Source organism: Geotrypetes seraphini, chromosome 3 (genome assembly GCF_902459505.1).
Source record: "Geotrypetes seraphini chromosome 3, aGeoSer1.1, whole genome shotgun sequence".
Taxonomy (NCBI): Eukaryota; Metazoa; Chordata; class Amphibia; order Gymnophiona; family Dermophiidae; genus Geotrypetes; species Geotrypetes seraphini.
In genome coordinates, this window is record NC_047086.1 from 198,736,761 (window position 1) to 198,868,719 (window position 131,959).

The following is a 131,959-nucleotide window of genomic DNA, read 5'->3' on the forward strand; positions in this document are numbered from 1 at the left end:
AAAGGTACGGGGAAGGGGTGTGGGGGGGTCGTGGGGGTCGGCCAGGGGGGTCGCGGGTCGGCTGGGGGGGCGGTCGGAGGTTCTTGGGGGGGCGGTCGTTGGAGGGAGGGGGGTTTGCATCGAGGGCAGGAGGGCCTGGGATCCCTCCTGCCCGTAATGTAGTGCGGGGTGGGGGTAGGGGGTCGCCGTGGCCAGGAGGGTTTGGGCTCCCTCCTGGCCCGATATTGTCGGGGAGTCGGCCGGGCAAGAGGGCTTGGGCTCCCTCTTGTTCCGATCGTGGATGCGGGTGCGGGTGGGAGCGCGTGCGAGCGGTCGTTCGGGGTGGGGGTGCGAGCGGTCCTGCCGGGGGGGGGCAGGGCAGGGCAGGGCGGGTAAACGGAGAGTCGGGACAGCGCACGGAGAGTCGGGGAGGGCGAAAGGAGAGTCGGGGTGGCCAGAGGAGAGTCGGGGCGGGCGAAAGGACAGTCGGTCAGCATGCGCGTTATACCCGTGAGCGCGGTATACAAAAGTTTTTATACATAAAATCGTGGTTTCTGCGCGCTATACCCGTGTGCGCGTTATACACGGGTGCGCGTTATCTGCGTGAAAATACGGTATAAGTAACATCCCTTTCTATGATATTTATTTGAAATTTCGTTATGTTTATTTAAACTACTTTAGTCTTACATTGACACGATGGCACTGACCCACTATTACACTGTATATTTTCTGCTTACAATTATTAATAATTTACTGTAAGTTATCTTTGTTACAGATTACCATTGGGTTAACGACAGGAACAATAGGACAGATAACTGCTATTGCTGCAGTACTTAATGCAATACTTTCTAAAATCTTCCACAACCACATGTTCTACTACAAAATCATTTTCTATCATTATCTAACCTATATAAATCAGATACTTGACTGTATTATGTATCACCCTGAGGAATTATGTTTTATATCCCATTAGACAGCATATTTTCATACAATACCTCACCTAAGGCTATTTCTCCTTATAACTAATAGAGGTGGTTATATTTGACACTCAATCTCTGAATATTGACAATGTTGTTGGGTTATTATCAATATAATAGAATGTACACCAGATACGAACCTGTGCAGCGACTATATTTCTTGTCCTAATGGTTATATAATGTTTCTACATTTATTGAATGATTTGTTAATGGTGATTTCTTACTAATTTCATTGTTGATAGCAGCCGTGACGTAGTTGTGCTGCTACCTATATTCTCGTTTCCCTTAGAGATTATATACCATATATCTGTCTATTTTCTTTTCCAAGGCGGAATATGGTATATTGGTTCGGATGTGTTCAATTCTACATTCTTGATTTGTTAGAGCATCTGTATCTATCAGGTTCGCAGGGACTGCAGTTGACTAATTTTCATAATTCTTTATTCACATGTCATTGAAATTGCTTTCCTTGAATGTAAAAGGATTTAATAACCCTATCAAGAGAAAAAAAAATACTTACCTATGTTTCTCGTAAATCCCCTGATATAATATTATTTCAGGAGACCCATCTTTCGGCTACGGAAAATCTCAAGTTAAAGAATGGAGGATTTAGAGAAGTTTATTTCTCTCCAGCTAATGGTAAGAGAAATGGTACTGCCACTCTTGTACGTAATTGTCCTAATATTCAAATTTTAGATCACAAAAATGATACGGAAGGACGCTGGAATATGATAACAATTCAGCTTCTCAAACATACGCTCTCCATTTTTAACATATATGCACCTAATATTGATGATCCCGTATTCTTTGATAACCTTACGGCTATAGTGCTTGCTGAAACTTCTCATGCTTACATAATAGCTGGAGATTTCAATCTAGCCCTAGAACCTTCAATAGATAGGAAATCTGCTGTACCGTATAAAATAACAAGAGCTTGGCACAGCTTGCACAATATGCTTACACAACTAGATCTAATAGATACTTGGCGTTTTTTACATAGAACAGATTCTCAATTCTCCTTTTATTCCCCGCCTCATAACTCATATTCACGTCTTGATTATTTTTTCCTAAGTAAAAAACTTTCGAATACGGTGGTAATTGCATCAATACATGAGATCTCCATATCTGACCATGCCGCGATTGAACTACATTTAGATGCTATCATGATCCAACCTTCACCTCGCAGCTGGCGTTTCAATAATGCATTATTGGATGATCCCCAATTTGTTCTTAAAATAGGTAATGCTTTAAAGGAATATTATGAACTCAACTCACTTGAATATACAAACAGGGTTATATTATGGGATGCCTGTAAAGCCTACATCAGAGGATGTATCATAGCTTATCAAGCTAATAAAAATAAACAAACCAAACAACTTCTATTAGAACATGAGCGACAAATCATACAACTAGAGACCATGCATCAGCAATATCCTGAAAATATGCAGACATTGTCTGCTCTTCGGGAATCTAGACTGGCTTATAATCTGTACTTAAGTACCCAAGCCGGTAATACCCTGTTTATGCAAACTGCGTGCTATCATAGCACAAATAATCGCAGCGGCCATTTGTTAGCCAACTATTTGAAAATTCGCGAAGAAAAATCTCATATATATGCTATATTAGATGAACAGGGTAATAAACACATAGACCCAATAGACATCATTCACAATTTTAAATTATTTTATGAATCTTTATATACTACAGAAGTATCGTTACAAAATATTGATACATTTTTTGCTCCGCTGGGATCCAGACCTCAATTATCTTCAGAAGATAACCTGACCCTACATGCGGACATCACTCCTGAGGATATTATCTCTTCCCTAAAAAAGATGGCCAAAAAGAAATCCCCTGGACCTGATGGTTTTACAGTAGAATTTTATATTACTTTTCAAGATATTTTAGTCCCTCAGCTACTTCAGCTATATGATCATTTTAATTCCACAGGTGCTGTTACAGGTACCTTTACGGAAGCAGCTATAATTGTTTTACCCAAACCAGGTAAGGACCCATTGAAAATTCAAAATTATAGACCTTTATCCCTAATAAATGTAGATGCAAAAATTTACGCAAAAATTTTAGCAGATAGAATCCAAGCTGTGCTACCCAAACTAATTGGAGTAGAACAAAATGGTTTTATGCCAGGACGTCTAGCAAGCGACAATACTAGATTGTTTGCGTCTCTTCTCCAAGTTGCTCAACACTCCACACATCCTTATTTAGCCCTTGCTCTTGATGCTGAAAAAGCATTTGATAGAGTTGAGTGGCAATACATGTTTAGTGCAATGGCTTGGTTTGGTTTTTCGAAAGAATTTATCTCTATGGTTAAGATTTTATATACTAAGCCTACTGCTTCACTCAAGTTAAATGGTGTGACTTCTGACCCTTTTTATCCTACCAGAGGGACGAGGCAAGGTTGTCCACTATCACCTTTGCTCTTTAATTTAGCACTAGAACCATTGCTCATTTCAATACGTCATTCTCCCAATATTACTGGTATTATTAAAGGATCCTTCGAATTTAAATTTTCTGCTTATGCAGACGATGTATTGATCTATACTGACCCACCGTCTTTATCCCATTTACTAACACTTATTGATTCCTATTCACGCTATTCTGGGTATAAGCTCAATGCTACCAAAACTGAGCTGTTGCCGCTTAACAAATATGTATCTCAGCATTCACTATCGGAATATAACTTTCAATGGTCCCAAGGGAAGATTAAGTATTTAGGACTACATTTTGGCCCTACAATTGAGGATACGATTCAATTTGCTGTTGAAGACATACTACAGATGATCTCCTCCCTTACTTCTCGCTGGAACCCATTAAATTTGTCCTGGTGGGGAAGAATTGAATCAATTAAAATGGTGCTAGCTCCAAAAATATTATATCCCCTCAGTATGTTACCCATGTTACTACCCAACACATTTTATAAACGTGTTGACCAACTACTGACCAAATTCTTGTGGAACAATAAAGTGCCCAGAATAGCATTATATAAGCTACAGTTACCCAGGCAGAATGGAGGTCTCAATCTCCCCAATTTTTGGGATTATCACCATGCCTTTATTCTTAGACAATGTTCTCGCTGGATACTAAATGATGGCTTGAAACTCCCTGTTCCCTCTTGGATTAATTTAGATAAAGAACTATATAACTGGTCTTCGCTGGAATTATTACCCTTCATATCTTCTACTGGTTTCTTACATCACAAAGATCACGTATTAGAGGCTGCTGTTACTGTTGTTAAAGATGTAGACAAATTATGTACCAATAAATGGCATGACTCTCTAAACTTTCCTATTTGGAGTAATCCTAAAGTTCAAATACAACACAATTTAGTTAACTGGAAGAATTGGAAATCGAAAGGTATTTGGAAATTGGGACATCTGTATAATGGTAGTAATTGGATACCATATGATAAACTCAGTTCAATATATTGCCTACCACCCTCAGCTTTCTTCCAATGGCTGCAACTCAAACATGCATTTCACGACTTATTACATGACAAAAAAGACACATGGGCTGAACCTGATATTATCAAATACTGTTCGACTTTTACTTGTAAAAGAAAAGAAGCCTCAAATTGGTATAAAGTAATTCAATTTTATAAACAATCTTTCTCCCTTCCCAATGAATCTCGTTGGTCAGCTGAATTAAATATGACTATTGATGAAAATGATTGGATACGCATGTGGAAGTCCTTCTATAGATGTACTAGCTCAGCTGCATTATATCAGTCATTTTATTTTCTGATACATAGGGCCTATTGGACTCCTTACAAATTATCTAAAATAAAGAAAGACAATGGTAGTGATCTCTGCTGGTCTTGTAAATTAACTACGGGCACATTGAAACACATGTTATTCGATTGTCCACTATTGCAAAATTATTGGAGATTAATATGGGACCAAATCTGTTCCTCTTTAGCTATAGACACTCCTCTCTCTTATCCACTCCTACTCGTCAGTCTGACGGCCTCTCATGTGTCCATTCCCCATGATAAAATTCCTCTGCTTCAACTTATGATATTGGTTGCCCTACGTATCATTTTTACAAATTGGAAAGACTTTACCAATTTATCCTCTAATGAGTGGTGGAATACAATTTGTCTTTATGCTAAATATGAAAGAGTGGCAGCTGAGCGACGTGGTTCCTTATGTCGATTTAAACAACTATGGTCTCCTTTACTTACTTATCTTGAGACTATTTAAGGTGACATGTTACTCTGCGGTCCCTGCGAACCTGATCTTAACTTATAATTTCGAACTAACTTTATTGATGCATCTAATTTTGATTTAGATTCGGTTTGATATTAATGCTCAACTAATTGTTAAGATTCTCAACCACATTTTATATCTGGTAAATATTGTATACTACACATCCGTCCAACTTTCATGGTTTTGTTTCTAACAGTTATGGTAGGATGTTTCCTACCTTGGTTTTTATTAATGGCAATGATGTCAGCAATATACACCTCTGTTATTATCTGACTACTGTATTGGTCATTGTTGCCTTCCTTGTTTGTATATGCTAAAAACTTTCAATAAAAATGATTGAACTAAAAAAAAAAAAAAAAAAAAAAAGGCACCATATCCCTAATAGAATCAAAACAAACATTTTAATACTCACTTATCTAAACTATGTTACTATCTTAGACTTAGTTAACTACCATATCCCAACACCGTGGGAACACTTTTTACAGATGGTTCTTTAAAAAATGCACAAAGACATTCAAACCTTTCAGCTTACTTTTCTAAAGCTTAACTCCGCTGTAACTGACCACTGAATAGTTAATTCAAAATGGCCGCAGCTTGTTCCTGTTTCACTTAAATACACTCACCCAGCCTATGTCGTCATCATAGTGGTAACAAAAGACAAAAAAGGAACAAACAAAGGACTTTTAATCCCTTTTAAACCAGGGTGCTCAGAATCCAAGTATGGAATGGAAAAGCTCAAAACGGCTTTCGTTTTCATAGCGTTCAGACTGTTGCTGCCTGTCCACTGACGGATTTAAAATTGAAGGTCGTACACAGCAAAGCGGGTTCTCTGAGGAAGCCATTGGGTGAAACGCGTCAGAACCTTGCCGGATCATCGCTGTATGGACATTTAAGTTAAGTTTTTGATTTCACTATTTTTGGAGTTTTAAGCCATTTGGACATTCAATTCACTTTTTGGAAATTTAAAGTTTATATTGTTATTCAGGAAGTATTTTTAATCACCTTTCTACCACAAAAGTTGGTGCAATGATAGATTCTGTGAAAGACTCTATAGGGGCTTGTCCCCCGTTTTGAGCTTTTCCATTCCATACTTGGATTCTGAGCACCCTGGTTTAAAAGGGATTAAAAGTCCTTTGTTTGTTCCTTTTTTGTCTTTTGTTGATACACATCCTTTAGAACAAATTTTTGAATATTATTTACCCAGTTGTTTGTATTGGTCATCATAGTGGCGGCACCAACATTTAGAATAGGGAAGGGAAAATTAACTGGAAAAACTTAGTTACAAGATGCTATGTTATGCCCTCCATAAAAGCTTACCCCAGGATATTAAAGACCCGAGTTATTGTAACCGGAGGCCCACCCGGCTGAAACCATTCATATCAATGTAGTCCATTTGAGTTCCAAATTTAACCCATAAGATATCACCGTATTAAGCCGGTAGATCCATCTTTGTTCTATAAAGTTAAGTTTTTCTTCCCAGTTACCACCCTCCCTCCCTTCTTGTAAATGCTCTATTATTCTCCATTGTAACTGTTCTATTGTATGTTGGTATTGAACCCAGTGTTGGACTAAAGGAGCTTGAAGAGCCCTTGTATTGATATAAGATTTATGTTCATTTAATCGTATCTGAATAGGTCTTTTAGTACGGCCAACATACACCAATGAACAAAGGCAAATGATCACATATATAACCCTACTTGTTCTACAAATAGTCATATCACGGGCTTTAATGATCCGTTTCGTTTGGGGGTCTTGCCATTGGGGTCCCTCTATAGTCATGTCACACCACTGACAATGCTGGCATTTTAAATGCCCTCCATTTGCATCCCCCTCCCTTCTCCATTGTTCCAGGACCTGTCCTATAGATCTCCCTTTGGTGAAAGCAAAAACAGGGGGCTCACTGAACCTCCTCAATGACTAAAATGTGCCAATGATCTTTAATAAGAGAAATAACCAATTTAGTGGCATCTGAATATGGTAAAACACATATCAGTCTTTCTTCATCCAGCATAGGATGACTGGAGGAAGACCTCTCTTCTAGCAAGAATTCATGTTGTGCATATCTGGCCCATATGTATGCTCTTCGAATAGCTTTATCAGGATATCTCCTTGCTCGAAAGTGTTCCTGCATTTCACCTACCACTGTCTTAAACTCCTTAATTGTAGAACATACTCTTCGAGCCCTCAGAAACTGACTAATAGGCAGACTATATTTTAATTTGTAAGGATGAAAACTGGAAAAATGTAGGAGAGTATTATGGGCAACCAGTTTTCTGTAGAGAGTGGTGTCCATTTGGTTCCCAGAATAACTGATCTGGATATCCAGAAATTCAATTCTATCTTTACTATATGTAGCTGTACACTATAGACTCGGGTTTCTGGTATTAATCCACTGTATGAATCCCTCCAGTTCCTGTACAGTGCCATTCCATAAGAAGAAAACATCATCCAGGAAGCATCTCCAAAGAGAAATGTGAGTTTGAAAATCTAATGAAGATTATATCTCCTGTCCTTCAAATTTCCCCACGTATAGGGTAGCCACTGAGGGAGCTAATGTAGCCCCCATGGCTACCCCTTGGGTCTGCTGGTAAAACACCCCTTCATAAATAAAAGTTTTCACAAATCACCCATTTTGCCATACCAGTGCAGAGCAGCTCTAAGCATGATTCCATTCAATCTATAGAATCTATAGCATCGCACTGAGCACTGCACTAGTCTGTGCCGATTTTCTAGGCACCATATATAGAATCAGGTCCAAGATGTGTTTAATAGCCCTAATGTATGTAACTGTATCATACTAATATCTGAAACCCAGACCAGGTAGGGTAGTCTGATTTGAATTAGAGAATGACACGGTAACAAAATGTCACTGTTCCCGTCCCCGCGGATAACCGTGGGAAACCAACTCCATGTCATTCTTTAAAGAGAGAGGGAAGAATCGGAGTATGAATGGGCACAGCCACTGACCCTCAAAGCTTTGCATTGAAGAATGCTGGTGTAGAAGGACTGAGACTGAGATAGATACTAAAGAATGATAGGCTCTGGTATCCAGAGCAGATATTGTGATGTCATAATGCCTCATTCCACCAATGCCTAAGAGCCAACCTCATCAGTGATGTCACAATGGCTTCATCATTCTATAGTTGACTCACATAAGAATGAGTATGAATGTACATAACCACTGACCCTCAAGCCTTGCATTGAAGAATGCTGGTGTAGAAGGATTGAGGTTGAGACAGACACTAAAGAATGACTAAAGAATTTCCCTTTTATTTATCAGTTCAGGATGTAGGGAGGGGGTATTTTATTATTACATATATTATATAATAATGGAATATATGGTTGGGAGGGATGGGAAAGGGGAAGGGATAAAAATTTATATAATGTGCCAATGATTGTTTATAAGTGATGTATTTATTGTTACTGTGAATGAATATATTTTACTCTTAATGTAATTTTGAAAATGAATAAAGAATTAAAAAAAAAAAAAAAAAAAGAATGACACGGGATGGTTTCCTGCAGTTATCTGTGAGGATGAGAATTATGATGAATTTTGTCACCATGTCCATGCAGAGCATTGTAAACCCATAACTCCATATCCAGTCAAATGTTCAGGAACATGTAAATATATCTTATGCATATTCACTGTGGACAGCAGTCCAAAAGAGTTGTGGGGAAAAAAAGATCAGTGGTCATTGAGGTGATCGTAGAACAATAATGATGAAACAACTTTATGGCGCATAACATTTTACTGAATGAACACGAATCTGATGCGGCCATCTTTGGCAGATGCCTGCATCAGGGTATACTGTAGTTTCAGTTTGCAAAAACACAAAGTTTGTCAAACAGAGATCATCCTTAATCTTCTCTGTGTCTTCCATTGCCATAAAGTTAGTAGTCACATCAACTGTTGGCGCCCAAGAGAAACCTTTTAAGAAACCTAGTCTAGCTGACCGCTTTAATGTTCTCTCGGTGTGATTATCATTTGTATGGTAATAGAGCAAATGCAGTAGATTAAGTATCATCTCTCTTTGACAAACTTTGTGTTTTGGCAGACTGAAACTATGACCCTGATGTAGGCATTTGCTGAAACTTGGCCAGGTCAAGTTTATATTCATCCATACTGGTGTTTCATCATCATCATTCTTCTATCAACTTGCTGACCATCTATTCATTATGGATATTCTAACTTCTGGCTGTGCGATCACCAGTTCTCAACTAAGAAACCATGATTTATGGTTATCAGAGGACTCTATGGGATAATTCTAATGCTCCTGTATCGCTCCATGGTACAACCTCATCTGGAGTATTGCGTTCAATTCTGGTCTCCTTATCTCAAGATATAGTGGTGCTAGAAAAGGTTCAAAGAAGAGCAGCCAAGATGATAAAGGGGATGGAACTCCTCTCGTATGAGGAAAGACTAAACAGGTTAGGGCTCTTCAGCTTGGAAAATCCTGAGTGGAGTAGAACAAGTACAAGTGGATCGAGTTTTCATTTTGTCAAAAATTACAAAGACCAGGGGACACTTGATGAAGTTACAGGGAAATACTTTTAAAATCAATAGGAGGAAATATTTTTTCACACAGAGAACAGTTAAGCTCTGGAACCATTGCTAAAAGTTGTGGTAAAAGTGGATAACGTAGCTGGTTTTAAGAAAGGTTTGGACAATTTCCTGGAGGAAAAGTCCATAGTCTGTTATCGAGAAAGACATGGGGGAAGCCACTGCTTTCTCTGAATCGGTAGCATGGAATGTTGCTACTCTTTGGGTTTTTGCCAGGTACTAGTGACCTGGATTGACCACCGTGAGAACAGGCTACTGAACTTGATGGACCATTGGTCTGATCAAGTAAGGCTATTCTTATATTCTATAACTACTACTACTAATAATCATTTCTACTGTGCTACTAGTCATATGAAGCACTGTACATTATAACATTAAGAGACAGTCCTTGCTCAGTAGATTACAATCCATCCATTTTTGAAACCGCTAGATGTCCATCTTTTTTTTTCTTTTCGAAAATGGTTATTTAGATGTCTTGTCCATCAGGACTTCCAATCGTAGGATGCCGTTTTTGGACATTTTTGAATAGAGAAGCAACCAAAGTTGAAAACGGCCAAACCCAAGCCATTTGGATGTAGGCGGGGCCACCATTTATACTACACTGGCCACACATGCATGTCAGCAGAGCAGTGAGACCCATAATATGCTGATTGTGCTCACTCTTAAATAGTATGAATGGGGCGCCTTCCTTAAACAATTTTATTAATAATAATAATAATAACAGTTTATACCGTCAGGTTGTAACTTTTATGTTAGTGCTGCTCTTCTTTGCATATTTCTTTTTTTTTTTTATTATTGAAATTTTTGGCTCCTTTTACTAAGCTGCGATAGCGGTTTTAGCGCACGCTGAATTGCCGCAAGCGCTAGACCTCAACGCCAGCCTTGAGCTGGCGTTAGTTCTAGCCGCGTAGTTCAGGTTTAGCGCGTGCTAAAATCCTGCATGCGCTAAAAACGCTATCGCAGCTTAGTAAAAGGAGCCCCTTAAGTCATAACAGTGAAATAACATAACATTATACCATAGATATGATATAAATCCAAACATAACAAAAATGTCTTTGCATATTTCTGACTCACTGGGGAGTTTGTTTATCTAATGAATAAAAAAAACTGAAACCCAGCACAGATACTGACTGATATTGCAAACTGGAGAGTTTTAGCTTTATCCACTTGAGCCTCTAGAAATGCAATGTTAAAAAAAAATCATTATTTATACTGCACCATTGATGCCAAACAAGACAGATTACATGCTGCTGTAGATTCTCTGATCTGAAGAGTGTGTGGCCCAAATTGTTATTTATAAAAATGTGATTAACCCTCCTTTAAACTATTAGGCACATCAAGGCACTTTACAAAGTGCATGGAGGTTAAGAGGTTCACCGTGGTAGAGAGGATAAATGGATCTCCAGAGTCACAGATCTATGCTGTGAACTTGCATAACACAAGCAGATTTAGCTACATGCTCATTTAACAGAGGAAAGCCAACAGGGCACCGGTGATCATTCTGCAAATTGGTGTCACATATACTGACACCTATGTATCCACAGACATCTGTCTGTCTTTGAGAAGAACACTGCATTAATCTTTCCTTCCCTGCATTTAACCCTTCTGGTCTTCCCACATCACTGAATGAAGATGAAGTATTACAGACTGCCCGCTGGCCATTCAGAGAAATACAAACATAAGAACAGGTATTTCTGCCACAAGACCTTCATTCTCGCTACAACCTCGGGGCTTTTTAAAAAGTCCCAGTGAAAGTAAAGTGTTATGAAAGTTTCAGTATCAGCTAGAGATAAGTAGTCTGAAGGTGTGAACGGTTTGTGCTATGGCCTTTCACCAGTCGGGGGCCAGAGGAAGCCCGTTTCATGAGCCGTGGGTGGTGCTTGTCTCTGTTTACCCAGGGTTGGATAAAGGTCAGATTCAATGCATACCAATGTGAATAGAAGTGCTTTTATCTTCACGCCGAGCTATACCTGGCCACTGACCAACATCTACAATTCCCGCCAATAAAAGTAGCTGAGTTTCCCCTGACACCACCCTGATATCTTCTCTTGCAGAGCAAGGAAGCAGTTTGGCACAGACATTTGCAAAAATGTTCCAAAGGGAGGTGTTACTAGAGGGGTGCAGAGAGCAAAGGGCATCAGATGGTACTGCTGTGTGCAGTGAAAGAGCACAAATGAGAAATCAGCCCTGTAGGCTGGGCTGCATAATTTATTTATTTATTTCTAAAATTTATAGACCGCCTATAACTAAGCAATTAACAATATGTTTATGTTTATTAAAAACTTTATATACCCAAATCGCCAACCTCCAACTCTGCCTTTCCAACATGAAAACCTGGATGACAAACAACAAACTACAGCTGAACGCCTCCAAGCCCGAACTTCTATGGACCAGGAAAATAACTACCAAATACACAAACCCAACACTATCCTGGGATTCCACCTCACTAACAGCAGCAGATCAGGTACGCAGCCTAGGAGTAAATCTAGACAGCCACCTGTCCCTGCCCACCCCCATATCTCAAGTAGTTTCCACCTCCTTCTACAACGTCCACCAACTGAAATGGATCAAACCCTACCTCTCCAAACCAGACCTAGCCCAACTCCTCTACTCCTATGTTCTCTCCAGGATGGATTACTGCAACTCCCTATTTAACGGAGTAACCACAAAAAAAATCTCAAACGCCTCCAGCGTGTACATAACGCAGCAATCTGCCTCCTACACAGCCTCAACTACTGTGACCTCATCTCCCCAGCCCTCCACGCAGAGCATTGGCTTCTGATCAACCAACGCTGTGCATTCAACGTTGTGCATTCAAGGCCCTGGTAATAGCGCATAAAAGAATTTACGCCACCACCCCAGCCTACATAGGATCCAAGCTAACCCTATACATCCCCACCTGCCTCCTCCACTCTGAAACAGAGAAACGCCTATGTATCCCCCCCAGGAAGGTCTCTCCTATCAGAAACTGCCCGCAAATGTTCCTACAGCCATTTAATCCTCCAATTCTGGAACCAACTCCCCACGCAAATCAGATTACAGAACTCATTGATGACCTTCCGGAAAGCTGTAAAGACCCTCCTCTTCAACTAAAATTCCAACTGCAACCAACCCCCATCGCCCCCTTAAATTCCCCCTTCCTCCTGCACTCACTTCTCCATGCCTAACCTATACTTAAGTTGCTGTATAGTCTGTATTCCACTGTGAATATTTGCTTGTAACCCGTTCTGAGCTACTGGGAGGACGGGATAGAAATCAAATTAAATAAATAAATAAAATAAAAGGATCCAAGCGGTTTGCAATGTATAGTTCACATTCATCAAGAAAAGAACTCCATTTAAAAACAGTAAAGGAAAGCTTAAGAACAAAAGTTAAAAAAAATTTTTTTCAGAAAATATTATAACAAACAATATCTCAATAATAACAATTCTAACGGTAAAACAATCAAATCTCAATGAACTATAATTAATACATATAGCTCCAGAGAGATTTGAAGCAACTTGAGAGATGGGCAGAAAATTGGCAGATGAGTTTTAATGTAGAAAAATGCAAAGTGATGCACCTGGGCAGTAAAAACAAGGAGCATGGGTACAAACTGTTAGGTATAACATTGGGGAAGAGCGATCAAGAAAAAGACCTGGGAGTACTGATAGATAGAACCCTGAAGCCATCGGCTCAATGTGCAGCGGCGGCAAAGAAAGCTAACAGGATGTTAGGCATGATAAAGAAAGGAATCACGAGTAGATCAAGGGAGGTCATAATGCCGCTTTATAGAGCAATGGTCAGACCACACCTGGAATACTGTGTCCAACACTGGTCTCCATACCTGAAGAAGGATATAACACTACTGGAGAGGGTGCAGAGGAGAGCGACGAAGCTAGTAAAAGGTATGGAGAACTTGAGCTACAAAGATCGCCTCAGAAAACTGGGACTATTCACCCTTGAGAAGAGAAGACTGAGAGGGGATCTGATAGAGACTTTTAAATTGCTAAAAGGAATTGACATAATGGAGCAAGCTCACTCACCAACAGGGGGAAAGGATGGTGAGCAAGAAACAGCATTATTCACATTGGCAAATGTAACCCAGTCTCGGACCAGAGGTCATGGCCTGAAGCTGAGAGGGGACACGGCCAAGACAAACGTCAGAAAGTTCTGCTTCACACAGCGAGTGGTGAACGCCTGGAACTCTCTCCCGAAAGAGCTGGTGGAGGAAACCATCGTTCTAGGATTTAAGGGAAAATTGGACGCACATCTTCTTGCAGAAGACATTGAGGGATACGAGTGACATTGTATTCGCCAGGGAGTGCTTGGCTGGGCCTCCGCATGCGCGGAACGCCGGACTAGATGGACCCCGGGTCTGCTCCGGTGCAGGCATTTCTTATGTTCTTATGTTCTAAAAATTTTCTATTACAAAATTAATCATTACATAAACACAGATCACAGTCTCAAGCTCTATTCTAAATTGAGAAAGCCAATTGAAAAAAATGTACTTTTAAATGTCTTTTAAAATTTATATATGATTCTTCTTTTCTCAAGTCTATGGGCAAATTATTCCATAACTGTGGAACTAAATAAAAGAATGCACAATCTCTAGTTCACGACAGCAAAGTTAATATTTTGGTTACAGTACATCACACACTAACATAACACCCTTGGAACAACTTCATGCAATAACTCCTCATGCATTACCCTCTTGCAGGTTACTGAAAAGGTTCAGATCCTAATACTGCCTTACACACATACTCTGTCGTCTCTGGTACCGATGCAAAAAAGTGGGGAGGGCATTTCATTAGGAAGAAAAGAACACACATGCAGACTATTACATGGCAAAAGAGATGTCTCTTTATTCAGACCAACATCACATATTTATAGTCCCCCCCCCTTTGTACATGCCCAGTCACAAGCTAATAATGGGTGTAGCTTATGAGGAAAGATAAGTTTCATTTATCATGGAAACAGGGAGGGGGGTGCGAAATTCTACAGCCAGTAGTCATAATTACAGATAACAAAGAGAATTTCAGCATAGCAAAATAAATTTATAAAGAATATACCCTTACAATCCCCCCTTACGTCATGAAGATGATGTCATAAGCGTACGGCAGCAGCGTGGAGGGAAAAGTACTCCGCTAAGGTGTCTGAGATCACATATATATATAGAGAAAACCTTAGAAAAGAAGTATAAATAATTCCTTCACATGTGCAAATCACCAAGAACAGCAAATATAGACATGGGGGGTCAAAGCTGCCGGGAAGGTCGGGGGTCTGAGGTAGGGACCGGTAGGTACTAGCCAGGGCTATAGTAGAGCGAGGAACAGCAGAGTTGACAAGATCATGGAATCACAGGAACCAGGCAAGGCAGGCAGCCAAGAGTGAAAGAGCCAGACAGCAGGGAGGTCACGCCAGGTTCGGAGAGGAACATGAGCCAGTGTGGTGATGTGGTCCACATCTACCTCGAGCACGGTACTATCATCATCAAGGTCAAGGCAGTAAAGAGGTGGAACTTGCCACAGATGCCACCTTCCGCAGCCAGCAAGTAATCTAGAGAAAGGCGATTCTGGTACATGGCAGTGCAAAAGTTCAAGAACAGCCTGCAAGTGAAGTATGCGGTTGAGCGGGTAGATTGGGGTCCCACAACCCCAGGAGCCATCTTTGGCCCACGTAGCATGTACATAAGCAGCAATGATCCGTTCAGCAGGCTAGTTGTCACCCCATTTTCCAATCTGTATGGGGTGGAGAGTGCTAACTGCTTTTGGCGACCCCTGGTGTCAAATACAGGGGCTCCCAGGCGTTCGCCGTCGGCCAGCAGTAGCAGAAAGGAGCTGGGATGGATCCGAGTACACATGTAACAGTCCGGTGAGCAGTCAGCCAAGGGTAAGCAAACAGGCCACAGAGTCAATATCAACCATCAGGAGCTGGCCATCAGGTGTAGGAAGTTCCATGGAGCAGGTGCTGAAGAGAAGGTCCTGGTAACTTGAAGATGCAATAATGGAAGTCCGCAAGGCTTCCAATAGTGGAAGTCGTGGGGCTGACGTGAAAGAGAGGTTCTGTGAAGGCAGGTCTAGCATATCCAGCTGTGTTCATAGCCACTGTTCTCCCATACCAGTCCCACCACAGACAAAACAATTGCTGACATTAAGAGTCTGGTCTATAGATTCAGCAAACTGTCCTTTTACCTAAGGTTTGAGCAAATGTTTCATTCTTAGCAAAATGTGTTTTTTCTTATCTACAGGAGAAGCAGGATTGTTCAGCTGTGGGGGGTTCAGGACATGAGGAGGAATGACCTTGGCACAAGTAGCTAGCTTCAGAACAGGATGTAAAACTCAGAGCTCAGAACACAAAGAGAAAAATGACCTTGTAGCTGTTCAGCAGAATGAAAACTGTTTTTTAGCAGTTCTTTTCTTTTATATGTTACACAAACAGGAATAGAAAACTTACAATTAATATATGTGCCCCTTCAATCCCCTCTTACATCATGAAAATGACATCATAAGTGCACAGCATCAGGTTGGAGAGAGAGATAGTCCAGATATGTCTCTCGAGGAGGGGCTTAGGAGCAGTAATACGAGCACTATAACACATAAGCAGTCTAAAAATGACATAAGCAACATAGGTACAAATAATAATAAAGATTATAACACTAACTGTTTAACCCATCCTTGCATCCAGCTAAAGTACTGGTCCCAAGGATTAGATAAACCAGAGTTACGTTTGAACTCAGCAGAGAGGTCCTCTAATTTCTGAATGGCCATAATAACCTAACCCGTAGGAACTGTATTGTCAGGAATAAAGGTGCAACAGGAGAAAGTACTGGGGAGAATTTTACAGACATCCCCCTTCTCAGCAAGGATCATATCCAGGGCCATGCGGTTTTGGAATGTCATCTGAGAAGTGGGACCTAACTGATCAGCAATATCTTGCAAGGCGGCCCTAGTGTAGTTCACAAAGCGTTGCTGATTATAATAGACTAGACTTTAAGCCCGTTACATTAACGGGTGCTAGAACATATGTGTGTGTGTCTGTCTTTATTTCTTTCTCTCTCTCTCCTTAGCCACTTTTTTTCTTTCTGTCTTTCTTTTTCCTTGGCTGTCCATCACCACCCCTTGCCTGCTCCCCCTGTCCATTTTCCCTTCTTTTACCTCCCCTGTGTCCACCACCACCCCTTCACTGCTCTCCTTATGCAGCAGCAGCCCTTCTCCCTTTGTTTTACCTCCCCCCTGTCCAGCAGCACCTCTTTCCTTCTCCCCCTGTCCAACATTAGTCCTCCGTTCCTTTTCTTCAACCCCCTGTCCATCAGCATCTCTTTCGTTCTCCCCCTGTGCAACAGGTGCTAGAGTAGACAACTGTTTTTTTTTTTCCTTTCTCTCTCTGTGCTTGGATGCTGTCTGTCTGTCTGTCATTCTTTCTGTCTGTGTCTCTGTCTTGCGCCATGCCTGCCTATCTCTCTGTGGCCCCCTTCTCTTCCCCGGCATGATTGGTGTGTGCCCCCTGAACACCCTTCCCCCCAAAGCAGCCCCGTTTCCCAATGCCCCTGCCCCCTTGCCTGCCTGCTCCGTGGCCCCTTTCTGTTTCCCCCCTATGATTGCTGTCTGGCCCAGGAAACCCCTCACCCCAAAGTAGCCCCCTTTCCCTCTCCCCTTGTTGAGCCATGCCTGCCTGTTCTGTGATCCCCTGCCCATGACTGCTATGTGCCCCCAGCACACCCCTACCCCCAAAGCAGCCCCTTTCCCTCTTCCCCTGCTTGCCTGCCATGCCTGCCTGCTCCCTGTGCATCAGCATTTCCCTCCCCCTCACCTGTTCCTTCGTAGCAGCATGGAGATAAAACGGCTCCCTTAGTTCTTTGATGGATTTTTTTTTAAGTTTAAAGATGCCTACGCGGCTCCTCTCACGATCCGGCCTGCGTCAGAAGCCTTCTCTGACACAGGCCGGGATCGTGAGAGGAGCCACGGCGGCAGTTTTAAACTTAAAAAAAAAAATGCAGCGAACTAAGGGAGCCGTTTTCAAAGCCGCCGCCGCGGCTCCTCTCATGAGCTGCACTTATATTATGTCTGAAGATGAGAGAGGAGCCGCGGCGACGGCGGCAGATTTCAAATTAAAATAATTTATGCGGCCAGCCGGCTCCCTCGAAACCCTCCCCCCCTTTCCCTTCCCGCGGTCCGTCTGGCTGCGTTGTTCTCTCCCTCATTCTGAAACCGTCCGTGCCAGCTGAAGTGGGAGTGGGGGGGACTCAGCACCGGCTGGGCGACTCGAGCCGCCGGTCCCCAGGAGCTCGAGGCCGACGGCGGACATGGCTTGCGTTGCCGAGTTTGGTGACGTACAACCCGCGCATGCGCACTAAAAAAAACGGGACAGCTCAGGGAACACGTTTTTTTTTAGTGCGCATGCGCGGCCTAGCATTTTATTATATTAGATGTAATTAATCCAATCAACATTCTTATTGATAGAAATAAGGGGAATAAGAGACTCAAATCCAGCCTAGTTGTGACAGGAAAAACAAAATCTACTTTCATATGTGCAGAAAAACAGGGGAAACATAACAGAAAATAGCACATGAGACACATTCCCATAAAGGACAGGCTCCTCCATGAGTGAAGGTGTCCTCATAGGGACATTACTGGAAAGGCATTAAGCTAGAGAACACATTGGAGATAATAATGCTGCCAATTGAGGAACAGTATGAGGGGCAGTACCATGACCATAAGCAACATCAAATAACATGCATGCATAATGTGACCATTTATTTTTTTCATCAAAACGGGACATCTATTAATATTCATTCCCCCCCATTCCCGCCCTGGTCTTCCTTCTCAATTTATTTTCTGCCTCTTTCTAAATTCTTTTTTACTATTCAGTCCTCAATTTCCCTCTTTCATTGTGTCTACCTATAGTTTGCCACCTCTTTCCCTCACCCCTTCCAGTAACTAACTCTATCCTCTTCCCTCAATCCTGCATGTACCCTTTTTTCTTTCTCCTCCCCATTTCCTTCCAGTGTCTGATCCCCCTGTCCCTATGAGCATCTGAGCTGTTACCACCGTGGCTAAAAAACGCACTACAGTTTTGTAAAAGGGGGAAGGGTTAGTTTGTGATTACATATTCCATACTAGGCGAAGGTGTTTTATGTGCTCTGTGTGTTCGAAAGACATGGTTTTCTGTTAGGATTGACTGTGCAGGATTGATCTATACTAGTCTAGCTTGTTTAGTTTTACAATGGGTGTATTGATGTTGTACTGCTGACTGAAGTATGTAAGATGCTGCTTTTTCCTAGGTACACTCTTGTGTGACGTGTGGATTGTTACTAAAAATCATGTTTTTCATACAGATGGGGGGGGGGGGGGTCAAAAAATGATGGGTCCCGGGTGTCACATATGCTACGTACGCTACTGCCAAGGACTAATCCCATTGATCCTTAAGGACATGCACCCAGAAATGCCATTCAGAGTCAACGCACCTACACTACCTACTCTCACCAGAGCTGCTTAGTGGATATATTTTTTGTCATGTCTATATTGTAAATTATGTAATCTTTATCCTGTCTCAATTATATTGTGGATGTACTTTGTAACCCGTTCTGGGCTCCTTTGGGAGGACGGGCTAAATAATTGAGCAAATAAATAAATAAAAATAACCTCTTATCCTCAGAATGAATCCCATATACCCCTACAAAGGAATTATTCTAAATTAGGAAATGCACTGAAGCTAGAAAATGAGGCCTTCAGGTTGTAGGCAGGCCCCATCCTGCCTATTATAGGTCTACCGTACTCTTTTTTTTTTCTCACTGTAATTTGATATTATGAACACTCCTGGAACATAATGTATAGTTAAAGGCTAAGAGAGTAGTTTTCAAAAGCCAATAACACAAGTAAATGGCTATTTACTGCAGAAAATGGGCTTGCTGACAACTTCCTCATCTCCCTGTGGGTAAAAGTACACGTGATCTGCAACAGTGCCCACTTTTACCTGCAGTGAATGGAGACATTCTCAGGGAGGGGAGGTTAGTACAAGGACTGCAGCAATATGTACAATTTTGCATCTTCAAAACTATAGATGCTTTATTAAAAAGAAAAAGTACAGGTATTATTTATTCCTTAGCAGTGGCGTAGAGAAGTTGAGAGGTGCCCCGCGGCAGTGACAACCCTTCCCCCGTCTTCGTCTCCGTCCCCCCCGCTCCTTCTCTGTTCCCCCCTTGCTGCACACATGCCCCCTTCCCTTCCCCTATACCTCTAGTTGTTCACCGCCGCAAGCAACAAGAACTTCCACGTGCTCCTCGCAACCCTGTCAGCGCTCCATCTGATGCCACTTCCTATGCGCTGCACCTGGAAGTGACGTCGGCGGGAGAAACAACACGGTCACGAGGAGCACGTTGAAGTTGTTGCTCGCGATGGTGAACAACTAGAGGCATGGGGGAAGGGAAGGGAGCGTGCACATGGTGAAGGGAGGCGTGGGAAGAGGAGGGATGCTGTCCCCCCGCCCCCACTTACTATACCACTGTTCCTTAGGAAGTTTGAGAACTGTGACCAACTCTTCCTTATTTCCCAGAAACTCCCTATTAGAGAGCTAATGAGCTAATTTTTTTGGATCCTCCCAGCTGAGTTATGCAGCATCAGCGGACAAATACATATAGGTTAGGATTCAGAGATACCCGTATGCAAATTTGTAAATTTTTTATTCTATATTGTGACCTGTATAAAAATGCCATGGCTGGAGAACATTTGCTGGGTTGACGCCACACTGCTAAAAATGTGTCCTGACTTAGGCCCTCTTTTACTAAGATGCTCTAACCGATTAGCACACGCTAATCAATTTAGCGCGTGCTAGACACTAACGCATGCATCTTAGTCTATGGACGCGTTAGCGTTTAGCGCGCGCTAATCGTTTAGCGCACCTTAGTAATAAAGGATGTAACAGGATGAAGTTCCTGTCACAAGCCAACAGAGGGAGCCTGAGCATTGGAGTGTGTGGAGCTAATTGGCATAAGAGATGCAAAGGCACCTGGAAGCTGCCCACTCACCCTGAATGGAATAGGGTTTCTGACAAGGACAGCTTGAGGACAGGGAGCTAGGAAAAACAGAAGCTCCTTCAGGAGCCAGGTGATCCTCAAGGTGAGGAATGCTGGCCTCTAGCCTAACCCTCAATAAGCCTGATAGACCGGCCTGCCCAGTAGAACCTGGGATGACCAGGAGGATACACCAGGCTTAATGACCAGCAGGAAGCTGGGTAGAGTTGTGTGTAGTGACCAGGAGTGTGAGCGACTGGGGGAATCCTCACAGAGAGCAGCTGAGGAACTGGAAGGAGTCCTCAGATAGAGACTGGTTGGGAAGGAGACCTTAGTACGTGTGTCTGGGAAAAGATGACTGAGAGAGTCCTCAGTGTGTGCATCCAAGAAAATTGGACCCTCTTGAATCTTATTTGTGTTCCAGTAGACATTCAGCTAGGCTCCAACTGAATACTGACAAGGAACTGCATATGCTTTGGGGGCCTGTAGAGGTCTGATGAGTTACCAGTATTCAGTGCTGGTGTCTGGATTTAGCCCAGCATTGAATATCGGGGCCTAATTTATTTGGTAATGATGAGGTAGAAGGGCTTAATCAGAGTGTATCCTGTGCAAAAAGAAAAAAAGATAATCATAAGTGCATGCATTTTTTTTAAACTGAGTTTATGATTGGAAAGAACACCTAATATTTTATTGTGTGAGTATGATAGTGAGTCATTTATCAATGAAGGGCTGCAGAGAGTCAGCAGAGCAGTGATTTAGAAAGCGTATTGCCTCACATTTAGACACATTAAGGAGTAAAAGATTGTCTTTTAACTGTGAGGAAACCGAACTAAGGTAGACATTGAGAGCATCAATAGTGGCCAAGGATGTTGAGTGCATAAGATTTGGATGTCATTTGCATAGTAGTATGGGCTGCAGCCCAGGTATTGGATAGTAAAAATTTTTTTTGGGGGGAGGGGGCTGGGATCATTTTGAAGATGTGGGCCACCTGGCTGGAGGGAGTAGGCATCCCTCCGGTCAGCCAACTAATTCAAGGTAAGGGGGAGAGGGGTCGGAGGCAGAGAGGAGGGGGGGGATGTTGTGTGGCAGTGGTAGAGAATGGGCATCTCTCCTGCTGCCGGGGTTTTAAACAGTGCTGTCACTGTACCAGCACCCCTGGACTAGTTGCTGATTTTTGCTGCCAAAAACCGACATTTGCATGGCAGTGTTGGAGATTGATAGACAGCTCACTAAAGACAGAGATAAGCCGTTTTGATAATCCACCGCTACAATGCATGTAGGCTAAACCATTGGAAACCAGTTTTGCGATCGCGTTAAAAGTTCTGAGAATCTGGCCCTCAGTAACTCAGCCTCTTTCCGACGCTAAAAACCTTCAGCATTTGTTACCTCATCTGACTCAATCATTACATTCACCTTATTTCCTTGCTTTCCTCCTACTACCGTTTTCCTCCCATTGCCAATTTCTAAATGCAAGAATGCATCCTAGTCTCTTCTATGTGATGTAACCACTATTCCCCATGCTATTAATGGGCCTCTTAACTTGTAAATTGCCTTGAACCTGTACTGGATAAGTGTGATGCAGAAATTCAGATTAGATTATGTTTTATTTTTTTGCTATACCACCTTTTGCAAACAATGGATCAAAGTGGTTTACAATATAAATGAAATTAATATTAAAAGAAGGAAAGGACCGCCATCAGATAAAATACAGAGAAGGAAATAGACTAAAGATAAAATATAAAATGCTGCTATTAATAGGGATGCAGCCACTCACCTCGGAGTCCAAGACATTCACAGCTATTGAAAAGCCTGCTCAAAAAGATAAATTTTAGTGCTGCTTTGAGTTTTAATAATGAATCAGCTTGTATAGGGTTACCATGTGGCTCCAGAAACAGGAGGACGGATTGAGACATCCAGGTTTTACTTCCATTGCGTTCAATAGAAGTAAAACCTGGATGTCTCAATCCGTCCTCCTTTTTCTGGAGCCTTATGGTAACCCACAACTCGAGATCTACTGGCAGGCCAGGTTTTCTGGATATCCGCAATGAATATGCATGAGGAAGATTTGCCTGCACTGCCTTCTTGGTATGCAAATCTCTCTCATGCATGTTCATTGTGGATATCCAGAAAACCTGACCTGCCAGTAGATCTCGAGGACCGGACTTGGGCAGCTCTACCCTAAGACTTGTATGCTGGGGTAATAGAATCAATGTCACCTGCTGCTGTTGAAGAAAAAGAAGGTGATGTGCGGCAGAACCAGCTTCCATTTCTCCTCCTGAAGGAAGAACCAGTGCTTATTTTCTTATTATTTTGCTTTATATATCATCTGCTGTTAGCATGTTTTTCCTTTTCTTTTCTTCATCATTACACCTCATACACATGCACCTTTTTTTTTTTTTTTTTTTAATGTTTTAATTTATAACATTTTATTGAAGGAATCAAATACGTATACAATAATATAATATAATAAAATGTTCAATACAATTATATTCACAATACTAATTTCATACATATTTCTATCATTCCTCCAAAATATATATTTCCATATTACCCACCTCATACCTCTATACATTCCCCCCATTCCCATCCCCCCTTCCCTCCCCCTCCCCCCCTTATTTATGTTCAACACGTGCACCTTTATTGCTCTTCCAGCCTTATGACACCACACACATGCACTTTGTTGCTCCAGCAGTCTTATGATTCAATGTTTTTTCATTTTGTATTCTTCACTATGTGCTAGTCCTATTCACATTTCACTGTCTTTAATCTATCATTATGCTTGTTCACATCACAAGGATTGGCACCATATTATTCATGATTGTCTTATATTTGTTTTTGTCATCACTTTGCATTTGTTTATCAGCACACCAAATGCCATGTGTTTATGTATTCATATATTTGTTATTGTATCTCTTTAGCTATCTTAATTTCCATTTATTAGGAGCCCCCTGAAGAAGGCGTGTTAATCGAAACACGGACCGTGTCAGGTCCCTCGGTTTGTTAAAAGGTGGCAACATTAACCGCATTTAATAATAGATAGAATAAACATAGCCCGCATCGTGTATGTTTTGTCTGCAGTTTTTCCTTGTTTCCCATTGTGTTGTTTTGTTTTCACTGCAGACTGTGTTGGATTTCTCTTTTGTTTCTTCGCTTAGTGGGACAGAAGCAGGAGCAAGTGTGCATTGCTCCTACCTCCTAACTAAAAGGTGTGAGGTAAGGGGGATGGGGAAGTCCAGATGGGGAGACTAGTTGGATCATACAGGTCATTGTGGGTCTGAGAGTGGGAGATCCAAGGGGGCCGACTTGGGCTACCAGGGATGTTTCTGTGGTTGAAGGAGTAGGGGATGGGAGAATCCTCTGCTCCCATAGTGTATCTTTATGTCTGTCTTAAACTGGTATGAAAAAAAAGCTATGCTAGATTACTGCATCAGCCCCACAACACCTGAAGCAAAAAAGATAGGCTATGGCAGGGGTTACTAACCTGGGGTGCAAGACGGAATTTCAGGGGGCAGTGGTGAAGTATGGGTAGGGAGTGCCTGGGGTAGTGGCACCCCCTGCGGCTTCCTCTCCGTACCCCTGCTCCTTCCCGCCTCTCCCTCCCCCACTCCACACTCTCCCTTTCCCCCCCCCATACCTTTAAATCTTCACCAGCATGAGTGGCTTCTCCAGTATGCTCCTCCAGAAAGTGGATTTCCCTCTGATGTCACTTCCTAGCCCCGTGACTTAGAAGTGAATCAGAGGGGAGCCAGGCTGGCGCAAGCAACAGGCGGGAGAAGTTGCTCACACTAGGTACGGGGTGGGGGGAGGGATGGCGCAAGCATGGCGTGGTATGGCGGGGCGGGACAAAAAGGTGACAGTGCCCCCATTGACACAGTGTCCGGGGAGGTCTGCCCCCCATCCCCCCTTACTACAGCACTGTCAGAGGGTGCAACAGAGTGGCTTGTGTCCCTTAGTGACGAGTGATCACTCAGCAGCCAGTGCCTTGAGTAGTGGTACTAGGTGGTTGTGATATTAGTTTTGTAGGAGGTGTGAACATTAATCAAACATTTCCTAGGGGTGCAGGGTATAGAAAAGTTTAGGAACCATTGGAATATCGAAACCAAGAATTCCTTAAAGCTACAAACAGACTCAGCTGCAGTGAACTGAGATTAATGCTGCTCATTGCTTGAACCTGATAAGGAAGGAATGCAGATTTCCTTAGAACTGCCTTAGTAACCCTGGAAAATACCTTGCATCAGATGTCTGTGGGGGAGGGCAGCTGGTAAGACATAACCTTTGTCTGTCCTTGCTCAACATCTGCTGGCAATTGCTATATAAATGACTGGAAACCAAAGCAATAAGGGGCTAACATAGTAGATGACAGCAGATAAAGACCCAAATGGTCCATCCAGTCTGCCCAACCTGATTCAATTTAAATTTTTAAATTTTTTTTCTTAGCTATTTCTGGGCAAGAATCCAAAGCTCTACCCGGTACTGTGCTTGGGTTCCAACTGCCGAAATCTCCGTTAAAACCTACTCCAGCCCATCTACACCCTCCCAGCCACTGAAGCCCTCCCCAGCCCATTCTCCACCAAACGGCCATACACAGACACAGACCATGCAAGTCTGCCCAGTACTGGCCTTAGTTCAATATTTAATATTATTTTCTGATTCTAGATCCTCTGTGTTCATCCCAGGCTTCTTTGAACTCAGTCACAGTTTTACTCTCCACCACCTCTCTCGGGAGCGCATTCCAGGCATCCACCACCCTCTCCGTAAAGTAGAATTTCCTAACATTGCCCCTGAATCTACCACCCCTCAACCTCAAATTATGTCCTCTGGTTTTACCATTTTCCTTTCTCTGGAGAAGATTTTGTTCTACATTAATACCCTTCAAGTATTTGAACTTCTGAATCATATCTCCCCTGTCCCTCCTTTCCTCTAGGGTATACATATTCAGGGCTTCCATTCTCTCCTATCCAGCCTCCTATCATTTTCGTCGCCCTCCTCTGGACCGCCTCAAGTCTTCTTATGTCCTTCGCCAGATACGGTCTCCAAAACTGAACACAATACTCCATGTGGGGCCTCACCAATGACCTGTGCAGGGGCATCAACACCTTCTTCCTTCTACTGGCTACGCCTCTCTTTATACAGCCCAGCATCCTTCTGGCAGCAGCCACTGCCTTGTCACACTGTTTTTTCGCCTTTAGATCTTCGGACACTATCACCCTAAGGTCCCTCTCCCCATCCGTGCATATCAGCTTCTCACCTCCCAGCATATTCGGTTCCTTCCGATTATTAATCCCCAAATGCATTACTCTGCATTTCATTGCTTTGAATTTTAGTTGCGAGGCATTAGACCATTCCTCTAACTTTTGCAGAACCGTTTTCATATTTTCTACTCCCTCTTTGGTGTCTACTCTGTTACAAATCTTGGTATCATCTGCAAAAAGGCACACTTTTCCTTCTAATCCTTCAGCAATGTCACTCACAAATATATTGAACAGGATTGGCCCCAGCACCGAACCCTGAGGGACTCCACTACTCACCTTTCCTTCCTCCGAGCAACTTCCATTAATCACCACCCTCTGGCGTCTGTCCGACAGCCAGTTTCTAACCCAGTTCACCACTTTGAGTCCTATCTTCAGCCCTTCAAGTTTGTTCAACAGTCTCCTATGAGGAACTGTATCAAAGACTTTGCTGAAGTCTAAATAAATTACATCTAGCATATGTCCTTGATCCAGCTGGCTGGCCTGGAACTTCCTCTCCGACGTCAGAATTGACGTCGGGGAGAGGAAGGCTGGTTGACCCAACACTTCTGCATCGGGAAGCAGGGAGAGCTTGGGGTGGCAGTAGCTTGGGAGCCTGTTTCCTGATGGTGGCAGCAGTGGCTTGGAGGAGGGCAGGGAGAAAGAAAGAAAGGGGGCAGGCAGGGAGACAGAAAGAAAGAAGGGAAACAGAAAGAAAGAAAGAGGGCAGGCAGGGAGAGAGAAAGAAAGGGGGACAGGGAGATAGAAAGAAAGGGAGTATGGAGGGAGAAAGAAAGAAAGGGGGCAGGGAGACAGAAAGACAGACAGAAAGAAAGGGGAGGGGGCAGGGAGAAAGGAAGAAAAAGTTGGGGAGGGAATGAGGTCTGGAGGAGAGGAAGCATACAGGAAGCTGAAAGAAGGGAAGAAATATTGGATGCACAGTCAGAAGAAGAAAGTGCAACCAGAGACTCATGAAATCACCAGCCAACAAAGGTAGGAAAAATGATTTTATTTTCAATTTAGTGATCAAAATGTATCCGTTTTGAGAATTTATATCTGCTGTCTATATTTTGCACTATGGCCCCTTTACTAAACTGCAATAGTGGTTTTTAGCACAGGAAGCCTATGAGCGTCGAGAGCAGCATGGGGCATTCAGCGCAGCTCCCTGCGCTAAAACTGCTATCATGGTTTAGTAAAAAGGGAGGGGGGTATATTTGTGTATTTTTGTATAGTTGTTACTGAGGTGACATCGCATAGAGTCATCTGCTTTGACCTCTTTGAAAAATACCTGGAATATAAATGATAATTAACATTTTCTCTGTTTACAGTGTGCTTTGTGTTTTTTTTTTTTATTTTATTGTTGGTAGATCATTTTGACTTGGTCATTTTAAAAGTAGCTCACAAGCCCAAAAAGTGTGGGCACCCCTAATATACAGTATAGAAAAATGCAAGGTAATAAGGTCATTAGGTATTCTGCTGGAATGTACAGATGTAAACAATGGATTTTAAAGCACACATAGAGCTCCTTTTACTAAGCTGCGGTAGCGTTTTTAGCACGCGCTGCAGATTAGTGCACGCTAACCCCCGCGCTACGCGGAAAAACTAATGTCAGCTCAATGGAGGCGTTACCGTCCAGCGCGCACTAAACTCGCTAGCGGAGCTTAGTAAAGGAGCCCATAATGTGAGAAATTTACTGCCAGGTCTGGGGCAGAGTAGAATGTTTAGCTGAGATGATTTAATGCCAATTATTAGAATGTAGTGCCATTTTTTTTCTGCAAACAAAAAGCAGAAACGGTGGAATCCAATGTTCTTGACGTGATATTTATTGAGATAAACTTAAACAAATATATCCACTGTAAAGAACAGCTGACCCAAAGGGGCAGGTAGTGAGTCCAACACATTCCATGTTTCGGCTGACACAAGCCTTCCCCAGGGGTCCAGGTCAGTATAGACTCGATAAATATAAGGAAATGGATATAATTATAGGTACAACCTTGCTAGAAAGAGAACCAGAGTTTGAGAGAGGGACTCAGCAGCAAGAAGGCTCCGGTCGGAGCATCCCTGCATGCAGGAAGTTTCTAACAGGCTGATAGGCCCACCCCATTAGGCACACATGGGCCGACCCAGGAGAGTTGCAGGTTTGTTGTTGGATTGTTTTATTTTTGCTACCTACTATCGGGAGGGAGGGTGGGGGGCTGTTGAACCCGCAATAGGGAGGGAGGGGGGCTGCTGGACTCATGAGGGGGGCTGCTGCTGCACCCACAATCGCGAGAGGGGGGTGCTGAGCGTGCGCTCATGAGGAGGACTGCTGATTGGGAGGGGTGGGAAGGGAGGCAGATACTTTACTGCCTGTACAAGGCCATTCACTGCTCCACAGGGCGGTGAATGGCCTTGTCTCCATACCCGTGGCAACCAGTCTTTTTTTCCCTCATTCCTACGGGTTACCTGCGGCTAGCCGTGGGTAACAGTCACCGTGCCATTCTCTAGCTTCCGCAAATGTTTAGAGGGAGACCATAGTGCTCTGTCATCTGTTCCTCTGACATATCAGTCTTTGATTAGCTTTTAGAAGTATGTATTTACATGACAATGTATGGATAGGTCTTTATGCACATGCAATATGCCAGTGCCCCAAGCATTATTATGCATTTATTTATTTAATTCGTTTTCTATCCTGTTCTCCCCAAAGAGCTCAGAACGGGTAACAGGTTGATATACATAATATGCACTTCTGCCTCCGTATTCGCTGTGATAGAGAATTAACAGACCCGCAAATACAGAAAAAACGCGAATAACTTTTTTCATATGTTATTCGCTGTATTCTATAAAAAAATCAAACAAACATCGTGAATATGGTGAAACCGCGAATAACATGGTGGGAGACCTGGCCTGTTCCTGAAGGAGAGGCAAAACACGGCGATGAAAGTGCTGGGAATCGGCGATTTTCTCTGTAAACGCTTGGAATCGGCGATTTCTCTATGCAAGCTGACGTAATTTCTCTATGCAAGCTAAAAGCCGTGAATAATCGAAACCGCGATTACTGAAATTGCAAATACGGAGGGAGAAGTGTACAGTTAACAGGTTATAATTTGTCATAGTTCCAATGCAAGTTTTTTTGATATAAGTTTTTATCTTAATTTGGCACATACTAGGGATCTACTACTACTATTATTTCTATAGTGCTACCAGATGCACGCAGCGCTGCACAGAGTCACAAAGAAGAAAAAAACAGTCCCTGCTCAAAAGAGCTTAATATCTAAACAGCCAAGACACGCCAACAGGATGTCATGGATACAGTTAAGGGGAACGTTTAATCAGCTGGCTGGGTTGGAGGGCAGAGGAGTAGGGTTAAGGATTGAAAGCTATTTCAAAAAGTTGGGTTTTCAGTCTGCTTTTAAACAAGGGAAGGGAAGGGGCTTGATGGACAAACTCGGGTAATTTATTCCAGGCATAGGGGGCAGCTAGATGAAAGGAACAAAGTCTGGAATTGACAGTGGAGGAGAAGGGTAAAGCTAAGAGCGACTTATCTGAGGAACGGAGTTCTCTGGGAGGTTATAAGGAGAGCGAAGCAAGGAGAGATATTGAGGGGCAGCAGAATGAACACACTTGTAGGTCAGCAATAAGATCTTGAACTGTATGCAATGACAGATAGGGAGTCCGTGAAGTGACTTAAGGAGAGGGGTGACATGAGCATAGCAAGGCTGGTAGAAGATGAGTCATGCAGCAGTTATGCACAGATTGCAAGGGGGAGAGGCGACAATGCAGAATACCAGTTAGAAGTAGATTGCAGTAATCTAAGCGTGAGGTTATGAGGGTATCCCTCTCACTGCCAGGGGGTGGGGGGTGCTTGGCAGTGGCAACACTTTCTGGCATGTCTGAGCTGTCAAGCCTTACTTTCCTGTCAATGCCTGAGCCAATTAGCGCTCAGGCACTGACCAGAAGGCTAGAACAGTTCAGATTTGCCGGAAAATTTTCCTCACAAATGTAGGACAGCGAGGTTAGGGAATCACCTGGCAATAATAGAGAATCACTCGGAGTGCTCATTTAAATATTAATGACCTCACTGTAATACATTTGCATGGCAGAGTAGGAGACTGCTAGGAAGCTCCTAAAAGACCATGGTAAGCCGTTTTGATAACCTGCCGCTAAAATGCATAAATGCTAAACTAGCTGGAACTGGTTTTGGCGACCATGTTAAAGTTTTGAGGATCTTCCCCTTAGTGTTTTGAAAATGCCCCTAATTATCACCTCATTTTTCCTGCTGGCCATTCCTGTCCTTATGCTCTTCAGCATTCTTCTGGCTTTTGTCATTGCCTTATCTTCCTATTTGGCCACCTCTAAGATCATCACATACGATCACCTCCAAGTGTCATTCCTCTTTCATATACAGAAGTACTTCACCCCCTACACTATACTGCTCCCTCTGATTTTTGTAGCCCAAATGCATGACTCTGTATTTTTCCAGCTGCCAAATTCTGGACCATGCTTCAAGGTTCATTAGGTCCCTCCTCACATTGTCCACACCTTCAAGGGTGTCTACCCTATTGCAGATTTTGGTATCATCCACAAAGGCAAACCTTAACAGACAGCCCTCCCCCAATATCACTTACATAAATGTTAAAAAAAAAAATCCCAACAACAAAAAAACAATCTTATAGTACACCACTGGTGAATGGAGTGAGCTCCCTTTACTACTACAAGGCCTGCTGAAAGGGGGGGAGGGCAAAATTCCTCAGGACAATAAGGGAATAGAAAATTCTGCTGGAGGCCCATGGAGTCCCCATGTTTGCTTATACTGTAATCGCCATTCCTTGTGGGTTTGTGATCATCTAGTGGTTTACGCGTGTTGAACTTAAAACCAAAATTTTAGGTAATTTTTCAGACCATATAAATAAAAGCACAGGCAGTTTTTATGAGGAGACAGTAGTAGGAAGTGAGTTTTAAATAATGCAGTTCCAAATTAATTCATGGATTTTTTTTTTTTTTTAAACTATGCACGTGCTTAAAAAGGTGTGCATATACTTCCCTTGTGCAGCCTTCTATTAATTTTCAAAGCAAAATTACATATTTCTATTTTGAAAATTACCTCAGGGAACTTATGCTCGTACACCTGCTCTTTGCCACACACACATTTTCAGGGTTGATGTATGTGCACACATGCAAGTTTTATAATGTATCTAGGTACAACAAATATGTAGGAACCCAACCCTCCTCCCAAATACATTACATTACATTAGTGATTTCTATTCCGCCATTACCTTGCGGTTCAAGGCGGATTACATAAGAATTGTCATGATATTAGAAAATACATTAGGAAAAGTTTGAGCATTTTTGATTTGCTAAGGAGTAGATAGTAATTGTGGGTGAAGCTTGGGACAGATCTGGTTGTGTTATATAGGTTTTATGTATTTTTTGAAGAGTAGAGTTTTTGTTTCTTTTTTGAAGTTTTTGTAGTCTGTGGTCGAAGAAAGCTCTCAGCCTGAATAAACTTATATGTCCCAGAATAATATATACTTCCAATCGTTTAAATTCCACTGATATGAATTCACACTCTCTCATACATGTAAGCATGTAAGCACAATAAATAGTGCAAAGTGCTCAGAAAATGGCTACAATGTAGCTCTTTGTGCAATTTCTTATTCAAAAACAAAACAGCACCATTCTTTATCATCGCATTTGTTTTAAATAATTTTGCAAGAGAAGGGAATAAAGTGCACTTATCTCATCAAATATGAACTCCTTCTTCGAAAGTGTGCGATGCTATGCTTGGTGCTGTCAATACATTTTTTTATTGTCCTTCACATCCGTGTGTATTCTACGGTGCTGCCATACAGTCCATTGTTCTTATTATAAATATTGTTGGGAAACCGGGGAGGTTAGGATCTCGGGTACAGACTGGATCTTTTATTTGAGAGCTAATATGAACTGTATGTCATCACAAGTTATATACTGTGTTAAATATCCTTGCGATAAATTTTATATAAGGCAGCACTAAATGAAATATAAAGATCAGAATTGGAGAACATCTTGGTAATATCCGGTTGCAAAAACAAGAAGCACCCTTGGTGGAACACTGGCTCTCGATGACTTATGTTTGACTATTTTGAAATAGAGAGTTGCGCGGGGACAGAAATCCCACCCATCCCCATCCGTCCCCGCCAGGATCCTCTCCGTCCTCACCCGTCCCCGTCAGGATCCTCTCCGTCCCCAACCATCCCTGCAAGGAATTACCTCCATCCCCGCCTGTCCCCATAAAAAGCAGCAATTACTTCTGACAGGATCATCAATTCCACAGTTTCTTTTGTGTTTGCACTGCTGTTTTCCTTGTGGAATCTCTTTGATGGAACCTTTTTTTTGTTTTCTGTTCAGGTAATTAACTTATAAACCCCCTCTTTTACTAAGGCTGACGTGTCCATTATATTATATGGATGAACCCTGCTTCCAAAGCCTTCCATCCCCATGGGAGTCCTGTTGGCTAGAGGGGGGTCCACGTGGGAGTCCCGTGGGCCAGAGGGGGATCCCCTTGGGAGTTCTGTGGGTTAGGGGGGATTCCTGTGGGACTTCCGCGGGACCCGCGGGATTCCCGCGATCCCTGTTCCCGTGCAGACCTCTATTTTGAAACAGATTCAGACTCACCGAGGTGGCAACATTGGCCTTAAATTGTTACGCTGTGAACAAAGAGTCATGATTGTATAATTTTTATTGTATGTGAACTGCATAGAAATATGTGGTATGGCGGTATACAAAAATAAAATTATTATTATTATATTTCAGTGGAACACCATGATTCCACAAGGCTTAAATAGAGTAGAGTGGACAAGTCTACGACAGGTTTCATTGTAGCCTTGGCAATATCACTGTACTTGTAGATCAATTTCCACATACCTCCCAATGTGGCTGCTAGTATATGGACTTCCCCTAGTTTGATAAGAGGGGACTAATTTAAAGAAAGTTGAACATGATTAAGTGGCCAGAGCCCATGGGGTGGCCACATGGGGGGCTAGGACTACATACCCTTATTACTTTGATAAAATTTTTGAATATACATGTAGAGTACATTAACAGCTTTATACCTGCTTCAGTCAAATTGTAATTGATACCTGGTGAAATTTGGCGGCCTAGCAGTGAAGTCATCTCAATCTGGACTTTAATCTGACTGTTCTGATTTTTATTTTCATTTTTTTTCCAATTTATGTTTTATTGTTAATTTTATTCATTGATTTGCCCCTTGTTTTGTTTTATTTTTAACATTTAAATTTCTCCAAAATTCTATTGCTCAACGGTTCCCCCTTTCTGCAGCTATTCCTATCTCTCTTCTTTCTATCTTTCAAAGTCCTTAGATCAATGTAGTCTTGTTAGAATGTTTATTTTCTTATTTTTTCTTCCATTTCTATTTCTTATTTTTATTACTCAACTAATTGTTATTTTTCCAGGTACTTCAGTTAGATTGTGAGCCTTCGGGATAGTAAGGGAATTTCAAAGTACCTATTCTTTATTTATTTATATTATTTTTATTGTATCCTTTAATGTTTATTTCTCTGTTAACCTATATTACTTATAATTTCAATGCACCCTATTGTCTATTTTCTGTAAACCGCTTAGAATCCTAATCAGAGTTTAGCGGTATATAAGAAATAAATTACATTACATTACATTACATCTTCTATGCTATAAGTGGAAATGATGCGGTGAGAAATGTCATGAAAGTCATAAAATCACAGAGAAGAGGGGAGGTTGTTATGCGTAGAAGTAATGAGCACGTGATCTACGCATGACGTACAGCAAAGCACAAAAAGAGAGTATGTGATGTGCGCAAAAGAACCAATGAGATTTTGGTGTCTGACAGTTGCTGAAAGCAGGGTAGTAACGTCTACACTGTGTGCATCATGAGAATCTGTACGATGAGTACTTTAGTAATGTATGATTATTTTTCGATTTGAGTTGTTAATTCACGCCATTGTTTTTTTAGTTCACCCCTGAGGAAGCCTCTTTTGGTGAAACCGGGATCCTAGGAGGGCTGGTTTGACCTAGAGCTACTACAGGCAAAAAAGGACCTCAGAAAATCGGAGAGACAATGGACCAAATCTGGAACCCAAGAGCACAGAATAGAATGGAGACTCAAACTAAAAAACTACAAAACCCTAACCAAGGATAAACGAAAAAACTTCTATGCCCAAAAAATTGGAAATGTCACAATCAACAGTAGTAACCTCTTCAAACTGGTCAACGATCTTTACAATCTCGAGACAGTTACCGACAACCGGGATGAAGAACCCACACTAACCGCCAACTCCCTAGCCGACTTCTTCAACTCCAAAATACTGAAACTAAGATCTTCGATAACTGCCCCTGCCAATCCCCACGGGGACTTTCCAACCCTCCAAGACAACAACAGTTCCAAACCAGACCTGGGGTCCAGAGCAGACCTAAACTGGGATCAATTCACTACTATCGATTGGCAATCCTTCAACAAATTCTATAACAAATATACCAACTCCTTCTGTAGACTAGACACCTGCCCCCCTAACGTTATGAAAACGGCTCCAATCCACTTCAAAGCAAATATGCTGGCATGGGTTAACCTCCTACTATCTACCGGAAGCTTCCCAGCAGAACAAGGCCACATCTCGATCACCCCAATCATAAAAAACACAAAAGAACCACCCAATATCCCGTCCAACTACAGACCTATCGCAAGCATCCCACTATTCACCAAAATAGCAGAAGGGCTGGTTAATGCCGAACTTACCACATACCTTGATAAATTCAATATCCTAAATGACAATCAATCAGGCTTTCGCTCCAACCACAGCACCAAAATCATTATAGCCTCTCTCCTAGACCACCTTCACACACTCTTCAGCCAAGGCTCCAGCGCCTTGATTGTACAACTCGACCTGAGCAGTGCATTCGACCTTGTCGACCACAACATTCTCCTTGACTGCCTCACCTACATAGGCATCTCGGGCCAGGTCCTTAACTGGTTCCACGGGTTCTTACGGAACAGATCATACAGGGTATTCAAAAACGACGCCTTCTCATATAGCTGGGAGAACTCCTGTGGCGTGCCACAGGGCTCCCCCCTGTCTCCCACCCTGTTCAACGTCTACCTCGCCTCCCTAGGAAACCTTCTGCAAAACCTCAAGCTCAAATTTTTTATCTACCCAGATGACATCACTATAATCATCCCGCTAACCAGTTTCACATCAGAGCTCCTTACCTTCCTTTCAAGCATACTCAATCAGATAGAACACTGGATGTTATCATACAGACTAAAACTAAACCCGGATAAAACAAAATTCTTCCTAGCAACCCCCAAAGATAAAATCAAAGACACCACAATTCAAGTAAAAGGATCCGTTTTCCCCCTTGAACAAAACCTAAAAATACTGGGTGTCACACTAGACAAACATCTATCCCTTGACAAACACACGGACAATACCGTCAGAAAAAGTATCTCGGTGCTTTGGAAACTCCGCACCATAAAAAAATACTTTGACGACACTTCATTCCGCCTGCTAGTACAATCCTCCATCCTTAGCATATTGGACTACTGCAATATCATTTACTTAAGCTCCACAAAAAAAAACCATCAGGAGACTCAAAATGATCCAGAACACTGCTGTCCGCCTCATATTCGGCCTGAAAAAATGGGAACACATCACCCCTTTCTACCACAAACTCCATTGGCTGCCATTAGAATCCAGAGTCCTATTCAAATTCGCCTGCTTCTGCTATAAAACAGTATTTGGTTTATCCCCAAGCTACATCATCCCTCACTTCGCCCTGAATCACAGCATCAAGGACTCCCGCAGAATCCAACTATTCGCCTACCCCTCCCTTAAACTTTGCCACTCTAAAAAATTCCTCGACAAAACCCTCGCCTTCCAAGCCACTAAGCTAAACCCATGGTTATCCCAAATGGCCCTCAAGGCCCCCAACTACCTCGGCTTTAGAAAACTACTCAAAACCCGCCTCTTCCAAGACCAGGATCCCAACGCCCCTTCTATCTAACAACCCCTCTCCCCTCTACATCCTTCCCCCCCTGGCAACTTTGATCAATTTGTTATTGAACCGCTTGTAACCCCGCTCAACTGATGTAAACCACTTGTAACCTTGTTTAATTGATGTGAACCGCCTAGAACTCTTCCGGGTATGGCGGGATACAAAAATAAAGTTATTATTATTATTATTATTATAGTTGGGACTGTATGGCAGCACCGTAGAATACACATGGATGTGAAGGACAATAAAAAAATGTCTTGACAGCACCAAGCATAGCATCGCACACTTTCGAAGAAGGAGTTCATATTTAATGAGATAAGTGCACTTTATTCCCTTCTCTTGCAAAATTATTTAAAACAAATACGATGATAGATAATGGTGCTGTTTTGTTTTTAAATAAGAAATTGCACAAAGAGCTACGTTGTAGCCATTTTCTGAGCACTTTGCACTATTTATTGTGCTTACATGCTTACATGTATGAGAGAGTGTGAATTCATATCAGTGGAATTTAAATAATTGGAAGTATATATTATTCTGGGACTTTTTATTTATATTGAACAAGACACCTGGGATTTAAAAATATACTACTCCCTTATTATTAGTAAAGTTTTATGTGCCACAAAAATGAATGAAATCAGGAAAAGCTACTGAAAATACCACCCTGTTAATCTAATTCAAACAGTAAAAGGACAGAGATAACAATCAAAAATTCAGAGGGCAATCAGCAGATTTTTTTTTTTGCCTGCTTATTTTCGGAGTAGCACCTTTTGCACTGTTTGGATATAAGAGCGGATAATGGAAAAATTTAAGTGTCATACAGTGGTTCAGCAGTGGCAGAGTTCATGGGACATCACTGGATAAGTGTGTATGTTTTCACATGAGACATTAATGATCTCTTCAGACTGGAAAGCACAAACATTTCACCTGTAGAACTGCTATGATGTTAGTAAAGATTGCCTGTCCGAAACTATTGTATATGGTGTTCAGGTTTCACTGACTGCATCACTATCATTATTTTGAATGTCTTTTTTTTTTAATAGATAATATCATAAATAACATTTTGATTTGGATTGTTTTCAATAATTTTTGATAGTAAAGTTTATGTGCATACATGATATCCACATAACTTTAAGCACATATTGGATGCACGGTTTTATAAAAATCATCTGTGCATAAAACCCTGTTTTGCCCACAGTTTCTGGCACAATCTGAGCACAGCAAGGCCCTGGCCAGTGTGCTCATTTTAGTTTTGCTGCCTGCCGTTCCTGATTCCAGTGCCAAGGCATAGAAAGAAGATGTCAAGCAGGTAATACAGGCTAACACATGCCAGTCTCATCCTCCTCCCCAGCCCATGGATTCTAGCCCACACCACTGACAAATGCTCCAGTTTCAAGGCAACAGCAAAACAAACCCACAGCAACTAGGAAACCTCTGCTTCTGTCACTTCCTTTCTTACCTCAAGCAAAAAGAGAGCAACGCATTTCCCAAAGGCTCTGCCCAGGCTTTAGTTCCCTTGTCTCCCTTTTCTGCAAATACAGAGTGCAACAGTACTTAACTCACTTAGAAAACCCGAATGACAGGGAGAGTCCCCATACAGGTGCCTCTTTAGTATCAGCAGGGATTCCAGTCATGTGGTTTCATCGCTAGTAATGTGAACTTCTCCACAGCAGTGCCCTATGGGTGGAATTTCACAGCGAGTAGGGTTTACATCTGCTCCAGATTTGCTCAAAGCATTGATCCAGTAGTAGAGAATGACACGGGGACAAATTTGTCCCCGTCCCCGCAGCAACTCAATTTCCCATTCCATGCCCATGAGTTTTGTACCATTCCTGTAATCTCTGCCTTAACCGCACAAGCCTCAAACATTTATGATTTTAAAGTGTTTAAGTCTTGTGCAGATGAAGAGAGCTTGCAGGGATGAGGCAGGGACAGGAAAAAAACTCACCAGGATGGGACAGTAAAATGAGTTCCTGCTGGGACAGGGAAAAATTTCTCCCTGTGTGATTCTCTATCGAGTAGTTCTAAATTCCCCATTACAGGTCCTAAGAAAAGCAACACTACAGGAGGATTAAACTCTCACAGCAGTTTTCTCAGTCTGATTTTAGCTGTGTGTTTTGCTGGCTGGGGAATGTGAAAGATGACCGAGATGGTCCAGAGTGAGGTTCTTTGTGGAGGGTGACACTTTTTCCGTCCTTACGTCAAATGGGAGCCAAGCAGTAGACCCCTCCATGCTCAGCTAAATTTTCTGAAGGATAGGTAATGGTAGAAAATATTCCTCTAATAGAAGCAGTACCCAGATCAATAGGGAACAATTTTACAGACACAGGGGCACCAGTAACTAACTCAATGCTAGTCCCACCCTGCTTAGCTAATCTCTTTGTGGTGATGCAGAGCCAGCACTTTGCTTGACCAGTCATAGGTGAAAACTCCACTTTCTTGCCAATTGAAACCCTCACCTATCAATTAAATTCTTAAGAAGTCTGTGTTTATGAGCAATTCTATTACAATCTTGGCACTCCTACTACAAGTTTGCAAATATTCCTTGAGGTTTTGCCAGAGTTTTTTTGTACAATGTGTGCTGGTGCTATAGGATTTCAGCTGCTCTCAGCCCAAACACCGGCCTTCTACGACTCACCACACTCGGTGTCACCAGACTGGAATGGACAAGGATGCAGTGCGCGTGTAGGCTGTAAGACTAAAGTCATGTCTGTGCCTGTGCACTTGCACTAAAGCTGATTTTTCCTCCTGAAAAAAAATTACATGAGAAACACGAAGATATATATATACATACATACTTAAAAAAAGACAACTGGTTGATCTGGATTATAACAACAGGCACACCCTCTCTGTGGTTGTAGAGAACACCGGAGAAGTGTTTGGAATTCATTAGCTAAGTTCAACTCCCAGGAGAGAGAAATCGCAGAAGTAGTCTCTTGTAGGGCATCTAGATTTCCTGCAATACCTCAGCCACAGCAAACAGCCCTGTCCTTCATCTGCAAGGCCTTGATCTGTACAAGCCACAATGGCCAGCTACTCGGAGAGTAAGACATCTACTGAGAGGAGAAACTTTTCTGACTTTATCACTTCCACTCCTGAGATATGCAACGGTCACACAGCTGGTGTTAACGGTGAGACTGATAGTTCCACATATAGTCACTCATCATCCATCACCCACGTGATAGAACATGAAACCCAGCTCACGTCCTCTGTGAAGAAGAGGTCCTCAAGAAAGCACGTGACAATACAGGAGAAGGGGACAGAAGAGACTGAGAGCCTAAATGACAAATTCAATTCCTTCATCGAGAAGGTAAGGACAATAGGGAATAAGAAATGACCCAAAAAGGTTGAGCTCAACACCGGGTCTTTAATGCAAGGACTGAGAAGGCTTCTTTTGCGGTCAGCGTTAGTGGGGATTTCCTGCCTGTTTCGTCTCTTTACTATGAACATATAGTATAAGACAAAGGCGGTCCTCGAGAGCCGCAACCCAGTTGGGTTTTCAGGATTTCCCCAATCAATATGCATGAGGTCTACTGAGGCAGTATATGCAAATAGATCTCGTGCATATTCATTGGGGAAACCTGAAAATCTGACTAGGTTGCAGCCCTCAAGGACCAACACTGCCCACACCACTAGTATAAGATTTACAACTTTTTTCTGGCTTCCATAAAGAGCACAAGTAAACAAAAAGACAGAACTGAAGGTGTGTGTGTGTACTGGAACAACGAGCAAAGTGCTCGTTGAATGTTGAAGTGCTGAGAGTTGAATGTTCACACAGGTCTGCACATCAGGACCTAGAGCTGCATACATATACACTTGCACATATTAGAGAAGACTCTCAGTTAACTGGGATTGATAGATACCGGATAAATGTAGCTTCTGGTTGCTTAAGCGTTACTATTATAGGCCTAAGTAATACTAAACCCCAAACTATGCCATACCATAAACTGTTCCAGACAAACTACCGGACATGTGGTAGGCAAAGCATGGGCATACTCAGGTGTGGCGTGCCAAGTTTACACTTAAATGTCTGCTAGAAAATGATTTTTTTTTTCATTTTTATTTAAAGTATTACACTATTTCTTTGATTTTTTTTTCTGGTTGCTTGAGAGTTCTGGTTAATTGAGTTCCAGTTAACAGAGAGTCTATTGTAGCACCGTGTTTCACCAAAAATAAGACAGTGTCTTATATTCATTTGGGGCCCAAAAAAGGCACTAGGTCTTATTTTCAGGGTATGCGCATGATCATCTCTCTCTTCCTCTCCTTCACCCCAATTCTTCCTCTTTCCATTTTCTCCCCCACATGTGCAGCATCTTTCCTCCCATCCCCCTGTGCAGCAGAAGTTTGCCCAGCTTCTGTCCTTCCCTCCCTCCCATCCCTCGTGCAGCCTTGCCCAGCTACTGATGACTTCATCAGTAACGCGGCAGAGTGAAATCCCCGATAGACAAGGCCAAGCAGCCTATTTAAAGTGCTGCTGGCCCGATGCTGCTTCGGTTGAAGGTAGGGCTCACTCGTGGTCGGCGGGGAGGGTCAGTAGGGGTTCGGATGAGCGGGGGGGGGGGGGGGGAAGAACGGGTTGAAGAGTTGCCAGCAAATCCCAGGCATAGGGCTTATTTTTGGGGTAGGGCTTATATTAAGACATACCCCGAAAATGATGCTAGGGCTTATTTTCGGGGAAACACAGTATTAGTAAATATTAGTATTACAAATATTTTATGCACAGATTAGCAGTCTAGTATATGTGCAGAGGTCTATATATGCACCTCTGGGTACTGACCCATTAGCACAGACCCATTTGCACGTGCCTAGTGAGCTCTCCAATGCTAGCACACATTTGTGACTTGCTGAGCGAAAAGATACCAAAAGTGGAGCATGCGACTTATTTATACAAGTCCGAGGGATATCAACTGCATAATCCTGCAATATTTCAGTCTCAGTCTTCAACAAATGATAACACCTTTATCAATAAAATGGAATTAACCCAAAAGTCACATAGACCACTTCAGGTACCTGCAGTTTTTAGGCTGCAGAACATGAAAAACATCAAACTACCTTTGCCCCGCCCACCCCACCCCACCTTTTACAAAACTGCAATAGCGGTTTAGCGCAGTTTGGCGCGCTGAATCTGACACTCATAGGAACTCTATGAGCGTCGGTAGCAGCACAGAACATTCAGTGCGCCAACCTGTACTAAAAATCGCTATCGTGGTTTTGTAAAAGGGGGGCAAAATTGTTAACAAAAATTACATAGTCTCATTCTACTGAACCATATTACACAAAACTTTTAAAACTGAAAGTTGCCTCTACAAACATTTATAGCTTTTATCTCTTTAATTTGTAACTCCGCTTTTGGTATCTGTTTGCTCAGTGGGTCCCATTTTTTGTGCTGGACCTATTTATATACATAAGAACATAAGAATAGTCATCAAGCCCAGTATCCTGTTTCCAACAGTGGTCAACTCAGGTCCCAAGCAGTGTTCCCGCTAAGCTGCGCTGGCCTGCGTTCGCGCACAAAATATTACATCGCAGCGCAAAGTTTCTCTTCACAGCGCACACACGCGTCGGTAAGGTAAGGGGACGCATTGGGGGGATTGCACTTACCCACAATTGCCATGCTTCGGTTCCTCTTCTTCCTTCCTTCCTCCCCCCCCCCCCCCGCGGGACCATCAACTCTTACTCCCTCTAATGTCGGCCCTGCAGCTCCAGACTTCCTCGCACCTTCTCCCCTCCCCCTTTGGATCGCTATTATTTTAAATGTTATAGCCGCGGAGCTGTATCCATCAGTGGAGATGTCTAACCTCGGCCTGCCCCGGAACTCTTACTGCAACAGTGACTTCCTGTTCCTGCCTAGACGGGCGGCTGCTGCAGTAAGAGTTCCGGGGCAGGCCGAGGTTAGACATCTCCACTGATGGATACAGCTCCGCGGCTATAACATTTAAAATAATAGCGATCCAAAGGGGGAGGGGAGAAGGTGCGAGGAAGTCCGGAGCTGCAGGGCCGACATTAGAGGGAGTAAGAGTTGAGGGGGCCGCAGGGTCCCGGGGGGGGGGGGAGGAAGGAAGGAAGAAGAGGAACCGAAGCATGGCAATTGTGGGGAAGTGCAGAGCTGCAGGGAAGAGTGTTGCGGTACCCAGCTGGAGGGAGAAGGAAGATGAGGGAGGGAATTAAAGGAGATGCCAGGGCTTGGAGCGTAGGAGGAAGGTATGCCAGTCTAAGGGAAAAGGAAGGGGGAGATGTGAGAGCATGGAGGGGGAGCGAAAGATGGAAGAAAAGGAAAGGAGAGAGATGCCAGAGAATCAGGGAAGGGGAGATACCAGACTATGAGGAGAGGTGTGGGAGAGGGAAGGCGAGGAGAGAGATGCCAGACCAATGGGGTGAAAGGAGAGATGGAAGGGGGAGGCATACAGTTTCTGGAAGGGGCATAGAAGGAGAGAAGATGCCATATAGGGGAAGAGAGACGGCAGACAGTGGATGGAAGGAAGAGAGTTACAAGAAGATGAGGAAAGGAGAAACCACAGAAGACAAAGGTAGAAAAAAATTTCTATTTATTTATTGCTTTAGGAGACATGTGTCACTGTTTCTGTGAAGCATTGTATGCAGAGTCCAGCTTCTTGCTGGTTCAATTTAACCTTTGTCTATGTATTTTTATTTTATCCCCCCTTTTACAAAACTGTGAAGCGTTTTTAGCACCAGCCTTGGTGGTAGCAGCTCTGATGCTCAGAATTTTATGAGCATCAGAGCTGTTACCTCCGTAGCTAAAATCCACACTACAGTTTTGTAAAAGAGGGAGGGGTTAGTTTGTGATTACATATTCCTTACTAGGCGAAGGTGTTTTCTGTGTTCTGTGTGTTCGAAAGACATGGTTTTCTGTTAGGATTGACGGTGTAGGATTGATCTGTGCTGGTCTGGCTTGTTTAGTTTTACAATGGGTGTATTGATGTACTGCTCACTGCAATATGTAAGATGCTGCCTTTTCCTAGGTACTCATGTGTGACGTGTGGTTTGTTACTAAAAATCATGTTTTTCTTACAGATGGGGGGGGTGCCAAAAAATGATGGGCCCCGGATGTTACATATGCTAGGTACGCCACTGTATGTAAAGATACCAGAAAGCTGGCGTAGCAAAAACTTCTAAGTTTTGAGTATTTAACCCTCCCACAATCTCACGGGCACTCGTTTCAAGTTTATTGAGATTTTGATTTAAACGCAATATCAAATATTTTCAATGCGTATAACAAAAATAAATTTGGGGAAATAAATAAAACCATTTGAACCAGTGTTCCCGCTAAGCTGCGCTGGCGTGCGCTGGCGCACAAAATATTACATCGCAGCGCACACGTTTCTCGTCACAGCGCACGATCGGAAGAGGCGTACGGCAGATGGCAGGGCGGCGAGAGGAGAATCGGGCGAGTTGGCTCATAACTTGCTGGCGCCCGATATTTTTGGCTCACGGTGAAAAAAGTTTGCTCACAACACCCGCCCGCTTAGAGGGAACACTGGTCCCAAGTACCTAACTAGATCCCAAGTAGTAAAACAGATTTTATGCTACTTATCCTAGGAATAAGCAGTGGATTTCCACAAGCCATCTCAATAATTTATTTATTTAAAAAAAATTATATACCGCCTCAGATCTAAGCGGTTTCCAATAATAAACATTCATAAAATAAACCATAGCAACACATAGACATTATCTCATCGTTCTCTACCTAATTGTTCAGGATATATTATTTGAATACCTAATACAGCATAAGATTTTTACCTGGCCTAAGGACTTCCCTTTTAGGAATTTATCCCTTAGAGATGGACTCAAAATTAGGGTTACCAGACGTCCGGGAAAACCCAGATGAGCTCCAGCCACACCTGGAGAGCCTCTGAGCATGTGTGGATGACGTCACACAAATCCGCGCATGCTCAAAGGTCCCTCAGATGTGGCCGGGGCTGGAGGTAGAACTGGGCAGGGCTGGAGCTGAATAGGGCGGGGTTGAAGGCGGAACAGAGCAGGGCCATATGTCTGGGGTTTTGTGGCTCAAAATCTGGGAACCCTACTCAATACGGCAGACTAATATTCCCCTGAGGTGGTGGTCACCCTGCTTGCTCAGCACTAGAGAATGACATGGGGACAAATCTTTCCACGTCCCCATGGGAACTTATTTTCCCATCCCGTACCCGCAAGTTATTTTCCTGTCCCTGCCCCATTCCTGCAAGCTCTTCCCTCATCTGCACAAGCCTCAAATACGTTAAAATCATAAGTGTTCGAGGCTTATGCAGTTAAGGCAGAGTTTAAGGAGTAGAGTAGAGACAGGGACAAAACTTGCAGGAATGGGGAAATTGAGTTGCCGTGGGGACAGGGAAAAATTTGTCCCCGTGTTATTCTCTACTCAGCACTTATAACAGCCCTGCGTTTCTTATAAAACTAGGAATAAAAGCTCTACAATCACAACAGAGATTGGTTCCAGTTGTCCCTGATAACATGCATTATACTGGTAGGCCTAGTCAAGGGCCTTTCACAAACTTCCTTTACATTTCAATCAGCTGCAAGGAAAGGAAATATTTTCTGCATGAAAAGGTTTATACATAACGTGACCATTTATTTTTTTTCATCAAAACGGGACATCTATTAATTGTCAGTCCAGCCCCCAATCCTGGCTTAGCCCCGCCCCCAATCCCACCCTAGCCCCACCCCCAATCCCACCCCTAATTTCTTCCATTCATTTTTCATGTACACATAATATCTTATTAATTCATAATGGTAACCATAAAATTTAAAAAAAACCACAAAGCACTCTATATGCAAAGAAAATGTTAATTATCATTTATATTTGGGGGGGTTTTCAAAGATGTCAAGGCAGATAACTTTAAAATATGCAATCACCTCAGTAACTATAGAAAAATAGACAGATATAGTGCAAAATATAGACAACAGATATAAATTCTCAAAACTGATTCATTTTGATCACTAAATTGAAAATAAAATCAATTTTCCTACCTTTGCTCTTTGGTGATTTCATGAGTCTCAGGTTGCGTTTCCTTTTGACTGTGATTCCTTTCTTTTATTTCTTTTTTTTCTGCTCTCACGCCCAACAATTGTCCCTTTCTATTCCCTCCCTCCTTCCTTCCTATGTCCTTAGTGCCCCCAGTGCCTTCTTCCTATGACCTTATTCCCCTTCCTATATTCTTAGTATCCTCAGTGCCTCCTTCCCATGTCCTTAGTGTCCCTTCCCGTGTCCTTAGTGCTTCCAGTGCCTCCTTTCTATGTCCCCCTCACTGCCTTCCAGTCTTTGTCCCACCCCCTCCACCAAAGCCAGCCCGCCTGCCTGCCTCCCTCTTCTCTACCTGCCGCGCAAAAGCCCTCCCTCCCTCTTCTCTCCCTCCAGTGCCTGATTCAGACCCCCCCCCCGGTCCGCAGCCACTGCTGCTTGCCGTCCAGAAGCCTTCTTTCCAACGTCAATTCTGACGTTGAAGAGGAAGTTCCGGGCCAGCCTATCACTGCCTGGCTGGCCCGGAACTTCCTCTCTGAAGTCAGAATTGACGTCGGGAAGAAGGTTTCTGGGCGGCATGCAGAAGCGGTGGACCGGGGGGGGGGGGGAGGAGAGGGGTTGAATTGGCACTGGAGGGAGGTAAGAAGAGAGGCTGGCAAGCAGTGCCGGCGGACTCAGGGGGGGAGGGGGTAAATCGGGCGCTGGAGGGGAAGCAATCGCCTGTCCCGATGTCCCTGCGCACAGCTTTGGGACACTGTCCCTGAAAATGGGACATTTCGGCGTCCCGAACCTGTGTGCAGGGACAATGGGACAGGGGATCCAAAAACGGGATGGTCACGTTCAAAACGGAATGTAAGGTCACCTTATTTATACACCTAAGGCATGTTTATACAAAACCACCTTTCTTTTCTGCAGAATATATGTTAATTCTTTGAAAGTTTTTTTTTATTCGCCTGAGGATAGAACTTGATCATGAAATATAATATTGTTGCAAACACATGTGCAATTATCACTGTGGGGCATGACTGTGTTTACCTTGACACTGTTGGGTTTTGACATATCAGATTTCAAGCTTCGTATGGAACACAAGGCAAAATGAAAACATTCCCAGTTTTTCATTTCCTACATTGTCTGTAATATTCCACTAAGTGCTTCTATTCAAATTATTCTTGTTGTATTACTGCAAGAATGAGCTTGTAGCATGAAGGCCTAACCATGCTGCACCCAAGAAGTACAACTCCCATTTTCACTTGAAAGTTAAAGAAGATCAATAGAAGCTAGTTCTCCATCCTTTTTCTACATCTAGATATTTGTCAAAAATAGTGGACAGCAGTGGAGCGGTAGTGCCCCCCCCTCTCTGTTTCTCTGCTCCCACTCCCCACCCCACACTCGTGGCTTCCCTTCCCCCCACCTCTTTTAAATCTTTGCCAGTGCGAGCAGCTGCTCGGGCCAGTGTTGGCTTTCCCCCTGAAGTCACTTCCTGGTCCTACTACCCAGAAGTGACTTCAAGAAGAGACAGGCGAAGAGGTGGGAGAGGTGGGAGAGGAGGGAGAGGGCGTGACCATGGTGTGGGGGGATGGAGAGGTGCCAGCACCCCCACCAAGATGGCTCGCAGGGTTGTCCACCTCCCCACTCCTACTATGTCACTGGGGGACAGGTACTAAAGTGATATCTACTGTCATCCACTGCTATATCTAAACATGGGACTTAAATTGGAAAACACAATTTTCAAACAGCCAGCAAACTGACAAGATAACTAGCTAGGTTTATGGTTGAATATTTACCCATTTTTACCAATTGGATTGGTCTAACTTAGAGAGCAGTTACTAACATTGTTAAGTGAATAATAGACGTTTTTGCCAAATAAAACATTAAGGGCTCCTTTTCCGAAGCCGCACTAGGGTTTTTAACGCGCGCTAGCCAAAAAACTACCACCTGCTCATGAGGAGGCAGTAGCGGCTAGCGCGGCCAGAAAATTAGCGCGTGCTATTACGCGCATTAAACCGCTAACGCGGCTTCGTAAAAGGAGCCCTAAATGGCAGGTGTAAATTATTTATCCTTGGCACATTTTTGGTGCATGCCAAGCACCTCATTATTATGTAATTTGAATAAAGCAACTTACATTTTACATAGTAACATAGTAGATTAATCTCATAAACTGCATCGTTCAGTGGTTTTCTCTAATTTTTAAATCGGGGCCATTTTGAGTCCAAAAGAGCTGAAGGAGAACCAACAAATATCTTCCTGCTAAGGCCATGACACCAACTAAAGTTTCTTGACTTCCATCCCCACCAGAACACCCAGCCGCAGTCACAGATGCAGAAAAGAGAAAAAAAAAAAAAAAACCCTCTTCAAATACAGGCTCACAAACTAAAAGTACCAATGTACAGAAACAAAACCCTAAGATGCCAGACTCTGCATGCAGTACAACACAAAAGGGGAAAAAAGCGCATTTCTTTCTGAATAGTCCAAAACATAAAGACAGCTGATGTAAATTCTCAAAACTGACATATTTCAATCACTAAATTGAAAATAAACACACTTTTTTGTACCTTGTTGTCTACTGATTTTATATTTCTGAACATTTAGTTCCCTCTGTCTGTGCTCAACTCTGTTTCCAGAGCCTTCTTATCCATTTGCCTTTTCTTTCCTCTCCTTCACTTTTTACCTGACATCCATCTTTGGTACTGATTTTTTATATTTAGCTTTCTTCCAGTTTTCTGCCTCCATCTCAAATCTATCTACCTTTCCATCTCATCCCTTCCCACCTATTAATGACAGCATCTCCTCCCTCTCTCTTCCATTCCCCTCCATCCATGTGCACATCTCCTTCCTGTCTCTCTTTTGAGATCTTGCCAGGTACTTGGGACTTGTAATTGGCCACTTTGGAAACAGGATACTGGGCTTGATGAGCCTTTGATCTGTCCCAGTATAGCAACTCTTGTTACATTCTTATGCCATGTTCTCCTCCCTCCATTCATGTGCACTCTCTTCCCTTCCCACCACACCCCCTATCCATGTGCACCATCTCCTTTCTCTCTCTCTTCCCTTCCCCTCCCCATCCACGTACACCATCTTCTCTCTCTTCCCTTTCCCATCCATGTGCACCATCTCCTTCCTATCTCTTTGCTTGTCTTGAATCCAGCATTACTCCTCTGCATCCCTGTCTGTTCCCCATGTCCATTAGTGTCCCGCTGTGTTCTTGGTTCCATGCTCTCTTCCAGTGCATCTTTTTGTTGTGTCTCATTCCATATCCAGGTTCCCCTCTCTCTTTCCTTCTTTTCACTCACATCCCATAATAAGTACTCCCCTCCCCAAGTCCAGGTTCTCCTCTTTCTTTCCTTCCTTCTGCAATAAACAGCTCCTCTTGCCCCCCACCTCAGTCTGACTTCAGTCATTCTGGCTTTTCCAGTCCAATGTCTCCCTCGTTTTCCCCACTCTTGCTCAGTCCATGCTGATTTTTCATTTTCTTTCTACACCCCCCCACCCCCCCTCCCCCCTGTTCCCTCCCTACTTCATATGTCTGACATCCCTCCCTGGAACATCTTCCCAGAAGCAATTTATCCAGGCTCCCTCTGACCAACCTGGGGATCTTTCCTCTGTAGCAATCTTCCTACTGCATGGGAAGGACACTCAGAGGAAAGACCCCTGGGGTTGGACACAGCGCACATAACTGAATTATTACTAGAAGAAGATGATAGTTTGTAACACCATTGGGTGGGCAGGAAATAGGCAGGCAGACAGGGATGCCAGATTCCTGAAATCTGAAATTTGGCAGTTTATAAAATTTTGTCCACACTCTATGAACACATAGCTTTATTCAAACTGAAAGGAGACATTACCAGGGATGAGGCTGGAGAAGGAATTGCATTTATGTATATACATTTCAAAATACATACTTATGCATCTAAATTAACCCAGATAATTTGTGCATGCCAAAGAACTGGTTTAAATATAAGTACATAAATTCTATGGGATAATTTTCAGGAAACATAAGTATATGCGTTTCTTTTAAAAAAAATTTTAAACCAAACCCTGTCCATTGGCTTCCTTTGCTTGACCATGATGCAATAGGGCATAAGGGAAAGCATACATTTACTATTTATGTTTGTACTCAGTTATAAAATTACCCACTTGGAGGGCAATTCTATAAAGGGGTTCCTATATGTAGGCATGAAAAGGTGCCTATTGGGATCCTGTTCTATAAAAGGGAAATAATCATGGATTTCACTTACCATCTTTGTGTGGTACAACCAGAGCAGATTACATATATTATATGCAGGTAACAGGTGTCTACTCTATAGAATATTAGTATAACTAGATACATACACAAATATGTATTTAGGTACAGGCAGTCCCCAGTTTAAGAACGCTCGACTTACATTAAACTAATACTTACGAACTGAGGCACTGCCTCTCCCTTCCTGTGCCAACGTGGCCCTTATTCCTCCCTTCCTGTCCCAATGTGACCCAACTCCTCCCTTCCGTGTTCCAATGTGCCCCTCATTGTCCCCCTCGGTTCCGCATCCCATATTTGTGCCTCCCGCATTTACCTCTTCTTGCCGGCTCCCTCCTCCCAGCCGCACATCTGTTGTCAAAGCCGCAAGCAGTGGCTCCAGCACGTGGTCCCCTGGTCTTGAAAAGCAATGCTCAGCAGCTCATGTATGCAGCCCACTGATCTGGAAGCCTTGCCAGAGGGAAAGCTTCCAAGTCAGCAGGCCGCATGCACGAGTTACTGAGCATGGCTTTGCAAGACCATGGGATCACGTGCTGGAAACAACAGAAGTGCGGCTGGGAAGAGGGAGTCAGCAAGAAGAGGTAAACGCGGGAGGCATGAATTTAGGACGCGGAATGGAGGGGGATGACAAGGAGCGTGTTGGAACATGGAAGTGAGGAGGTGAGTAGCATTGGGACAGGAAGGGAGGATGAGAGACTGCGTTAACATAGGAAAGGAGAAGCAGGGTTGTGTTGGGACACAGAAGGATGGGAGGGGGCACAAACTTCGGGCAAAGGATGGAAGAAAGGAGGGAGGGAGCATGAACATGGGACACAGGATAGAAGAATGGAGGAAGTGAGGGAAAGAGATGCTGAAGTGGGGAGGGGAAAGAAAGGGAGACATGGGACATGGGTGTCTCAGTGAGAGGGAAAGAGAGATGGTGCAATGAAGAAAGTAGGTGAATTGTTGGGTATAGAGAGGGAGAAAGAAATATTGGACATGTTTTGTGGGAGAGGCATAAGGTACAGATGCATGGGGAAGCGAGAGATGAGAGGAAGAAATGTTGGATGTGGTTGTGGAGAAGGAACAGTGGGACTGATGAGGAACAAAAATAAGGGTAAACCTATCTTTTCTTTCTATTTAAACTATAGTACTTTATTTTGAGGACTGTTTCTTTAATGTTAAATGTTCTTTAATATTTAATGTTTTTATAGACTGTGTACTGTATAGGATCCAAGTTACATACAAATTCAACTTAAAAACGGTTTTAAAAAACGGAACTCATTCTTAACCTGGGGACTGCCTGTATTAGCATTTACAGTATACCAGCCAAAGAACTGGTATAAATGCTTGCTCATATATTTGGGAGATACCATATATACTCAACTATAAGCTGAGATTTTTGGACCACAAAAAAGCCCCCAAATTGGTGTTTTGGCTTATATTTATTTGACTATGCCCCCTTTGTGCCCTTCCCCCCCCACCTCCGGTGACTGGTAATCTGGTGTCCAGGCAGACAGGCCATCCGGTCTCTCAAACCACCCCCCTCCTGCCACTTTTAGAGCCATTGCAGTCACTACCTGTTAAAGGTTAGATCTTCACTGGCAGCAAGCAGTGTGACTGATATGCTGCTCACCATGGCCCTGCAGCTCTTCCTTCTGATGTAACAGTAAGTTGCATCAGAAGGAAGAGCTGTGGGGTGAGCGTGAGCAGCATATCAGGCAAGTTGCTCGCTGCCAGAAAAAGATCTAACCTTTAACAGGTAGTGGCTGTGGCAGCTGCAGTGGAAAGTAGGTGTGAAAGACCGGGTAGCCTGACCACCTGGACAGAAGAGAGAAACCACATTTACAGTCACTGCGGGGAGGGGGGGGGGGAGAAATGAGAGAAGAAGTGCCTGTCATCACCATGGGGGGGGGGGAGCGAGAGAGAAGTGGTAGTCTCAGTGAGGGGGGTGGAAAGGGATCAAGAGAAAAGTGTCGACCACTACAGGATGGGAGGGAGAGGAGAGTGAAGTGCTGGTTACCATGGGGTGAGGGGGAGATGGAAGTGAAGAAGAGACAAGCTCCAGTCATTGCAGGGGGTGGGGGAAGCGAGAGGGAAAGGGAAAAATGCAGGGGAAGAATTACCAATATACTTGAATATGAACCTCCCAGCTTTTAGTCAAGTTAACAGGTTGCCCCCTTTTCTGAGGCTTATACTCGGTTTGACTTATATTCAAGTATATACGATATGCCCATAATTTATAGCGAATGTTTCTACCTTGTATCAGATTGAATGTTTTTACCTTGTATCTCAATCACTGATTACATATCTCTGTTGTAAACCTCTTTGAACTTCTGGTATAGTGGTATATAAGAAATAAAATTATTATTATTTCATAAGTTATGGGGCTCATAATCGAAAGAGAAAAACGTTCAAAAACTGGCCTAAGTCGGCACTTGGACGAACATTTCTCAAAAACGTCCAAGCACCGATAATCAAACCGGGTTTTGGATGTATTTCTAAACAACCTAGGCCCTCATAGTGCCGCTCAACGTCCAAAGCTAAACGGGGCGTTTCAGGAGGCGTGTCGAGGGCGGGAGTTGGGCGGGATGTAGGCCTGCTTAGACTTAGTCATACAGCATGTATAACCAAAAGTGATACAGCCCACGATCGACGGAACTTGGACGTTGTGACTTAGACCATTTGAAACATGGTCTAAGTCACAAAAAAACACCTAAACTCACCAGATATGCACTGAAAACACATAAAACAGACCCCCCACACACTACCCCAGTGGTCACCAACCCCCCACCCCCATAAAAATTTTAATCACAACTTTAAAATTCAGCCTCCAAACCATCATCACCTGGCCGCCTGGCATAGGAAAGCCTAGTCGTCCAGCACAGAGGCAGCTTAAGTTGTCTTTGGGGTGGATTAGGGTCCCATAGAGAGGATGACCCATGCCCATAAGCCCCTGTAATCACTGCATTGATACTTAAACATGTGCACTGCCCTATACACCCCCAAAACCCTTTTTTACTGGCATATAAGTGGCTCCTACAACCATAAGGGCTATTGGGGTGGTAGATAAATGGGTCTAGGGGATTCTGGAGGTGGTTTGGGGGGCTCACCATAACCTATAAGGGAGCTGTAGTGAGGAAAAGCCATGGTACCCTGTTTGTGCAGTTCACAGCAGTACCCTGTAAGGTACCCCACTATTTAGGTGCCCTATCTGGGTGTTCTGTCCATCACTTTGCAGGCCCCTCCCACGTCCAACAGGGCTTGTTCTAGACGTTTTGGACTTGGACGGACAGTTGGACGAAAATGTGCTTTACAGATCGACGTTTTAGTGGCTTGGATGATCAGATCTTCCAGACGTATAATTGGACGATTTTCGAAAGTCAAAAGACATTGGACGTCTCTTTTGAAAATGGGACTTAGGCTCTTTTTGACTTTGGATGACTTGCGAAATGGACGTAAACGGACTTAGACGTCCCTTTTGATTATGCCCCTCCAAGTGTGTAAGTGTGCCCTGCATATAGTCTACTGAGGCTCCAGCCATGTGAATGCCCACCTGCAAAGATAAACATGCCCCTAAAAAATGGGGCATAGCTATTTAAGTACATATTGACTTGATTTGATATATTGATTTGATATACCGCTTGATACATTATGTTTTAAAAAAAAATATGAATAATATACAGTGTGAACTTCAAAGTCACTCAGCTTTGGAATAACCTCCTTGCCCCGCTGCAGGATCCTAGGCTCATTCCAATTATTCCGAAAGCATCTGAAAACCTGGCTTTTCTCCAAAACGTAAAGCTATCTATTTAAAATGTAAAGCTAGCTATCTATCTTTATAACCTCTAATTTCTTATTATGTCCTTCCCTCATTTATTGAATTTACCTGTAAACCATGCCGAGCTCTATCTTTATGGAGATGATGCAGTATACAAACTTAAGGTTTAGTTTAGTTTAGTATACATGTGAAAATGACTAGAACTTCAGTATTTACATGTGTACTTACTGACCAACTGTAGGCAGCTCCTTATATAATTATCTACTTGGTGTTTGATGGATGCTCTACATTTTACCAGCAGCATTCCTCTCTCTCTGTCTTTTTCTCTCTGTCGGTGGCAGATCCAATATCTGGAGCAGCAGAAGCAAATGCTGGAGGAAAGATGGGCCCATTTGCAGGAACAGAAAATCTCTCAGTCTAACCAGGTAGACATGGAGCCTTTCTATCAAATGTATATCAGCAAACTACTTACAAAGGTGACCACAATCAACAAAGAGACTAATGGCATTCTGTCCAATATGATGGGCACAATGGATTCCGTCCATGACTTCAAAGACAAGTAAGTGCCCATTCTGGATCATTCCAGTCCTGCTAAAAAGGCTCTGATGTGGTCTCATTCTGTTTGCAGAGCAGGAAAGCATATGAATTGCCTTGGCTATGTCATGGAATCAGTGTAAAGAGAGAGAAAACAAATGAAATGTTAATTAATAGAGAGAGAGAGAGAGAAAAAAAAAAATTATATAATCAATTTTGCATAGTTGAAAATTTGCATTTTTTGCACACCCAAATGATATAGTTGCAGTTTGCACTTTTACAAGTTGGTGAAAGATCATTGATTACAATATGGTTGTTTTGGCTGAACAGTTATTTTAGCTGATTTCAATTCATTAGCAACCTGTATGAGATCTTTCCGCCAAAAAGCCTCTTGGGACTGATTTATTAGATAATATTAATATTTTTATATTTTGAAGATCTTTTGGCAATTAATAAGATCCACTCTTGGTTTTGCAATTTTGACTTTTGATTATGGGATTTTAATTATATATTTTTGGGTTGTTTTGTTGTGTTCATCGGTGTAAAGAAAACCATGATATAAACATTAGGGCTCCTGTGATGGGTAACGTCTAGAACACTGTATACTCTATATAATATGACTCATTATAATGTGGTCAAGGGTTGGACCCCAGTTTTTTCCTTTCTTTGTTTTTAAATGTTACACTGTGGGGCTCATAATTGAAACAGAAATACGTCTATAAACCCGCCCAAATAAGCACTTGGATGACCTAAAAGACAGTTTGTCCAAGTGCCAATAATCAAAATGGGTTTTTAGACATATCCAGAGACTTTTTAGGCCTCTGAATTAGAGAATGACACGGTGACAAAATTCATCACCGTTCCCGTCCCTGAAGATAACTGCGGGAAACCATCTTCATGTCATTCTTTAAGGAGAGAGGGAAGAATCAGAGTATGAATGGCCACAACCACTGACCCTCAAGCTTTGCTTTGAAGAATGCTGGTGTAGAAGGACTGAGGTTGAAATAGACATTAGAAAATGACATGGGATTATTTCCCGCGGTTATCCACGGGGACGGGGACGGTGATGAATTTTGTCACCGTGTCATTCTCTACTCTGAATCCCACTGTGCGCCCAGAGCTGAAAGGGGTGTTTTTGAAGGAATGGTTAGGGTGGGATGTGGGCTGAACTAGACTTAGTCGTATTGCAGGAATAATTGAAAGTTTTACGAGGCTGCCTGGATGGAACTTATGCATTATGACTTAGGTGATCCAAAAACAGGTCTAAGTGCCCAGAAGGTATCAAAAGTGAGCAGATAACCACTGCAGACACAAAGTACAGACCCCCACACACTCCCCAGTGATCATTGACCTCCCCCCACTGCCATAAAAATCGGAATTAAAATGTACATACCTGCTTCCAAAACATCAGCATCTGGCATAGGAAGGCCTAGTAGAGCTGCACAGAGGTGGAAAGTGTACCAATACTGGGTTAAACTAATACTGTATTCTATAACGGAATCTAGAAGCCATTATAGAATAGGCTCTCACAGTGTTTCCTCAGGGCACCTACATGGAAGCGTCCAGTTGTAGAATGCCCCATTATGAGTTCAACCAGCCTCTCCCTGCAAGTCAGATTGCTGACTATGCAGTCCTAACTTGATAAGTTACCTGTATAAAGTTATGACTGCTCTTTCTACATTCACACTTCATGAATAAGTTATCCGGATGGCGGCTGACTATCGTGCTACCTGGGCGCCACGGCCACATCCTCAGCATACCTCTTATCCCATCCTACTTTTTCCACACTTTGTTCACACAGCGACATAAAGTATCTATTCTGAGGGCAGGATTTTGAAAGCAATGACTTACCAATGTAACTTTTGGAGTTATAAATGTTAAGTTAGTTTGAATTTAGTCCTGAAAGTGCTTGATTTAAACTGGTTTTCCAATCAACAAATTAAAGCATTACTTGTTAGACAAGAACTGAAAGACATATTAGGGTAAAACCACCTAAACAAAATCACCTTGCGACTGTTTTCCCCCCTACTTTCTCCCTCCCACAAGTCAGGCCTAAACTGTAATCATGGGTTTACAATAAAGAGATATTTATTCTGCAAGGGCGACTCCCTTCATTAACACTGCGGCTCGCCCCTTATCACATCATCCCTAAGATCTGCACCCCTCGCTACCCATCAACACTGCTAGTTACAACTAGTCTGGATAAAGAGGCCAGTCATTGCACACAGAGGCCCAGATGCTCAAAAGTATTCCTTGCAAGTAAGAGTTATTAAAGTCAGGCGGTAGAGGTTGGTGCAGCCAGTTGTAGAGGACAATAGGAAACACTAGCATTTCTGTAACTGGCAGACCAATGCAGAAAGCTACTGAGAGCAAAGTTAATGAGGATTCTGCACTTACATTACTGGCCATCGCACTTATTGGGCAGAGTCCTTGAATTAATTAAATTTGCACTCTTGGATTATTGAACATCTCCACTGTTGTTCTTGTATGCAATAAGGCATTCACCATGATACCTAACTCACGCAGTAGACATGAGGCCATTAGCAAAGAAATAAACTGAGGATTTCTACGCAAGCTCAGTACAAGAAAATTATCAGGTCCGGCAATTTAATGTCAGTTTTGGGGCATAAAATGCCTCATTTTTCTTTTCTCTGCAACATCAATGTGTATGTTTCGGAACAAAAACAAAAATGCCAGTGAACATCTTGCATATGAACCTGAATGTTGTTCTGCACATAAATATCAGCCTCAAATTTTTTTTTATTTGCAAGAATAACACATGGTTATCATAAAAACATTGAAAATGCATTTTAGATTATACACATCTTAATCTGTATTGAATGTTTATGGCAAAGGGGTATACATAAGTATTCCCTATTTCAGAAGGGGAATGCATATTTATGATCACCGTGATCACCATCAGGATTTACAGTAGGGAACTGCAAAGGAATGGGTATTACAGGAATCCTGTGGAACTCATGGGATTCTCAGAGGTATGGAAGATGTTGCCATGGGGATGGAAGATGTTACAGGATTCCCACAGGAATGGAAGACATTGCCATGGGATTCTCATGGGCATGTAGTCATAATCTCTGGTGGCTCCAGTACGAGACTTGGCATGCACTGAGAAGGCAATTGGAGCACCAGAACGAAGCTTATAATTCCCAAAGAGGCAGCTGAAATACCACCTTGAGGCTTGGAACACTCATTGGTTGAATAGTGAATACCTTCCAAAAAAATATGGAAGGCTGTTGGGGTTGGGAGGAAACAAAGACCTGCGATCAAGTAAATAATAGCATTGACTCCTGCAGGAATGGGTTGGAGCACCAGAACGAGGCTTATAATTCCCAAAGAGGCAGCTGAAATACCACCTTGAGGCTTGGAACACTCATTGGTTGAATAGTGAATACCTTCCAAAAAAAATATGGAAGGCTGTTGGGATTGGGAGGAAACAAAGACCTGCGATCAAGTAAATAGCATTGACTCCTGCAGGAATGGGTGGGGATGGAGAAGATTAATTGTGAGGATGGAATGTATCTTTTTTAAAGATTGAATGACTGTAGGCATGTTATTTCTGGAACCTTTCTTTTGATATTGGCGTTCCTTTCCTTTCTGTGGTCTGTTTTTAGTAATTATGTTCACTGCTTAGGTCCTTAATTGGTAAAGGCAGTATATCAAATCAAATAAATAATAATCATAATCTCAGTGGGTACAGATGGGTATGGGTTAGAATAGATTCTAGTTGGGATGGGTGAAATTTCTGTCCCTGTGCAACTCTCTAATTTACAGCTGCTCCCGGGTACATATAAATTTTGAAAAAGTGTTCATTTTGGGCAGTGCTCTATAGAAGGGCTTAAGAGAGATGGATGGATTATGCCACTGAGTTGGCCACACACACAGTGAGGAATCTACCCTGTGATGTTTCATGGCAGAGTATAGAAGTAGCACCACTATGTTGCTGCTTCCCCCCCCCCCCCAACATAGGGCCACTCAGTCTACAGTACCTGGTATTCCCAGGTGATCTCCCATCCAGGCCTGACTCTGCTTAGCTTCCAATAGTAAGAGCAGGCCTACTCAGGGTGGCCATACCGTAGGGATTTAGGGTGACTACCCACTAAATTCCACAATGTTCCCCCCTCCCAGAATCAATTGTGCCAAATGATTGCAGGCTCTGTACTTAATTGGGAGCATATAGACATATAGGCTTCCAAAATGGAAAACACCCACATTTTACACGTCAGGTACTTATACAGCATATATTGCCTAGTTACCTTCATTGATATTTTAGATCAGTGGTTCCCAAACCTGTCCTGGGGGACCCCCCAGCCAGTCAGGTTTTCAAGATATCCCTAATGAATATGCATGAGAGAGATTTGCATACCTGTCACTTCCATTATATGCAAATCTCTCTCATGCATATTCATTAGGGATATCTTGAAAACCTGACTGGCTGGGGGTCCCCCAGGACAGGTTTGGGAATCACTGTTTTAGATGTTCACAGTTGTAAAATGGTTATTTTCACTGCATGTAACTGGTGCATACAGATACATTCCTGTATATATATTAGAAAATGTTCTACATCAGCTTACTCTTTTCTAAATACTACTAGAACTGGACATGCTCCACCTTGGATGTCTCAGTTCTGATTTCAAAACAACCACTCGAAAGAAGGGGGATGTTTTTGTTAAAAAAGGATTATATTATTCTGTAAAGGTGCATTTAAATTGAGGAGGAAAAAGTCCTCAGACACCTCTCAAAAACATAGGCCCAGATTCTTGAACCAACACTGATTTTTTTAGGCACCAGTAGGCTCCCAATCTTAGTTAAAAACGCTGTCCAAACGTTTTTAACTGGGTTTCAAGGCGCCTACTGGCACCTAAAAAAAAAATCAACGAATCCAAAGAAGAAGCAGAATAAGCCAGGTCTTCAAACATACAATGGACAGGGGAAAGGAGGAGGAAGAGGTGATTCCAGTAATGCATCTTAACTACAACCCTTAGGGCTAGATTCACTAAGCAAACCAATCGTGTACCAATCGGTTTGCGACCCGATTTCCCTCCAACTCAATTCACTAACCTGTGTCCCGATCATCCTCCGATCTGTGCATGCAAATGAGGGGGAATGGCATTCAAATGATGGCAGGCAGCGATTCACTAACAAAAAACCTGCAACACCGACTGGGCTGGCCAATCACAAACAAGCAACTGCTGAGGACCAGTCGCTCAGGTCCTTACCGACTGCCCTGCCTTCTGCTGCCCTGCTCTCTGCCCTGTTTTTCTGCTCTCTGCCCCGAAATCCTGCCTGCCCAATCTTCTGCTCTTACCCCGAATCTCTCCTGCTGCCCCGACTCGCCGCCCTGCTCTTGCCTCAGATCTATCCTGCCGCCCCGACTCTCCTGCCCTTCCCCACAGTGCAAGTCCGTGGTTTTAACCCGCAGGCTTAAAACGGGTTAAAACCACGGGCTTGGGAAGAAAAAAAAAAAAGAAATTTCCTGCTCTGCCGGGCACAGAGGGCCAGCGCATGCGCAGACCATATACAGATGGTCTGCGCATGCTCAAGTATCGCTGTTCAACGAACCGATTCAGTCGGTTGGGGGCGTGATTCCAATCGCCCTAATTTGCATGAGAGCGATTTGTGAATCAGCCCCCCAGGACATGGATCAGATCCCTCACTGATCGGATTGGATCCGTGCCCTTAGTGAATGTATCCCTTAGATACTTTGCTTGGTTGAGGATTTTTATGTCGCGAAGGACACAGGTGTGGAAAGCCGTAATTAGAGGGTCTGCTTGGCCAGAAGGACTCCTGATGCAGGCTCATTAGCCGAAACACGGCCTGTGTCGAATCCATTATGTGTTTAAATGACATTTTACATTTGCAATATTAGTTGCTATTAAAGTGTGGTTGGTTTGGTTTGGAGACCTGGCTTACTCTGCTTCTTCTTTTGAACCAATATATCATATACAGAATATCATCTAAGCATGCGTTGGATTCAACATGAGTGGAGTTTTGGCAAGTATGAATGCATCAAGAGTCCACGGTGTTAATAGGAAGGGGTGGGAAGGGTGGGAGATAAGAGCATATCAATTGTACCATTGATGATTTTTAAGTGATATATTTATTGTTCATTTGTTTGGACATATTGTCACACTTATTGTAAGTTTGAAAATGAATAAAGAATTAAAAAATAAAAAATAGAAAAAAAATGCTTCTGAAGTAATCGATGTCCATAGATATAATGCCAAACCATAAAATATACCTAATGAAGCGCTGCAAGTATCACGTTGAAAGTGACAGTACTACATTTTGTGCTCCTAAATTTAGGAGTTCAGTGAAATTTGAGCACAAATTTAGCCACTCAGCCCTGGGTCAGTTAGGAGCATACCTCTAAATCCTTTGGCTATCAGACCCCCTGATCATTAGTGACCAGAAGTCTTTGGTTTACAAAATCCATCCCACAGCATATCAGGCTAAATTATCATTCAGCCTTTGAAGATGCCACCACAGCCTGGAGTTCAGGCTTACACTTTGCTGCCGGTGCTTAAATAAAGGTGTAATTAAGCACCGTCCCATTGTGCTGACAGGAGATTTAGGAATCAAAATTACAGGCTGGAAAAACAGGAATGGCAGACATTTCTCATACACGCTAATCCTTATACTGCAGGATGGTGAAACAGGCAAAAATTCCTTAACAGGGTGGAGAGCAGAGGAAATCTGCTACACTGTAGGTGGTGACCTGTCTCTGTTTACATTTTCATAGAAGCCAGTACATTTATTTATTTAAAACTTTTTATACCATTTACAAAAAATTAAATGGCTTTTATTAGTAAAAACATCCATAAAATCAAAGACTAACCAGGTCATAAAATCTCTTCAAGTGCCAGCTAATAAATTGCAAGAAGAATATTGCAAACATTATTAAATAGATTCTTTTCTTCAAATGCCAGCTAATAGGTACCAGTGAGTTGCTGAGCACCCCAAGTATTAACTAAGCACATTCACTATGTCCAGGAAGGTGAAACTTGTATTGTGTTGGGGGGGGGGGGGATTTACTTGTATACTTTTGGTATTTTCATTACCTTATGCATCTTTTGTTATCATGATAAGAAGGATATTTGGCTACATTTGGGAAAGAAAGCCTCCCGAAGCGTCTGAGGCAGTCCTTTGCCAGCCTTTCTAAGGCCCAGGGTGGATGAGATGTCTCAAATGTTAGGGATTATGATATACAAATCAAACAACTGGCTCAATTAGTTTCAGAACTCCCCTTACTAAATCAAATAGTATATCACAGAATTCATTGGCACCCATAGTCGTCATTGGCCTTTAAGATAAATCTTTTTAAATATTGTAGTATAAATAAGTATAAATACTCATCTTCATCTACGCGGGTGGGGGTAGACACTCCGACATAGATCTACGTTTCGCCCCAAACGGGCTGTATCAAGGAAATCCCCCTTAAATCCAACGGCTCATGCTCCCCGCGTTATAGATTTAATCCAGGAAAATGAAGCTGAAGATGAAGATGAGTATTTATACTTATTTATACTAAAATATTTAAAAAGATTTAAAAAGATTTATCTTAAAGGCCAATGACGACTATGGGTGCCAACTTTCTGTATGGTCTAAAAGTTTAGCGGCATACAGGTGGTACCGCTGAGGTTTGTTTAGCCTAAGAAGTTTTAAGTGGCTAAATCTATGAAGACTCCTTCTGTGATATACTATTTGAGGGGTTATGATATGGCAGCCCAATTTCAGGTACTCCTGAATTGGAGAGAGATTATGAGGGAAAAATAATGAGTTTGGATTGAACAGGCCCATGTGGGGGAGGTGCCACTACTGTGTAATTGTCTGGTTGCCGAAAATGTCTCATCTCTAATTAAGAATTGCCATACTGAGACAGATCAAAGGTCAATCAAGCCCAGTATCCTGTTTCCAACAGTTGCCAACCCAGGTCCCAAGTACAAAGCTAGATCCCAAATAGTAAAACAGATTTTATTTTGCTTATCCTAGGAATAAGCAGTGGATTTCTCCAAGCCATCTCAATAATGGCCTACAGATTTCCCAGTTAGGAAATTATCCAAGCCCTTTTTTTTTCATTTATTTTATTTTTAACAAGTTGAAAATACATGACTTGACAGGAAATTAAATAATCTCATAAGAAAAATAATCAATAATTATACATAACCAATACCATGATTACAGTCCACAAGTCAGAAGAGAGAAATCAATCACTTCCAAGGGAAGTTGGATTTTAAGGAAAAAGAAAAACAATTGAAAGAAATACAGAGGACTGTTGAATAATTCTATTTATACAGCCTGAATGGTGGTTCCCATAGAAGCTTCTGGCTTTCTTATTGCTGCTTTACCTTCCAAAAAGAATTGTAACTGTTCAGGTTCATAGAAGATATATCTATTAGCTTGGTATGTAATGCAGCATTTACTCCCAGGTTACTCCCAGGTTTAATATTGATTGACGATAAGTCAGTAATTTTTTATGCTTGACTTGTGTCCACTTAGAAACATCAGGAAAAATTGTGATTTTGCCTCCATGAAATTCAACATTATCAGTCCTATAGAACAGACGAAGAATAGTTTTTTTATCTTGTAGAAAAACAAAAGTTACTAGTAAAGCCTTTTTTAAATCCTGCTAAGCTAACTGATGTCACCACATTCTCAGACAACGAATTCCAGAGTTTAATTACACGTTGTGTGAAGAAATAATTTCTCCGGTTTGTTTTAAATCTACTACTTAGTAGCTCCATCATATGCCCCCTAGTCCTAGTATTTTTGGAAAGAATAAACAAGCAATTCACAGGTAGCCTTTCCACTCCGTATTTTATAGACCTATTATATCACCCCTCAGCCGTCTCTTCTCCAAGCTGAAAATCCCTAGCCACTTTAGTCTTTCTTCATAGGGAAGCCGTCCCATCCCTTTAATCATTTTTGTTGCCCTTCTCTGTACCTTTTCTAATTCCTCTATATATTTTTTTTAGATATGGTGAGCAGAGAGCTACAGCCTCAGCACCCTGAGGTTGTGGGTTCAACCCCACGCTGCTCCTTGTGACCCTGGACAAATCACTTAATCCCACTGCCCCAGGCACTGACGGGAAAAATGCTTGAGCGTCCCGTCCCTGCGGCAACCATTCCTCCCCCCTGTTTCGGGGGGTTACCCGTGGCTAGGCGTGGGTTCAGGGGTGCCCACACTTTTTTGGCTTGCGAGCTACTTTTAAAATGACCAAGTCAAAATGATCTACCAACAATAAAAATTTAAAAAACACAAAGCACGCTGTACACAGAGAAAATTTATATTCAGATTTTTTTCAAAGAGGTCAAGGCAGATGACTTTAAAATATGCAATGTCACCTCAATAACAACTATACAAAAATAGAAAAATATACCCCCCTTTTGCTAAACCACGGGACCTGTGCAGAGCATTCAGCGCAACTCCCTACGCTAAAAACCGCTATCGCGGTTTAGTAATAGGGGGGCCATAGTGCAAAATATAGACAGCAGATATAAATTCTCAAAACAGACACATTTTGATCACTAAATTGAAAATAAAATCATTTTTCCTACCTTTGATGTCTGGTGATTTCATGAGTCTCTGGTTGCACTTTCTTCTTCTGACTGTAAATCCAATATTTATTTATTTATTCCTGTCTTTCTTTCTCTCTCCCTGCCCCCCTTTCTTTTTGTCTTTCTTTCTCTCTCTCTCCCTGCTCCCCTAGTCGCCACAACCACAGCCGATTTCTCCAAGCCATTGCCACTGATGCAGCAACAGGCCAGGTGCATGCAACGACTACACAAGCCTTCCCTCTCCCCCCATGTCAATTCTGACGTCGGAGAGGAAGTTTACGGGCCAGCCAGGCAGCAATTGGCTGGCCCAGAACTTCCTCTCTGATGTCAGAATTTAAGTTGGGGGGGAGGCGGGGGGGGGGGGGGGGAAGGCTTGTGCAGTCGCTGCATGCACCTGATCTATTGCTGCGTCGGCATTGGGGAAGCAGGGAGAAATCCTGGACTCCGCAATCGACTCGCGTTGCCTTCGACATTTTGGGCATCTCTGTGCTAGGGAGAACACTGCAGTGGGTTACTCTCTTTCTGAAAAAACAAGACATTTTGACATCCCGAAGCTGTACTTGCGGCAGTGGAAGATTAAGTGACTTGCCCAGGGTCAAAGGGAGCAGCTCTCCTACGCATGCATCTGGCCTGCTCCTGCCCCTCCCAAACCCACACCCCCTGGAAGTTGCACACAATAGAATTTGCAACACAACTGCTAGAATAGCAACTAAGGGCTAGATTCACTAACCTTCCGATCTGTGTCCAATCCGTGGACGATTGGAGGCAGGCCGACTGATTCACCAACCATCTTCATGCAAATGGGGGTGATCGGAGGCACGCCCCCATCGCTTGCACAGACCATCTGCTTTGCCTGCAGATATTCTGCGCATGCGTTTTCAGTCCGTGCTTTTTTATTTTTTAAATACTTTTTTACTTGCGAGCCCGTGGTTTTAACCCGCGGGCTTAAAGTAGGTTAAAAACATGGGTAGGCGCTGCAGGGAAGGGAGGCAGAGCAGGAGAGTATAGGGGTGGCCAAAGCAGGAGAATCAGGGCTGAGCGCAGGGTTTTTGCACAAGCGACTGGTCCTCAGCAGTCGCTTGTTTTTGGATCGGTGTGCCATTTTTTTGGTAGTGAATCGTGGCCCTTCTTACTTTGCATGTCGTTTCCCCTCATTTGCAAGCACGGATTGGAATCAGATCGGCACAGAGGTTAGTGAATCGGGTCGGAGGAAAATCGGGTTGCAAAGAGGTCGCAAATCGATCAGTACACGATCGGTTCGCTTAGTGAATCTAGCCCCTAGTCAAAGTTCTCCACAGATGTTAATGGGAGAAGCAGGATCATTTCCAGGATCTCAGCCTGCTACTATAACCAGTAGGCCATGCTTCCACTCCTGAAGGATTATAGTGGAGTGTAATAGAGTGAATATCTGCTAACATTATTTTAGTCTACAAACTTCTGGTTCTTAAGGAGAGGTGAAGTTATCTGTGCTTCCTGTATCTGCAGAAGAGGTTATGCAAGAGAAACTATATGCAACTATTGGCGTATTCAATATACGCCAAGTTACTCTCCTGGAAATGCTTACAATTAGAACTCTATTAAGTTACGGCTTCTCAATGACCACGTATTTGGTCTTGGAGGATGAGATGTACAATGTCTGCATCAATGAGACAAACGTGTTTTTTTTTGCTGCATAGAGCTTTCTGGACCCCTGTTCGTTTAAAAAAATTAGATAGCTCTAAATCTGATAGATGTTGGCATTGTCATCTTGAAGCAGGGACTTTAGATCATTTGTTATTTTATTGTCCTTATATTTTAGAATTTTGGAAATCAATCTGGAATCAAATTAATTCATTATTAGAAAATCATGTGGCATTATCATATGACACAGCTTTATTTGGTATAGAAATGAGAACAAAGAAACAAATATCTAATAATAATAATAAATTATTGTTAATATTAACTGGGATTGCCATTCAACAGATCACTTATAATTGGAAAAATTGGAATGGACTTAATCATTGTTTCTGGTGGAATTCTGTTTGTCATATATATAAAATGGAAAGGGCATTAGCGGTCCAAAAAGGAAATTATAAAAAATTTCAAGATGTGTGGAGGCCATTGATAGATTATTGCAAAGATTAAAAATGTTCTTCCCTATATAAAAAGTTTATGACATTAAGGGGGAGGGGGTATGTTTGATTATAATTGAAACAACTCATTTTTATAAAGGAATAAAGGTGGGAGGTATATTATTTCATAAGGGTCAAATATAAGATGTCAGGTGTACTTGAAAGTTAAATTGTTATATGTCTTGATTGTACTTGATTTAAGATTTGAAATGAATAAAGTTTTTGGAGAAAGAACCCTATTAAGTAATTTTTCTCAAAAGCACTAAGTATGCCTCCATACAGTGACTAAATATAGCCACCCAGTAAAACCAGACAATTATATTTAGCTGTTTTAAGCAGGGCAATTTTCTCCCAAAGTAGATACCTTTGAAAATTGCCTGTAATGGAAATGAAGAACTCCTCCTGACCAAAACTATAGAACTAGCAGGGCTGGATCTGCCTGAATTAATAGAGGAGACCTGGTCCCTACAAATCAGGTCCAGTCTATTTCCAGAAAACTTACAAACTCCTATTAGCCTCACCTGAAGATTTAACTGCCTCTATCTATTATTGAAATAGAGACATCACCCAGAAAAACCACCAAACCCGCCTCATTTCTCAAGGTTATGCCTCATAGCATCATTTACATCCCTAATTGAATTTCTCAGCCCATATTGTTTTGTTTTTTAAACCTCTCCCAGCCTGATTCACATTTCCTTATTTAAAAGCCCTCTACCCAAAGCACAAACCCTATAAAAAAAAAATCTCTCATAGAAACATAGAAAATGATGGCAGATAAAGGCCAAATGGCCCATCTACTCTGCCCATTTGCAATTAACTATTATCTCAGAGATCCCATGTGACAATCTCACGCCTTCTTGAATTCAGACACAGTCTCTGTCTCCACCACTTCTTCCGGAAGACTGTTCCACGCATCTACCACCCTTTCAGTAAAAAAATATTTCCTTTGATTACTCCGGAGCCTATCACCTCTTAACTTCATCCTATGCCCTCTCATTCCAGAGTTTTCTTTCATGTGATTTACGCCTCGTAGGTTTTTAAACGTCTCTATTATATCTCCCCTCTCCCGCCTTTCCTCTAAAGTATACATATTGAGATCTTTGTACCTGTACGCCTTATGATGAAGACCACAAACCATTTTAGTAGCCTTCCTCTGGTCCGACTCATCATTTTTATATCTTTTTGAAGATGCAGTCTGTGCAGCATCTTTCATCCCTGCCCACCAGCCCCATGCCCAACATTTCTCCTTCTATCACCCCTCTCCAGCTTCATGCCACATCCCTTCCTCCGTTCCCTCAACCACTATGTCCAACCTTCCTCCCTCTTGCATCCATTTCCATCTGTCCCACTGTTCCCTCTCCACTACCACATCCAACATTTCTCCCTCTCATCTCTCTCTACCTCAATCCTCTCTTTTCACCATGTCCAACAATTCTATGCCCAACAATTTTCCTCTTTCTTCCTTTCCTTATGTACACCATCTCTTTCCCTCTCACTCACACCCATGCTCAACAATTCTCCCTTTCTATTCCATCTCCCACCTCAGCATCTCTTTCCACCATCCTTCTATCCTATGTCCCAAGTTCATTCCCCCTCCCTCCCTTCAGAGCCCCTCCTTCCTTCCAGCCTTTGTCCCAAGTTTGTGCCCCCTCTCGCCATTCTATGTCCTAAAACATCCCCTCTCTCCATTCTGTGCCCCAAATTCATGTCTCCTCCCTCCTTTGTCCCATATTCACGCTCCCTTCCTTCCTTGTCCCAATGCACCCCTCTCCCATCCTCCTGTGACTCAATGTGCCTCCCTCCCTCCCTTCTATGTTCCAAGTTCATGCCCCCTCCCTAGAGTGAGTACCTGTGTTCTGGCTATCTCTAAAACATCCAAGTAGTCCTCCTCCTCCTTTTTTCCAGCTGCACTTCTTTCTTCACAATGCCAAAGGCAGCAGCAGCAGAGTATGACCTGAGGTACTGGTGTGCTGTCTGTGCGGCCTGCTACCAAAAGGTGTGCGGCCACACAGCTTAGAAGGAACATTGCTTTATACCAGTGGTCTCAAACTTGTGGCCTGGGGGCCACATGCAGCCCACAAGGTACTATTTTGAGGCCCTCAGTATGTTTATCATAATCACAAAAGTAAAATAAAATAGTTTCTTGATCATATGTCTCTTTAGCTATAAATTACAATATTATTAAGACTAAGCCAAAAGAAAAGATTTATAAACTATAAAGAGTTTTACCTCATGCAAAATTGTCATTTCTTTAATAAGACATTACCTATTTTTTTTTGAGGCCCTCCAAGTACCTACAAATCCAAAATGAGGCCCTGCAAAGGGTTTCAGTTTGAGACCACTGCTTTATACCTTTTCACTTTTTATCTAAACAACTTTCTATCTCTACTATTACTATTAATTATTTCTATAGCATTACAAGACGTACGCAGTGCTGTACAGAGTCACATAAAAAGACAGTCCTTGCTCGAAAGAGCTTACAATCTAAACAGATTAGACAAACAAGCAGGATCTCCTTCTCTCATCCCCTAGCTTTCACATTTCTCATCCCCCCTATTTCCTTTTATCTACTTCCCATTACTACATTTCTACTCTTGTATACTCATTATTCTTCTCACTCATCTCCTTGACAACTCTCTGACATGGATCCACCACGTCTAGCATCTCCCCTCCTTGTTGCTTACTCCACCCTTGTAACCCAGTATTTGCTTCCTCTTTCTTTCTTTCTCTCTCTCTCCAAGTCCAACATCTCTCCTTTCTGCCCTTTCACTCCCTCCTCCCAAGCATAACATCTATCCTCCTCCTGGCCCTCAGCACATATCCCCTCCGCCTTTCCCTAGCCATGTCTTCTCTCTCGCCTCTGCTCTCCCTCTTCCTTCTGCCTCCTTTCTCTGAATCCCTTTCCCTTTCCCCATCTTGCCCTCTCCACTAAATCTATCTCTCCCTCTCCCCATTTTGCCCCCTCTACATCCATTTCTCCCTTATCCCTCCTCTACCTTCCCCCCCCCGTCCATCTAATCTAATCTAATCTTTGGTTTATATACCTGGTCATCTCCCAGTGGAGCTCGACTCGGTTCACATATAATTAAGACTAGAGTACATAGCAGAAAACAGGAGAAGGAAGAACTCTTGCTCCCTCTGTCCTCCAAATCCATCTCTCTTTATCCCCTTTCTGCCCCCTCTCCCTGTCTTCCTTCTACCCTCTCTGCCATTCCCAAGTCCAATCCTTAGGTTTATATACCTAAGTCTTCTCCAAAGAGGGGGCTCGATTCGGTTTACAGATTGAGTGAAATAGTAGAGAAACTCAGAATAAATTAAAAAAATTCTGAGTTAAACAACCTGCCATAGTACTTGTTATACAGACCACAATTTCAAGTCATTCACAAATCTGACATCTTTCCCGCCCTCCCTTACTCCATTCCTCACATCTCTCCCTCCTTCATTGAATCCAACATCTTTCCCTTCCCCCAATCCCTCCCCCAAGTCCTATATGCTCCCTCTCTACCAGTATTCTACTCTTCCCCCGAATCTGAAATGTCTCAGGTGAGGCCTTATTTCTAGGGCACTCTGGTGGAAGAGGCACTTGTTAACGGCCAGCGTGCCTGCTGGTTGGCTCTCTCTGCTGCGTCCTCTCACCGATATCTACTCCTTCCCATCTCCCGCCACGTATCTACCTTTAATTTCTTGCTACCTTTAATTTCTTGCGCTGCGCCGCCCTGCCGCTAGTCCCAGCATCTTCTATTCACTGCGACCCACCATCTCTGACAACTTTCTGCTTCTGCTAGGGCTGGCCGCAGTGGAGAGAAGATGTCAGGACTAGTGGCAGGGTGGCACAGCACTTTTACAAGAAATTAAAGGTAGACATGCAGTGGGGGGAAGGAGTAGATGTTGGTGAAGGGACATGGCAGAGAGTGCTGCCCAGCAGGCATGCTGGATGATAGCAAAATGCTGCTCCCAGTCTCGCAAGAATTGTTTTTTTCACCACAGGATCCCCGTCAGGCCCTGTTATAGTACTACTGGCAATTTTTGGGGAGGCCATGGCCCCTATGGGCCCCTCCCCATTCCAACACCTATGGTTTAGTGACATGCTCATGGCCCACCCATGCCTCTTCTATATGACAAACCCCTTGCCATTACACAATAGAACACCTAGGCTTCAAATTATAGAATAGTACCCTAAGTGCACTTGTGTGTACCTTTTGTTTCACCGCCATTTTGGCATATAGCGCGGAAGTTATGTGCTGAATTAGCACCTAACTTTTGGAACACTATAAAGAATGAGAAAGTCAAAGGGCCTGACATTCAAAGGGCCAAGTTATCTCTCACAGTCAGTGACGAACCCGGAAATTCAATGCTAAGCCATATCCAGTGACCAGAATTGAATTTTTGAGTTTTTTGGGGCCACTAGAAACAGCCAGTTAAACCAATATTCATTAGTTCACTGGCTAACTTATAGTGGCCAAAGATAGACCTGTTATTTATGTGGGTCTCTTTGGCCATTAAACTTAGCTGGTCATTAATCGGCTATGTTGCATGACATAGCCAGTGACTAAGCTAGCCACTAACCGTGAATACTGAGCAGAGATAGCCAGCTATCTCTTGCTGAATATTTGTGGTTAGCCAGCTTAGCACTATTTAACCAGTCTGGAGCCATTCCTGGCCAGTTAAATAGCACTGAATATTGGGAGGAATTAGTCTTATAGTGCCCTCTGAACCCACTAATTTGTATTAACATGTTAATACATCTATATATATAAAATCGGAGGTATGTATGTATGTATGTGTGTGTGTGTGTATGTGCCGCGATCACGCAAAAACGGCTTGACCGATTTGAACGAAACTTGGTATGCAGATCCCTCACTACCTGGGGTGATTTGTTCTGGGGGTCTCGCGGCCCACCTGAACACGTGGGCGGAGCTACAAACAGAAAATCAGATTTCACCCATTCATGTCAATGGAAAAAATGTAAAAAGCTGCCATTCTCACTGTAATTCAAAAACGGCTTGACCGATTTGAACGAACCTTGGTATGCAGATCCCTCACTACCTGGGGTGATATGTTCTGGGGGTCTCGCGGCCCACTTGCTCACGTGGGTGGAGCTACAAACATAAAATCAGATTTCACCCATTCATGTCAATGAAAAAAATGTATAAAGCTGCCATTCTCACAGTAATTCCAACTACCTGGGGTGATATGTTCTGGGGGTCTCGCGGCCCACCTGCACACGTGGGCGGAGCTACAAACAGAACATCAGATTTCACCCATTTATGTCAATGGAATAAAAGTAAAATGCTGCCATTCTCACAGTAATTCAAAAACGGCTTGACCGATTTGAACGAAACTTGGTATGCAGATCCCTCACTACCTGGGGTGATATGTTCTGGGGGTCTCGCGGCCCACCTGCACACATGGGCGGAGCTACAAAAAGAACATCAGATTTCACCCATTCATGTCAATAGAAAAAATGTAAAAAGCTGCCATTCTCACAGTAATTCAAAAACGGCTTGACCGATTTGAACGAACCTTGGTATGCAGATCCCTCACTACCTGGGGTGATATGTTCTGGGGGGTCTCGCGGCCCACCTGCACACGTGGGCGGAGCTACAAACATAAAATCAGATTTCACCCATTCATGTCAATGGAAAAAATGTAAAATGCTGCCATTCTCACAGTAATTCCAACTACCTGGGGTGATATGTTCTGGGGGTCTCGCGGCCCACCTGCACATGTGGGCGGAGCTACAAACAGAACATCAGATTTCACCCATTCTTGTCAATGGGAAAAAAGTAAAAAGCTGCCATTCTCACTGTAATTCAAAAACGGCTTGACCGATTTGAACGAAACTTGGTATGCAGATCCCTCACTACCTGGGGTGATATGTTATGGGGGTCTCGCGGCCCAACTGCACACGTGGGCGGAGCTACAAACAGAAAATCAGATTTCACCCATTCATGTCAATGGAAAAAATGTAAAAAGCTGCCATTCTCACTGTAATTCAAAAACGGCTTGACCGATTTGAACGAAACTTTGTATGCAGGTCCCTCACTACCTGGGCTGATATGTTCTGGGGGTCTCGCGGCCCACCTGCACACGAGGGCGGAGCTACAAACAGATAAGCAGATATCACCCATTCATGTCAATGGAAAAAATGTAAAAAGCTGCCATTCTCACAGTAATTCAAAAACGGCTTGACCGATTTGAACGAAACTTGGTATGCAGATCCCTCACTACCTGGGGTGATATGTTCTGGGGTTCTCTCGGCCCACAACTCTATGTTGCTTGCTCAAGGGTGGGTTCACCCAACAATTTATATGTTCTTGCTCCTGGAGGTGAAACTAAAAATGTTATTTATAATCACGTTTTGCGTTAGTTGTATTGTATTCATTTTGTCAAATATTTCACATTATAATTTGAATATTGTACTTTTTATTAAGCTGTAAACCAATAATTTCATTCCCCACTATAAACTATCTTTATTTGAATCCATTTACAGTGTTATTGCTATAATTAAATACCCGTGCAACGCCGGGGCATCAGCTAGTATTAAATATGCAAGCCTCGTTATTCTCAGTGAGGCCTATTTACTGACTATACATTTAACTCACATTCTTATGTGTTAATGTATGTTAACACACATTAGTAGACTAGGATCTTAAATTAGTGTTGATTAGGGTTAAGGAAATTGTGACCTTGGAATTTGTCTTGTAAACACAGAGCATACACATAAGTCACAAATACGGAAATATTTAAATGTGATTCATTTCTAGATAAAATCTTTCCAACTTTTCTTCCTAGGAAAAGGGTTTACAGGATGGTCTATTCTAATCACCCCTCCCACTCCCTTTCAGCGTTAAGTTATCAACACTGCAAAATAGTACCAGGGAGACAACATATTTCTGCTCTCCCAATTCCACGAGCATTATTCTTATTCAGTTATCACTGTTTCTGACAATCCTGGTGACAGGCAATGAAAATGCTTCAGCTGTCAACCATTTTCAGGACTCAGTGGATTCTGTCAGATAAAAACACTAAAGAAAAATACAAAGATGAAAATATCCCTTCCCCCCCTAGTCCCGTGGCATAGCCAGTTGGGCTAGAATAGTGGTAAAAGCTATGAATATATTTTAATATCCTTATACTTAACCATCCCAGTTTATAAATCACTCTTGTCACATTTTCAACTTTCAGGTATGAAGATGAATTCAACACCCGCATAGACCTGGAATATTCCTTTGTACAGCTGAAAAAGGTAAATGGCAAGAGACCCTATCCAAACCATCCTTTATAATCCTAATATATGTTACAATTATCTATTAGAATAAACTAACTTCATGCACACAAAAGCAGTAAGTGTCAATCTAAGGCCACATTCATTGTTCTATGTCTTGGGCGAGCTCATTGGTAGGGTTACCAGACATCCGGATTTCTCTGGACATGTCCTCCTTTTGAGGCACTTTGTCTGGGTTTTGAAAAGCTTCCCCCCCAAATAGTGTCGAGCATGAGGGCATCTGCACATGTGTGGATGCCCTCCTGCCTGACCAGAGCAAGCAGCGGGGGCATGGCTAGGGTGGGATTAGGGGCAGTACTGGGACTTAATGAGGCGGGGATGGACAGACCTAGGGGCGGGTCTAGGGGGTCCAGATTTTACAAATGTAAAATCTGGCAATCCTACTCATTGGGGGAATTGGATTTTCAGGATATCCACAATGAGATAAATTTACATGCAATGGAGGTAGTGTATGGAAATCAGTCTCATGCATATTCATGAGTTTCATGAAATATTCTGTATATCTGATTGGTTAGTGCCCACCAGATCAGGTCTGAGAAGTACTGGCTTGATGCAGTAGTGGTCAAACAGTCCTCAGACACCCCCTTCCCTCCCCCACAGTAAGTCAGATTTCTAGAATATTCCTGATGAATATGCATGAGATAAATTCCTGATGAATATACATGAGATAAATGTGCTTGCACTGATTCTAAGGTATGCAAATATATTTCACATGCATTAATTTATTGTAAACTGTTTTGGAATAAAACGGTATAGAAATTTTATTAATTAATTAATTAATTAAGGAAGGGCTTGACATATCCCAGACACCAGGCCACTATGGTGCCTAAAAGTAACACCTTTTGGCTAGGGATTGTGTGCCTGCAATGTTTTTAAAGCTTGTATTACTTGTAGTCACCAATACCAAAGAAACAGCTCTTCCTCACCTACATGTATTATATAGAGTTCAGGCATTACACGGCTTAAACCTGATGAGAGCTCCTTGGGGGTGGTAGTAGCTGACAGGGGGAGTACATCACGCCTGCTTGTAAGACAAGGGGATACCTAGGAGATAAAGGAGAGGGTGACTGACTGGATGGTCAAGGAGTTAGGACTAGTGAGGATGAAAGGAGAGTGGGACTACTGTGGAGTGAAAAAACAGTGCAAGGATGAAAGAGAGAGATTGAATAAGAGAGTGTGGGAGAAGAGAGAGAAATAGGGAGAGACTGCATAAGAACAGAGATTCAGGGAAAGAGAGTGAGGATGGGGGCAGGATGAGAAGTAATGCTTCCCACCTATGAGGGGACAGGCAAAAGGAAGCAGTAGCAGAGGGAAAGCTTCTGGCAGCCCGAAGTATGTAAGAGCTGCAGAGATGGATCCCACAGATGGGCAGTGGATGGAACCCCAGACTGCAGGGAGCAGCTGTTTGGCCTGCTCCAAGATACATCTTGGTGGCGGAAGAGAGATGGGAAGTGCTGTTCCTGGTGAGGAGAAGTGCTACTCCTGTAGGAGGGGCCTTAGGTACCTGGGCCAACCGTAATCTTAGGCTCATCTCCCAGTGTATTCTAGGATGTACTGAGAGTAGCCTAAGATTCTGATTGGCAAGATCCCCTAGACCCCTCTCATGCTGTGCAATGTTCAGGGGAGTTCTGGCAGAAGGGATTGGGCATCCCTCCTGCCAGTAGTCTTTGTGGGGGGTGGGGTAGGTTGCCACTAAACATATTGCAGCAGGGAGATCCCTTGCCGCAATAAGCTCAGCGGCAACCCAAGTAACATGGACATCGGTTAGCGAATCAGTTCTTTTAGGCGGGCTTAGGCATGATTCTGTATAGGATGCCCATGTGTGATTCTCAAAAGCTACTTAGATGGCTTCTGAGACCGGGCGTCCTTGGTGATCACCCTGGCACTATCCAGCTAGCGCCAAGGAGGTCCAGGATGGAGCCAAGGCAGAGTCAGAACTTATTCAGGTATCACTGATATAGAACCAGTACCCATATAACTATTTGGACAAATTGGGACAACTAATTTGAGGCCATTTTATACCCAGATATTCAGTACTGTTATCTAGTTACGGCCCATTGCTGAATATCCGGGAATAAATGTCACATTCAGTGTTTTAATTTATAACATTTTATTGAAGAAATCCAGTAAATATACTATAATATAATACAATAAAATAGTCATTACATTTAAATTCACCATATTAATTTCCATCAAATGTCTTTCATTTCTTCAAAATATATGTCCAAATTACCCATTACATCTCTCAATACCCTCCCCCTATTTCCTTCCCCCTTCCCTTTCCCCCTATTCACCTCTCCCCCCCCATTATTTTTAATTATAACATTGTAATAAATGAATTAAACAAAATACAATTCAAATAACTCCACAAATATTACTATCATCCCCCTATTCCCACCCCAACCCTAGAATGAAAGGTGACATCAATGACCAATTATTAAAAATGCAAAGAACAATTCCAAAATGTCAATGTAAGAATCATACTTCTTGATCTAGAGGATAATTTTTATATATAGGGGTCCCAAATTTTCAAAAATAACCAAGTTCTTCTAAGAAATTTACGAACCTACCAAACCTCAAATAAAATTAAACGATGAAATTGATTCCTCCAATGCCAATAACTAGGCAAATCTTTCTGTAACCAATATCGCAAAATGCATTTATGACCAATCAGTGTTTTAAAGCAATGCCAATCACAATGTTTAAATATTGAGGGGACTGGATCTAGAAATGCATAGATGCAATGGGGGAGGGGGGGTTAAAATCAGGACTCACTAACCCTCTCTCTTATGATACAGTGCTTGTTGGTAATCCTTTTTGTGGGTACTAGAGGGAAATGCTCAGCAGCATCTAAAATGCTTATCAGGAATTATAGTATTGATCTGTATTCTTTATGTTAAAGGATCTAGATTCAGTATCCCTGGACAAAACACATCTGGAAATACAAGTGGACGAGGTCAAGAGCACAATCCAATTAATGAAATCCATCTATGAAGAGGTAAGGATCCCCTACTACTATCTGGATGTATGACTGCTGCAGTCTTTGCTCTCTCATTTGTATTTACCAACAATATTACTGTTAGGAGTCAGATTTCCATATAGTCTTTCATATATTTGGCTCATTTACAGAAGCCTGACTTCTAGTGGTAATATTGTGAGACTAGAGGTCTCAGCAGCCATTTTGTATCCCAGCAGCCATGAGGCAGGAACGCTCGTGCGTTGTTCCCTCTCCCCTCTAGACATCAGGACCCCAAGCAAGCTTGGGGACTGTGTGTGGAATAGGGGGCATGCAGCCACAGCCAATTTTTGAGGCATCAAGCCCCAGGGGTGAAAGGATTATGGTGGGGTTACCAGATTTTACATAGTAACATAGTAACATAGTAGATGACAGCAGATAAAGACCCGAATGGTCCATCCAGTCTGCCCAACCTGATTCAATTTAAAATTTTTTTTTTTTTTTTTTTTTTCTTCTTAGCTATTTCTGGGCGAGAATCCAAAGCTTTACCCGGTACTGTGCTTGGGTTCCAACTGCCGAAATCTCTGTTAAGACTTACTCCAGCCCATCTACACCCTCCCAGCCATTGAAGCCCTCCCCTGCCCATCCTCCTCCAAACGGCCATACACAGACACAGACCGTACAAGTCTGCCCAGTAACTGGCCTAGTTCAATCTTTAATATTATTTTCTGATTCTAAATCTTCTGTGTTCATCCCACGCTTCTTTGAACTCAGTCACAGTTTTACTCTCCACCACCTCTCTCGGGAGCGCATTCCAGGCATCCACCACCCTCTCCGTAAAGTAGAATTTCCTAACATTACCCCTGAATCTACCACCCCTCAACCTCAAATTATGTCCTCTGGTTTTACCATTTTCCTTTCTCTGGAAAAGATTTTGTTCTACGTTAATACCCTTTAAGTATTTGAACGTCTGAATCATATCTCCCCTGTCTCTCCTTTCCTCTAGGGTATACATATTCAGGGCTTCCAGTCTCTCCTCATATGTCTTCTGGTGCAAGCCTCCTATCATTTTCGTCGCCCTCCTCTGGACCGCCTCAAGTCTTCTTACGTCTTTCGCCAGATACGGTCTCCAAAACTGAACACAATACTCCAAGTGGGGCCTCACCAATGACCTGTACAGGGGCATCAACACCTTCTTTCTTCTACTGACTACGCCTCTCTTTATACAGCCCAGAATCCTTCTGGCAGCAGCCACTGCCTTGTCACACTGTTTTTTCGCCTTTAGATCTTCGGACACTATCACCCCAAGGTCCCTCTCCCCGTCCGTGCATATCAGCTTCTCTCCTCCCAGCATATACGGTTCCTTCCTATTATTAATCCCCAAATGCATTACTCTGCATTTCTTTGCATTGAATTTTAGTTGCCAGGCATTAGACCATTCCTCTAACTTTTGCAGATCCTTTTTCATATTTTCCACTCCCTCTTCGGTGTCTACTCTGTTACAAATCTTGGTATCATCTGCAAAAAGGCACACTTTTCCTTCTAACCCTTCAGCAATGTCACTTACATACATATTGAACAGGATTGGCCCCAGCACCGAACCCTGAGGGACTCCACTAGTCACCTTTCCTTCCTTCGAGCGACTTCCATTAACCACCACCCTCTGGCGTCTGTCCGACAGCCAGTTTCTGACCCAGTTCACCACTTTGGGTCCTAACTTCAGCCCTTCAAGTTTGTTCAACAGCCTCCTATGAGGAACTGTATCAAAGGCTTTGCTGAAATCCAAATAAATTACATCTAGCATATGTCCTCGATCCAGCTCTCTGGTCACCCAATCAAAAAATTCAATCAGGTTCGTTTGGCACGATTTACCTTTTGTAAAGCCATGTTGCCTCGGATCCTGTAACCCATTAGATTCAAGGAAATACACTATCCTTTCTTTCAGCAACACTTCCATTATTTTTCCAACAACTGAAGTGAGGCTCACCGGCCTGTAGTTTCCTGCTTCATCCCTGTGACCACTTTTATGAATAGGGACCACATCCGCTCTCCTCCAATCCCCAGGAATCACTCCCGTCTCCAGAGATTTGTTGAACAAGTCTTTAATAGGACTCGCCAGAACCTCTCTGAGTTCCCTTAGTATCCTGGGATGGATCCCGTCTGGTCCCATCGCTTTGTCCACCTTCAGTTTTTCAAGTTGCTCATAAACACCCTCCTCCGTGAACGGCGCAGAATCTACTCCATTTTCTCGTGTAACTTTGCCGGACAATCTCGGTCCTTCTCCAGGATTTTCTTCTGTGAACACAGAACAGAAGTATTTGTTTAGCACATTTGCTTTCTCCTCATCACTCTCCACATATTTGTTCCCAGCATCTTTTAGCCTAGCAATTCCATTTTTTATCTTCCTCCTTTCACTAATATATCTGAAAAAATTTTTATCTCCCTTTTTTACATTTTTAGCCATTTGTTCTTCCGCCTGTGCCTTCGCCAAACGTATCTCTCTCTTGGCTTCTTTCAGTTTCATCCTGTAGTCTTTTCTGCTCTCCTCTTCTTGGGTTTTTTTATATTTCATGAACGCCAACTCTTTCGCCTTTATTTTCTCAGCCACTAGGTTGGAGAACCATATCGGCTTCCTTTTTCTTTTGTTTTTATTGATTTTCTTCACATAAAGGTCCGTAGCCATTTTTATCACTCCTTTCAGCTTAGACCACTGTCTTTCCACTTCTCTTATGTCCTCCCATCCTAACAGCTCTTTCTTCAGGTACTTTCCCATTGCATTAAAGTCCATACGTTTGAAATCTAGGACTTTAAGTATCATGCGGCCGCTCTCCACTTTAGCCGTTATATCAAACCAAACCGTTTGATGATCGCTACTACCCAGGTGAGCACCCACTCGAACATTAGAGATACTCTCTCCATTTGTGAGGACCAGATCCAATATCGCTTTTTCCCTTGTGGGTTCCGTCACCATTTGTCTGAGCAGAGCCTCTTGAAAGGCATCCACAATCTCCCTACTTCTTTCCGTTTCCGCAGATGGAACATTCCAGTCCGCATCCGGCAGGTTGAAATCTCCCAACAGCAGAACCTCCTCTTTCCTTCCAAACTTTTGGATATCCACAATCAGATCCTTATCAATTTGCTGCGATTGAGTCGGAGGTCTGTAGACTACACCCACGTAGATAGAAGTTCCATCTTCTCTTTTCAGAGCAATCCATATCGCTTCTTCCTCTCCCCAGGTCCCTTGCATTTCGGTCGCTTGGATATTGATCTTTACATAGAGAGCTACTCCTCCACCTTTATGACCATCTCTGTCCTTCCTAAAAAGATTATATCCCGGTATGTTTGCATCCCATCCATGTGATTCACTGAACCATGTCTCTGTGATAGCAACAATATCTAGATCTGCCTCTAATATCAGGGCTTGCAGATCATGAACTTTGTTGCTTAGACTGCGAGCATTTGTGGTCATCGCTTTCCAGCTATTTTTCAGCAATAATCTCCTTTTTCGTATGGATTTTTGTGTCGTTTCACTTTCCGTTGCAATACTAAGAAATGAGTTGCTGATATTGCTTATGTTGCAGCCTTTACTACTATCACATCTTTTCTTTTGCCGGGGGTGGTCTCTATAATTGTCCTTCGTACATACACCACCCCCACCTTCTAGTTTAAATGCCTGGAAATGTCTTTGAATTCAATCCCTATAAAGAGAGAGGTGCAAAGAGACAACCACTGGATCTGGGGCTTCCGGTGTGTTGGCACGGATCGGATGATACCTGGTGAAATTTGGCGGCCTAGCAGTGAAGTCATCTCAATCTGGACTTTAATCCGACTGTTCTGATTTATATTTTCACTTTTTTTTCCAGTTTATGTTTTATTGTTAATTTCATTCATTGATTTGCCCCTTGTTTTGTTTTATTTTTAACATTTAAATTTCTCCAAAATTCTATTGCTCAACGGTTCCTCCTTTCTGCAGCTATTCCTATCTCTCTTCTTTTCTACCTTTCAAAGTCCTTAGATCAATGTAGTCTTGTTAGAATGTTTATTTTCTTATTTTTTTCTTCTATTTCTATTTCTTACTTTTATTACTCAACTAATTGTTATTTTTCCAGGTACTTCAGTTAGATTGTGAGCCTTCGGGACAGTAAGGGAATTTCTAAGTACCTATTCTTTATTTATTTATCTTATTTTTATTGTATCCTTTAATTATATTTCTCTGTAAACCTATATTACTTATAATTTTAATGCACACTATTGTCTATTTTCTGTAAACCGCTTAGAATCCTAACGGAGTTTAGCGGTATATAAGAAATAAATTACATTACATTACATAGCTCATTGCACAGGGAATCAATCAGAAAGAAGCTCACACAAGGAAGAAGCATTGGAAAGAAAGAGAAATCCAGGCAATACCCATCTAGTGAATTTTACAGACTTAAATTTTTGCCCAAGAGCTGAGTGATCAGACTTGGTGTTAGTCTCTTTCTAGTAGACATTTTTGCACATTCAGACTTGGTTCCATCTGCTTTGATAATCCAGCAAGTAGAGAGGTTGCAAATATAACATTACTGTAGTTCCAACCAACACGGCTTGTTTTATTCTGCTGTATTGATCAGCACCTTCCCTGAAAATGTCCTTTCCTCTGACCACAGATTATTCTTTTTCTGCCTTTTCATGAAAGTCAGTGTCACAAGGAAGTTCAATCAAGTGGTTATTGAGGCTGGCCACTAAGAATGAAACAGAGACAAATACAGATGAGCCAACACACAGCACACAAACCAATGATCCAAGTCTACCAACACATACAATCACACCAAATTATAGGCTTGGTACTTTTTTTTTTTTTTTAATTCATCTCTGCTGTTCTTACAATTTTAGGAAATGAAAGACCTGAAGAGCAATATCAATGACATTTCAGTTGTTGTGGCGATGGACAGCAGATGTACTGTGGATTTTGAGAGCATTGTGAAAGATGTGAAGAAGCGGTATGAGGCCATCACTGCCAAAAGTAGAGAGGAAGCTGAAGCTCTGTGTAAAGCAAAGGTAACAGTAATGTGGAGGGGCATTTTCAATAAAATGTCTAAATCCATTTTGAAACATTTTGTCCAAAAATTCTCAATCCAACATCTAGCACAATCAAACCAGAAAACTGTCTAACTTTCTGGTTTTGAGCTAGACATTTTCAGGCTGAACACGTCCATCTGTAAGTTTATTTATTTATTCAATTTTCTATACTGTTCTCCCAGGGGAGCTCAGAACAGTTTACACTTCCCCCTCCATATTCGCGAATTCTGTATCTACGGATTCGGTTATTCGCAATTTTTGACCAAAAAATAAATTTTAAATTTTCAGGCTTTTTTTTAGCTCTGCAAGCCCCCCCCCCTTTAAGTCTTACCTGGTGGTCTAGCGGGTTTTCAGGCAGGAGCGATCTTCCCTTGCTCCTGCTCTGTGCATATCGCAAACAGGAAATGGCTCGAGAGACTATGGGAGCTCAAGACAGCCATTTCCTGTGAGCGATCTGCACGGGGCAGGAGCATGGGAAGATCACTCCTGCCTGAAAATCCGCTAGACCACCAGGTAAGGCTTAATGGGGGGCTTACAGGGCTAAAAATAGCCATGGAAAGTCAGAGATAAGGGCAGAACCGGCCTGAATATTATTCGCGGGCCGGCTCTGCCCCTAACCCCCGCGAATATGGAGGGGGAAGTATACATTAATTTATTCTGGTACTCAAGCATTTTTCTCTGTCTGTCCCAGTGGGCTCACAATCTATCTAATGTACCTGGAGTAATGGAGGATCAAGTGACCCGTCCAGGGTCACAAGGAGCAGCGTGGGCTTGAATCCACAACCTCAGGGTGCTGAGGCTACAGCTCTAACCACTGTGCCACATTCTCAGACATAGTATGATAAAAGATAGCATGGTAAACATTGTCTGACAGAGATGACAAAACATAGTTAACAAAGCATGGTAAAAACATAATATGACAAAACATGGTATGGTGAGACATAGCATGGCTAACATAGTATGACACAACATGACAAAAATAGTAAGGCAAGCGTGCATGATGAACAAAGCATGGAAGACATGGAATAGCAAACGTGTAGCAACCATGGCATGAGAGATCATAGCATGGTGGACATAGTGTAGTAAACTTAGTGTGGTAAATATGGTGTATAGTATAGTGTGGTAGGACAAGGATGGTGAACAATGAAAATGTTAAAAAGTGACGGAGAGAGAAGTAAACAAGGTTATGACTCTTTGAGTTTGTTTTGATGGAAGTTATTATATGAATGTCCAGATAGAAATGACGAAAACCAGGCTCAGACCCTACCAGCAATTCCTATATTAGCAAGCCGAGCAAGGAGTAGATCGTGATCCACCAAGTCAAAGGAGGCTGACAAGTCTAATGATATGAGTAAAGAAATTTTATTGGCATCCAGGGTAGCATGAAAATCATTTACAAGGGTGGTAATTTATGACGTATGGAAACCTGCTTGACTTGGATGCAGAATTAACCAATGTAAGATGTGAGTTGTTGAAGGATTTTGTAGATGAAATTGAGATTAGAAACTGGTTGATAGGTGGATGGCAGTGGAGTTATTTATTTATTTTAGTTATTTATATACTGCCTCTTAATTGTCTAAGTGGTTTATAGTCGGGTACTCGGGCAGATTCTCAAAACTAAAATCTGCCTTTAACATGCTCACTAAACCGGTTCCAGACGGATGAGCGTGCATGTATTTTAGTGGTGGATTATAAAAACAGTTTACCGAGGTCTTTTCCAAGTTTTCTAGCAGTCTCCAATACTGCCATGTAAATGTAGTACGATGAGGCCATGAATATTAAAATGATCACTCCGAGCGCTTCTCTATAATTGCCGAGTGATTCTCTAACCTCGTTGTGCCACATTTGTGGTCAAAATTTGCTGACAGGTCTAAGCTGTTGTTGCCTTACTTTCTGATCAGTGCCTGAGCGCTGATTGGCTCAGGCACTGAAAGGAAAGTAAGGTTTAGATTCTCAGACACCTAAGGCCCCTCCCATAGGAAGGGATTTAAACAATGTGGGCCAGTCAGATCCTTAGGCCCCTCCCTGATGCATCCCAGGATGCACCGGGGAGGGGAAGGTCCGCCATTTTGAAGGGACGGGACGGGCCTGCTGCTTGGAGGGAGTAGGCATCTCTTTGGCCAGCCATTGTAAGTAAGGTAAGGGAGAGGAGACAGGGGGACATCAGAGGCACGGGGGTGGCGGCAGAAGTGATTGGGTATCCCTTCTGCTGCTGGGAGGGGGTGTCAGAGGTGTGTTGCTTGGTGGCAGGAGAGAGTGGGTATCTCTCCCGCTGCCAGGAGGGTGTCATGGGGATGTTGCTTGGTGGTGGGAGGGAGTGGGCATCTCTCCCGCTGACGGGGGGGTGGTGGGGTGTGAAGGGGTGCATTGCTTGTTGGCAGGATAAAAGTGGGCGTCTCTCCCACTGCAGAGGTGTGTGTCAGGGGGGCATTGCTTGGCGGCAGAGAGTGGATTTCTCTCCTGCTGCCGGGAGGGGGGTCATGGGGGAGTTGCTTGGCGGCAGGAGGGCCAGGGCATATCTCCCGCTGCCGGGGGGGGGGGGGGGGGGTGTTGCTTGACTTCTGTGGCTTGATTCGTTGTTGTTGTTTTTGTGTGTGTGTGATTATTCTGCACATGTGCCCATCGCTATCACCAGCGATGGGCACATGCAAATTTAGTGAATCTTCGCTACACTCTGCCAGCCTCATTTGCACAAGCATTTTTGGAGAATGACTAGCTTTTTAAAATTACTATAATAATGGCTGCAACAGTGACCCATCAGTTTTTAACGTGAATTTTTGAGCACCTAGCACTCAGTCATTTGTCCCTATCTGTCCCGGTGGGCTCACAATTTATCTAACGTACCTGGGGCAATGGAGGATTAAGTGACTTGCCCAGAGTCACAAGGAACAGCATGGAGCTTGAATCTACAACCTCAAGGTACTAAGGCTGCAGCTCTAACCACTAGGCCACTCCTTCCTTCCCTATGATTGCCTTTTTCCTTTCAGAAGGGAAAATGCCTAGTGATAGGCTTTCTTCAATTATAGAAAAAATGAACAGGAGAAGATCATGGGAAGAGGATTTTATCCATGAAGCTAGTAACAGATCAATCAGGCAAAATGTTGGCGAGAGGTTGATAGAGAGAGTGGATAAGGTTGGGGGGGGGGGGGGGGTCAAAATTAGACCAAGTGTAGGTGCCTGGGAAGTTTTGAGGTTGGAAAGAAAGTTAAGGTGCATAGATAGTTGGGCATATTCATGCATAAAAAATTTCTATTCAGAGTTGTTTGGGATGCTGAATAAAGGCCACAACAGCCAGCATTATCGGTACAATTGAACAAATCAGGCTTCTATTTAGGGTGCCATGCGGGAGCAGCACCAGAGGACAAATGTTAGAGGAGCAAGAGGAAACCATCAGCCCTCTTACATATATTCTGCCCCATGCTTTGAGATATTCCCATGTACTATTGAAGCTTGCCACAGCACCGAGCCTGCACTAACTTCTGGGGAGGGCCACATGAGCTGTGCAGCCAGCTGGGAGGGTCTTAGGCCCCTCCCAATGCATCCCAAGATGCATTAGGTGGGGGAAGGGCCATTATTCTGAAAAGGCAGCCCTGTCAGTGGGAAGGAGTGGGCTTCCCTCCTGCTGATTTTGCATCGGAAGGTACGGGGGTGTTGGCTGATGTTGGGGGGGGTGTCAACTTCCAGCTCAGCTGTTCTCAGGCAGGAGAGAAGGATTTGTGAGCAAGGGACAGGGAGAGGAGCTTTGCCTACCGATTTGCTCTTCTGAGCATGTACCTGGCACAGTTGCTTACCCTTTATATATATAATTTGCATGCTATTGTGCTGAGCATCACCAAGTAGATTAAAATTGCTCCCAACCTGGTATTTTTTTACCAAGTTGTCGAGCTTTGTACATCAGGCCCTCTGTTGTTACTGATATAGATTTTTGGGCCATTTACTATGCCAGTTGATTTGGGATGACACATACTATTTAGACCAGAGGTGAGCAACTTTGGTCTTTGAGAGCTGCAACCAATCAGGTTTTCAGGATTTCCTCAATGAATATGCATAAGATCTATTTGCATGCACTGCCTCAACTGGCCACCCCTGGTTTAGACAGGCCAACCATATGTGTCTAATGAAAGGGTTCTCGTACTATTTAAAAGTTCATCTTTGTATATTTTTGCATATTGATCCAAAAATAATGATCACTACCTGCTGAGAAGATTTTTTTCTGCAAAACCAACATAAATTCTAGAACTATGTGCTATTTGCTATAAGAATACTGATGTTTCCTGAATTCTCCTCTATCAGCTGAATGAAAGGGCAGCAAGGGCCGGGAAATGTGGAAATGATCTTATCAAGAGCCGGAGTGATATCACAGACCGCAACATGAATATCCAGAAGTTGAGGTCAGAGATTTTGGCCATACAGGATCAGGTGAGCCCAGAATCGTGCTTCGTCACTGGGGAGAGTTTAAAGCATACCCTAGGAAGCTGTTCTTTGCAACCGGTGATGAAATACCTCCTTTTGCTACTATTGGACATATTCTCTTCCAGTTTTGTTTCATAAGAATTTCATTTCCTCTGAATGCATTATTTTGCATCTTGTATGAATAATGTGGTTGATACCCTTAAATTAGAGGTGATAGGGGCTCGGGGGATCCCCTTTATTGGTAAAATATAGGGCTGCATGATAAAGCAGAGTCTGTGAGGTAATAGGGATACAGGGGATCCTCCTCTAGTTCTATAGTATAGCAACAAGTGAAGTCTGCAGTAGTGCTGCCCGATTCAAGAAAAAAAGATTTGATTCGATTCGCTTTAGCCTATTGAATCAATTTTTTGATTCGATTCGATTTTCCTGCCCAATTGGGTGTTTTTTTCAAACATCCTGGTGGGTTTATTTTATAGCCTCTTCACCCCTTTGCCTTCTCCTAACCACACTGGCGCTGTGGTGTAAACAAAATAACAAATAAAAAATACTTTTCCTCTCTCTGTTAAATCCTAGCTCACATTTGCGGTCTAACACCAGCTCTGGAAGGATACACATTTCAAATCTGACATATTGTAATCACAAAACAGAAAATAAAATTATTTTTCTACCTTTTGTTGTCTGGTCATTATTCAAATCTTGTTGGTCCCCAGCTCTTGTTGTCTTCTGATAACTTGCTTGCCAGGGTCTCCTTCTTTCTCTCTTTCTCCATACTAATCATCCATCTTCTCTCTGTCCTCCCCTTCCGTTTCCCTTGCCTCCCCTGGAAGTCTGGCATCTTTCCTTTTTTTCGTCTCCATCCACAGATCCACCTTTTCTCAACTACCCTTTCATCCAGCATCTCTCCCTCCTTCCCCACCACCCCAGGGTCCACCATATCTCCCTTTCTTTTCCCAACTACTCTCCTATCCAGTATCTTTATCCCCCCTCCACACCATCCCTTGTGTCCAACTTCTCTCCCTTTCTGTTCCTTCCCTCCCTAAATCCCATTGTCCATCATCTCTCTCCCTCTCCTTTGTTTTTAGACCCATTATTTCTTCCCCCCTAAAGTCCGGCATATGCATGTCTCTTTGAACCCCCCCTTCCTTCCCTCCCTCCGTGTACTTCTACACCAGGGCCCCCCTCCCCTGAAGGTCTGTCCCCCCTGAAGGACTGCACCCTCCTATAAGCCTATACCAGCACACCTGAAGGCCTTCACCCCACCCCTGAAGGTCTGTCCCCCCCCCGAAGGACTGCACCCCCCCTGAAGGCCTGTACCACCACCCCTGAAGGCCTGCACCCCAACCCTGAAGGCCTGTCCCCCCGAAGGACTGCATTCCCCCCCGAAGGACTGTACCTCCCCCCGAAGGCTTGTCATCCCCTCCGGAAGGCCTGCATGTTCCTCCCTGACCTCCCACGCATCCATTTACCTAATTCCAGCAGGGAGCAGCCTGCAGAAAAGATCGTGGGTACTTTAGTGATCTTTGCAGGTTGCCATAGGCAGGTTGCCATAGGAGCTGTCGTCCCTCTCCCGTGGTCTTGCCCCTCCTCTGATGCGGCAGAGGGAAGACAGCTCCTGAGGCCTATGGCAACCTGCAAGGATCGCTAAAGTACCCACGATCCTTTCTGCAGGCTGCTCCCTGCTGGAATTAGGTAAAGGGATGTACGGGAGGCCAGGGGGGAAGCCGGACACCGCAGCACTTCCCGACTGACCCCCCCCCCTCGCCCTCTAAAGCAGGAGTGACAGCGGTCGACCAGAAAGAGGCAGCACTGCCGATCATGTTTTAAGGGGTGAGGGGAGAGGGTCAGTCACCGAATCGAGAGGCCAATTTTTTTTTTTTTTTTGAATAGATTCGAACCGATTCACCCGAAATGAATCGGTGAATCAATTTGAATCGTGAATCAGGCAGCACTAGTCTGCAGAGCCTAGGAAGTGACAGGGACACAGAAAATCTCCTTTGTGCCATAGCAAGGGGTGGGAGGGGTGCAGAACCCAAGAAATGACAAAATACAGGTTCCCCCTTCTTGTTATAGTATAGAGATTAGAGCAAAGGGCAGGAAGTGACATTTTAACACACACTAGTTGATTTAGAATCATACCATCCCAATTAGAAATTGATGATTGAAAAATGGCATTATCCAATTAAGGGGGGAAGATATCATCATGAGCTACCTTTAGGATATGTTATTTTCTGTTAACTCTGCATATTAGTAACTAGGTCTTATTGCTTAAAATGGAACTTGTGCTAAAATTGTACAAGTTCGTGGTAAAATAACTCATCTTAATGGTAGCCCATGTTAATAACTGCAGGGCATTTAAACTAAGCTGCATTAACACAGCTAAAAACGGCATACTACATACACACTCAGGCATCTTGTGGTAACTGCCAAATGTGTGCGCTAATAATTTTTTGGGAGGGGGGAAGAGTGAGTATTCCTACACAAATTAGTTAGCACAGCTACAGGTTAGCACATGGATTTGCATGAACTCTCCCGCCTGCAAAATGGGTAGCAGTTAGTGTTCAAGCGTTAATTTTTTTTTTTTTTTAATTTATGCAATTTTCATTTTACAATGAGAAATCAGTAAACAGAAATTATACAATGTAGATTTCTAAGAACCATCGTGTTCTTCCAGTTTATAATAATCAAGGAAAATAAATCCCTACATTGTAGCTATTAGTCCAATCTTAGGAGCAGGAGCTAAAAGAAAGGCAGAACTATAATATAAACTGATAATAATTTTAAGGAAAAATAAAGATGGAGATTGAAGCAGGTCTGGAAAAATTCCTAGAGCAAAACTAAATCAATTCTCATAGTGTACTAGTTACCACTTGTCCTTTACCACAGTGGTCCCCAACCTTTTTGAAACCAAGGACTGCTTTTATAGAAGCAAATTTTTCCAGGGACCGGTAAGGGGGGGGATTTGGGGGGGGGCATAGGCCAGTTTTATACACAATGTACATTACATTTCTATTATTATTAAGTTATAATATCATAATAGAAATTATACAATTTACCATAATACAGAATCAGTGGGAGCCCTGAGTTTGTTTTCCTGGAACCAGACGATCCCATCTAGGGACGATGGAAGACAGTGACACGCCGGGCCACAAGAGATCCCCTTGCGCAACATCTTTCCATCCCGAAAAGCAGAACTCCACCGATCCTCCCACCACGAGGCCGACATAGCTCTGTTCCGAACAGCAGCAGCTACAGCACTGAACAGGCTGTTTTGCTGCCTTCCCTGCCGAGGCCTTCTCTCTGCCCCCACATCACTGATGACATCTTCAGACATCTTTCCATCTCTTCCTTCCATATCCCCATGCAGCAAGACCCCATCAACCTATCTCCCTGTGCAGCACCTTTCCACCTCTCCCTCCCATGCTCCATGTGCAGCAGAACCCCGATGACCCTCTGACCGCGAGGCCCCCACATACCTCCATTCTGAACATCAGCAGTGGCAGCAACACTGAACAGGCTGCTTCGCTGCCTTCCCCGCCAGGGTCTTCCCTCTGCCGCCACATCACTAATGATGTCATCAGTGATGCAACAGCAGAGGGAAGGCCCCGGGGAAGACAGCAAAGCAGCCTATTCAGTGCTACCACCACTGCTGCTTTTCAGAACAGAGGTATGTCGGCCTCACGATAAGTGGGGTTCTGCTGTGCTGGATGGGAACGAGGGATGGATAGATGTTGCAAAAGGCGATCTCTCACAGCCCAGCTGTCAGATGGCTGCGGCCTGCTAGTGGGCCATGGACCGGGGGTTGGGGACCCCTGCTTACCAGCAATAAATTAGATAACTGTTGAGGCACAAAAACACCATATCTTATCTCAGAATGAGTAACTACACATTTACAAGGATATCTCAGGTAGCATCATGGAGCAATACAAAGGCATTATAATATTCTTGTAATATACACTTACAATGTTAGAGCATTCTAATGTAATAGTACACTTTATTAAATCTAGCCCTATATATGTATTAGTGAATATCTTTCCAAAACAAAAAATGATATGTCCACTACGCATATGTTTGAATCCTGAGAAAAAGAATATATTCTATTTAATTATACTTCTCCCTCCGTGTTCGCAGTTTCAGCAATCGCGGTTTTGAATATTTATGGTTTTCAGCTTGCTGGCTCCTCCCCCCAAATTACATCAGCTTGCATAGAGAAATCGCGTGAAGAATGTCCCAGCACATTCTTCACCGTGTTTTGCCTCTCCTCTTCAGGAACAGGCCAGGTCTCCCAACATGTTATTCATGGTGTCACCATATTCACGATGGTTTTGAATAGAAAACAGCAAATAACATATGAAAAAGTTATTTGCATTTTTTCTGTATTTGCAGTTCTGTTAATCCCTTAGCACAGCGAATATGGAGGGAGAAGTGTGTTTGTCTGAAATGTATAATATTGCATTCAAGTACAAAAGCCTTACCTACTTTATGAGGAGCCGCTGAAAAGTTCACTGAAAAGTTCTCAGCCCAACCAGGAAGAAAATGATGTGGAGCAATGAAACTTACAAGTTATTCCACACTTTTTTTTTTACACTTTTTGTTTCATTTCATTGTAAAGTGTCAAGAAAAATGTGGAATAATTTGTAAGTTTCATAGCTCCACATCATTCTCTTCTTGGTTGGGCTGTGAACTTTTCAGCAGTCCTTCGTACACCACAGCCCTATGCTGTCTGCATCCTTAGCTGTATTAATTATGTCTTCCAGTTAATGCAGAGTTTTCTTTTTTATTGGTTGGTGCAGAGTATCCACTTAGACAATGCTATTAAAAAGGCCAAAGAAGATGGTGACAGTGCCACCAAAGATGCAGAGGTCAAACTAGCAGAACTAGACTCTGCCCTGCAGAAGGCCAGGCAGGAAATGGCATGCCAGATCCGGAAGCACCAGGAACTGATGGCTATCAAGCTGTCATTGGACATGGAGATTGTCACTTACAGGAAACTGCTGGAGGGTGAAGAGAGCAGGTGGGACAGAGTACTCATATCATTCATGGATGGAAATATTTAAATGTTTGTTTCTTTCTCCTGCTCCTTTGGGCTTCCAGCCTTTATTTGCAACTATTCTGGGAATCCTATGTTTGTATCTGAATATAATTAATTTATATAGATAGATAGATAGATAGATAGATCGTATATATATATATATATATTCACTACTTCAGATACAAACATAGGATTCCCAGTATAGTTGCAAAAAAGGCTTATGGTATCGGGATCACAGCTGGTATTAAGCAGTAGTGTAGTAAATGGGAAGCAGACTATACCGGATACCATCTTGGTGGGGGCACTAGCACCTCTCTGCCCCCTCCCCCATGCCATGCTCGCACCCTCCGTTCCCTGCCCCTGTACCTTTTTGAATCCACCAGCATGAGCAACTACTCTGGCATGCTGCTCACGTCAGCCTGGCTTCCTCTGAAATCACTTCCAGGTCGCGGGCCCAGGAAGTGACATCAGAGGGAAAGCCAAAGCTAGCGCGAGCAGTAGGTTGGAGAAACTGCTTGTGCTGGTAAAGATTTAAAGAGGTACGGGGGTGTGAAGAGAGGGTGCAATGTGGCATGGGGACAGAGAGGAGGGCATGTGGGCCGCATCACTATCCCGGGCACCTCCTACCCTCGCTACACCACTGAGTGATAGAAACAGGATTTAAACCTTGGCTTTCCCAGTGTTTAGTCTACTGTTCTAACCACACGACTTATGAATGTAACTCACTTTGAGATGAAATACTACTAAAAAGGTAATAAATCCAAAATTCTCCTCCATAACATAACATAAAATTTTATTTATATACTGCTAAACACTTGGTAATTTGATGTGGTTAACAGAATTATCTAAAGGGAGAATTGGAGAAGTGTACGGATACAAAGATCAATGTCCTATCAAGAACTTATTGTACCAATGGGTTTTTAGGTTACATTTGAAGTGCATGTATAAGGAGGAGGACAATATAATGGGAATCGGCTGCTGGCTTAAACGGGCTGCCTGGAAGGATAACAGTTTTGACACCTATGTTTTCTGTGATTTCCCTTGCAAGGAGGGAAAAGAAAACATGGAGTTATTGCACAAAGAGCAGGTGGGGGTAGCAAATTCAAACACCTTCATCATGTAGCACAGTAGAAGGCCTGGAGAGCCTTGTATATGAAGCTGCCAAATTTGAAGAGAGGGCGGACCTCAGTGGGGAGCCAGTGAAGTTGCTTGAGACCATTTTATATCACAAACAGCATTTAATCTCAAGCAACATTGTATGATATGAATCTGGTGGAGAAAAGCACTACAGGTACACTATTTATTCCACTGTGACTTTTAAATACTGACAAAAGTGATGTCATGCGATGGAAGCACTTTGCATGTAGATGACTATGCATGTGCATCATGTTTCCATATCTGTTTTTAATGTATGTTTTGAGCATATTATTTTTTGTTGTTTGTGCCTGTGCATCTCTGTTTTTCATGTGGGTATTATTTCTGTTTATTATATGTGTGTGTGAATCTTTGTGGGCTGGTATGACTATGTTTATTTGTATGTGCATTTCAGTACATGTATATCTGTATGCATCTGTGCATGCTTGAATATGTATACATGAATGATTGCGTGTGTTTAAGGGTGAATGAGTATGTTCGTATATATGCTTATGTCTGTGATGGTTCTCTGTGTCTCTTTGATCAGGAGAGGTCTGAGATGATAGGGGAGGACTGTTTGAAAAGTGCAATTCCATAATTAATATGCTTCTCTGAATTAGTGTTTGTATGCTACAGCTATTGGAACTGCTTTTCTATTTTGGGGTTGTCTTTGTTTTTCATCTCCCACTACCTCACTTTCCAAAGCGCAGGGCTCATTACCTCCCTTGCTGTGACCAGAGTTCAAGTTCAATTTATTTGATATACCCCCAATATAAAACTATGATTAAAATCTAAGCAGTTTACAATAAAAACAAAGGAGAAGGAGTGACAAACACAGAAAAACTATAAATTAACAGTAACATCACTAACAAGACAAACATATAGGTCAAAACGATAAGGAAAGGTTACAATGTTAAACAAAAAGGGCAGGGTAAAAACAAGGAAAATTAGGGTAAAGTAATCATTTCAAATAATCTCTATCAAGATAAACAAGAAAGAATGCTATATATTGTAAGCCTGTGAAAAATAATAAGCTTTTAATTGAGCTTTAAATGTTAAGAAAAAACTTTTAGTACATAGATATAGAGGGAGAGAATTCCAGAGAGTAGGAGCCATGACTAAGAAGAATTTCCATGCACATCCAAAAATAACTGCCTAAAGGAAGGAACAGTTATAAGAACATAAGAATTGCCGCTGCTGGATCAGACCAGTGGTCCATCAGCCCAGCAGTCCGCTCCCGCGGCGGCCCTTAGGTCAAAGACCAGTGCCCTAACTGAGTCTAGCCTTACCAGCATACGTTCTGATTCAGCAGGAACTCGTCTAACTTTGTCTTAAATCCCTGGAGGGTGTTTCCCCTATAACAGCCTCCGGAAGAGCGTTTCAGTTTTCCACCACTCTCTGGGTGAAGAAGAACTTCCTTACGTTTGTACGGAATCTATCCCCTTTTAACTTTAGAGAGTGCCCTCTTGTTCTCTCTACCTTGGAGAGGGTGAACAACCTGTCTTTATCTACTAAGTCTATTCCCTTCATTACCTTGAACGTTTCAATCATGTCCCCTCTCAGTCTCCTCTTTTCAAGAGAGAAGAGGTCCAGTTTCTCTAATCTCTCACTGTATGGCAACTCCTCCAGCTCCTTAACCATTTTAGTCGCTCTTCTCTGGACTCTTTTGAGTAGTACTGTGTCCTTCTTTAAATACGGCAAGATGAAGACCGGAGAGTTCTCTTGGGGGAATATTGTAAGTATCCAAATAGAAAAGATTGAAGGCCACTGGAAAAAATTTGCAAAGTAAGAATGTTATATTTATCAGTTCAAAGATTTTTATTGATTTAATAAAATATAAATGTAATACAAATATAAATGTTAACAAGGCAAGATACAGATAAGTTGTACAATGCAAAGAATCATAAAATATTATCTATGCAAGCTGACCCCTGCCTATCTATCTGGATCCAGCCCTCCCAAGTCATACATAAACAAGATAAGTGGAAGAATAAGTATTTGATTTACCCTAAGCTATGGGGGAGAATATGCAAGAATTAATTCCTTGAACAAGTTGGATAAGAAATATAAGAAGTTACCAATATAATATAAATTAAACAGCCGGTGAGGATACCAACACATAAAGATTCCCACATACAAAGTATTTTCTATGGGCGGAGTGGTGTTTCTGAGGCCAAATAGAAATTTTGTGTGTAAGAGAGAAAAAGTGATTGGTGAATAAATCAGCTGACAGAAACTGGACCTACATTATTATTTTTTGAGGGTGGGGGAGGGGAACTCATTTCTCTAGAACCCCCACTGTGATTTTGCTTATTTTCAAACCTAATGAGTCTTTTATTGGTATTTCCCAAATGCCAAGTTTCATCCTATACCTTTCCATTTTTGGAGAATTATTTTGCCCCCGAACACTTAGGTTCATGATGAGGTATTATGACTTGGTACCTCTATTAGCCAGTGAAGAGTATCATTAGTCAAGCATATTTTACATGTATTGCTTAAGCTAAAACCAGATATAAATTTAAATGTAAACCTCTCCTCTGCAGAGTGCAGAGGAAAATCCCTTGACTCCCTATGCAAGAAGTCACACTATCAGCAGAATAAGGTGGGAAGTTATCAATCTGGGCAACCATTAAGAGGGATTATTTTATCACTAATTTGTGCTATTTTAGAAATGGTCCCATTTAATTCAGTGACACTCAGTTACTAATAATATGAATTAATAATATAATAGCATGTCTTAATGCTAGCCCACATAGGTAGGTAACTGTCCCCTAAGAGAAGAGCATACAAATGTAGATATAGAAATGAAATGCTGACTAGTTGACCTTCCCACTTTGGGTAGGGAAGTGTATGGCAAGACAGATATTACAGATATCTAGAAAGGAAAACCTTGAAAAGAAAACAGAATCCTGGTCATGGTGCTTTTGACACCCTCCCTCTTTCCACAGGATGCAGGTTCCACTTCCCACTGCTGCAATCATCAGTGTCCAGACTGGGCCAAGTCGCTGTAAGTGTGTTCAGAAACCAAGTATTTTTTCCTTTTTCTTTAATTGATAAAGCTGCCTTCCATCATCTTAAAAAATATGTCTTTCCATTTGCAGCACTGCAGAAAGGACATGCCTCCGAGTGGGCAGGAAGACCAAATCCACAACCAGAAAGGAAAACTCGTCCTAAGAGCCTCTTAATTACAGCTGTAGAGCACCACACACAAGTGCATTCTAAGTAGTTCAAACAGTGCCCTGGTTACTAACTCTCCAACCCCTGGAGTTAGGATTATTAGGTGACTCCTGGTCATTTAGTTCTTGCATGAATGAGATGTAATTCTGATTTCCCTATGCAACGCAGGAGCTACATATTTCTACATGCAATATGGTAAAACTGGATTAGCTTGTCCTATGTGGCATGGAGTCATCTGGTAAATTAAATAGATGGCATCCTGTATGTGATATCTCAATTATCTTGTATCTTGGGATCAACATTTTTTTTTCAATGTAAATGTATCCGCTGAGAAAGACTCATTATATTTTGCCAGTATTATCCAACCCACCTCCTAGGTTATGAAGCAAAGTATAGGCCAGGTTTTCTTTCAAACTCTTTTCATTACTTTACAGAATTGTTACAATAATAATAAAGATTCCACTATGAACATAAATTAATTGACTGAAAGCTCTTGCCAAAAGATTTTAAAATTATGAACAAGCAGCGGAAACATGTGGCCACACAGGGCTAGCTGGTTTTATAACCTCCACTGATAGACTGAAGAAACTGAGAACTGCAATTTCATGCATATTCCATAACAATATTTTTATATTTATAAAAAAAAAAATGTTTAGCCTGTATTAACCATCATTCTAGACAGGTAACAATAAAACAACACAAAAACATCCCAGACTAAAACAATAAGATAATGACATTTGTTTTGAACCTATCTCCCTTCAGTTTCTCAGAATGCCCCCTTGTATTTGCTGTCCCCTTTAGTCTGAAGAATCTGTCCCTATCCACCCTCTCTATGCCCCTCATGATAGAGACCTTCAAGATCATGAGGGGCATAGAGAGGGTGGATAGGGACAGATTCTTCAGACTAAAGGGGACAGCAAATACAAGGGGGCATTCTGAGAAACTGAAGGGAGATAGGTTCAAAACAAATGCAAGGAAGTTTTTTTTCACCCAGAGGGTCGTGGACACTTGGAATGCACTACCAGAGGAAGTGATCAAGCAGAGTACGGTCCAGGGATTCAAACAGGGATTGGACGGATTCCTGACGGATAAAGGGATCGTGGGATACTGAGGGAGGAGCTGGGATGTAACACAAGTATAGAATGTTAACCAGGTAATGAGTATAAACCAACCAGGTCGTGCATGCGCAAGACTGGAGGGCTAGGACTTCGATAGGAAGGCAGGACTTAAACGAGATACCAAGGTGGCAAGGGAGCCCCTTCTAGTGATTCAGACAGGTCGTGACCTGTTTGGGCTGCCGCGGGAGCGGACTGCTGGGCAGGATGGACCTATGGTCTGACCGGCAGAGGCACTGCTTATGTTCTTATGTTCTTATGACATTATGCAATCCTTTCACAATAAAATTAATTTGGGTTTCTTTAAAATAAACATTTAAAAAATCCTAAGGCAACAAAACAGTAAAAACAATTATCAGATATACAAAGTGACCAAGCAGAAAATATTAAACAAAAGCCTTGTTAGGCTTTTGGGAATGGGGCTTTTAAATGTTTTCAGAAAAGGGCAAAGCTTATTTTACAAAGGTTGGAAATTTCAATAGAAACGGACAGCAACAGAAAACAATGGAGGCATGATATTCTTCTAATCCAGTGTTTTTCAACCTTTTTACACCTATGGACCGGCAGAAATAAAAAAATTATTTTGTGGACCGGCAGTTGAAGAACACTGGGCTAAGTCGTGGGCCAGACCCTGCCAATCTCTACCCAATATCCACCCCAGACCCCACCCCCATAATAGTATTAATTGCACCTTGCACGTCCCTAGCCTCATTTGACGTTACAACGTCAAGAGAGAAGGCTTCCGGTTCAGGCGCAGGATGCCCGTAGGAGCCACTGCCCGTGGCTTTGTGCACTGAATCAGTGAGGAAGAGGGAGCTGGCTCGAAGATAACGCCGCATCGATCGCACCGTGGACCGGCGGTTGAAGAACACTGTTTTGGGCCTGATACACGTGCGGCCCTGTGAACCGGCAGGAAATTTCTGTGGATCTGCACTGGTCCATGGACCGGTGGTTGAAGAACACTGTTCTAATCTGTTATAACGAAATGATGAGACTTCATTTGTTCTATTGTCTCTATCTTTCAAGTCTTCTTGAGTCATTTAACTATATCAGCAGGACCTTCTCTCCCTTTTCCCTTCCATGCCAGCATTCTGGAAGAGATTCTAGAATATGCAGTGAAACTATATCACTTCCCTATTCCCTGATAAAATGGGTCTCTCACTACACAGTTTAATCAATGACTGGGAATGAAAACTGAGAGGAAGATGGGAACCTGCTATGCTTGTACGAATTCACCTACTTTTACTTAGAATAGTTGTTTAAAAGTCGTTTGCACTGACATCCTCTCTCAGCGTAGGTCTGAAGGAGGGATACCTGTGTATGCAGAAAGTTCAGTTATGCACTGATCCAATAAAGCAAAGAAACTTTCCTGTAGTAGGTGTTCTCCAATGACAGCAGGCATATATTCTCATATGTGGATAACTCCATCCATGGAACCTGGTATGGATACTACCAAGTGCACTGTCATTGTAAATTTTCTGACAGTGCCCATACCGCACACATACCGCCTTGCTGACCGATGTCACCTTGCAGGACCATCAGTTCACTAACAAAACTAACAAGACAACCAGAGGAGGTGGGCAGGTTATGAGAATATATGCCTGCTATCCTTGGAGAACACCTGTTCCAAGGACAAGCAGGCAATATATTCTCACATGTGGGACTCCCAAGCTGCTAGGATCATGCCTGTCGATGAGGATAATGGATATATACTGTAAACTTGAGCCTGGCAAAAACCAAGTGGGCTGGATGAAAGGCTGACACTGAGGAAGTAAAAAAGATTCTGCAGAAGTACTTGTCCAAACCGACTGTCTCATTTGGAGTTTTGTTCCAAATAGTAGTGTGAAATAAAGGCATGAATTTAGGACAAGTGGCTGCTTTGCAAATGTCCTCAATGGATGCAGAGTGGAAATGAGCTACTGGAGCAGCCATAGCTCAGACATTGTGGGTTGTTACATGGCCTGTCTGAGTATACGCAAAGAAGATACAGTCTGCCAGCCAAGTATATATGGTTCTCTTGAAAATAGGAACTCCATTAAGACCTAAAGCAAAGATCTTAGAGGATTCTAAACTAAACTAAACCTTAAGTTTGTATACCGCATCATCTCCAAAAAGATAGAGCTCGACACAGTTTACAGGTAATTCAATAAATGAGGGAAGGACATAATATGAAATAAGAGGTTATGAAGAGGATAGCTAGTTTTACATTGTAAATAGATAGATGTTCTCTATGAGGTTTAGTGTTTTAGGTAGTATGCCAGAGCATGTTTGCAGTCCAAGATGTACTGTGTTGTCTCTATAGATGGCAAATGCGGCTTTGGAAAGAAAACAAGGAGAACTATGGATCGGTTGGGTGAAATTCTGAGATGATCTTGGGTAGGAATTTTGGATGAGTGTGAAATACTACTCTGTCGTGGTAGAATCTTGTGTAGGGAGGATCTGACACAAGAGCTTGAAGTTTACTCACAGCATGCAGATGTGGAAAGCGACTTTCCAAATGAGATGTTTGAGAGAGCAAGATGTAAGCAGCTCAAAGAGAGACCTTATAAGAGCAGATAATGCCACGTTAATATCCCATGCAATAGGTGGAGGCTTGAAAGATGGTTTCATGTGGAATAGCCCTTTTATGAAACAGGCTACCATGGGATGAACAGACAGAGGTTTCTTCAAGAGAGAGAATAAAATGCACTGATAGCACTGAGATGTACTTAAACTGACTTAGTTTTAAGACCAGAGTTGGACAAGTAGAGAATGTAGTCAAGTATGGATGGAAGAGACATGTGTCCGGTTCCAGAGAATGGAATGTACATCAGGAAGGAAATCTGGTCAATTTGAATAGCATCTGGTCAATAGATGTTTCAATGACAGCAGATACTGCAGCTGAGAAGCCAAGTTTGATGTGTTGAAGAGAATACTGAAGACACAGTTTCTCAGCTCCATGGAAAACAAAAAGCGCCAGCATCAGGCAGTGGTATGCACGCAGTATGGACACTGCCAAATTAAAGTGACAGTACACTTGGTAGTGTCCCTATCCAGTGGCATACCAAGGAGGGGGCAGGGGGGGTGAACCGCCCTGGGTGCACAACCTAGGAGGATGCACAGCCGGCCGGGTCCGTAACCTCCCGCCCTACTGTGCAATGGGACCTACACCTCAGCGTGGCTGCCGGTTCAACCACCTCCAATGTACTTGTTTTGGAGCAGAGTTGGCAGCCGCGCTGACTACATCTGCTGGCTCTGCTCTGGAAGAAGTAAGTTACATCAGAAGGGGTGGCCCGGCATACCCAGGGAGTTCCGGCAAGGTCCCACGATGACTGCGGCTGCCAGTCCACCCCCTCTGATGTCACTTACTTCTTCTGGAGCAGAGCTGGCAGATGTAGTCATTGCAGTACCTTCCTGTGCCTCAGTGCGACTGCTGACTCTGCTCCAGAACAAGTACGTTGGAAGGGGTGGGCTGGCAGCTGCATTCATCGCAGGACCTTGCTGTATGGAGGGAGAGAAAGGGAGCAGGGTGGTATGGAAGGGTGGTGGGAAGGGTGGTGCTGATGGAACTGGTGTGCAGGAAAGGGAAGAGAGACATAAGTGGGAAGGATACTGAATGGAATTGGATTGAGGGAAAGAAAGGGGGCAGATGCTGATGGAAGTGGGGGGAAGGGAGAGACAAGGGATAGATGCTGATTGAAGAGGGATGGATGGAGAGAGAAAGGATAGACATTAGATGTTAGTGGGGAGGGTTGAGGGGGAGCCTATGCTGGATGGTAGTGGGGAGGGTAGAGGGGTAGCCTATGATGGATGGAAGTGTGGATGGGAGAGATAAGGGAGCAGATGCAGGAAAGAAATGGGGAGGAGAGAATGGAAGTGGATAGAGAGAGGAGAAGGTACTGTTGGAAGAGGTAGAGAAAGAGGGCACATGATGGAAGGAGGGGATACATAAAAGGAGGGCCCATGATGGGGGAAGAGGATTGAGTTAATGAAATACTGGAGGGATAAGGGAAAGAGGTGGCAAGCTATAAGTAGACAGTGAAAAAGGAAATTGATGGCAGGGTAGTAAGAATGTAATCTAGACAGATGCAGAAAATAAAATGAAAAGGAAAATGAGGGACAAAAGGGAAAGGATTGCAGAGGAGAGGTGAGGGAGAGGGAAAAGGAAGGAGAGGAGAGAGATGTCAGACCAATGGGGGTGAAGGGAGAGATGGAAGGGGGAGGCATACAGGTTCTGAAAGGAGCATAGAAGGAGAGAAGATGCCATATAGAGGGGGCAGAGAGAGGGCAGACAGTGGATGGAAGGAAGAGAGTAACAAGAAGATGAGGTAGAAAAAATAATTCTATTTATTTATTTTTGCTTTAGGAGACATGTGTCACTATTTCTGTGGTATTGCATTGTATGCAGAGTCCAGCTTCTTGGTGGTTCAATTTAACCTTTGTCTACGTACTGTACTTCTATTTTATCCTCCCTTTTACAAAACTGTAGAGCATTTTTTAGCGCCAGCCGCGATGGTAATAGCTCTGATGCTCAGAATTCTATGAGCTGGGGTGGAACAGGGCGGAGTCATGCATTCTATTTTTTTACAGACAAAATCTGGTATCCCTAAGAATTGTTTGCAAAACACTAAAATTAACTTTGTAGCATTCTGCAGAATTTTAAAATATTTTGTGCAGCATTTTCAAATTTTTTGCACAGAATTCCAACCAGGAGTAATGTATGTTAAACAGCAGCAGTCCCATCCCAGATCCCTGAGGAACCCCACTATCTACTCTTCTCCATTAAGAATATTGACCATTTAACTCTACTCTGTTTGCCTCACTGCCTGTCTGTTGCCTGCTATTTAGATTAATTGAATATTGTGTTTCTTGTCTCTCCCTAGGTTTTGCCACCAGATTACATTGTATCTTGTCTACTCTTGTCAACCTGATTTTTCACTGACATAAGCATCACCCAGAAGTTCCCCCCTATTTAAAATTCACTTTGGCGACGTTCTGTGCCATAGGAGCTTGTCCAAGGAGCATGTCATGCTCCTTGGGGCAAATCTGTTTCCTACTTTATTGTTCTATAAGTACTTTACTTTTCTAATTTCTGTTTTCACTCTTAATTCTTCATTCATGTCATCTGTACTCTTAACATTGATTCAATGAGTCACACTTCCCAGCCCTCCCAACCCATACCGGTATACTGGGGGTGGTGCCTTCATCATTGTCCTCCAGCCCCCATGCTCTAACAGCTGTCTCTTGGATTGTAGCTTGTTAAATATGCTGTTGAGAAATAACCATGTTTCCTTTAATATGGAACTCTTAAACTGTTGCTCTCTTCATACTAAATCAGCACTCTTGCAAACTTTACTGTTCCTTTCCTCCATAGACCTTCTTTGTCTAACTAAGACATGGCTCCATCCTGGAGAGGAATCCTATCTGCACCATGCCTGCTGCCAAACTACCACTGTTTTTACTCCCCTTGGTGGTAAAGGAGACAAACTCATGATCAAAGAGATCCTTTGTTCTACATTGAGCTACCCCAAACTACTTGCTATACATATTTCCTCCCCAATCAAACTTCACATTCTGTTAGTTTACTGCCCCCTTCAGCCAATATGCAGTTATGGAATTCCCTCAATCAAACTCTAACTGATGCTGTTTCTCGTTACTCTAACTTTGTAATCCTGGGAGATTTTAATATTCAAGCTGAAAATCCATCTAATCCAAAATCGGCTTCTCTTCTTTCACCAATGAATGCCTTTGACTTCCATCAAGTAGTTAAATTTCCAACTCATATTGCTGGTCACACTCATGACCTTATTTTTGCAAGATCCACTGCTATACTTACATTTAGCTCCATTTCTGTTTATCTCCTCTCTTGGTATGATCACTTGGAAGTCTTATTTACAGCTACAGTTCAGTCCTATAAATCTTTCATATACCCACCCATTTCTGATAATGCAAGCCAAATAGTTGCTAGACATTTTTCCATTCAAAGCCCAGCTTCTTTGCCAGCAATTGCTAATTTTTTTTAGCTTTGACTTCCAGACTCTCACTTTTGAGGATAAGGTCCATCATTGTGTAGAATTCATCCAGAAAGGATTAGATGCCATCGCACCGGTCAGTCGTAGCTGGGGAGGTTGACGCCTGGGGTTGTGATGACTGGCATCGCCATGTAGTTTGCCCCCTGCTCTTCCCCACCACAACATGTGCCCCTGCCCCTCAATGCTTGTGTGCCTCCTCCGGCCCCGTGTAACTCTTGAAATATTTGCTGGAACGAGCAGCATCTTCCACCTGCTGTTTGCTTGGCCTTGGCTCCCTTCTGACATCATGTCCTGGTTCCATGACCAGGAAGTGATGTCTGAAGGGAGTCAAGACCAACGCTAGCAGCAGGTGGAAGATGTTGCTCACACTGGTAAACATTTCAAGGTGCGCGGGAGAGGGCAGAGAGGAGGAGAGCCAGTGCCCGCACGAAGACAGCTCCCAGGGAGGTCTACCCCCTGACCCCCCCTTACTATGCCACTGGCCCCCATGTTCCCAGTTTACAAAAAAATCTAGTTTTAGGTCTCCATGATAGAACAAACCAAAATGCTCCTGTTCTCAAGTCTAGTTCCCAACTATTTTAGTTGACTTTCTTCCTTGCCTCCTCAGATATTCCCCCACATTATAACCAAAAGGACCTCAAGAGGACTTATTCCTCCCCCACCAACATTATCTTTCATAATGGAATCAAATGACCCGAGATTCCCTTTTGTCTTAAATATAAGAGGCAAATAGCTTCAGATCAACTGGCAACAATTTGAAAGATGGTGCCAACAGGACAGTAGCAGGTGGGGGTACCCCCTGCCCCTTCAAAGACTTTTTGGCTATCTGGTAAGGTAAAAGCCATTCAAGGAAGCTATAGGGAAGTGAAAATCTGATAGCAAGAAATGGGACTTAATGGCTGGGGCAGGGCTTCCAAACAGACATTATTGTGAAACTTATATACCACTAGTGTTTAAGCCCGTTACATTAACGGGTGCTAGAGTAGATTTCTGTCTGTCTGGGTTTTTTTTCCTTTGCCTCTCTCTCCTTGGACGCTGTCTGTCTGTCTGTCATTATTTCTGGCTGTGTCTCTCCCTGGCCCCCTGTCTGTCTTTCTTTCTGTCTCTGTCTCCCTGCCTGCCTGTATTTCTCTGTTGCGCAATGCCTGCCAGTGCCCCCAGTGCCTCCTTCCCATGTCCTTAGTGCCCCCAGTGCCTCCTTCCTATATTCCTCTCACTGCCTTCCAGACTTTGACCCCCCCAGAGGCCAGCCTGCTTGCCTGACTCCCTCCCATCCCCCTGTGCAGTAGAACCACTGAGCAGCATCTTTTAGGCCCTGTTATCCCCACTCTGTCTCTGAAAACGGCCCAAAGCTGGGAGTGGGAACAACGGGACAGATCCTCCTCCCACAGCCCCAGAGCTTTTCCCTTCCACTAGGTGATATAGGCCTGATGAAGACCCACATTAGGGGTGATTTGAAAGGCCTGACCAAATGCTTTAGTAAGCTCATCCTCTGCAATAAGCCCAGCCCAGGAGACAGCCAACTGCCCAAAAGAGGGTAATGATTATTCAGTGTCTGTCTCCCTCTCTCTACCTCTTCCATCTACTGTTCACCCTCTGTCTTGCCCCTTCCATTCACTGCCCTCTCTTCTCTTTCCATCCAGTGTATGCCCTCTCTCTGTTCCATATGGCATCTCCTCCTTCCTTTCCCCCTTCCTTTTCCCTTGGTCTGGCATACCTTCCCCCTTCCCTCCATGCCCTGCCATCTCTTCTTCCCTCCAAGCCATTCTCTCCCCGTCTGCTCCCTTTCCCCCTTGAACTTCATCGGGCAGCAGCAGCATTTACAATTCATTGCTGTTGCCAGCTTCAGGTCTTCCTCTCTGGCAGGTCCTGTCTTCATGAAAACAGGAAGTAGGCAGGACCCGCCAGAGAGGAAGGCCTGAAGTCGGCAACAGCAGCGAATTGTAAATGCTGCTGCTGCCTGAAGAAGCCAGGCCTTGAAGCACCCGAGGCAGACCGCTTCGTTCCCCTCCCAGCCCAACCCCCGCTGACTCTCCTATCTCTCCCTCCCATGCGACCCTCCAAGCAAGTGACCTTAACAACAAACCTCCCTCTAGCGTTGGCAGCCACAGCACACTAAACAGGCTGCTTCATGGCTTTCTCCCGCCGATGAGTCCCTCTGCTGCATCACTGATGACATCATCAGTGAGGCGGCAGAGGGACTCACCGACAGAAGAAAGCCGCGAAGCAGCCTGTTTAGCATGCTGCGGCTGCCAACGCTGGAGGGAGGTTTGTTGTTAAGGTCACTCGATGGGAGGGTCGCATGGGAGGGAGAGATAGGAGAGTCAGCGGGTCCCGGAGCGAGGATGCTGCCGCTTAGTGAGTGAGGGGAGAGTCAAAGCGCGCATGCGCACTCTTGCCGGCCACAGACCGACGGAACACGACAGTAAGAGTGTGCATGCACACTTAGGGTTTTATTATAAGAGATAACAGGATGGGTGAAAGTTGGAGAAGTCAGGGTTCATGAACCACCAAGAACATTTCTCTATAAGGGGGCTAGGATGGCTTTTCAATTATTAGAAAGGCTGAGAACGTGAATTCAATCTAGGATAAATTACCATAGGCCTGCAGCTTAGTGAATACCACAATTTTTTAACAACCATGTGAATTTGTATGTTTGCATGTGTTTAAGATTCTGTGCTTTGTGTATGTTAGTGCCATCTGATTATTCATAGTGCTGTAATATGAACCAAGGTCATATATTTTTGGGGGGGTGTAGGGGAAGGAAGAAAGTAATAAGGCACAACCAGGACAACTGTCCTAGACTCCACGCCACAAAGGATCTTGTTATCTCAGAAAGCATGCTGCCTCAGTTCTACAACTGAAGAAAACAAGGTACTAACTAAAGCAGTGCTTACCAATCTTCCTATGGCTGTGACTGCAAATCATATGAACCCTGGGCAGTGCAGTACAGTGATGTTCTATGAAGCACCAACCCAGGTCACGACCACAAATGTAGTCTTGTGATTCCACTTGGGGTCTCAACCCACAATTGAGAAGCTCTGCCCTATGAGTACAATGTATGTCTTCAGATGGCTTCCAGGAACAGAATTAACATGGATTCTTTGTATCTGGAAACCTGTGCAAAGAAAAAGCAGAGTCACTGCAAGGCCAGTGAATGAACACCTGCTTAGAAGTCACACACTGATTCTTGCCTTTGGCACTACCTTTCACCATCTGAAGACATGTACCGGGACTGGGGTGAATGGTGAGGACAGTGAGATCAGGTAGGAGTAGGAGAGAGAATTGTGATACAGGTTGGAAGTTTATTACTCTTAAACATAGAAACATAACAGCAGAAAAAGGTCAAATAGCCCATCTAGTCTGTCCATCCGCAGTAACCATTATCTCCTTCTCTCTCTCCCACTTGCCTATCCCAGGCCTTCTTGAATTCAGACACAGTCTCTGTTTCCACCACTTCTTTTGGGAGACTGTTCCATGAATCTACCACCCTTTCTGTAAAAAAGTATTTCCTCAGATTACTCTGGAGCCTATCACCTCTTAACTTCATCCTATGCCCTCTCATTGCAGAGTTTCCTTTCAAATGAGAGACTGTCTTATGCACATTTATATTACTTAGGTATTTAAACGTCTCTATCATATCTCCCCTCTCCCACCTTTCCTCCAAAGTATACAGATTGAGATCTTTAAGCCTGTCCCCATATGCCTTATCACAAAGGCCACACACTATTTTAGTAGCCTTCCTCTGGACTGACTCCATCCTTTTTATATCTTTTTGAAGGTGCGGCCTCCAGAATTGTACACAGTATTCTAAATAAGGTCTCGCCAGAGTCTTATTCAGATGCATCAATACCTCCTTTTTCCTACTGGCCATACTCCCTATGCAACCGAGCATCCTTCTAGCTCCTTGGTACCTTACATATCACAGAGAACTGAAGCAGAAATGTCGAATACTGGAACGCAAATGGAAAAAAATCTAAATCCCCCACAGACAGTCAGTCCTGGATGGTTAATATTAAGTCCTACAATATTGAACTAAAAAAAAGCAAGGAAGAACTACTACAGTAACAAAATCTCCAGATCGAACAACCAAAGTAATACATTGTTTAACATCTGGCGCTCCATATCCTCTAAACATGATGCCACCACACTCCCCTCCTCTCCATCTGCAGACGATCTAGCAAAATTCTTCAATGAGAAAGTCACTACCTTACGATGCTCATTCCCACCAGCACCCTCTTACAACTCTCTGGTGTCCACCGACTCCAACCCTACTCTAACCGTCGCCAACCATATTCCAGTCGACAGATCCTCGACCGCCTTCGAGCTCGTATCTGATTCCCAGGTCTCTAAACACTGCCTCAAGTTGAAATCCTGCAACTGTACCTTGGACCCTTTCCCCTCTTACCTATACGAGAAAATTCCCACACAAGCCATCTCATCTCTCACCAAACTTATAAATTCTGCCTTACTTTCAGGCCTATTTTCTGCAGAAATGGGATACATTGCCTTATCCCCACTATTGAAAAAACCTGATCTAGACCCCTCCACACCATCCAGCTATCGCCCAATAGCAAATATTCCTCTCCTGACCAAGTTGCTGGAGTCCATCATATCTACCCAACTTTCATCCTATCTTGAGAGATTCTCCATTCTCCTATCCTACCAACATGGCTTCAGACCCAACTTCAGCACCGAATCCCTATTGGCCTCATTAATCTCAAAGGTCCAACAACTTCACTCTTGCAACAAGTTCGCTGTTCTTCTTCAATTCGACCTTTCTGCAGCTTTCGACATTGTCCATCATGATATACTAATTCTCCAACTTTCTGAAATTGGCATAAACTCAACAGTCTTAGATTGGTTCTCAAAATTCTTACATTCCCACTCCTACTTCGTTAACATGAACGGCTCCTCATCCCTCCCGTGGAAACCGATTTGTGGAGTTCCTCAGGGTTCACCTCTATCCCCAATTCTTTTTAATGTTTATATGTCCTCCCTGAAACTCCTCCGACTGTCTCCCTTGGAAACACTTTACACTTACGCCGATGACATCCTTGTCCTCCTCGAGACCGATTCTAACCTCACCGATCTCTCTGAGAACATCTCTTCATGTATATCGAACCTCCAATCCTGGGCCCTCACCGTACAAATGAAACTAAACGAGACCAAAATAAAACTACTTTGGCTCGGCCCAAAATTAGATCAGCTACCCACCCTCATCCCACTATCCTCTGGCACCACATTGCAGCTTGAGCACTCAAGCAAAGTTCTGGGCATCATCATTGATTCTACACTGTCCTTTAACAACCACCTTAATTCCTTAGTAAAAAAATGCTTTTTCAATCTTCACATGTTAAGGAAAGTGAGATCCTGCTTCCATCATCAACACTTTGCTGTCCTCGTACAATCCATCATTCTTTCCAGACTGGATTACTGTAACTCCATCTACTTAAGCCTAACTAAGAAAAGCCTTCACAGACTCCAGCGGATTCAGAACACTGCGGCTAAACTAATCTTCGCAAAAAGCAAATTTGACCACGTCTTCCCACTTCTGTCTAAGCTTCACTGGCTCCCAGTAATCCTTAGGGTTCACTACAAATACGCCTGCCTAACCTTCAAATCTCTACACGGCATCCTGCCTCCCCTTTTTCCACTATCTTGGAACTCCTCTAATCCCAACACCACCAGATCATTCCCCTCTTTAAAAGGCATATCTCATACAGGAAAATTAGGGACTTCCCTCTTCTTCAGGATCACCGAACTCTGGAACAGCTTTACTGCCCCGCTTCGGAGCCTGACAACCCTCCAACTCTTCCGAAAACATTTGAAAACTTGGCTTTTCTCTAAAATGTAATGACCCCTTCCTCTTCGTTATACTAAGTCCATCTAAACTTCTCTTTACTAAGTCCTTCTACTTTTCATTGTAGTTCCTTTCTATATCAATTCTTGTAAACCGTGCCGAGCTCTACTTCTATGGAGATGATGCGGTATACAAACTTAAGGTTTAGTTTAGTTTAGGAAGAAACCATGATGAGAAGACGTGAGATTAAATTTTGAGAGACTTGAGATTAGAGGGGGCCCTCTCCCTGGTCCCCAGAATGTCTAATATCAGCCCTGTGAGATAAATCATATAGAAATGAGGAACTACATATGTGTTGTATGTGTGAGAGAGGAACTGGGTGTGTTCTGTGAATGTGTGACCTTGGAGTGTTTACCTCTCTGGCTCAGTGTCAGCAATGACTCACTGATTAATTTTGTAAGTGCATCCTTGAATTCACAGCAGCTTTCATGATAAACTCATTTCCTTGCACTGTCTTGTTCATTGGATTTTGGATTGTTTTTCAAACAAGAGAAAGGTTGCTTTGGTTACCTTGGCTTGCTGAATTCTATGGCTTAGAAAGACAGACAGAGGCTTTGAAAGTGCTGAACTCTTATCCTGCATGCATTCATTCTGAGAGAGTAATAAGAACTAGTGATCTTTAGCAGATAGTCTTGTACTGCCTCAAGTGGAAGAGATAAGCATTAAGTATCTGAGAGTGGCGAGGGTTTAGAGCACAGGTGTCAAACTGAAGGACCACGAGCCAAATCTGGCCCGCCTGGTCATTTTATGCAGCCCGCAGTCCAATGCCCCCAGTTTTACCTTGTGGCCAGCTCCCTCCTCCTCACAGCCGTAATGAGCATGGAACCGCATGCAGTGGCTCCTCGCGCGTCCCACACCTCCCTCATCTAGAAGCATTCCCTCTGACGTTGCGACATCAGAGAGAAGGCTTCCGGTTCAGGAGCAGGACGCACATGGAGCCGCTGCACGCGGATCCATGCATACTATAGCTATGAGGAGGAGGGAGCCGGCCACAAGATGACACCGGGGGCATCAGACTGCAGGTCGCATAAAAAGGCCAGGTTGGAGCATGCCAGAAGGTTAGACACCCGCTAGAGGAAGGCATAGCATGGAGGGAGGGAGACAACAAAGGTAGGGGGAATGGTTTTATTTTCAAGTTTGAATTGTGTCAGTTTTGAACATTTTAATCTGCTGTCTATCTTTTGCACTGCTCAGGAAGAAATACATTTGTTTCTTTTTCTCCGGGGGTTGTACTGCATGCAGAATCTTAGGTTGGTTTTTAAAAATACATTAGTACTTTTAGATTTTGGTCTGTATTTGCATTGGGTTATCTGTGTTCTGGTAGGAATGAATGTTGAGAAGCGTACAGTGTGTTTTGTGTAGTTTAATTTTGTGGTTAACCATTACCATTATGTGTTAATAAGATTATATTGTGTGTGTATATATGCAAAATGAATAGAAAAAATGGTGTTATAATTAGTATTATTATGGGGCGGGGTCTGGGGCAGAGATTGGGCGGGGTCTGGCCCGCGACTTAGCCTGTGTTTTGGATTTCGGCCCCCTAATGTGATTGAGTTTGACACCCCTGGTTTAGGGGAAAGGGACTGAGATTTGTATACTGCATTTTTGTAGTTACACAACCACATTCAAAGCGGTTTACGTACGGGTACTTCAAGCATTTTCCCTATCTGTCTCAGTAGAATCACAGCCCAGAGGCTCTTACAGGTCTCCATACCCTGAGAATTGTAACATGATTTTTGTTCCTTGGCAATTAGGGACTAATAATTTTGCAAACGGGCATCATGACTGTAGGTGGCGGTAGGCATCCTAACGCAGTCTGGCAGCCAATCGGGACACACGTTTTCAAAAAAACAAAACCTCAGAGGCAGGACACCTACACTATAGGCATTTGTCGCTGGTCTAGGGAGTCACTTAGGGACACTTAAGCTTGCCCAAAGATGGCTGTGGTTTCACCCAGAAGTAGGCAAGTTTAAGCTCCCTAGAGCCACAACAGACACCTGAAATGTAGGCCTACAAAATGCTGGTCTACATTTCATCCTAAAAGCAGATGCTACTGCTGGCTCAGCTGATCGCGGCAAGGGAATCAGCTGAGCTGGCAGGACTGCCTAAAGCCAGCCACTTCGATCCTCAAATAATCCTCCCCCCCATCTTGATTGGCATGGATGCCCACTCCTTCCTGCCACAGGCCCCTCTGAACCCCCCTCCCCCAACTGCCAACACTTCCCTAAACCCCTAACACTTGACACCCCACTCCAGAACTCCTAAGCCCCCCTGACTCCCCCCCTACCTTTCAGAAATAAGACTGGCCAGAGGGATGCCTACTCCCTCCAACCAGCAGGCCTACCTCTTCAAAATGGTGGGCCTTTCCCTTCCGAGTGCATCCTGGGATGCACTGGGCATGGCATAAGACTCCAATTGGGGTGTCGGGAAGGGCCAGTGGCAGGAGGAAGTAGGAATCCCTCCTGCCAATCCACGAAGGGAGGGGGTGTTGGAGGATCAAAGGGGTTGGCAGAAGGATTCTGTATGTTCTGGTGTCCTCCGCCTTGAATAAATGTGGAATATAAATAATAAACTATAATGCAGTGGCAAATTAGTAGCCAATACACTTCTCTAAGTGGGGTGGAAGGATTTCAAATGGTCAAATTTCTATGAGTTTATAAAATTGTGTAAGACCATTATAGAGCACATTACAGTAGTCCAGTGGTTCTCAGGATAACCCTAATGAATATGCATGAGAAAGATTTGCATATAATGGAAGTGACAGGCATGCAAATCTGCCCCATGCATATTTATTAAGGCTATCCTGAAAATCTGAATGACTGGTGGTCCTCCAGGACAGGGTTGAGAACCACTGTACTACTGTAATGTGGTCTATAATGGTCTTACACAATTTTTTCTCCACCATCTTCAGTAGTCCAACCAGCTGATATGTAAAGTAAACAGCAGGATGAACATAGCAGATTTATCTAGAAAACTGTAACACCAGAAATCCTGCTTGACCACTGCTATCATCTGTGGTAAAATAATATTTGGGTATCATTAAAGTATTCTAAATCTTAAACAAAGACTAAAGTGGGGTGGATTAGCCCATCAATTCTAATGCTACTGTGAGAGACAGAGCATGTCCCCATAATCCACACTGGCTTTGATTTATTGTGATTTAATTTAAAGCCATGGCTCTTTAGCCAGGAAGGAACTTTGGACAGACATGAACTGAATTAAGACCCAAACAAGTAGGATCAGTAAATGATGTGAATCTGATGCTGATGCTGGCCTTAGGCCCCTTCCACTGCATCCGGAGATGCAATAGGAGGTGAAAGGCCAGCCATTCGCAGCACACAGCCCTGTAAGCAGGAAGGAGTGGGCTACCCTCCTGCTGATTTTGCATCAGAAGGTACAGGAGTGTCGGGAAATACAGGGGGTGCGGTGTTGCCTAATGTCAGATAATAAGGGAGAGGCTAGGAATGTTGGGGGGGGAGGGCTCCAGCTATTCCTGGCAGGGGGAATCCCCTTCAGCTGAGCTGGTAGAAATCCTCAAAAATAGCTCAGCTGATGGGGATTGCCTACCTCAATGTGCTGTTTCTCCCCCCCCCTCCAAATCTTGGTGGTGGGAGGGGGTCATGACCACTGGGAGAGTAACGGGGAGTTATGCCTTAAACCCTCCAGTGGTCATCTTGTCAGTTTGTTCACCTTTGGGGCACTTAGACCTGTTTTACTTTGGTCTAAGTCCCAGCATGTAAGTTCCTCCTGGGATGTCCTGGAAAAGTTTTATTGCTTCAGGATGTCCAGGTGGAAGCCCGCCCGATTCCCGCCTATACCATACCTCCCAACAAGCCCTTCTCTGGATACACAGCAGCTTAGAAGTGCTGCTTAATGTCTAGAAAGTTTCTTTGATTATCAGCACTTGAACGTCTCTGCAATTAGGATGTCCAAGTGCCGACTTAGGCAGGTTTTTGGACATTTTAAAATTTTGATTATGCACCCCTTAGTGTCTAGAAGAAAGGGACCCCCTAACATTTTTCTAAATATCCCCCCATAAAGTCCTACTGCAGCAAAAACATCTGTCTGAAATTCAAGACATTTCTAAGTACTTTATTTTTCAACATCAAGTTTGCAAAACAGTTTAACTCTTAATTAATGAAATCCCATTGAAAACTTTGTGAAAGAGACTAAATGTTTAAACAATTGCAAAATATTTTGAAACTATGTAAGAGGTTCCATTTTCCCCCAGACACTGTGTATAAGATTAAGGGCTCCTTTTATAAAGCCGCGTTAGCACGCTAAACCCGCACTAAGCGGCTAGAACTAACGCCAGCTCAATGCTGGCATTAGCGTCCAGCGCAGCCGGCAGTTTAGCGCACGCTATTATACGCGTTAAACCGCTAATGCGGCTTCGTAAAAGGAGCCCTAAGATTTAGATTGAAATTAGAGACTTAACTTTTCCAGAGAACTTGTGAGGAAGTTTGCAGAGCAGTAGCTGGCCACTAAATGACCTGGACCTTTGTTGCTTTTCTTCCTTTCCCCTTCTTTTCACTGGCTGTAAGTTTTTATTCTTTCCTATTGAATAATGGCATTCTCTTTCCATATTCTTAGTTGTATACTGCTTTGTGTGACTGCTCAATTAGGCAGTGTATTAAGAAACAAACAAACATAAATAATGAATAGGTTTTTCACTCTTTCAAAAAGTACAAAGACAAGGGGACATTCAATGAAATTGCATGGAAATACTTTTAAAACAAAGAGGAAATATTTTTAAATTCAAAGAATAGTTAAGGTCTGAAACTCATTGCCAAAGGATGTGGTAACAGCGATTAACATAGCTGGATTTAAAAAAGGTTTGGATAAGTTCCTGAAGCAAAAGACCATAGTCTGCTATTGAGACATGGGGAAGCCACTGCTTCCCCCGGGATTGGTAGCATGGAATGGTGCTACCATGTTTCCCCGAAAATAAGACAGTGTCTTATGTTAATTTTAGGCCCCAGAAAATGCACTAGATCTTATTTTTGGGGTATGTACATGATCATCTCTCCCTTCCTCTTCTTCACCCCAATTCTTCTTCTTTCCTTTCTCTCCCCCACATGTGCAGCATCTTTCCTCCCTTCCCTCCCCTCCCTCATGCAGCAGGACCTTTGCCCAGCTTCTATCCTTCCCTCCCTCCCATCCTTCGTTCAGCAGAACTCTTGCCCAGCTTCCCTTCCCTCCCTCTCCTTGTGCAGGACTCTTACCCAGCTTCTAGCCTTCCCTCCCTCCCATCCCTTGTGCAGCAAAACCCTTAAGCGAGTACTCCACCCCTGAACCCCCATCTTCCCTCCATCCCCGAACCACGCCGTGAGCCCTACATACCTCCATAAGCAGCTTCGGGCTGGCAGCACTCTTAACAGGCTGCTTCGGCCTTGTCCACCCATTAATTCATTCTGCCGCATTACTGATCAATAACGCGGCAGAGTGAATTCATGGGCGGAAGGCCAAAGCAGTCTGTTTAGAGAGGTATATGGGGCTCGCAGCGGGGTTCCGATGGATGAGATGGAAGGATGGTGATTCAGCTGCATGGCAGGTGCTGGGGGGGAGGGGGTGCTCGCTCAAGGGTTCTGCTGCACAAGGGATGGGAGGGAGGGAAGGGAAACTGCTGGCAAATCCCGGGACTAGGGCTTATTTTGGGGGTAGGGCTTACATTAAAACCTACCCTGAAAATCCTGCTAGGGCTTATTTTTGGGGAAACACGGTACTATTTGGGTTTCTGCAAGGTACTTGTGACCTGGATTGGCCACTGTTTGAAACTGGAGACAGAGCTAGATGAACCATTGGTCTAACTCAATATGACTATTCTTGTGTAACAGGGTTCTTAAGAACTATTCTGCAATGTAAATGGCATAACACATATAGTGAGCATATACATAGACAAAGCATAGGTGGGACTCCCACTTATGCATGTGCCTTACAGAATACTCTAAATTATGCACATCCTTGCCAAATTTACACACCTACAGTTAATCCATTAGCATATCAGTTTTGCTAATATTCTATAATAAAATCAGGGTGCCCAGATACCATTATAGGATAGCTTCCACCATGCATCCTCTGGGCATCTAAATTGCTCCCTTAGAACGTAAGCCTTCCAGTGACAGGAAAATAGCTACTGTACTTGAATATAATTTGCCTTAAATTACTGAAAAAGCATAAGGATGGGAGGGTAAAGTTATAGTTTGATTTCATTGAAGGTATGATTAATAAATATTATTACAGTGTATATGATTGTATAATGAATTACTTGTTGAAAGTTTAAAAATGAATAAAGAAATTAAGAAAAAGCATGTGCCAATGTTAATGGGTATTTTTTTTTTAATTTCTATACCACTTTTTCCAGAGTACAGATCAATTATGCATGTCTTTGATTCTGTACAGTGCTGCGTATGGCTGGTAGCACTGTAGAAATAATTAATAGTAGTTATTTTGGTCACACCATCAGAAAAGAAAGATCATTGTAGAAGTACATCATGTTTGGGAAGATCAAAGGAATCAGCCAGAGGGCAACCTGCAATCAGACAGAAACATGATGGCAGATAAGGACAAATGGCCCATCTAGTCTGCCCATCCGAAGTAACCATTATTTCTTCCTCTCTCTAAGAGATCCCATGCAGTGGCATAGTAAAAAAGGGGGGGGTGGTACACCCAAGGTACCCTCTTGGTGAGGGTGCATGCACCCATCCTCCCACATCTCCCCACTGCCATGCATGCACGCCATTTCCCTTCCCCCATACCTCTGTAATGTTCCTGGCATGAGCAGCATCCCCCAACCTGCTGTCATGCCAGCACCGGCTCTTCCTCTGATATCACTTCTTGGACCTGTGCCTAGGAAGTGACATCAGAGGAAGAGCTAATGCTGGTGTGGCAGCAGGTTGGGTGTTGCTGCTTGCATCAGGAATGTTACAGAGGTATGAGGTAAGGGAAGTGGCGGGGAAGGAGCATGTGGAGGAGGGAGGGCAAAGAAGAGGGTGGAGAGGGCACCACCACCCCATGCGCCTCTCACTCTCGCTATGCCACTGATCCCACATGCCTATCCCATGTTTTCTTGAATTCAGCCACAGTCTTTGTCTCCACCACCTCTTCCAGGAGACCGTTCCATGCATTTACCACCCATTCTGTAAAAAACATAACAATAGCCCCACTGGGTCAGATCAATGGTCCAATGCCTGGACTCGTTGAAAACAACCATGGGGATGATGCTCGAAGACTTTAACGGACTAGCACAACACCAATTTCTTTTCCGATCTGTAATTCAAGTCACTAAGACTTGAACATAAGTTGATGGCACCTAACTATATAAATAAATAAATATATATATATATACACACACACACACTATATATATATATATATCTTAATGTATAAATATGCTTATTACAAATGTTCAGAAAGGGTATTTAGTTATACAGCTGCTTCTATAACCAAATACCCTTTCTGTACATTTCTAATAATGATTTTTGTATCCTATTTCTGAGGACTGATAGTGTCTGTGTCCTGAAGAAACTATGTAACTATCAAGACAACCACTGGAAAAACTGATGTTACTTTCACCATTCCCCCTTTTCTTTTGGAAATAAGCATGCTCACAGACACACACTGATCCAAAAAGCACAGTTACTTACCGTAATAGGTGTTATCCAGGGACAGCAGGCAGATATTCTTGACTGATGGGTGACGGCACCGACGGAGCCCCGGTACGGACAATTTTAGAGTGATTGTACTCTAAGAACTTGGAAAGTTCTGGTAGGCCGCACCGCGCACGCGCGAGTGCCTTCCCGCTCGACAGAGGCGCGCGGTCCCCAGTTAGGATAAGCCAGCTAAGAAGCCAACCCGGGGAGGTGGGTGGGATGCAAGAATATCTGCCTGCTGTCCCTGGATAACACCTGTTACGGTAAGTAACTGTGCTTTATCCCAGGACAAGCAGGCAGCATATTCTTGACTGATGGGTGACCTCCAAGCTAACAAAAGGAGGGATGGAGGGAAGGTTGGCCATTAGGAAAACAAATTTTGCAAAACAGATTGGCTGAAGTGTCCATCCCGTCTGGAGAATGCATCCAGACAATAATCAGATGTAAAAGTATGAACTGAGGACCAAGTAGCAGCCTTGCAGATTTCCTCAATAGGAGTGGAACGGAGGAAAGCTACAGATGCTGCCATCGCTCGGACTCTATGGGCCGTGACAGAACCTTCCAGTGTCAGTCCAGTCTGAGCATAACAGAATGAAATGCATGCTGCCAGCCAATTAGACAACGTACGTTTAGAAACAGGACGTCCCAAATTATTCGGATCAAAGGACAGAAAGAGTTGGGGAACTGATCTGTGGGATTTTGTACGCTCTAGATCACAGGTGTCAAAGTCGGTCCTCGAGGGCCAGAATCCAGTCGGGTTTTCAGGATTTCCCCAATGAATCTGCATGAGATCTATCTATTTGCATGCACTGCTTTCAATGCATATTCATTGGGGAAATCCAGAAAACCCGACTGGATTCCGGCCCTCGAGGAGGGACTTTGACACCCCTGCTCTAGATAGTAAGCTAGAGCCCTCTTACAATCCAAAGTATGCAGAGCCTGTTCCCCAGAATGAGAGTGAGGTTTCGGAAAGAAGACAGACAGAACAATTGATTGGTTGAGATGGAATTCAGAGACAACCTTAGGGAGAAACTTTGGATGTGTACGCAGAACCACCTTGTCATGATGAAAGACCGTAAAAGGTGGATCTGCAACTAGTGCATGTAGCTCACTGACCCTCCTGGCAGAGGTAAGAGCAATAAGGAAAAGTACCTTCCAAGTGAGAAACTTGAAAGGAGTGGTAGCCAAAGGTTCAAATGGAGGCTTCATTAAGGCGGAAAGAACCACATTGAGATCCCAGATAACAGGAGGGGCTTTAAGAGGTGGTTTCACATTGAAAAGACCCCTCATGAACCTGGACACCAGGGGATGAGCTGAGAGGAGTTTTCCATGAACCGGCTCATAAAAAGCAGCAATGGCACTGAGGTGGACTCTGATGGAAGAAGACTTAAGGCCAGAGTCAGACAAAGAAAGCAAATAACCCAACAATGTCTCCACTGCCAGGGAAGTGGGATCAAGGTGATGAAGAAGACACCAGGAAGAAAATCGTGTCCACTTCTGATGATAACATTGCAGAGTGGCTGGTTTCCTGGAGGCATCTAGAATGGAACGAACGGGCTGAGACAAAATAGTATCATGAGAAGTCAGCCCGAGAGATACCAAGCTGTCAGGTGCAGAGACTGGAGGTTGGGATGTAGAAGGGTCTCCTGATGCTGTGTAAGCAGAGAAGGAAACAGTGGAAGAAGAAAAGGTTCCCTGGAACTGAGTTGAAGTAGAAGGGAGAACCAATGTTGCCTGGGCCACCTCGGAGCAATCAGAATCATGATGGCTCGTTCCCTCTTGAGCTTGAACAAGGTTCTCAACATGAGAGGCAGAGGAGGGAAAGCGTACAGGAACAGATTGGACCAGTCGAGGAGAAATGCATCTGCTGCCAGACGGTGAGGAGAGTAGAGTCTGGAGCAGAATAGGGGCAGCTGGTGATTGTGAGGAGCTGCAAAAAGGTCTATCTGAGGAGTGCCCCATTGAGCGAAGATGGACTGTAGAGTGAAAGGATCGAGTGCCCACTCGTGAGGCTGGAGAATTCTGCTGAGCTTGTCCGCTAAGGAATTCTTTTCTCCCTGAATGTAGATAGCTTTCAGGAATAGATGGTGATTTATGGTCCAAGTCCAGATCTTCTGGGCTTCCTGGCACAAGAGGCGAGAGCCCGTCCCACCCTGCTTGTTGATGTAGTACATCGCAACTTGATTGTCTGTGCACAGCAGGAGGACTTGAGGAAAGAGATGTTGGAAGGCTTTGAGGGCATAAAACATCGCTCTGAGTTCCAGGAAATTGATGTGATGCTTCTTTTCCTGGGCTGTCCAAAGGCCTTGAGTTTGGAACTCGTTCAAATGAGCTCCCCAGGCATAAGGGGAGGCGTCGGTGGTGATGACTAGTTGATGAGGAGGTAGATAGAACAGAAGACCTCTGGAGAGATTTGAGGATATCAACCACCATTGTAGAGACTGACGAAGAGATGATGTGACAGATATGTGACGTGAGCAAGGATCCATCGCTTGGGACCACTGGGTAGCTAGGGTCCATTGAGGAGTGCGCAGGTGAAGACGTGCGAAGGGTGTGACATGAACTGTGGAGGCCATGTGACCCAAGAGTATCATCATTTGCTTGGCAGAGATGGAAAGTTGTGGAAGCACCTGCTGACACAGAGATTGAAGCGTTTGAAGACGGTTGGATGGCAGGAACGCTCTCATGAGGACTGTGTCCAAGACAGCTCCGATGAATTGAAGTCTCTGAGTGGGGATGAGATGAGATTTGGGTAGATTGATCTTGAACCCCAGAAGTTGAAGAAACAGGATGGTTTGGTTGGTGGCCAGGAGAACAGTCTGAGATGAACTGGCCTTGATCAACCAGTCGTCCAGGTAAGGAAAGACCTGAAGGTGGTGAGATCGTAGAAAGGCAGCCACCACAATCAGACATTTGGTGAATACTCTTGGAGAGGAGGCAAGACCGAAGGGCAGCACCTTGTATTGGTAATGACAACGATTGATCATGAAGCGTAGATTGACCGGTATATGAGTGTATGCTTCTTTGAGATCGAGGGAACATAGCCAGTCGCCTTGATTGAGAAGAGGGTAAAGAGTGGCCAGAGAAAGCATTTTGAATTTTTCTTTGACTAAGCATTTGTTTAGATCGCGAAGATCTAGAATGAGTCTTAGATCTCCTGTCTTTTTGGGGACTAGAAAATAACGGGAGTAGAATCCCTGCCCTCTCTGATCTAGAGGAACTTCCTCTATAGTGTTCAGAAGGAGGAGGGATTGAACCTCTTGAAGAAGGAGGGAAGACCGAGGAGTGTTGAAAGCAGACTCTCTTGGCAGACTTTGGGCAGGAGGTGTCTGAAAGTTCAGAGAGTAGCCGTGGCGGATGATGTTGAGGACCCACAGGTCCGAGGTGATGATTTCCCAACGGCTTATGAAATGTATAAGGCGTCCTCCTATGGGCTGTGGAAGATGAGTAGAAGGAGGAAGACTGGCTATGTCCAGGAGAACCAAGTCAAGAGGGCTGAGTTGACTTTTGAGAAGGAGGAGGTTTCACTTGCTGTTGCTGCTGGGCAGGTCGAGCAGGTTGCCTCTGTTGTTGCCTCTGACGCCTGGGTTGTTGCTGTGTCTGAGGTAAGGGACGAGCCACAAACTTTCGTTGATAGGCCGATTGTTGACGAAAAGGCCTAGAAGGTGGGGTCTTCTTCTTTGTCTTAAGGAGAGTATCCCATCGAGTCTCATGAGCTGAAAGTTTCTGAGTAGTAGAGTCCATGGATTCTCCGAACAGCTCATCCCCTAAGCAAGGTGCATTGGCCAGTCGATCCTGGTGATTGACATCGAGTTCGGACACTCTGAGCCAGGCCAGTCGTCGCATAGCCACCGACATAGCCGTGGCTCTAGAGGTCAGCTCAAAAGTGTCATATATTGATCTGACCATGAACTTGCGCAGTTGCAAGAGCGATGAAGAAGCTTGGCGAAAGGCTGATTTTTTACGGTCAGGGAGATATTTCTCAAAAGATGACAAACTTTGAATAAGATGCTTAAGATAAAAGGAAAAATGGAAAGCATAGTTTCCTGACCTGTTCGCTAGCATTGCATTTTGATACAGCCTTTTGCCAAACTTATCCATGGCCTTACCTTCCCTGCCAGGAGGGACAGAAGCATATAAACTAGCCCCCGTGGATTTCTTTAAAGTAGACTCTACTAATAAAGACTCATGGGGGAGTTGAGGCTTGTCAAAGCCTGGAATTGGTATAACCTTATATAAGGAGTCCAGTTTACGGGGAGCTCCTGGAATGGTCAAGGGTGTCTCTAGATTTTTGTAAAATGTCTCTCTTAAAATGTCATGGAGAGGTAGCTTGAGAAATTCCCTTGGAGGCTGGTCAAAGTCAAGAGCATCTAAAAATGCCTTGGATTTTTTGGATTCAGCCTCCAAGGGAATAGATAAAGAGTCACACATCTCTTTAAGAAAAGAGGTGAAAGAAGTTGCATCAGGTTTGGAAGACGGATCTAAACCAGAAGGATCCTCGTCCCCTGATGAACACTCTCCCTCAGAGAGGAAAGGCTCTTCTGAATCACCCCACAGATCAGGGTCCCTCACCTGAAAGCTGTGGTCTCGTGACTCCAGTGTGGAGGGTTCTAGATGTCGAGTTTTATGAGTCGACTTACCAGACCTCTGTGAACCGGTACCGGGAGATGTTAAAGGTTGTGCCGGTGCCAAAGTTTGAACAGCCTGGTGTCTCGGTTCCGGTGCCAAGACTGGCATTGATACCGAAGAAGTGATATGCCCCGGTACCGACAAAGTGGATGCCGATAAAGGGGGCTGCTGCATCGCCGGTACCGGCGGCTCAGACCGGACCGGGACTGGAAGGCTCGGAGTCAAAAGAGCAGGGAGTAGCTGTTGGAGTTGTTCCTTTAGCTGGACCTGCAGGACTGCGGCAATGCGCTCGTCCAATGAAGGCACCGGTACCGCTTTTTTCTTCTGCGGTACCTTGGGTGCCGCTCTACACTCCGAAGAGGAACCCGATGTCGAGGGGCTAACCTGAATCGGAGCGGAGCGCTTCTGTGGGCGCCTCGTGGTCGGCAGGATTGGACTCGCTGCTACTGAGACCGGAGGACGCTCCAACGGGGAAGGCTTCTTAGCCGGCTTACCTGCGGGGTGCGACGCCGGCGCGGTATCGTGCGGTGTCGACGAAGTAGGTGCCGACTGAGATGGGGACGATGTCGGTGCCGGTGGTACGGAATCAGACATCTCGGCGCCGAACAATAACTGCTGCTGTATCTGGCGGTTTTTAAGTGTTCTCTTCTTTAAAGTCGCACAGCGGGAGCAGGTAGACGCTCGATGGAGACCGCGCGCCTCTGTCGGGCGGGAAGGCACTCCAAGTTCTTAGAGTGCAATCACTCTAAAATTGTCCGTACCGGGGCTCCGTCGGTGCCGTCACCCATCAGTCAAGAATATGCTGCCTGCTTGTCCTGGGATAAAGGCAATTTCGTGTCCCCAGAATATCTTCTAAACTTTGAACGACTGGAAGTCGCCCTCTTTGCCTAGCTACTACAAAGGCCCTGCTGTTCACCTCGTTCCTTTAAGAGTGCATTGAGGTGTTAACTGGAAGCCTCAATCTCAACTTTACGCCCTCTACTCCATAAATCCCAACCTTATCCTATAGCTAAAGGCCAGTGATGTCTGCAGGTAACCGAAAGCGGTGCACGGACAGAGCAATTTTATTAGCAGCGAAGCACAGTATCTGAGAACATTAAAGGCTACAGTTAAGATTTATGCGTGTCTGGCACGAATCAGCGCCAAGGCCAGGAGAGTAATTAAAAGCCGGAATCCGTGGTGCTTAAGTGCTAGGAACAGGTCAACGTGCATTCCACTCCCAGAGCGCAGTCACCGTCTCTGCAGCTGCTGGCACGTCTCTCTCTCTCCCCCCCCCCCCCCAACCGCCACTTTTTTTTTCACCCAGGCCACCTGAACCCCCGCTGTGGGCACCCAAGTGTGAACGCTTCCGAGACAGAGACGGGCAAGACTAGAGCCCTTGGTCCCTCAACTTTACATTCGGCACTGCCCCTTCCCCTCTGTGATTTTATTTTATTTTTTATAATTTGGAAGGGCATTCAGAGGCGTCACTACTTCAGCCTGTTCCGGGCCCTCCACTTTGACTGAAGGAAGGAGCAACCGCTTTTCTGAGCTCGCGGCGCACTCTAACCAGGAAGCAGCTCCCAGCAAGTGCACCTACCTGGTGCGCCGGCGCTCAACCAATCAGCGCAAGCCAAGTGGTCGGTGTCCGTAGGGACTCGGGCGGGGCTGCCGCCCCTACGTGTTCTCTCTGACAATTGGCTTCACGCTCGCGGCTCATCGTAACGCGCAGCAAAACGCGTGCGGTTTTGTTATCGCGCGAGTTCCGGATACAACTTTTTGCCACGGAGATGTACAGTATTGTACTAACAGATTTGGTTTTCCTAAGTGCTGCGAACGAGACAATGCATTTTACCTCATACTGCTGGTACTGTATGAGCAAACTCTGGTGGGTGCCGAGCACTTCACTGTGATCAGGGAGAGCTAATTTGTGTTTGACAACCTCAAATCATTTTGAAATTCTGGCATCTATGGTCAGTATTTCTGCTATTTGTCGTTACTAAAGCGCTGTCAGGCGTAGCAACTGTACGGACTCGTGTAAACTATTCATGCAACAGATGCACCCAAACACTATTGCATTCTATTTGTGTGCTACTAAATGTGCATAACTGGTTAATATAAAAGTAGGAAATAAAACCCCAACAATTAAAAACTATTAGAAAAGGGCAAGATCTGGGACTTAATAATTGTCCTGAATTTTGTGGCCATCATGGTGTTGGAACGAAAAGCAGAGGTGTAAGAAAAGCTGCAGTGGAAGGTGTGTCAGAGGCAGTATTGCTGAGTTTATAGTGTCTCCTGCTGTCTGCAAGCCAGATGTGCAACTGTAGAACCGAGCTTCCAGCTCCTAGGCTGCCAATATGAGTTTTCAGGCCTGGCAAGGGCAGGGCAAAGGTAAACATGAACATACACACCTAGCTGCTACATACAAGAGAGGTTTTCACAATGAATACTTACACAGATACACCTACAAAAATACATACTGCAAACCATGTAGGCAAGCAGGCAAACACCCTGGCAAGCACAGACTGTAGACATTGCTTTATACAGTGTAGTATGCCATACACAGGTACCTCTGTGCTCAGAGTCACATGTTCATGCATTAGAGGCTGTTTTCGGGACATTATTCATTCCTGTAGACTCTTATGTATACATGCAAAAAATATTCTGTCTCACATACTGGTATATTACAGTTTTTAAACCACACAAAATGATATTAATAAATTTCCAATACCAGAAAGCAAGTGCTAATACTCTTCAATATATGACTGCGGAAAAGACCTCAGTGTTTCTCAGGAATTATCTATGGCAATATACGTATTGTCATAGAGAAATACATCCTTGGTCTCATCTACCTCCGCTGTCAATTCACTATTTTCAATTAATTTTTTCACTCTTACTCTTTTAATTTTCAAAGTATTATCTTGTATAAAAAAGGTGTCAGGTCAAAAGCGCGCCGCGACAAAGGCGCGCCAAGACAATTGAGCGCAGCGTGGAGGCGCACGCCGCTTTAAATTACTGTTTTTAGGGCTCCGACGGGGGGGGGCGTGGGGGGGAACCCCCCACTTTACTTAATAGACATCGCGCCACGTTGTGGGGGCTGTGTGGGGGGTTGTAACCCCCCACATTTTACTGAAAACTTAACTTTTTCCCTGTTTTTAGGGAAAAAGTTCAGTTTACAGTAAAATGTGGAGGGTTACAAACCCCCATAACGCCGGTGCGATGTCTATTAAGTAAACTGGGGGGGTTCTCCAACAAAAACCCCCGTCGGAGCCCCTAAAAACTAATTTTGTGCGGCGCGCACCTCCGCGCTACGCTCAATTGTCGGCGCGCGCTTTTGTCTTTCGTGCCGTTGTCTATGAACCATAAAAAAGAAGAAGAAGGAGCACTTATCTTAGTAGTATCTTCTGGTAATGTGAAATCACCGCAGAATGCAGTTTGCAAAAATCTAGCGCGATGGTAAACTATCACGCTTAAATAAGTCGGTCTCCTTTTCCAGAGTCAACCTCTTTACCACAAAGATATCCCGACAGGCCCTGTTTCGCCCTACGGCTGCATCAGGGGATTATTTTTAAAGTGTGAGCTACCGCTTTAATGATTTCCAGTTTTCTTTAGGAGGAAATCATTGAAGCGGTAGCATTCTCCTTTCCACTTGCACCTTCCCCACAGCCCTCTTCAGCAGCTCGGCAGGGGCGGCGATCAAGACAGGCTGCCGAAACCGGGACCTTCACTCTCTGAGTCCCGCCTATTTTGTTTCAACTTCCTGTTTCCGAACAGGCGAGACTCAAAGAGGGAAGGCCCCGATGTCGGCAGCCTGTCTTGATCGCCTGAGGCTGGTAGGAACAGCGGTCAGCAGGAACAGCAGTCGGTAGGAACCACAGTCGGGAGGAACCGCAGTCGGCAGGAAATTTAACTGCCGACTTGATCTCGCCGGCCCTGCGTAGACTGGCAGAAATTTTCTGCAGACTGGCGGTTGAAGAACAGTGCTCTAAAGTCCTCAATTGTAATTTTCATTTTATTACTTATTTTGAGTTCCTCATTTCTCTATTACCAAAATTCTTGCCTTATTTGCTTCTTTATCACAACTCCTATTACATCTCCTCCAGTCATCTTACGATGCCTTCGAGTTATCTGCCCGGGCAGCTGCTTGCTCTGTAGCCATGCGTCGCCTTGCCTGGCTTCGTACTATTGACATGGACCCTAATCTTCAGGATCACTTAGCTAGGATCACTTCCTTGTGCGGGCAATGACCTCTTTGATGAGTCTATCGAGGCAGCCACCAAGAAATTGTCTGAACATGAGAAATCCTTTGCTTCTATTGTCAGACCTAAGCCAAAGCCAGCTCCTGTCAAACCTACAATCCCTGCTCCTATCTATCAACGACGTTTTGCTCCGAGGACAGCTCCTTACAATCGCCCTCCTCTTAAGAAACAGCAGCCTCAGAAGCAACAAAAACCTCAACCTTCTGCTGCCCTCTACTCAGCCTTTTTGACTGTTTAAAACAGAGCATAACCTCTACCGTTCTGACTCTGACTTCTCTTCCCCCTATAGGAGGTCGTCTCCATCATTTTTACCACCGATGGATGACTATTACATCCGACCTCTGGGTGCTCACCATCATCAGAGAAGGATACTCTCTTCACTTCACTCAGGTTCCACCAGAGCTTCCTCCAAGAGAGTATCCTTCCAATCCTTCCCAGACCACCCTTCTTCTTCAGGAAGCACAAGCTCTGCTTCGCCTCCGTGCCATCGAACCAGTTCCTTTGGAACAGTAGAACAAGGGGTTTTACTCCCGTTACTTCCTTGTTCAGAAGAAGACGGGCGATCTGCGGCCCATTCTGGATCTCAGGGCTCTCAACAAATTTTTGATCAAAGAAAAATTTTGGATGTTGTCCCTGGCATCCCTTTATCCCCTTCTCGAGCAGAACGACTGGTTATGCTCTCTGGATCTCAAGGAGGCTTACACTCATATCCCCATTCGTCCGGTCTCCCATCCATATCTCAGATTCTGGGTGGGGAATCTGCATTATCAATACAGAGTGCTGCCCTTCGGCCTGGCTTCATCTCCCAGAGTGTTCACCAAGTGCCTGGTAGTGGTAGCAGCAGCTCTACGGAACCAGGATCTTCAGGTATTTCCCTACCTCGACGACTGGCTCATCAAAGATTCAACATCTCAAGGGGTTATTGTAGCGACCCAACGGACTACCTGGTTCCTACAAAGCTTGGGATTTGAAATCAACTTTCCCAAATCCCAACTTCAGCCCTCACAGAATCTACAATTCATTGGAGCTGTTTTGGACACTGTTCAACTCAGAGCATTCCTCCCACAACAACGTCTGGAAGCTCTTCTTCAAGTCTGTCATACAGGTCTTCCCGGTCTTCCATCTTGGCGAGACATATGATGGTACTCCTAAGTCACATGGCCTCCACAGTACACGTGACTCCTTTTGCCAGACTTCACCTCAGAATTCCTCAGTGGACCCTGGCATCTCGATGCAGGTTTGCGACCTACTTTCTCAACACATAACAGTCATTCCTTCATTGAAGCAGTCTCCGTTGGTGGATGCTCTCTTCCAATCTCTCCAGAGGCTTGCTTTTTCAAACGCCCCCCCATCAGAAGGTCCTCACGACAGATTCCTCGACCTACACTTGGGGCGCTCATCTCGATGGATCATCAGTGTCATATCAATCTGTTGGAACTCAGAGCGATCCTCAAGGCTCTCAATGCTTTTCAACATCTTCACAACCAGGTAGTCCTCATTTGGACAACCAAGTCGCCATGTATTATATCAACAAACAGGGAGAGACGGGATCTGCCTGCCTTTGTCAAGAAGCTCTGAAGGTTTGGGACTGGGCAATCCACCACAACACCTTCCTGAAAGCTGTCTACATCCAAGGAGCGAAGAATTGCTTGGCAGACAACTTGAGTCGTCTTCTGCAACCTCACGAATGGACATTCCATTCCTCGCCTCTTCATCACATTTTTTCACAGTGGGAAACACCTCAGATAGACCTCTTTGCAGCTCCCCACAACTACAAACTGCCTCAGTTTTGCTCCAGTTTTGCTCTCCATCGCCTCGAGGCAGATGCTTTTCTTCTGGAATGGACGAATCACTTCCTATATGCATTCCCTCCATTCCCTCTCATTCTCAAGACTCTGGTCAAGTTGAAGAACGATCATGCCACCATGATTCTGATTGCTCCTCGGTGGCCGAGACAATCTTGGTTCTCCCTTCTACTTCAACTCAGCAGCAGGGAGCCATACCTACTACCAGTTTTTCCTTCTCTGCTTACATAGAGTCAGGGATCTCTTGTTTCATCCCAACCTGCAGTCTCTACACCTGACAGCTTGGTACCTCTCAACATAACTCCTCTTCAGTTTTCTCAATCTGTAAGAGATGTTTTAGAGGTTTCTAGGAAACCTACCACTAGACAATGCTAGACTAGACTAGATTTTCTGCATGGTGTTTTTCTCATGATAAGGAGCCTCAGCATTCCTCTTTATCTTCTGTTTTGGATTACCTTTTGCACTTATCCACTTCTGGCCTCAAGTCTACATAGATCCGAGTCCATCTTAGTGCAATTGCGGCTATCCATCAGCCTATTGAAGGGAAACCCCTCTCTGCTCATCCGGTGTTTTCCAGATTCATGAAAGGTCAAACCTCCTCTCAAACCGCCTCCTGTGGTTTGGGATCTCAATGTTGTCCTTGCTCAACTGATGAAGCCTCCGTTTGAACCAATTGACAAGGCTCATCTGAAGTATCTCACTTGGAAAGTGGTGTTTCTCATTGCCCTCACTTCTGCTCGACGAGTCAGTGAGCTGCAAGCCTTAGTTGCTGATCCACCTTTCATCATGATACTCATCCAAAATTCCTCCTTAAAGTGGTATTGGAATTTCATCTCAATCAATCTATTCTTCCAGTGTTCTTCCCGAAGCCTCATTCTCATCCTGGAGAAGTAGCTCTTCACACTCTGGACTGTAAACGTGCTTTTGCCTTCTATTTGGAACGCACCAAACCACACAGAACTGTTCCTCAACTTTTTGTCTCTTTTGATCCTAATAAGTTGGGACATCCTATCTCTAAGCATATCATCTCCAACTGAATGGCTGCTTGTATCACATTCTGCTATGCCCAGGCTGGATTAACCCTACACAGTAGAGTCACAGCCCATAAAGTCAGAGCAATGGCAGCTTCAGTAGCTTTCCTCAGATCTACACCTATTGAGATTTGCAAGGCTGCTACTTGGTCCTCAGTTCATACTTTTCACTTCTCACTATTGTCTGGATACTTTCTCCAGACGGGATGGACAGTTTGGCCAAACAGTATTACAAAATTTATTCTCTTAAATTGCCAACACTCCCACCATTCCATTTTGGTTAGCTTGGAGGTCACCCATATGTGAGAATAGGCTGCCTGCTTGTCCTGGGATAAAGCACAGTTACTTACCGTAACAGGTGTTATCCAGGGACATCAGGCAGCTATTCTCACAACCGACCCACCTCCTCTGGTTGGCTTCTCTGCTAGCTATGTGAACTGAGGAGATGCGCCCTACGCTGGGCGGGAAGGCACTCGCACATGCGCGGTGCGGTCAACTCGAAACTTAGAGTTTCTTTAAGCAAGTCTGCTTGCGAGCTTCCGCATCTGGACTCCGCTGATGACGTCACCCATATGTGAGAATAGCTGCCTGCTGTCCCTGGATAACACCTGTTACGGTAAGTAACTGTGCTTTATAGAATTGCCCATTGGTATTTGGGGGGAGGTGGAGTTAAGGAAAGGATACTTGAGTGGGGAGGTAAGAGCAGGGAACTTCTGAACAATTGGGATGGGGTAGTGAAAAGATTGGTTTTGTTTTATGCTATGCATTTCACACTAGATTTTTGACTTGATGCGTGTTTCACCATTTATTCACATTTTGGATTCGGAGTTTTGTATCTTACCATTTCTCACAAACGAATATTCCACTTTCGGATCAATACCTCGTCTTCCTGATCTTTTCATTCACAAATACTCATTCAATATTTTGTTCACATATATAACTTCTTACTATCATACATTCCCTTAGGACCCCAGAGGAAGGTCTTTCTGACCAAAACATAGACCGTGTTAGGTCCCCACCACAATCTCTTTCTGTGTACTATTTGAGATGACTGCACCTTATATACAGATCAGTCTTATGAAGATCTTTGAATAAAGTTTGGAATCAAGATCATCATCTCCACAGTTTTTGCATTTGCACTTTTTTGTTTCACTGTGGTGATTTTTTTGTTTTGGTAGTGAAAAGATTAACATGGCCTTTTCTTGCAGCAGAGACATAAGTTTCAAGCTGTGTTACAGGAGGAACACCCCCCCACCCCTGGTTTGTAGGCTTTAAAAAAGTAATTTCAAGCCCCTGCCCCAGGCAGGCTATGTGCAATTCAGCAGGCTATGTACAGCATAGCAGCTCATTCTGTTCATCTGAATGGAGCCTTTTTTTAACTTTCCTCTGAGCAGACGATCTTAGAGCTCCCCCTGGTGACTACACTTTGTCCTTTATCATCACCCAGTGTTTCTCCAGTTATAGTTAGTAATCTCTGGTAACAAGAAAGGAAGAAAATTGGGGAAATGATTTGTTTCACTGTCTAGTACAGCTATTATATAAGATACTAAACAACAGCCACAAACTATCTGACGAAGAAAGAACAATAACTTGCTTTCTCAGGCCCATCGTACATGTATCTTGTGTCTGCCTTCTACCAAGCAGGATTGTGTGCACAAGGGCTAACTCAGCACACATCTCATAGAGAGAGGCCCTACAGCAGTGATCTCCATTAATTTTTAAGTTGGGGCCACTTTGGATTCTAATGAGCTGAAGGAGAGCCAACAAATATCTTCCCATGTAGAATGTCATAACACTGCTAACCAGTATCAATGACACCCATTCCCATTAGCCCATTTCCAAATGCATTCTCTTTTGTCTATTCAGAAATGCCATGTCCTTCAAGCATGCACTCCCCCCATCTATTTTTCCCTTTCTGTCCCGAGCTTGGATAGAGAGGCAAAGTAGCAGGACCTCCCCCCTCCCCCCCAACCTATAGACCATCAGGGCCGCTGCACTACAGCAATACACTCAAGCAGAACTTCCCTCTGAATTGCTATTATCTTTCTTTATATTATCTATCTTCTTTTATATCTCCTTAATGTGCCTAACCTGCTTATTGTGGACTTCCAGGTGGGCTTGGTCTGACATCACTGAGAGCCTTACAACTATTGCAGATTGTGTTTATGGTAGCTCAACATAGAGTTACCAAAGAGAAGAGGTATGATAATCAGTGTTTTACAAGGAGAAGAAAGGGCATGCTATAACTTCATGCTGAAATGCTGTGAAAAAAAGTGAAATTATTTTGAGTGGAAGAGATGGAAAACCTCCAAAATGTGTTTTTAAACCACAGCCTTCCTATGTCATGAAGGATGGATGATGACTATAAGGGCTGGGCTTCCCTCTTTCTGTGTCACCAGCAGACCCAGGGGATAAAGAGGATCAGGACTACATAGTTGTGGTTTTTCTGCTGTAGTTTTAAAGACATAAGGTAAATACACCTCAGAGCAAAATGGAACTTTTCAAAATTGCAAAGCTGGAAAGATGTGTGCTTATCATACACTTTCACACACAGCTTTACTACTGCAATGATTGTGTATACACTGTAGCCTCACAATGTGGCTCTGTTCACACTAAAATGGAGATCACAGAAAATGTGACCAGGGCCAGCCATAGCAATTGCAGGGGCCCCTGACTATGACTTAAGATTTCAAATGAATGATCCTTTCAGTCTCTTCTGCTTTGCTGATATGACTTTGACTTAAGTTGGTTGGAGCATAAGCGTTGTCATACTGGGACAGACTGAACGTCCATCAAGCTTGCCTGGAAGGGTGAGAATGATTGTCTCCTGGGGTCCTGGTTGGCTTGTGCTTGGAAAAATTGGCACTGCTGCAGAACCAACCCACATAATGGCCCGGATTCTGTATAGGATGCCCGGTCTCAGAAGCCGATGGGCGTCCTATATAGAATCGGGCCTAAGGCCGCCTAAAATAAACCCATTTCTGTAACTGACGTCCATATTACAGATGCCGGTTATTGTAGATGTGGCCGCTACACTTATCGTGACAAGGGATCTCTCTGCTGTGTTAAGTGTAGCAGCTACGACCACCAGTCCCCCCCCCCAATGAACGAACGCGGCAGGAGGGATGCCCAATCCCTCTTGCCTGGAACACCCCTCACTAGTCCCGAACGAACGCGGCAGGAGGGATGCCCAATCCCTCCTACCGGAACACCCCTCCTGAAGATTGCCGGCAGGAGGGTGCCTAATCTCTCCTGCCAGAACCTCCCCCCCTGAAATCCCCCAACTCTCCCAACCTTAAATGTTGGCTGGCCAGCTGGCTGGGTCTTCCTACCATCCAGCTGTCCGGCCCACCTCCGTCAAAATGAGGCGGGCCTGTCCCTTCCCGGTGCATTGTGGGATGCATCAGGGAAGGGCCTAAGGCTTGATTGGCCCAGGTGCCTAAGGCATGATGGAAGCTACACCTCCTCCTCTGGTGTCGGTGTGTGAGCATGCTAGGGCTTGGTAGCCAGAGTGGCAGAGCATGCCTACAGTGGCTCCATCATTGTCTTTAAGCCAAGTTTCTGTAATAAGGAAGATGTCCCAGTTAGTGTCTGTATACTAAGGAGGTTCCACTCTTTCTGGCCTTCAACAGTGTGTCAATGATTGGACCCTCATTTCCTTTCTTCCTTAGCTGAGCCCTTTCAAGGGCCAGGACATAAGAGAATAAGGAGATAAGTTTTCTGTCACAATGAGCCCTTCTTGCTATGGTAGTTGAAGAGGATCTTCTACTTGGATCCTGATAAGGCCTGCATACCACAGGCACCTAGCTCAACGTACATGAACTTCACTAGATATGGGTGTTCCATAATCCATTGTATTATCCTGACTATCAGAACCTCATGACAGAAACACTAATAACAGCTTCTATTCAGATTAGGTCTGCACCAAACTACCCATCCCCCATAACCCATGTTCTCTTCTGCAACAGAAAAAGTTAGGGGCAGTGGTCTCATTTGTCTTTGAACAAGACTGAAATGCAGTTATGAAACTATTTTTTTTTTTAAACTCTCAGGCTTATTACAAATGTAAGGAAGTTCTATTCTTATGTTCTTATTACAAATGTAAGAAAGTGCTTCTTCACCCAGAGAGTGGTAGAAAACTGGAACGCTCTTCCGGAGTCTGTCATAGGGGAAAACGCCCTCCAGGGATTCAAGACAAAGTTAGACAAGTTCCTGCTGAACAAGGACGTACTCTGGTAGGGCTAGTCTCAGTTAGGGTGCTGGTCTTTGACCAGAAGGCTGCCGCGTGAGCGGACTGCTGGGCATGATGAACTACTGGTCTGACCCAGCAGCGGCAATTCTTATGTTCTTATTATGGATGTACCCTGACGTAACAAGCCAGACCCAAGAAAGAAGAAAGGCCTTTTTGGCTTTAAGGCAGGAGGTGTGTGTTGTCTTTGGGAGCAATGTTTCTTCTGGCCTGCCTTTATAAATGCTTACTTAAATATTTGGGTGTTTACATATTTATTGTGAACCTGAGCAGTTAAGAGCTTTTGTAGACTTGAAGAAAATCATGATGGGATCTGTATAGCTTTACTGTAGATATGAGATTTGAAGATTTTATAGATTTAAGGGATTGTATTTCATGTTAAGCTCTTATTCTTATCAGTTACTTATTTTTAATTTTTCCTGGTAATCTTATATTCTGGAGCATGTATTTTTAGATGTATGTGTTAAATCTTTTTCTTCTTTCTACGGTATATACTGAATTTGTGTTTCTGTTGCAAGTGTATAACTTGTAATTTATGTTTAAACTTAATAAAAAGAAAAGAAAAAAAGTTAGAGGTTTTGTCATTCAACCAGAATGCCATTAGGTCCCACTGTGGTCTTCTTCATTTGCTTATGTAGGGACCTCTAGGTGGACCCTTATTTGCAGGCATTATCTGGGACAACAAATAATAAGTAGATGGGTCCTGTGGGGCAGGGGGACAAATGATCTTTAAGGTCTTCCCATCAGTCTTACAGATCTGTTGGTTCCTAGCTACCAAAACTCAACTTTCTTGAGACAGTTGATTCCTCAAAAGAAGTCCATTCCACATACAGTTACCCAGTGGGGAGGAGGGGAGTCAAACTTCAGGAACATGAAAGCAGCAGAAAAAACACTTGAGGTAGATATAGATTCTTCATAGTATTATATAAAACATAATTATTGTAACTCTTTCTCTCCTGACAAGAAGGCTTGAATTTCCATTGCACTCTTCTCACTCACTCACACACTCACCCACTCACTTCTGGCTCCCAGGACCCTAGCTATGATAGCTGATATAGGATTCCCTATCTCCTGGAGACTCCATTGCTCCTTCCTCTCCTCAGTTTATAAAGAAGACTCCTTTCAGCCTTTATTCTTTTGCCTCCACTCCATATGA

At 43.6% G+C, this 131,959-nt stretch overlaps 1 protein-coding gene and 1 long non-coding RNA gene across 3 annotated transcripts; one reads left to right on the top strand and one right to left on the bottom strand.

Annotated features, from left to right (window-relative positions):
- The first annotated feature begins 38,578 nt into the window (after positions 1-38,578).
- On the top strand, positions 38,579-94,979 carry LOC117357371 (keratin, type II cytoskeletal 80-like). 2 transcript variants are annotated; one of them, XM_033937839.1, is made up of 9 exons: positions 38,579-39,270; positions 53,276-53,493; positions 72,341-72,401; positions 75,343-75,438; positions 80,272-80,436; positions 84,751-84,876; positions 89,661-89,881; positions 93,982-94,040; positions 94,135-94,979. In XM_033937839.1, exons 1-9 carry the CDS (start codon positions 38,986-38,988, stop codon positions 94,257-94,259), a joined length of 1,356 nt encoding a protein of 451 aa, XP_033793730.1. In that variant the 5' UTR covers positions 38,579-38,985; the 3' UTR covers positions 94,260-94,979. The 2 variants fall into 2 exon arrangements, with proteins under 2 accessions (XP_033793730.1, XP_033793731.1); XM_033937840.1 differs by lacking the exon at positions 38,579-39,270 and adding an exon at positions 42,426-42,487 and having other exon boundaries at positions 94,135-94,978.
- Positions 79,617-121,240, bottom strand: LOC117357372. The gene is made up of 3 exons (XR_004538791.1): positions 121,060-121,240; positions 92,567-92,800; positions 79,617-80,120 (listed from the first exon to the last, which is right to left on the bottom strand). It is a non-coding gene; the product is annotated as an uncharacterized LOC117357372 (long non-coding RNA).
- Positions 121,241-131,959: the final 10,719 nt, after the last annotated feature.

Excerpts from the sequence above, each read along its gene's own strand:
- LOC117357371 (XM_033937839.1), top strand. The coding sequence starts at position 38,986 with ATGGCCAGCTACTCGGAGAGTAAGACATCTACTGAGAGGAGAAACTTT. Across the intron at positions 72,402-75,342 it reads CCTTTGTACAGCTGAAAAAG|GATCTAGATTCAGTATCCCT; the intron begins GTAAATGGCAAG and ends TTTATGTTAAAG. Across the intron at positions 84,877-89,660 it reads TTTTGGCCATACAGGATCAG|AGTATCCACTTAGACAATGC; the intron begins GTGAGCCCAGAA and ends TGGTTGGTGCAG.